The following is a 107,355-nucleotide window of genomic DNA, read 5'->3' as shown; positions in this document are numbered from 1 at the left end:
CACTGTGTTGTATAGGAGGTCTCTAGAACTCATTTATCTTGTATAACTGAAACTTGATATACTTTGACCATCACCTCCCCATTTTCCCTGCCCCTATTCCTAGGCAACCACCATTCTACTCTCTGTTTCCATGAGTTTGACTGTTTTAGATACCTTGTATAAGTGAGATCATGCTGTATTTATCTTTTTGTGTCTGGCTTATTTCATTTAGCATAATATCCTCCAGGTCTATCCTGGATGAGTGAATAACTCGTGGCTAAACAGGGACCAGTGAATGAGATTGGACAGAGATGCTGTCTTGAAATACTAAATTTCATGTTTTTTTTTTTTTCCCCTTTTCTGAACATCCTTATCCTTGGCTTTCTCTCTAGTTGGGCAGAGACATTCACAATTGTCTATGAGAGAATTAGGATCATGGCAGCAGGGCTGCAGGAAGAAAGTAACTTACAGCATTAAAAATCTTTTGAGATTTCCAAAATGAGTTCCTGAACATCTAAGGGGAAGGCTTTAGGAAAGCTGGAAGGACTGTTTATGTCATGAAAACTGATGCAAGGCAAACAGAGGCAGTGGGAGAATGCCCTTGTCTGCCCCTCCCTCTGCCTCAGACCAGGCGAGAGGGACCGGGCTGGGATCTAGCCTTGGAGGAGAAGGCAGAACATGCTGAAGTGGAAGCTGTCTGCACCTACTTGGGGACAGAGGGAGAGAAGGGAATCGGCTCAGGCATTAGCTAGCTGCAGGGAGCTCCGTGGGAGCCCAGTCACATCCTGCCGGCCATCACTCACAATTTCAGTGGACCCTGTGAGTCACCTGGGCAGAGAAGCTGCTTTGGAAGTTCTCCTAATTGCACTGGACTGGGTCTTCTTGTGACACTCCACACATTTCCTAACAATTGACCAACTGAAGTGCTGTTTATCAATGCCCTGAGATTTAATGAGCCCCATCCTAACTGCTCTGTTTGGAACTTCCCTCCCAGCAGCAACAGTCCAGGATGGTTGTAATCCCCCTGAAACAGAGGGAAGGCTCTTGGTATTCACGTGGGGTATGGTGGGGATGCAGAATGGCAAGGGGGATGTCTGACAAATGTCCCCTGGAACTCTGAGTTTCCTAACAACAAGCCAGGTGACTGGCTCATTGGATTGAAGCTCCCCCAACCCCCACCTCAGCTGGGCAGGTCATGGCTAATCTCAGCTTCCCGTGGGACTTGCGAGCCCATCCTGTTGGTGAGTAGCAGTTCAGAGCTGCAGGTGCCGAGCAGCTGATTTTCTCAGTGTTCCCTGAAACAGCTGCACCAGAGACTGTTAATTACTTTTGCTTTTGGTTAAGGTATGTATATTTATCAATATTTTTGGACCGACCCCACAGTTTATCATTTGCTCTATATTTTTTTCTGTACTACCAATATTTCTTACACCCTCATACCCGCACACATACTGACCTACCACAGGCATTTGGATTATTTGTAAGATGGGCATAATAGCTAGTGAAGGTGGTCATCATAAACGTGAAGATAAATGAAGGTCCTATATACTTAGGGCTTTCAAGTGTATCTATGACTCTTTCTTTGTCTGAGGTAGGATAGGAGGAGGAGACACAAGAGGAGAGAAGAGAAATGAAAAGAAGAGAGAGGAGAGAGAGAAAGAGGGAGGGAGGGAGAGAGAGAGAAAAAAAAAAGACTGGAGCATCCTTAGTACAGGAGTAGCAGAACTGAGCCACCACATTAATCCTGCTACCTACCAGCGTACCAGGACTTTTCTTCCTTGATGGACTAGTTAAAATGGATTCAATACTTCAGCTAGAAACGGAATGACCTGTTCTCTTTCAGAACACTGAGCCAGAAAGCAACCGCAGTAGGAGGCAATTTCCTCCTAATATCTGAGAAACCCGAGGTATATGCATGCTTTTCAATTACCTTGGTCTTTCAGGCAGTTCACACATTTGGGGACAAGAAAGCTGATGGCATGATAGGAGTCCCTGCTGTGACAACCAAAGCACTTGCAATTTGCCTTTTTATTTATTCCTGTCATGCAAAGCTCCAGATTGATTCTCAAAACATCAATCACATAACAAAAAATTTGCTTTTTTAGCCAAGGGTTAACAAGACCAGATGAGAAGACTGTTGATTCAGAAAGGGTGGGCTGAAGGTGGAAAGGTGGGCAGAAGAAAGAACAATAAAGTGCTTTTCAATTTACAGGCTGAGGACAATTTCCTGAGAAAGGACAAACATTAAGTATTACTCTGTTATCACTATTATTTCTGTGCATCCCTACAAGAGGGGCTGGTACTGGATCCCAGGGGAGGGGCCTCAGGTACACAACAGGTCGATGATGCTCACGACCGAGAAGCACTGACAATAATCAGATGTGCTGCTGAAAAACTGTCTGTGATGCAAGAATCTGCTGACCAAGTGGGCTGGGAATACAGACAGGTCAAAAGACTTTTCTATAATAGTGGAGTGGAATTTTCTCATCAAGGGAAAGTTTTACCAGACATTCTCAGGAGAAAGTAATTAACATGAAGGTCCCAGGACTGGTGTATTACTAGACCATATGCAACCCAAGTGTGAACCATGATGGTAGTTCATAAAGGGCTCCCACTGAACTCTAAGTCCAGAAACTCTTCTCTGTACAGACGCTGAGCACCATGGGGTGGGGGTGGGGGGCGTGAATCTTGAAGTCAGGTGTGATGTAAACCTGGACATGCTCACTGATGGGATCACTGTGGCCCTATAGGATTAAATGCTTTGATAGGAAGATGAGAAGCTTTCCAAAGTATCTCGAGTCTCTTACAAATGCAGTGGTTGGCTGTTTACCAAGGACATGGTGCACAGATTCATTAGATGTGAGGGGAAGTCACATTTGAAGAGACCTTGTCTCCAAGTCTCCTCTGGACTGGTGAGAGTAGGGACTTGACGATATGGTTCTGTGCGCCCTGTGGCTCAGGACACTGGCTGTATATGCTCAACAACACTGCCATTTTACAGTTACTTTCCATTGTCACATAGCTGGTTGGCAGACCTGGTCTGGAAATGGCTCTTATGCCTCCCAGAGTGGTACTCATCCATTTCTATATAGTGCTGGTGCCTTGACTGTCCTGTGAACCCGAGCTGTTGTGTTTGAGTTGGGTCTGGCCAGGCAGGGGCAGGTTCATGTGCTATGTGAGAGTGTTCTCTTATGACACCCACAGGGCAGGTATTCTGAAATACTTGGATTTAAGTAGATATGCTTTGTCTTTTTGTACCGTGAAAGTGTGGGCCTCCTAATTCTCTCCCTTCTTTTTTTGGAATATTGTTAGGAAATTTTGAATCATGTCCCCTGTTGGAGGACTGACCGAGGATGAGGATGTTTGCACTTGAGAACGGCGGTACAGAATGAGGCAGAGGACTTAAGGAGGAAGCAGAAATTCCTGAGATCTAAATGATGTTGATAGGACCTCTCCGGTGGTCCAGTGGTTAAGAGTCCACCTTGCAATGCAGGGAACACGGATTTGATCTCTGGTCGGGGAACTAAAGACGCCACGTGCCCCTTGCACCATGACTGAGCCAGTGTGTGGCAAGGAAAGACCCCGCATGACAAAGTAAAGATCTTGTATGCAGCAAGCAAGACCTGACACAGTCAAATAAATAAGTGAATATTAAAAAATGTTATTGACAAAAAGCCTAAGTTCTGGAAAATTTAATCTTGGGATGCTGGCTTATTAGGAGACTGTTGTTCCTGCTTCTGAGAGTGGAACTGGCTGCAGCTGACAGTTCCCTGGGATGCAGACTGGGAATTCTGATCTGTGATGAACAGTGTTTTTTTCCCATTTAGTGGGTAAAAGAGCAAGATGTCTTAGTTCTGGCTGCTATAACATACTACCATAGACTGGAAGGTTTAAACAGTCCTGGAGGCTGGATGGTCCAAGATCAAAGTCCCAGCAGATTGGGCCTCCAGTGAGGGCCCTCCTCCTGGTTTGCAGACAACTGCTTTCTTATTGTGTCCTCACATGATGGAGGGGGAGCTCTGGTCTCCTCCTCTTCTTATAAAGGCACCAATCCCCTCATGGGGTCTGTCCTTATTACTTCTGACCTCATTTAAACCTAATTACCTCCCAAAGGTTCCATCTCCAAATACCATCACCTTGGGGATTAAGGCTTCAACATATGGGTTTTGATGAGACACATTTAGTCCATAGAAGAGACCATAAACTGCTGTGATTTATTGGTCAAACCTGTTGCTTCTTCCAGTGGGTTGGTGAGGAATCTCATCTTACGAGCTTGCCCTTTGGCAATCTTGGCAAATAATATAAATAGAGCAGAGCAGATTTATGGAAACTGACACATATTCTTGGAGATATTTTTCTCTCACATTTTAAAGACAGTGTTTTGAATGTCTAATACAGGTCCCAAGGAACTCAGGCTGGGATATACCATCTCTTCTGAAAAGCAACATTGGAACTCAGTCTTGGGCTGTGGAACACAAAAACCTGAATGCAGGAAAGGAGCAATATTGATATGAAAACCTAAACCTGCTGGGAACACTTTACATATATTAGTTCATTTAATCAGCTTAATGACACTGTGAATAAGTACTATTATTAGTCTCATTTTACAAATGAGGAAATGGAGGCATAGAGAAACTAAGTGATTTACCCAACTTACAAAGATAACAATTAGAGGAAACAGAATTTAAATCCCAGCCCTTTTGTTCAGTAGCTCACACTCTTAACCACTATTTTGGTATATTGTAGTTAGGCAATAGTTATTGCAATAGGTAGCAATAGCATGACAATAGCATTTCTTGTTGATTCAAGGGCTTCCCTGGTTGCTCAGAGGTAAAGAATCCACCTGCCAATGCAGAAGACATGGATTCAATCCCGGTATTGGGAAGATCCCCTGGAGAAGGAAACAGCAACCCTCTCCTGTATTCTTGCCTGGGAAATTCTATGAACAGAGGAGCTGGCAGGCTACAGTCTATGGGGTTGCAAAGAGTCAGACATGACTTGACGACTAAACAACAACAACCAGTTCTAAAATTTTTGCTATACTTCGTCTTGTTAAGAAAATAAACCAACAGTCAAGATAAGATTTGGTTACTGGAATGAAAACACAGTAATTTCCATAGCTCTTTTAAAAAGATTCAGCTGTGTGCTTGTGTATGTGAGAATTGCCTTATTTTCAGGTTGTTGTATTTAAATGATGGTTCCTTGGACAGCATTCTGGTGTTCAGCAACCAATATGGAATATTTGTCATTAAATCCAGATCAGTCTTTAAAAAAAAAAAAAAGATTCAGCTGTGTAAATATGATGAATTCCTCAAACTGATCTTTTAAAATGGATTGAAATAAATGTTCTTCTAATGCTTCATGAATCTACTGTGTGTGTTTGAATGTGTCTACGGTTATACCTGGCTTCCCAGGTGGTACAGTGGTAAAGAATATGCCTTCCTATGCAGGAGATGCATGAGACAGGTTCTATTCTTGGGCTGGGAAGATCTCCTGAAATAGGGAACAGGAATCCACTCCAGTATTCTTTTCTGGAAAATTCCATAGACAGAGGAGCCTGGTTGGCTACAGTCCATGGGGTTGTTGCAGGAAGGGGGACCCCTTCCAGGGCCTGAAACTGGGCTCTTGTCTAACACTCGGAAGTGAATTGTCCAAGGAGACACATGTGCTGACAAAGCAAGAGATTTTATGGGGAAAGGGCACCCGGGTGGAGAGCACGAGGGTAAGGGAACCCAGAACAGCTCTGCCACATGGCTCATGGTCTCAGGTTTTATGGTGATGGGATTAGTTTCTGGGTTGTCTTTAGCCAATCATCCTGGAACTAGTAAGCCACCACCAACTGGAAGAGTTTGGGAAAGGTCAAAAGGAGACACCACATGTCCGACCACCTCCCAGAATCCTTCTCGCTGGCATCCATCTTGGCTGAACAAGGTGTGCACCACCAGGAAGGACTCTGAGTCAGGATGATTGGCTAAAGACAACCCGGAAATGAATCCCATCACCATAAAACTGGTGGCAGAGCAGTTCTCCTGGGTTCCCTTACCCTCCTGCTCTCCACCCGGGTGCCCTTTCCGCATAAAATCTCTTGCTTTGTTAGCACATGTGTCTCCTTGGACAATTCACTTCCAAGTGTTAGACAAGAGTCCAGTTTCAGGCCCTGGAAGGGGTCCCCCTTCCTGCAACAGGATCACAAAGAATGGAACACAACTGAGCTACTGAGCACATATGCATACATGGGTATATCTACCCAGAAATATGTCTATTGTGATTTTATCTTAAGGATATGAAAGTTTAATAAACATTGACTTTTTAATTAAATAGCATTCACTTTCTAAATATTTTGGATATTTCAAAATATCTTTCTGTTATTGATTTCTAGTTCAATTCCACTGTGGTTATAGAACATACTTTGAATGATTTCAATCCTTTTAAATTTATGGAGATTTGTCTTATGGTTCAAAATATGATCTAGTTTGGTGAATGCTCCATTTGCACGTGAAAAGAAGTTGCCTTCTGTTGCGGTTCAGTCGAGTGTTCCATAATGTCAATAAGGTCAAGTTGGCAGTGTTGTTCAAGTCTTCTGTATCCTTATTTATCTTCAGCCTGCTTATTCTATCAGTTATTGAGAGTGTTGAAAGCTCCAACTATTGTGTGGATTTATCTATTTCTTCTTTCAATTCCATCAGTTTTGCTTCATGTGTTTTGAAGCCCCATTGTTAGGTGCATAAACTTTTAGGATTATTCTGTCCTCTTGATAAACTGACCCATTTGTTGCCATCAAACATCTCTTTGTATCTGATATATTCTTTGTTTTGAAGTCACTTTGTCTGGTATTAACATAGCTATTTCGGTTTCCCTTTGATTATTGAAGTAGTATGTATAAACACTGTACATTTAAGTAGATTTTATTTGTTAGGGTTCTCCAAATAAACATGTATAAGTATATACATGTACATATAAAATAAGTTTTATTATTAGGAATTGGCTTATGTGATTACGAAAGCTAAGAAGTCCAATGATCTGCCATTGCATGCTAGAGACCCCAAAGCCCCTGGTGTAAATTTCAGTTTGACTCTGAAGGCCTGAGACCCAGGAGTGCCAATGGTGTAATTCTCATTCCAACGACAGGAGGAGACCAATGTCTCAGATCAAGCATTCAAGATTCAAGTAGAGAGAGAAAATTCAACATTTCTCTGCTTTTTTGGGTTCTATTTGGGCCCTCAATGGGTTGGGTGGTCCTCATCTACATTGAGGAGACCAATCTGCTTCATTCTATCCACTTTCAAATGGGAATCTCTTCTGGAGATGCCCTCACAGACACACTCAGAAAAAAATGTTTAACTAGATATTTTGCATCTTGTGGCCCAGTCAAGTTGACACAATATTAACCATCACAAGTCCATCCCTTATTAGCTTAGCACCCATGCACATCTCTAAACTATACTTAATCTCCAAATGAAGATAATAATAAGGTCTTAATTCCACCTAACTATCTTACATACAACTGAAAACATACTCATCCTTTCCCCAAAAGAGGAGGTAGAGAACTTGAGAGATGTTTACTTTTCTCCTCGATATCCTGTAACATAAATACTGTGATGCAAAATGAACAATACTTACATGCATGATGTAAAGTATGTTGCATGATAGGGAAATAAGGGAGAAAAGAAAAAAAATTATATTTGCTTAATATATATGCACAAATTCATAACAAAGCAAAGAGAAAATGTTCATGACAACTATAGCTCCCGTCTCTACTGTACAGCTGGTCATGTGGATACAGCCTAAGAATCTGAGTATAAGGCACACCTGACCATTGCTCCTTCCAAGCAAAGTGAAAAACCAGGTGCCCTGCTCAAAGTTCTGTCCACCAGGAGGGTTTCCCTTCCTGCTGTTTTCAGAGGAAGGGCTGTGGTGTTGTAGCCGTCTGCTCCTGAGTGGTGACTGCACACTGTGCAGACCCATTTGTAGACCATGTCTGAGTTGGCCCTTCCTCTGTCAGCTGATCACGGCGCTCATCGTGCCCCAGGGGGTTATAGGTGCACACGGGAGAAAGAGGGCAGGATAGCAGGAGTAAGGAATCTGGGCATTTGGGTCACATTGTCACATGACTTACGCTCTTCAGCCTGCTCAGGCCCAATCACATATACATCGCTGCTATTTGATGATGGGGTGCTGCGGTGCTCATCAACTTTCTGGCTTGGTGGTCAGATAACACCTGGTCCACAGTGTGCAGCTCAGCTCACATAGTAACTTGGTGACCCACAATTAAGTGTTCCATCTCTACTAAGGCCTAGTAACAGGCAAAGAAGAGTAATTTGTTTCTTGAAAGAAGAGTAATTTGCAGAGGGTGGCAGGCCTTTGCTCCAAAATACAAAAGCCTGTTGTAGCACTTCTTTTGCTGTGAAGTGAGAGGCCCACTAGGCATTGTGCCTTTCTTGGTTGTAGGAGCAGCAGGATGCAATAACTTATCCTTCCCCATAGATAGGATATCTCCACATGGTCCCATACCACTGGACCCCTAGACATGTCACTGAGGGAGATGCTCTCAGTTTAGGCAGATTTATTTCCCAACCTGGAACATGTTAAGGTTTTACCAGTAAATCTAGAGTAGTTGCTATTTCTTGCTCACTAGATCCAATCAGCAATGCAATTGTGTGATGTGATATTCTGTAAAAGAGAAAGGTGATCTATATTCCTATGAATTGTTATGCCATAAGTCCCACTTGAGCATATCGTGGTGTATGATCCTTTTAATACCCTGTTGAACTTGACTTGCTAACATTTTACTGAGGACTTTTGCATCTATATTAATCAGGGATATTGGTCTGTAGTTTTCTTGTCTTGTGGCATCCTTGTCTGGTTTTGGTATCGGGATAATGCAGTTCTTGTAAAATGAGTTTGGAAGTGTTCCTTCCTCTTCTATTTTTTGGATAAGATTTTTTTTTGTGAAAGATTGGTATTGATTCTCCTTTAAATGTTTGGTAGCATTTACTGGTGAAGCCATCTGGTCCTAGACTTGTCTGTTGGAAGAATTTTGATTACTGATTCAATCTCCTTACTGGTAACTGACCCTGTCATTTCTTTCTTTTTTATTTTTTAAAGATTTTTTTTTGATGTGGACCATTTTTAAAGCCTTTATTTAGTGTTACAATATTGTTTCTGTTTTATGTTTTGGTCTTTTGACTGCTAGGCATATGGGATCCTAGCTTCCTGAGTAGGGACTGAACTTGCATCCCCTGCATTGAAGGTGAAGTTTTAATCACTGGATGGCCAGGGAAGTCTCTGTCTTTTTTTAAAAATAATAGTCCTTAGTCCAAAGGACTAAGTCACCTATGTCTAACTTGCTAGCTTATCTACTCTGTTAATTGCATGCTAAAATACTAGTTTTTTTATTTCATTACCTTTATCAAGAACTTCTTTTGATAACCTGGTGTCTTCCAAATACAGTATAACTCAATTTGTCCTTCAACATTTGGCCCTTTGCTATTTAGCTGTCTTTATCTCTTAGTAACACCTTTTTGATACAGTCATGGGGCTCCACTCCACACTCTATGAAATGTTACAGATTGCAAAATGGCCCCATAGACCTGTCTACCCCCATCCACACGCCTGGCACACTCTCACCATCTCAACTGTAAGCAGAGCCATTGAGGGTTGGATGTGAGATAATTATAATTCCACTGGAACAAAAATAAAGATAACTTTCAACTTCCCCATCTTTCTCAGAAAAATTTAAAAAGTCCTGGTGAACCTGTCCTGCAGACTAATAAGCAATTCTCCACGTTCCCCATTTTCAAGATAGAGTTTCTTTTTGACTGCTGTGCAATTCAGGTGTTAGGGCATTGGTCAATTTAATCCTCCCAAGAGTTACTTCAGAATATTAGGAGGAAGTGGCAGGTAAGGTAGAGGGAAGGATTTCTTATCTTGTGTTTTCCGGTGGCTCTCAAATTGAAAAAGAAACTATCAGTCACATATATTTAGAAAATTGTGTTCTCCAAATTTATCTTGCTTTCAGGATAAGCACCTAATGCTATAAATAAAATCCAGGACAGTGTGTCCAGAAGGAATACAAACAAGTAATATTGTTTTGTTGGATAAATAAAGTTTGGTAAAGCAGAGGGAAGAAGCAAATGGCATTTTCCAGGTCATGTCTTAGTGATTACTATATGTGCACAAACACACACGTATTTTTGTGATGAGCCCCACTGTCCTTCCCTCAAGATGCTCCTGACTCATCCCATGTTTTACACTGTCCTGGTTTTAGGGATACTTAAAGTAAATTAAAAAGAAAGAAATTCTGAAGAATGATAATTCTCAGACTGTAGCTGTAGAAAATTTCTTGCCAGAGAGTTTCTCTCTGTCAGGACGTAGATCAAACATTCTGATTGGCTTACAGGTTGCTACCATGTCTGACTGACATGCGTTTTCTAGTTTTATACTTAGATATTCTGAAGGGTAACCATGGGGTTGGGGACTAAGTCAACTGAGAATAAAACGCCGTTAGAAGATGCTTGCTATAACCTTGCTGGAGTCCCTTGAGGACTCCAGAAGAAGTGCCTGGTCTTGGATTTTATGTTTTAAAACTGTGGTGGTATGGGGAAAATCTCAATTAAGCAATCCCCCTGGCTTCTTTCTCTGGAAGCGTGTCTCCTTCTTCCCATTTGTGGCTTTTTGTTTTCCTGTTTTCTGGTAAAACTGCCTTCTTAGCAAAGTCAGCCAAGCTAAACGTCTCTGATTTACTAGCAGAACACTGGCCCTCACTGCTGGGTTAAAGGGCAGAGTGCTGAATTGCAAAATAATGTCATTCAGAGGGCTTCAGAGTAGTGCTGGCCCATTAAGCAGTCTGTGAACATCACCGAATCTCTATCCTAAAGTAAACACAAGTTGAAAAATGATTACATGTGCAAATAATAGTGAGGCAAGCAGCAGGAGTAAGACTGGAAAACAAATCTGTAATTTCTTCAAGAGTACTTGAATATATGTTTTCTCTATAACTCTATTTCCCTGAGATCTTCAAGAAGTCTCTTCCTGCTGAGTAACGTGCCTGTGTCTGAACCATTGAGATGAACCATGGAGGCCAGTGGAGGATTAACCAAAAGAAAGGCATCAAGGGGTGTGGGGGTGGGCAACTCTGAGTGGATGGTAGTGTTTGGGAGGGGTTAATGGAAATACTTGTTGAGGTGAGCAAATAGATCTAAATTTCTCCTGTCACACAACCTGACTGTGACTTATTCTGTACGTTATGAGAGCAAGCAAGAAGGCTTCAGTGGGAAATTACAGTCTGTAAAAGGCTGCCAGAGCAGCTGAGCTGGATCCTCTGACTAGAGGGGCCACTCTGTTTCCATCCTCCCAAGAAGAGCAGCAACATTCACTGAGCTAGGAATGTGCCACGTGGGGTGGGATAATCAGTTGGCTTTATATTATCAATCATGGAATTTATGTCAAGATTTGTGATTCTAATAATAAATTTGTTACTCATTAATATTTATATTGAATAGTTGACATTTAGTTAATGAAGATTCTGTGCCAGATTTCTACATTCTTTACATGTACACTAACACGTCTAATCTTCACAATAGCACCTTGAGGTAGATAAGTATGATCCCATACTTACTCAGTTCGGTTCAATCGCTCAGTCATGTCCAATTTTTGTGACCCCATGGACTGCAGCATGCCAGGCCTCCCTGTACATCACCAACTCCTGGAGTTTACTTTAACTCATGTCCATTGAGTCGGTGATACCATGCAACCGTCTTATCCTCTGTCCTGCCCTTCTCCTCCCGCCTTCAGTCTTTCCCAGCATCAGGGTCCTTTCAAAGGAATCAGTTCTTCGCATCAGGTGGCTGAAGTATTGGAGTTTCAGCTTCAACATCAGTCCTTCCAATGAATATTCAGGACTGATTTCCTTTAGGATGGACTGGTTGGATCTCCTTGCAGTCAAAGGGACTCTCAAGAGTCTTCTCCAATACCACAGTTCAAAAGCATCAATTCTTTGATGCTCAGCTTTCTTTATAGTCTAACTTTCACTTCCATACATGACATACATATCTTTGACTAGACGAACCTTTGTTGGCAAAGAATTGTCTCTGATTTTTAATATGCTGTCTAGGTTGGTCATAACTTTTTTTCCAAGGAGCAAGCATCTTTTAATTTCATGGCTGTAGTCACCACATGCAGTCATTTTGGAGCCCCCAAAATAAACTCCGTCACTGTTTCTGTTGTTGCCCCATCTATTTGCCATGAAGTGGTGGGACTAGATGCCTTGATGTTAATTTTCTGAATGTTGAGTTTTAAGCCAACTTTTTCACTCTCCTTCATTTTCATTAAGAGGCTCTTTAGTTGTTCTTCGCTTTTTGCCATAAGGGTGGTGTCATCTGCATATCTGAGGTTATTGATATTTCTCCCAGCAGTCTTGAATCCAGCTTGTGCTTCATCCAACCCAGCATTTCTCATGATGTACTCTGCATATACCTTAAATAAGCAGGGTGACAATATACAGCCTTGACATACTCCTTTCCCTATTTGGAACCAGTCTGTTGTTCCATGTCCAGTTCTAACTGTTGCTTCCTGACCTACATACAGGTTTCTTAAGAGGCAGGTCAGGTGGTCTGGTATTCCCATCTCTTTAAGAATTTTCCACAGTTTGTCATGATCCACAGAGTCAAAAGCTTAGGAACAGTCAATAAAGCAGAAATAGATGTTTTTCTGGAACTCTCTTGCTTTTTTGATGCTCCAAAAGATGTTGGCAATTTGATCTCTGGTTCTCAGGAGGAGCCAAGATGGCGGAGGAGTAGGACGGGGAGACCAATTTCTCTCCTACAAATTCATCAAAAGAATAACTGAACACAGAGCAAACTTCACAAAACAACTTCTGATCGCTAGCTGAGGTCATCAGGCGCCCAGAAAAGCAGCCCATTGTCTTCGAAAGGAGGTAGGACAAAATATAAAAGATTAAAAGTGAGACAAAAGAGCTAAGGAGGGAGATCCGTCCCAGGAAGGGAGTCTTAGGTGGCATTGCTTGGGGTAGGGTCCGGGCCTGAGTGCCCTGAGGACAATCGGAGGGAGCGTCTGTGAGTTGTCAACTTGAACTGTGGGAGACCAAAAGAGAGAGAGAAAATTAACCAGCCCGAACACACTGCCGGCCATTCGCAGAACAAAGGGACCGAGAAAGTCCAGAGAAGAGCTCGCAGACTGTGGACCGGCCCAGACCCGCCAGAGGCGGGAGGCAGCGGGTAGGGGAAGGTCGCGGTGAGACACAGGGCGCAGGCACCCGACCGGCGCGGGTGGGGACTGGGGCTGGGGACGCGGAGGGCAGAAGGCGCACACACCTGACTGGCGCCAGAGGAAATTGAGACTGGGTCCGCGGAAGGGAGTGGGCCGCGCCACACCTGGGGAGAGTGCGCCCATTAAGCCCCTGGCTGCCTGGACAGCTCTGACGGGGAAGGCACAGAGGGCAGGCGCAGCTTTTTGCTCCCCGCTTTTGTGGAACACCCGAGGGCTGGAACTGCGCGCAGCGCGGGGCGCGCTCCATATGGAGCAGCCGGGAGCCTGAGCAGCGCAGACGGAGAAAGCAGCACCAGCCCCTCCCCGCAGAGCGACGGAATTAGCTACCTGAATAAGAGTCCACCTCCGCCCGCCTGTGTCAGGGCGGAAATGAGGCTCTGAAGAGACCGGCAAACAGAAGCCAAATAAACAAAGGGAACCGCTTCAGAAGGGACCGGTGCAACAGAATAATATCCCTGTAGAAAACACCGACTACACCAGAAGGGGCCTGTAGATATCGAGAAGTGTAAGCTGGCTCGAGGAGCTATCTGAAACTGAGCCGAACCGACACTGACCGCAACAGCTCCAGAGAAATTCCTAGATATATTTTTACTTTTTTTTTTTTATTTTTTAAAGTAAGAAAAAGAAATTTTTTTTAATTTTTAATTTTTTCTTTTTATTTTTTCTCTTTTATTTTCCTTTAAAATTACCTATTACTCCCCCATTACTCCTTAACTTTCATTTTCATAGATTTTTATGATTTTTTTAATTAGGGAAAAAAATTTTTTTTTCTTTTTTTTCTCTTTTCTCTTTCCTTTTTCTCTTCTATTTTCTATTTTTCTTTTTCTCTTATTTCTTTTAAAGTCCTCTAGTACTGCTCTACTACTCCTTAATTTTCATTTTCAATACACTATAACCTTACAAAAAAAAAAAAAAGAAAAGAAGAGAAGCCCTATTTTTAAACTGAAATTCAGTTCCCATTTTTATTCAGGAGTGTGTTGATTATTCTCTCCCAATCTTGACTCTCTGTTTTCTACCTCAGAACACCTCTATTTCCTCCTTTCCCCTTCTCTTCCCAATCCAATTCTGTGAATATCTGTAGGTATCTGGGCTACGGAGAACACTCTGAGAACAGACAACTGCGTAGATCTGTCTCTCTCCTCTTGAGTCCCCCTTTTTCTCCTCCTGCTCATCTCTATCTCCCTCCTCCCTCTCCTCTTCTTCATGTAACTCTGTGAACCTCTCTGGGTGTCCCTAACGGGGGAGAATCTTTTCGCCATTGACCTAGAAGTTTTATTATCAGGGCTGTATAGTTGGAGAAGTCCTGAGACTACAGGAAGAATAAAACTGAAATCCAGAGGCAGGAGACTTAAGCCCAAAACCTGAGAACACCAGAAAACTCCGGACTACATGGAACTTTAAGTAATAAGTGACCGTCCAAAAGCCTCCATACCTACACTGAAACCAACCACCACCCAAGAGCCAATAAGTTTTAGAGCAAGACATACCACGCAAATTCTCCAGCAACGCAGGAACATAGCCCTAAACGTCAACATACAGACTGCCCAAGGTGACACCTAACACATAGACCCATCTCAAAACTCATTACTGGGCACTCCATTGCTCTCCAGAGAGAAGAAATCAAGTTCCACACACCAGAACACAGACACAAACTTTCCTAACCAGGAAACCTTGACAAGCCAATCGTCTAACCCCACCCACTGGGTAAAACCTCCACAATAAAAAGGAACCACAGACCTCCAGAATACAGAAAGCCCAGTCCAGACACAGCAATCTAAACAAGATGAAAAGGCAAAGAAATACCCAACAGGTAAAGGAACATGAAAAATGCCCACCAAGTCAAACAAAAGAGGAGGAGATAGGGAATCTACCTGAAAAAGAATTTAGAATAATGATAATAAAAATGATCCAAAATCTTGAAAACAAAGTGGAGTTACAGATAAATAGCCTGGAGACAAAGATTGAAAAGATGCAAGAAATGTTTAATAAAGACCTAGAAGAAATAAAAAAGAGTCAATTAAAAATGAATAATGCAATGAATGAGATCAAAAACACTTTGGAGGGAACCAAGAGTAGAATAACGGAGACAGAAGATAGGATAAGTGAGGTAGAAGATAAAATGGTGGAAATAAATGAAGCAGAGAGGAAAAAAGGATCAAAAGAAATGAGGACAACCTCAGGGACCTCTGGGACAATGTGAAATGCCCCAACATTCGAATCATAGGAATCCCAGAAGAAGAAGAAAAAAAGAAAGGCCATGAGAAGATACTCGAGAAGATAATAGCTGAAAAGTTCCCTAAAATGGGGAAGGAAATAGCCACCCAAGTCCAAGAAACCCAGAGAGTCCCAAACAGGATAAACCCAAGGCGAAACACCCCAAGACACATATTAATCAAATTAACAAAGATCAAACACAAAGAACAAATATTAAAAGCAGCAAGGGAGAAACAACAAATAACACACAAAGGGATTCCCATAAGGATAACAGCTGATCTATCAATAGAAACCCTCCAGGCCAGAAGGGAATGGCAGGACATACTGAAAGTAATGAAAGAGAATAACCTACAACCTAGATTACTGTACCCAGCAAGGATCTCATTCAGATATGAAGGAGAATTCAAAAGCTTTACAGACAAGCAAAAGCTGAGAGAATTCAGCACCACCAAACCAGCTCTTCAACAAATGCTAAAGGATCTTCTCTAGATAGGAAATGCAGAAAGGTTGTATAAACGTGAACCCAAAACAACAAAGTAAATGGCAATGGAACCACACCTATCAATAATTACCTTAAATGTAAATGGGTTGAATGCCCCAACCAAAAGACAAAGATTGGCTGAATGGATACAAAAACAAGACCCCTATATATGCTGTCTACAAGAGACCCACCTCAAAACAAGAGACACATACAGACTAAAAGTGAAGGGCTGGAAAAAAATATTTCACGCAAACGGAGACCAAAAGAAAGCAGGAGTTGCAATACTCATATCAGATAAAATAGACTTTCAAATAAAGGATGTGAAAAGGGACAAAGAAGGACACTACATAATGATCAAAGGATTAACGCAAGAAGAATATATAACAATTATAAATATATATGCACCCAACATAGGAGCACCACAATATGTACAGCAAATGTTAATGAGTATGAAAGAGGAAATTAATAGTAACACAATAATAGTGGGAGACTTTAATACCCCACTCACAACTATGGATAGATCAACTAAACAGAAAATTAACAAGGAAACACAAACCTTGAATGACACAATGGACCAGCTAGACCTAATTGATATCTATAGGACATTTCACCCCAAAACAATCAACTTCACCTTTTTCTCAAGTGCACACGGAACCTTCTCCAGAATAGATCACATCCTGGGCCATAAATCTGGTCTTGGAAAATTCAAAAAAATTGAAATCATTCCAGTCCTCTTTTCTGACCACAGTGCAGTAAGATTAGATCTCAATTACAGGAAAAAAATTGTTAAAAATTCAAACATATGGAGGCTAAATAACACGCTTCTGAATAACCAACAAATCATAGAAGAAATCAAAAAAGAAATCAAAATATGCATAGAAATGAATGAAAATGAAAACACAACAACCCAAAACCTATGGGATACTGTAAAAGCAGTGCTAAGGGGAAGGTTCATAGCATTACAGGCTTACATCAAGAAACAAGAAAAAAGCCAAATAAATAACCTAACTCTACACCTAAAGCAATTAGAGAAGGAAGAAATGAAGAACCCCAGGGTTAGCAGAAGGAAAGAAATCTTAAAAATCAGGGCAGAAATAAATGCAAAAGAAACAAAAGAGACCATAGCAAAAATCAACAAAGCTAAAAGCTGGATTTTTGAAAAAATAAACAAAATTGACAAACCATTAGCAAGACTCATTAAGAAGCAAAGAGAGAAGAACCAAATTAACAAAATTAGAAATGAAAATGGAGAGATCACAGCAGACAACACTGAAATACAAAGGATCATAAGAGACTACTACCAGCAGCTCTATGCCAATAAAATGGACAACTTGGATGAAATGGACAAATTCTTAGAAAAGTATAACTTTCCAAAACTGAACCAGGAAGAAATAGATCTTAACAGACCCATCACAAGCAAGGAAATCAAAACTGTAATCAAAAACCTGCCAGCAAACAAAAGCCCAGGACCAGATGGCTTCACAGCTGAATTCTACCAAAAATTTAGAGAGGAGCTAACACCTATCTTACTCAAACTCTTCCAGAAAATTGCAGATGAAGGTAAGCTTCCAAACTCATTCTATGAGGCCACCATCACCCTAATTCCAAAACCAGACAAAGATGCCACAAAAAAAGAAAACTACAGGCCAATATCACTGATGAACATAGATGCAAAAATCCTTAACAAAATTCTAGCAAACAGAATCCAACAACATATTAAAAAAAATCATACACCATGACCAAGTGGGCTTTATCCCAGGAATGCAAGGATTCTTTAATATCCGCAAATCAATCAATGCAATACACCACATTAACAAGTTGAAGGATAAAAACCATATGATTATCTCAATAGATGCAGAGAAAGCCTTTGACAAAATTCAACACCCATTCATGATTAAAACTCTCCAAAAAGCAGGAATAGAAGGAACACACCTCAACATAATAAAAGCTATATATGACAAACCCACAGCAAGCATCACCCTCAATGGTGAAAAATTGAAAGCATTTCCCCTGAAATCAGGAACAAGACAAGGGTGCCCACTCTCACCACTACTATTCAACATAGTGTTGGAAGTTTTGGCCACAGCAATCAGAGCAGAAAAACAAGTAAAAGGAATCCAGATAGGAAAAGAAGAAGTGAAACTCTCACTGTTTGCAGATGACATGATCCTCTACATAGAAAACCCTAAAGACTCTTCCAGAAAATTACTAGAGCTAATCAATGAATATAGTAAAGTTGCAGGATATAAAATTAACACACAGAAATCCCTTGCATTCCTATATACTAACAATGAAAAAACAGAAAGAGAAATTAAGGAAACAATACCATTCACCATTGCAACAAAAAGAATAAAATACTTAGGAGTATATCTACCTAAAGAAACAAAAGACCTATACATAGAAAATTATAAAACACTGATGAAAGAAATCAAAGAGGACACACAGATGGAGAAACATACCGTGTTCATGGATTGGAAGAATCAATATTGTCAAAATGGCTATTCTACCCAAAGCAATCTATAGATTCAATGCAATCCCTATCAAGCTACCAATGGTATTTTTCACAGAACTAGAACAAATAATTTCACAATTTGTATGGAAATACAAAGAACCTCGAATAGCCAAAGTAATCTTGAGAAAGAAGAATGGAACTGGAGGAATCAACCTGCCTGACTTCAGACTATACTACAAAGCCACAGTCATCAAGACAGTGTGGTACTGGCACAAAGACAGAAATATAGATCAATGGAACAGAATAGAAAGCCCAGAGATAAATCCACGAACCTATGGACACCTTATCTTTGACAAAGGAGGCAAGGATATACAATGGAAAAAAGACAACCTCTTTAACAAGTGGTGCTGGGAATACTGGTCAACCACTTGTAAAAGAATGAAACTAGAACACTTTCTAACACCATGCACAAAAATAAACTCAAAATGGATTAAAGATCTAAATGTAAGACCAGAAACTATAAAACTCCTAGAGGAGAACATAGGCAAAACACTCTCCGACATAAACCACAGCAAGATCCTCTATGACCCACCTCCCAGAATATTGGAAATAAAAGCAAAACTAAACAAATGGGACCTAATGAAACTTAAAAGCTTTTGCACAACAAAGGAAACTATAAGCAAGGTGAAAAGACAGCCCTCAGATTGGGAGAAAATAATAGCAAATGAAGAAACAGACAAAGGATTAATCTCAAAAATATACAAGCAACTCCTGCAGCTATATTCCAGAAAAATAAATGACCCAATCAAAAAATGGGCCAAAGAACTAAACAGACATTTCTCCAAAGAAGACATACAGATGGCTAACAAACACATGAAAAGATGCTCAACATCTCTCATTATCAGAGAAATGCAAATCAAAACCACAATGAGGTACCATTACACGCCAGTCAGGATGGCTGCTATCCAAAAGTCTACAAGCAATAAATGCTGGAGAGGGTGTGGAGAAAAGGGAACCCTCTTACACTGTTGGTGGGGATGCAAACTAGTACAGCCGCTATGGAGAACAGTGTGGAGATTTCTTAAAAAACTGGAAATAGAACTGCCATATGACCCAGCAATCCCACGTCTGGGCATACACACTGAGGAAACCAGATCTGAAAGAGACACGTGCACCCCAATGTTCATCGCAGCACTGTTTATAATAGCCACGACATGGAAGCAACCTAGATGCCCATCAGCAGATGAATGGATAAGGAAGCTGTGGTACATATACACCATGGAATATTACTCAGCCGTTAAAAAGAATTCATTTGAATCAGTCCTAATGAGATGGATGAAACTGGAGCCCATTATACAGAGTGAAGTAAGCCAGAAAGATAAAGACCAATACAGTATACTAACACATATATATGGAATTTAGAAAGATGGTAACGACAACCCTATATGCAAAACAGAAAAAGAGACACAGAAGTACAGAACAGACTTTTGAACTCTGTGGGAGAAGGTGAGGGTGGGATGTTGCGAAAGAACAGCATGTATATTATCTATGGTGAAACAGATCACCAGCCCAGGCTGGATGCATGAGACAAGTGCTCGGGCCTGGTGCACTGGGAAGACCCAGAGGAATCGGGTGGAGAGGGAGGTGGGGGGCGGGGGATCGGGATGGGGAATACGTGTAAATCTATTGGTGATTCATATCAATGTATGACAAAACCCACTGAAATGTTGTGAAGTAATTAGCCTCCAACTAATAAAATAAATAAATAAATAAAATGGAAAAAAAAAAAAAAAAGATCTCTGGTTCTCTGCCTTTTCTAAATCCAGCTTGGATTTATAAAAGTTCAACAGTATGTGAAGTTCACGGTTCATGCACTGTGTAAGCTGGCCTGGAGAATTTTGAGCATTACTTTGCCAGCGTGGGAGATAATTGTGCAGTAGTTCAAGCATTCTTTGGCATTGCCTTTCTTTGGGATTGGAATGAAAACGGACCTTTTCCAGTCTTGTGGCCACTGCTGAGTTTTCCAAATGTGCTGGCATATTGAGTGCAGCACTTTCACACATCATCTTTTAGGATTTGAAATAGCTCAACTGAAATTCCATCACCTCCACTAGCTTTGCTTGTAGTAATGCTTCTTAAGGCCCACTTCACTTCCCATTCCAGGATGTCTGGCTATAGGTGAGTGATCACACCATCATGATTATCTGAGTCATGAAGATCCTTTCTTGTATAGTTCTTCTGTGTATTCTTGCCACCTCTTGTTAATATCTTCTGCTTCTGTTAGGTCCATACCATTTCTGTCCTTTATTGTGCCCATCTTTACATGAAATATTCCCTTGGTATCTCTAATTTTCTTGAAGAGATCTCTAGTCTTTCCCACTCTATTGTTTTCCTCTATTTCTTTGCATTGATCACTGAGGAAGGCTTTCTTATTTCTCCTTGCTATTCTTTGGAACTTTGGATTCAAATGGGTATATCTTTTCTCTTCTCCTTTGCCTTTTGCTTCTCTTCTATTCACAGCTATTTGTAAGGCCTCCTCTGACAACCATTTTGCCTTTTTGCATTTCTTTTCCTTGGGGATGGTCTTGATTTCTGCCTCCTGTACAATGTCATGAATCTCTGTCCATAGTTCTTCAGCCACCCTGTCTATCAGGTCTATTCCCTTGAATCTGTTTGTCACTTCCACTGTATAGTTGTAAGGGATGTGATTTAGGTCATACCTGAATGATCTAGTGGTTTTCCCTACTCTCTTCAACTTAAGTCTGACTTTGGCAATAAAGAGTTCATCATCTGAGCCACAGTCTGCTCCCAGACTTGTTTTTGCTGACTATATAGAGCTTCTCCATCTTTGGCTGCAAAGAATATCAGCAATCTGATTTCATTATTGACCATCTGGTGATGTCCATGTGTAGAGTCTTCTCTTGTGTTGTTGGAAGAGGATGTTTGCTATGACCAGTGCGTTCTCTTGACAAAACTCTGTTAGCCTTTGCCCTGCTTCATATTATACTCCAAGGCCAAATTTGCCTGTTACTCCAGGTATCTCTTGACTTCCTACTTTTGCATTCCAGTCCCCTATAATGAAAAGGACATCCTTTATGCGTGTTAGTTCTAGAGGGTCTTATAGGTCTTCAAAGAACCATTCAACTTCAGCTTCTTCAGCATTACTGGTCGGGGCATAGACTTGGATTACCATGATATTGAATAATGTTGAATGGAAATGAACAGAGATCATTCTGTCATTTTTGAGACTGCATCCAAGTACTGCATTTCAGACTCTTTTGTTGAGTATGATGGCTACTCCATTTCTTCTAAGGGATTTCTGCCCACAGTAGTAGATATAATGGTCATCTGAGTTAAATTCACCCAATCTAGTCCATTTTAGTTCACTGATTCCTATGTTGATGTTCACTCTTGCCATCTCCTGTTTGACCACTTCCAATTTGCCTAGATTCATGGACCTAACATTCCAGGTTCCTATGCATTATTGTTCTTTACAGCATCGGACTTTACTTCTATCACCAGTCACATCCACAACTGCATGTTGTTTTTGCTTTGGCTTCATCTCTTCCTTCTTCCTGGAGTTATTTCTCCACTGATCTCCAATAGCATATTGGGAACTTACTGACCTGGGGAATTCATCTTTCAGAGTCCTATCTTTTTGCCTTTTCATACTGTTCATGGGGTTCTCAAGGCAAGAATACTGAAGTGGTTTGCCATTCCTTTCTCCAGTGGACCATATTTTGTCAGAACTCTCCACCATGACCCGTCCATCTTGAGTGACCCTACACCACATGGCTCATAGTTTCATTGAGTTAGACAAGGCTGTGTTCCTTGTTCCCAGTTTACAAGGAACTGTGTTCCAGGATCCCAGTTTAAAGATGTGGAAATTGAAGTACAGGCAGGTAAAATGATTTTTCCCAAGTCACACAACTAGTAAAGGGTGAAGCTGGAATGTGATAAAAAGAGTCTTGGAAATCTGTGTCAGGGTGAATCCCTCTAAGATTAGGGTTTAGACAAAAGTTCAGTTGTGGTATGCGTTTCATGTGGCCATTCCACCTAATTTCCACCAATCAATGATAACGGAGGCTCTTTACTGGTTTCCAGGATGGGTGAAGAGTAATAGTGGGGATGGATATGTGAAGAAGTATCAGACAAGATCTTGTGTGAATGAATTTATACTTGTTGAGAATGTCCTGTAGTTCTGGGTGGCTCAGCCCAAGTTCTGTTACAACTCTTTGCCCCATATTCTGAAATTGTCTTGTGGGATGCTGTAGCTATTAGGTACATATGGCTACTTAAAATTAAAAACTTAATTTCTCTGATAGACTAGCCATATTCTAAGGCTAGTGGCTACCATATTGGCCAGTGCAGATATAGAGCATTTCCATCATTGCAGAAAGTTCTATTGGAAATGTCATTTGACTTAAAATAACCTGCCAAGGAAGTCAACTAAACCGTATCTCTTGCCTTCTTGCTTTGTTTCATGTGTGTTAATGCTTTGGAATAGCTCCATTAAGAATTTAATCAAATCCATTACCCCAAAATACACATATGCAATTATACACAGAAACTTTATGACTTCAGGTAGGATAACAGACTTTCTGTTTAATAGTTACCCATTAGCATAGCAAATTACCTTAAAGCTTAGTGGCTTAAAACAACATGGATTTATTATCTCATACAGTTTTGTGGTTCAGGAATCTAGGAGTGGTTTAGCTTAGTGATTCTGACCTAGGATTCTGGTTAGATTGTACTGGGGTGGCCAGATTTAGCAAATAAAAATACAAGATGTTCAGTTAATTTGGAATTTTAGAAAAACAATAAATAATTCTTTAGTAGAAGTGTGTCCCATGCAATAATCAGGACATGCTTTTACTGAAAAAAGTACTCATTGCTTGCCTAAAATTTAAATTTCATTGGGCATTCTGTATTTTATCTCATAATCCAGTCAATGTGTTAACTGAGGCTTCAGTCATCTGAAGGCTTTGCCCAGGGCTCATGGATTCATTTCCAAGATGGCTCCTTAATGAACCTAGCAATTTAACTGTGGTTGTTTGTAGAAGGAATCAGTTCTTGGCCACATGGATCTCTTTTTGGGCTGCTTGAGCATCCTTATGTTGGCAGCTGGCTTCCCCCAGAGTGGGTGATTCAAGAGAGGGCAGTACCACTTATGACCTTGCCTTGAAAGTCACACACTGTCATTTCTGAACTTTTGTATTGATTGCACAGGCATTTCTATTCACTGTGGGAAGAGGGTTACAGGAACACCAGGAGGCAAGAATCATTTGGAGCCATCCTGGAGGCTGGCTCCATCCTCTGGAAATTATACACAGATGTCATAGAGTATAAATTTAATGAGGGTGGAATTTTTCTACTTTTTTTCCCTCACCATTGTAGCCCCAGTGGCTATAAGAGTGCCTTATACCTTTATAGGCACTCAATAAGTATTTGTTGAACAGATGAACAAATGAGATTCTGGTCTAAAATCTCTGACCTAAAAGACTCCTTTGGTTCCTAAAATGTTTGGTGGAAATGAAAGATATTTTCTCAAGAACTTGAGGATGAAGGGATTAGAATATAGATTAGAGGAATTTATAAGGAGACACGTCAATTTAGTAAGTGTTGCTATTGTTTGTGAAAAGAATCCTAGAATTTGTTGGAAAACTGGGGATTTTTTTTTTCCAGTGGGTTTTGTCATACATTGACATGAATCAGTCATAGATTTACATGTATTCCCCCGCCCGATCCCCCCTCCCACCTCCCTCTCCACCCGATTCCTCTGGGTCTTCCCAGTGCACCAGGCCCGAGCACTTGTCTCATGCATCCAGCCTGGGCTGGTGATCTGTTTCACCATAGATAATATACATGCTGTTCTTTCGCAACATCCCACCCTCACCTTCTCCCACAGAGTTCAAAAGTCTGTTCTGTATTTCTGTGTCTCTTTTTCTGTTTTGCATATAGGGTTGTCGTTACCATCTTTCTAAATTCCATATATATGTGTTAGTATACTGTATTGGTCTTTATCTTTCTGGCTTACTTCACTCTGTATAATGGGCTCCAGCTTCATCCATCTCATTAGGACTGATTCAAATGAATTCTTTTTAACGGCTGAGTAATATTCCATGGTGTATATGTACCACAGCTTCCTTATCCATTCATCTGCTGATGGGCATCTAGGTTGCTTCCATGTCGTGGCTATTATAAACAGTGCTGCGATGAACATTGGGGTGCACGTGTCTCTTTCAGATCTGGTTTCCTCAGTGTGTATGCCCAGACGTGGGATTGCTGGGTCATATGGCAGTTCTATTTCCAGTTTTTTAAGAAATCTCCACACTGTTCTCCATAGCGGCTGTACTAGTTTGCATCCCCACCAACAGTGTAAGAGGGTTCCCTTTTCTCCACACCCTCTCCAGCATTTATTGCTTGTAGACTTTTGGATAGCAGCCATCCTGACTGGCGTGTAATGGTACCTCATTGTGGTTTTGATTTGCATTTCTCTGATAATGAGAGATGTTGAGCATCTTTTCATGTGTTTGTTAGCCATCTGTATGTCTTCTTTGGAGAAATGTCTGTTTAGTTCTTTGGCCCATTTTTTGATTGGGTCATTTATTTTTCTGGAATATAGCTGCAGGAGTTGCTTGTATATTTTTGAGATTAATCCTTTGTCTGTTTCTTCATTTGCTATTATTTTCTCCCAATCTGAGGGCTGTCTTTTCACCTTGCTTATAGTTTCCTTTGTTGTGCAAAAGCTTTTAAGTTTCATTAGGTCCCATTTGTTTAGTTTTGCTTTTATTTCCAATATTCTGGGAGGTGGGTCATAGAGGATCTTGCTGTGGTTTATGTCGGAGAGTGTTTTGCCTATGTTCTCCTCTAGGAGTTTTATAGTTTCTGGTCTTACATTTAGATCTTTAATCCATTTTGAGTTTATTTTTGTGCATGGTGTTAGAAAGTGTTCTAGTTTCATTCTTTTACAAGTGGTTGACCAGTATTCCCAGCACCACTTGTTAAAGAGGTTGTCTTTTTTCCATTGTATATCCTTGCCTCCTTTGTCAAAGATAAGGTGTCCATAGGTTCGTGGATTTATCTCTGGGCTTTCTATTCTGTTCCATTGATCTATATTTCTGTCTTTGTGCCAGTACCACACTGTCTTGATGACTGTGGCTTTGTAGTATAGTCTGAAGTCAGGCAGGTTGATTCCTCCAGTTCCATTCTTCTTTCTCAAGATTACTTTGGCTATTCGAGGTTTTTTGTATTTCCATACAAATTGTGAAATTATTTGTTCTAGTTCTGTGAAAAATACCATTGGTAGCTTGATAGGGATTGCATTGAATCTATAGATTGCTTTGGGTAGAATAGCCATTTTGACAATATTGATTCTTCCAATCCATGAACACAGTATGTTTCTCCATCTGTGTGTCCTCTTTGATTTCTTTCATCAGTGTTTTATAATTTTCTATGTATAGGTCTTTTGTTTCTTTAGGTAGATATACTCCTAAGTATTTTATTCTTTTTGTTGCAATGGTGAATGGTATTGTTTCCTTAATTTCTCTTTCTGTTTTTTCATTGTTAGTATATAGGAATGCAAGGGATTTCTGTGTGTTAATTTTATATCCTGCAACTTTACTATATTCATTGATTAGCTCTAGTAATTTTCTGGAAGAGTCTTTAGGGTTTTCTATGTAGAGGATCATGTCATCTGCAAACAGTGAGAGTTTCACTTCTTCTTTTCCTATCTGGATTCCTTTTACTTGTTTTTCTGCTCTGATTGCTGTGGCCAAAACTTCCAACACTATGTTGAATAGTAGTGGTGAGAGTGGGCACCCTTGTCTTGTTCCTGATTTCAGGGGAAATGCTTTCAATTTTTCACCATTGAGGGTGATGCTTGCTGTGGGTTTGTCATATATAGCTTTTATTATGTTGAGGTGTGTTCCTTCTATTCCTGCTTTTTGGAGAGTTTTAATCATGAATGGGTGTTGAATTTTGTCAAAGGCTTTCTCTGCATCTATTGAGATAATCATATGGTTTTTATCCTTCAACTTGTTAATGTGGTGTATTGCATTGATTGATTTGCGGATATTAAAGAATCCTTGCATTCCTGGGATAAAGCCCACTTGGTCATGGTGTATGATTTTTTTTAATATGTTGTTGGATTCTGTTTGCTAGAATTTTGTTAAGGATTTTTGCATCTATGTTCATCAGTGATATTGGCCTGTAGTTTTCTTTTTTTGTGGCATCTTTGTCTGGTTTTGGAATTAGGGTGATGGTGGCCTCATAGAATGAGTTTGGAAGCTTACCTTCATCTGCAATTTTCTGGAAGAGTTTGAGTAAGATAGGTGTTAGCTCCTCTCTAAATTTTTGGTAGAATTCAGCTGTGAAGCCATCTGGTCCTGGGCTTTTGTTTGCTGGCAGGTTTTTGATTACAGTTTTGATTTCCTTGCTTGTGATGGGTCTGTTAAGATCTATTTCTTCCTGGTTCAGTTTTGGAAAGTTATACTTTTCTAAGAATTTGTCCATTTCATCCAAGTTGTCCATTTTATTGGCATAGAGCTGCTGGTAGTAGTCTCTTATGATCCTTTGTATTTCAGTGTTGTCTGCTGTGATCTCTCCATTTTCATTTCTAATTTTGTTAATTTGGTTCTTCTCTCTTTGCTTCTTAATGAGTCTTGCTAATGGTTTGTCAATTTTGTTTATTTTTTCAAAAATCCAGCTTTTAGCTTTGTTGATTTTTGCTATGGTCTCTTTTGTTTCTTTTGCATTTATTTCTGCCCTGATTTTTAAGATTTCTTTCCTTCTGCTAACCCTGGGGTTCTTCATTTCTTCCTTCTCTAATTGCTTTAGGTGTAGAGTTAGGTTATTTATTTGGCTTTTTTCTTGTTTCTTGATGTAAGCCTGTAATGCTATGAACCTTCCCCTTAGCACTGCTTTTACAGTATCCCATAGGTTTTGGGTTGTTGTGTTTTCATTTTCATTCATTTCTATGCATATTTTGATTTCTTTTTTGATTTCTTCTATGATTTGTTGGTTATTCAGAAGCGTGTTATTTAGCCTCCATATGTTTGAATTTTTAACAATTTTTTTCCTGTAATTGAGATCTAATCTTACTGCACTGTGGTCAGAAAAGAGGACTGGAATGATTTCAATTTTTTTGAATTTTCCAAGACCAGATTTATGGCCCAGGATGTGATCTATTCTGGAGAAGGTTCCGTGTGCACTTGAGAAAAAGGTGAAGTTGATTGTTTTGGGGTGAAATGTCCTATAGATATCAATTAGGTCTAGCTGGTCCATTGTGTCATTCAAGGTTTGTGTTTCCTTGTTAATTTTCTGTTTAGTTGATCTATCCATAGTTGTGAGTGGGGTATTAAAGTCTCCCACTATTATTGTGTTACTATTAATTTCCTCTTTCATACTCATTAACATTTGCTGTACATATTGTGGTGCTCCTATGTTGGGTGCATATATATTTATAATTGTTATATATTCTTCTTGCGTTAATCCTTTGATCATTATGTAGTGTCCTTCTTTGTCCCTTTTCACATCCTTTATTTGAAAGTCTATTTTATCTGATATGAGTATTGCAACTCCTGCTTTCTTTTGGTCTCCGTTTGCGTGAAATATTTTTTTCCAGCCCTTCACTTTTAGTCTGTATGTGTCTCTTGTTTTGAGGTGGGTCTCTTGTAGACAGCATATATAGGGGTCTTGTTTTTGTATCCATTCAGCCAATCTTTGTCTTTTGGTTGGGGCATTCAACCCATTTACATTTAAGGTAATTATTGATAGGTGTGGTTCCATTGCCATTTACTTTGTTGTTTTGGGTTCACGTTTATACAACCTTTCTGCATTTCCTATCTAGAGAAGATCCTTTAGCATTTGTTGAAGAGCTGGTTTGGTGGTGCTGAATTCTCTCAGCTTTTGCTTGTCTGTAAAGCTTTTGAATTCTCCTTCATATCTGAATGAGATCCTTGCTGGGTACAGTAATCTAGGTTGTAGGTTATTCTCTTTCATTACTTTCAGTATGTCCTGCCATTCCCTTCTGGCCTGGAGGGTTTCTATTGATAGATCAGCTGTTATCCTTATGGGAATCCCTTTGTGTGTTATTTGTTGTTTCTCCCTTGCTGCTTTTAATATTTGTTCTTTGTGTTTGATCTTTGTTAATTTGATTAATATGTGTCTTGGGGTGTTTCGCCTTGGGTTTATCCTGTTTGGGACTCTCTGGGTTTCTTGGACTTGGGTGGCTATTTCCTTCCCCATTTTAGGGAACTTTTCAGCTATTATCTCCTCGAGTATCTTCTCATGGCCTTTCTTTTTTTCTTCTTCTTCTGGGATTCCTATGATTCGAATGTTGGGGCATTTCACATTGTCCCAGAGGTCCCTGAGGTTGTCCTCATTTCTTTTGATCCTTTTTTCCTCTCTGCTTCATTTATTTCCACCATTTTATCTTCTACCTCACTTATCCTATCTTCTGTCTCCGTTATTCTACTCTTGGTTCCCTCCAAAGTGTTTTTGATCTCATTCATTGCATTATTCATTTTTAATTGACTCTTTTTTATTTCTTCTAGGTCTTTATTAAACATTTCTTGCATCTTTTCAATCTTTGTCTCCAGGCTATTTATCTGTAACTCCACTTTGTTTTCAAGATTTTGGATCATTTTTATTATCATTATTCTAAATTCTTTTTCAGGTAGATTCCCTATCTCCTCCTCTTTTGTTTGACTTGGTGGGCATTTTTCATGTTCCTTTACCTGTTGGGTATTTCTTTGCCTTTTCATCTTGTTTAGATTGCTGTGTCTGGACTGGGCTTTCTGTATTCTGGAGGTCTGTGGTTCCTTTTTATTGTGGAGGTTTTACCCAGTGGGTGGGGTTAGACGATTGGCTTGTCAAGGTTTCCTGGTTAGGAAAGTTTGTGTCTGTGTTCTGGTGTGTGGAACTTGATTTCTTCTCTCTGGAGAGCAATGGAGTGCCCAGTAATGAGTTTTGAGATGGGTCTATGTGTTAGGTGTCACCTTGGGCAGTCTGTATGTTGACATTTAGGGCTATGTTCCTGCGTTGCTGGAGAATTTGCGTGGTATGTCTTGCTCTAAAACTTATTGGCTCTTGGGTGGTGGTTGGTTTCAGTGTAGGTATGGAGGCTTTTGGACGGTCACTTATTACTTAAAGTTCCATGTAGTCCGGAGTTTTCTGGTGTTCTCAGGTTTTGGGCTTAAGTCTCCTGCCTCTGGATTTCAGTTTTATTCTTCCTGTAGTCTCAGGACTTCTCCAACTATACAGCACTGTTAATAAAACTTCTAGGTCAATGGCGAAAAGATTCTCCCCCGTTAGGGACACCCAGAGAGGTTCACAGAGTTACATGAAGAAGAGGAGAGGGAGGAGGGAGATAGAGATGAGCAGGAGGAGAAAAAGGGGGACTCAAGAGGAGAGAGGCAGATCTACGCAGTTGTCTGTTCTCAGAGTGTTCTCTGTAGCTCAGACACCCACCAAGATTCACAGAATTGGATTGGGAAGAAAAGGGGAAAGGAGGAAATAGAGGTGTTCTGAGGTAGAAAACAGAGAGTCAAGATTGGGAGAGAATAATCAACACACTCCTGAATAAAAATGGGAACTGAATATTGGATTCTTAAATGTTCACAATTTATATCATATATTGAAAAACAAAAATTAAAAATCTAGAGTAGAGATTAGACTCTTAAAAATACTATATTAAAAACAAAAACCAAAACACACACACAAAAAATTTAAAAATATATATGAAGTTCATTTTAAAAAATAGGGCTTCTCTCTTTTTTTTTTATGGTTATAGTGTATTGAAAATGAAAATTAAGGAGTAGTAGAGGAGTACTAGAGGACTTTAAAAGAAATAAGAGAAAAAAAAATAGAAAATAGAATAGAAAAAGGAGAAAAAAAGAAAGAAAAAAAAAAAAGAATTTTCCCTAATTAAAAAAATTGTAAAAATCTATGAAAATGAAAGTTAAGGAATAATGGGGGAGTAATAGGGAATTTTAAAGGAAAATAAAAGAGAAAAGATTTAAAAAAAGTAAAAATATATCTAGGAATTTCTCTGGAGCTGTTGCGGTCAGTGTCGGCTCGGCTCAGTTTCAGATATCTCCTCGTTCCAGCTTACAGTTCTCGATATCTACAGGCCTCTTACGGTGTAATCGGTGTTTTCTACAGGGATTTTAATCTGTTGCACCACTCTCTTCTGAAGCGGTTCCCTTTGTTTATTTGGCTTCTGTTTGCCGGTTTCTTCAGAGCCTCATTTCCGCCCTGACACAGGCGGGCGGAGGTGGACTCTTATTCAGGTAGCTAGTTCTGTCGCGCTGCTGGGAAGGGCTGGCGCTGCGAGGAGGGGCTGGCGCTGCGAGGAGAGGCTGGCGCTGCTTTCTCGGTCTGCGCTGCTCAGGATCCCGGCTGCTCTATATGGAGCGCGCCGCGCGCTGCGCGCAGCTCCAGCCCTCGGGTGTTCCACAAAAGCGCGGAACAAAAGGCTGCGTCTGCTCTTGTGCCTTCCCCGTCAGAGCGTTCCAGGCAGCGAGGAGCTTGACAGGCGCACTCTCCACGGGTGCGGCGCGCCCACTCCCTTCCAGGGTCCCAGTCTCGGTTTCCGCCGGCGCCAGTCGGGTGCATGCGCCTTCTGCCCTCCGCGTCCCCAGCCCCAGTCCCCGCCCGCGCCGGTCGGGTGCCTGCGCCCTGTGTCTCGCCGCGACCTGCTACCGCCTCCGGCGGGTCTGGGCCGATCTGTAGTCTGCGAGCTCTTCTCTGGACTTTCTCGGTCCCTTATTCTGAGAACGGCCGGCAGCGTGTTCCGGCCGGTTAATTTTCTCTCTCTTTTGCTCTCCCACAGTTCAAGTTGGCAACTCACAAAAGCTCCCTCCGATTGTCCTCAGGGCACTCAGGCCCAGGACCCTACCCCAAGCAATGCCGCCCGCTCCTCCCCGTGTCGCCCCCACTTGCTGGTGGCGGATGCGGGTGTCTGGGGTACTTTTCTGCTGAGAGTTGCTTTTAGGCACGTAATCTGTGGGTTTTATTTATTGTTTCCCTCCCAGTCAGGTTGCTCTCCTAGATTCAAACACTTCCCCCAGGCCCGCCAGTGCGAGGGTTTCCTGGTGTCTGGAAACGTCCTCTAAAGACTCCCTTCCCGGGACGGATCTCCGTCCTTAGCTCTTTTGTCTCACTTTTTATCTTTTATATTTTGTCCTACCTCCTTTCGAAGACAATGGGCTGCTTTTCTGGGCGCCTGATGACCTCAGCTAGCGATTAGAAGTTGTTTTGTGAAGTTTGCTCTGCGTTCAGATATTCTTTTGATGAATTTGTAGGAGAGAGAGTGGTCTCCCCGTCCTACTCCTCCGCCATCTTGGCTCCTCCCCCCCCTGGGGATTTTTGAAGAAGGCACTAACATTCTGTTTCTAGACTGCTGTGCTAATTCATCGATCCTAGACTTGAACTGCACCACTTCCAGTCTCCAGCCAACCCTGCTTACCTCAAACTGGGCCCCACAATCCTCATTGCCAAGAGCCAGTTCCTTAATATCCTGTAACTGTTTGTCCTGAGTTCAGTGGTTTTTGTATCCTGACAGACTCCTAGTTTTTCTCAAGTCTGGAGTCAGGAGGAGATTCTGCCAGCAACCAAGGACCTCTCTGTCAGTCCCGAACAGGTTTTTCCTCCAATTGCAAGGCTTGTCCCTATACTTGTGCTACTAAATATAAAAGATATGTAGTTATGATACCCCCTAGATTTTCTCTAATTGTTTAATGTACAGTGTTAAATACATTGCACCCTTAAAGCTGTCTATCAGTTTATCTTTATTTCATAAATCTGAACAAAGGGACAGATCATATTTGAGCTCAGTGTTTGAAATTTAAATGTCCACAAGACAAAAATAATAGCAAAAAATAAGGCTGCTAATGAATGACTGTGATAGTGGTGGTGTTAAATGAGTGCGGACTCTGTGTTAGAAGTTTCTTTGTCTGAACATGACTTCCTGTACATAGCTTTTCAGGTGTGCACTGTGAAAAAGAGTGAAGCCATGAAGCAGGTTAACACATATGCACTTGCACACACACAATTCAAAAGGAGGAATGCTCTAGGATAAAAATGGAAAGGAGACAGTGAGATTTAATACAATGTCAGGAAGGGTCTTTTGTAGAAAAGTCCCTGGGGCACAATCTCGACACATAAATTACAAAGTAAGAAAAGACAGGTTAAAGTTTGTCATAAGACTTTTTTAGAAAGAAAAGAGCATGAGTAGCAAGTCAAAACAGGCAAAGATATGAAAAGGGGCTATGTGTGGAAAGTAGCAGCAGTCCTCAGGGGCAGCAGAATTGTTTGACATTCTGTCATTTTTTTGGCACCTGCTGGGATGTAAGCTTCCATAGAAGGCTGTCCTGTGCAAAGGCCATGTGGCTGTCACCACTCACATCATAGGTTATTCCTCATGTGAACCGGTGAGTGTGGTTTTTGCTAACAGAAGCCATCAGGGAGAGTCTGAAGGGTAAGGGATATACCACTACCTCAAGCTCCCCATCCTGGGTGCCACCTCTTTCCTCAAGATATTACAAGTTTGTGAGTTGTGAGGATGAAGACAGGAGTCAGTTATAGAAAAAGCCTAGCAGTTTATTTCCTGATGGTTTACAGATGGACACTTATCTCTTTACACTTTCTCAGGAGGGTCTGCGTGGCAGCTTCGGCTGCTCTCTGGACACTGATACAGGGGTCCTGTCGAAGTGCTTGGAGCCCTGAAATGGAAAGAAGAGCAACGTCCACTGAGGGAAGAAAGCCAAGGCCCTAACTTCGCAGTACAGGGAAGCCTCCACTAAGGATCAGAGCTACGTGGGGCTCAGGCCCCTGGGCTCATATTTCACCCTAATGGGTAGGATTTGGTTCCACAAATTTAGAAACTATTTTGACACTGAAATAAGGGAAGAGAAGATGCTGACCTTGGGACCAGTAGGTTTATAAACAATCGAAAAATTGAAGTCTGCTGGGAATGGTGCCTGCAATGGGATGGAGCTGAGGGTCACCTTACACTCTGGAGAAAGTCCAGTATCTGGCGAGCATCAGAGACACTGATGGGGTACACTATGGGGTACACTATGATTTTACAGCTGATGTGGAACTTGGAGTGGCGTTAGTTTCTCTTTCTTTAAGAATATAACAGGGCTCTGGACAGAAACTAGGGTTGGTACTCACGTGTGGTCAGTTGTTCTCTGTCTATTAGCTCCACATATTGGTAAGTCAAATTGAGAACAATGGCATCTAAAATCAACAAGAAGAAAAGTTACTGATTTTGCTATAGAGGAATTGGCCATGAAAAGTCAGGACAGACTCTGCACCTGGTCAGAAGTTAAGTGGTCTGAATAGCGAATGAACAAGCTAGGCTCCCCATGCACCTCCAGGATGATGTGAGAGTGATGTGTATGGAGTCTTGAGTGCTGTGACTGGAAGCGGTCGCTCGCTCACCATGTTGCTGGGAAAACTCACACTATGTCCTCCGGGGAGTGGGGGGGTGGGGCGCGGCGCGTGTTGTCAGGGTTTCGAACATATATGGCCCCTGTCTTCCAAAAATTTACAACGTAGTTAGGGGGCTATGGTTTTTCCAGTAGTTATGTATGAATGTGAGAGCTGGACCATAAAGAATGTTGAGCATCGAAGAACTGATGCTATTGAAATGTGGAGCTGGAGGACTCTTGAGAGTCTCTTGGATGGCAAGGAGACCAAACCAGTCAATCATAAAGGAAAACAACCCTGAATATTCATTGGAAGGGCTGCTGCTGAAGCTGAAGCTCCAATACTTGGGCCACCTGATGTGAAGAGCTGACTCATTGGAAAAGACCCTGATGCTGGGAAAGACTGAGGGCAGGAGGAGAAGTGGGTGACAGAGGATGAGATGGTTGGATGGTATCACCAACTCAATGCACATGAGTTTGAGCAAACTCCAGGAGATAGTGAAGGACAGGGAAGCCTGGCATGCTGCAGTTCATGGGCTCACAAAGAATTGGACACATTTTAGTGACTGAACAACAACAAAAAGGGGATCCTCTATAGGATCCAATAAGGGATCCTTAGGATCTGGCTTCCCTGGTGGCTCAGACATTAAAGAGTCTGCCTGCAGTGTGAGAAACACAGGTTCAATCCCTGGGTTGGGAAAATCCCCTGGAGAAGGACATGGCAACCCACTCCAGTATTCTTGCCTTGAAAATCCCATGGATGGAGGAGTCCAGCAGGCTACAGTTCATGGAGTTGCAGAGTCAGACACGACTGAGCGACTTCACTTTCTTTCTTTCTTAAAGGTGGCCAACCCAGTGGGTCTATTTGTTGTGGGCCTGATTACATGGAATGGGTTTCATGATAAGACTTGATTCTCAGAGACCCACTTACTTTCCTCTTTTATTTTATAGATCAAACAAAGAGGCAACACAGTGAAATTCAGTGAATTGTCCAGAATCACCTAGCAGAGCCAAGGTCTGTTGGCTCCCACACACCCATACACTTTTCACTAGTTATCACATTGCTGCTAAAGCTCTCAGCTTGAACTAAGCTTAGAAGGTTGACTATGGTTTATGTTAATGGGTGGTACAAAGGAAAACAATTTGGCAGGGGCTGCAGGCTTGGATCAAAGACCTGGGGAAAAGAGGGAATAGTGACTTGGAACCAGAAGAAGCATGAAGGACCCAAACAGGGAGAATGGTCTGATGGAAAGAGAATGAGTGTTGGGAATTCAGAAGCTGTTACTGTAAGTCTGCAAAGAGAACAGGTTCTTTTGAGGGAAGATGTTGTAATACACAAAATGAATTTTCTGACTTTTTTTTTTTTTTGGTCATACCAATCATGCTGGTTTTCCCAGGTGGCACTTGTGGTAAAGAACCCACCTGCCAATGCAGGAGACATAAGAGACATGAGTTTGATCCCTGGGTTGGGAAGATCCCCTGGAGAAGGAAATGGCAACCCACTCCAGTATTCTTGCCTGGAGAATCCCATGGACAGAGGAGCCTGGCGGGCTACAGTCCATGGGGTTGCAAAGAGTCAGATTAGGACTAAAGCAACAGACACAATCATACCAGCATTCATGCTGGGGTAGCTTCCAGGCAAAGCAAAACAGGATGGCAAGGAGCAGACCTGTGAGTGGAGAGAGTGGACGTGGCCTCACCTGTGAGTTTGATGGCTGCACTCCTGATGGTCTCCCAGCTGCTGCTGAAGAAGGTGAATGAGTGTGTGTGGAGGATCCATAGGATTTCTTGGTTTCTCTTCGACTGGAAGAGATATGTGTTACAAAGAGGGCAACTGAAAGTGGGAGGGGCGGGTGGGCAAGGGAAGGACTGGGAGTTCGGGATTAGCAGATGCAAATTAGTATATACAGAATGGATAAACAATAAGGTCCTACTGTATAGCACAGGGAACTGTATTCAATATCCTGTGATAAGCCAGAATGAAAAAGAACATGAAAAAGAATATATATGTATAACTGAGTTACTTGGCTGTTGAGCAGAAATTAACACAACCCTGTAAATCAATTATACTTCAATAAATTTGAAAAAAAAGAGGGCAACTGAGAAGTAACTCTTTAAGAAATTCAGCATCCTATAGGCCCTAAGAACAGACATCAAAAGACTAGTGAGCATGCACACAGCCGTTAATCGTTCTATTGGAAGGTGTCTTATGGCTATTTCATTCTATATTTAATCAGGGTGGCACTGGAGCTTATAGGACTAATCAACAGATGTTTCAGCAATCAAGAGCAGATTCCAGCTGGAACTTGGGGACAGAGTAGAGGGTGATGTGGCAGGATATCTGGTATCACTGTTCTTCCCAGATGGTTCTGGCTGTAGCTGGGATTCTTTGCTATGTGCTTTGCCTTCTGGGATTTGCCTGGACTCTTGGCCTGAATTTTTGGAAGCAGCACCTATTGCACACTCACCAGCTTCATGCAGAACTGCCTGTAAAAATCCCTGGCCCTTGGAAGATCCTGACCATCCAAGAGATGGTCTAATACCCCATAGAGTTCCTGGAGGCCCAGAAAAGGAATGCAGATGATCAGGACATCACGGCAAGCCTGGAAAACAGAGTTTTCTGTGTCACAGTGCATAATGCTAGTTCCCCTTCCAGAAGGGAAGGCAGGCTGATTGGAGTGTTGGGAAAAGAGCAGTAAAGAGTGATGCGAGGGATGGACAGTCAGCACTACCACCTTCCCAGTTACAAAGATGGAAGTGCAAACTCAGGAAGTGATGGCCAAAAAGGAGCCCAGGATGGGATAACTGGTTTTCAGGTTCATTTGAGAATGGTGTCTTCAGATATGGCTTCTGGTCCAGCCAGACCAGGCTTCCTGGCACCTCTTGGCCATGGGAGAGGAGGAGGCACAGCTGTCTGTGCAGGGGCCACTTACAGTTCCAATCTTGGGATTGGGGTCCCAGAGGTGGAGAAGGAATGAAATCATGCTCTTTTTTATTTCTTCAGCAAAAAAAATCTTCCACCTTCTTCCTGTTAGGGATGCCAGATTCTCAAATAAGAGGATGGCAGTCAGCCTCACATCATCCTGCTCCTGTGGTGACAGATGCATGTCATGGGTGAGTCCCCCACACAGCCGTTCCCAGCTGGAAACCCCCCAGCCCACTCTGCCCCTTCCTGTGCAGTAAAGGAGGCCGGAGCCCAGGCACTGGGGCTCGCTTGTCACAGCTCCTGTGTGTCCAAGAATGCCCTTCCTTTCCCAGTATCTCTCCACCCACATGACCTGAGTTTAGAGCTAGAGACTTGGTTTTTGACTTTGAGGAACTAATGAGGAAATGTGATCACAGGAATAATAAACAGGGGGTGCTGGTGGCAGAAGGCCAGGGAGGGTTCTTGTTTATTCTGTATTTTATGCATATTAGTCTGATTGCATCATTAGCCTGGAGTTATGGGGCCTCTGATCTAAACTGCTCAAGGTCTAGGACGCTTCTCCAAGATCCCATACACTTTCCAAAGGGATTACAGGAAGCTCAGAAATTTGGGCTTTGGGTCTCAGATAGAGAGAGAAAGAGAGAGAGAGAGAGAGAGAGGATAAACAAAAAAGTGCTTAGCCCCACTCTTGTATATATGAAGTTATGGAGCTCCCTTGCTTACTGTCCAGGAGGGTTGGCAATGCTTTATAAAAGGCAAAAGATGTATGCGACCTCAACAGGTGGTGGAGAAAGATGGTCTTCTATTATCTCAGACACTTTGTTGATATGGTTTAGAGTTGTAACAAACTCTGATGAATTTTCTGGAGGTTTTCTTTTCTCTTTTTCTTGAGGGAGTAGGGTATCTAGAAAACTAGTATAAAATACCTATAGGAAGTTAGAGGGATGAGGGGAAAGGTCATTCTGGGTAAAAGAATATTATTTAGATTAGCAACAAACAAGGACCAATAGAAAAGCATTCCCACGCACATGAGTGGGAGAAGACAAAAGAGTTAACTTTGATAGCAAAATAAAATGTGTGTGAGCAGTGGGCATATAAACAACAATGTTATGAAAAAGGATGCTAATAAAGATCTACCATAACAAATAAAGGTGGCTTGTTGGGAAAAGGCTAGAAAAGTTAAATACATGAGATGTGACGTTGTAGAATGGAGATGGAAGTAGACATGTTCTTTAAATGTACTAGAAGTAAGGTTAAGGTATATTTTTAAAAGATCTCCTTTTAGAAAGAGAAGCAACCCAATGACAGAGTATCCAAAAGCTTTTTATTTATTTACTTAAAAAAAAAAAGAACCTATTTGAATTTTCTAAAATCAAAGACCTAAAGATAGGTCAAGGAGGAATTAACCAATTGGGACAAAGAGAAAGCAAAAAAGTCTTGGGTGCTGGGAGAAGTATTAAAGTTTAATGTTCTTGTTATAGAGAGTGACGTGAGTGCTTGGGTGCCAGCATGGGAAATAGCAGTGAGCAGGGCCTGGAGTATGGGACAGCAGCTGTATTTTCTGTTCTACCATTTTTCCAAAGTGTCACCATATTTTTGGATTTTCAAGAAAGTACTTGAATAGTGAAAAAAAGAAAGAATTTGGAGATTACAGAATTGCATGTTTTATCTATTGAAAAATATAGGGGCAAAGTATCATAATTTATTTGCAGAAAGAGAGCATTGCGTGCACGCAGTTGCTTTAGTCGTGTCCAACTCTTTACCATCTTATGGACAGTAACCCACCAGGCTTTTCTGTCTATGGGATTCTCTCAACAATACTGGGGTGGGTTGCCATGCCCTCCTCCAGGGGATTTTCCCAGCCCAGGGATCAAACCTGCATTTCTTAAATCTACTACATTGGCAGGCAGATTCTTTACCACTAGCACCACCTGGGAAGCCCCCAAAAGAGCATTACAGGACTGTAAAGAACATGTCATTATTAAGACTCAATTTTGGTCAAATTTTATGCAGATTTGATGAGGTTGATAACCTACTAGAAATGAAAAAGTTCTAACTAACAACCAGAAAGACTTTAGTTTTTTTCTTTTGCAGTAAGAGTGAGAAACATTCTTTTGACCATAAAACATTCTTTTGACCATAAAACTAGAGAGACTTGTGATTATTGAAGGCTCAGATCCAAGAGTGTTACTATCATTGAATCAACAACAGTCCAGAAAACCTAACAGGGTGCTCTCTGGGGCTGACTTCAGCTCTTTGTTGTTAAAGATAGTTTCAATTATCTGTGTAGTGAAGAAGAGAACATCTTTGTTATTTTACAGAAGATACTGAATTGAGTGAAAGTCCATAAAGTACTTTTGAGTACAAATTGAGAATGAAAAGTAACACTAATACATTGGAGAAAGTAACTAATGCCAGCAGAAAGCTGCTTTCAAAGGTCAGGTTTAGACTCACACAAGAGGAACTGAAGCACACAAACCTGGTGGACTATGGACTGAGGGCATGTTTTACAAACTGAAATTTGGAGGTCGGGTGGTTAATAAATTGCTAAAGAGTCAGGAAGAAAGGGTAAGATTTAAAAAAAAAAAAACTGGATTGAATAAATAGGAAAAAATTGGACTTGAGAGGTGATTTTTCTTCAGATTCTATTCAATACTTCTCAGGTCTCATTTAGAGATACAACACAGTCACTGGCTTGTAAAATATTAAGGAGCTGAAAAATTAGGTTTATGGTGAATAATGAAGGAAATAAAGACTTTTCATTTTGGAGACTATCAGTTGAACAGGTAATTTAATAAAGCCTGAATGTTTAAGAAGGATGCACTAGAGGCAGCCAATAGTGTCCATCTCCTCCAACCACACAACAGGAGCAGACAGGTATAGATTATAAAAAATAGGTTTCTGTTAGACGTGAAATAGATTTCTACATTAATGACAGTGAAAAAACCAAGAAGAAATAATAGAATCCAGTTTCCTAGGAGGTATAAAGAAAAATGACCTTCCTTTGCCTAGGATCATTGACTGATCTTTTCTGAAATGAGGTCTGTAAACCACATCAGGGGTTGACAAAATTTTTCCATAAAAGACCAAACGCTGAATAATTTAGACTTTGCGAGCCACATGGTTTCTGTAACAACTAATCAGTTCTGCATATGAAGTGTGAAGGCTGCCATAGATAATATGTAACCAATGAGAATGGCTGTGTTCCAATAACACTATGTTTGCAAAAAGATGTTCTGGGTCAAATTTGGCCCATGAGCCATGGGGAAGTTTAATGACTCCTGGATGAAATGAACTACGCAAGCATTTTGAATCTTTGAAATCTTGCACATGAAAAAGACAGTGTTGGAGGCATCAACGTCTAGCCCTGTAATGAGTACAGTCATCATCTGTTTTCCCCCAACAGAAAACATGGGGTAAGGATTTAAGTGTAAGGGATTCATGTGGGAGGTGAGCCCAGGAAGCAAGAAGGACAAGGGAGGAAGGCTATGAAAGGGAATATTAGTGATTATGGCTGGTCTGCTGCAAGCACTGCCTGAACCTCTTTCTGTTCACTCACTTCTTCTGGGGAGGGAAGATTCCTGAACAGGTTCACTTACATCTTCAAAGAAGGTTCTTGTTTGCAGCACTATTTCTTTGAAGTAGAAGCTCACGTCTCTGTCTGTGAGCAGCTCCAGGATCTTTTTTAGAGCCTTCAAGCTTTCACAGACGACCTCAGTGCGGGCCAGGTGATAGAGGCCTCTGATGACAGATTCTAGCATTATCTGCTTGTGCTTCTTCACCTATTTCAAAAAAAGGTCTCTTAATCTCGAAAACTGTTCTATGTGTATCTGGAATAGGGTAGGAGACCCCAGACAAGGGGACTGACATTCTGTTAAGGTCACAGATCCTTCAACCCAAGAGCCACTACTTCAGCAACTTCTTTGGATTTTCACTTAATTTCTGAAATTAACACACATGGTTACCCCATGTGGTGTGGTTACCATGGGGTGTGGGTTACTAAATAATTATTTTAAAACTCTACTTGTGTGCATGCATGCTCAGTTGGGTCCAATTCCTTGCAACTCCATGGACTGTAGCCCACCAGGCTCCTCTCCATGGGATTTTCCAGGCAAGAATAGTGGGGTGGGTTGCCATTTCCTTCTCCAGGGGATCTTCCCAACCCAGGGATGGAAACTGTCTCCTGTGTCTCTTGCATTGGCAGATGGATTTTTTTTTTTTTTACCACTTAGCCAACTGGGAAACCCCTAATTCTACTTAGATGAACTACTTTTTGTCCCTCCCCAACCCCTTTTACCTTGTGAGGGGCTCCAGAAGCTGTATTCCCGAGACCCCGGATGGCCATTTGCCTCAGGATGGGATTGGAGTCCCAGGCGCTCTGATCCATCAGAACAAGCACATCGCGTAGATTCCCATGCTTCCAAAGGACTGGCTCCTTCATGAGCTGAAAATGACATACTTCTCCCCTTTATTTGAGGGAAGGGCCTCCCTTCAGGAGAGTTCTGAAGGCATCACAGCTATGATGAAAGGGTAGGGCCCCAGCTGCTTGTGGAGCAGAGGAAGACGCCTTGGGTGAATACTCAAAACTGGCAGGAACTAAGCTCTGTTGGTGAGCAACCCACAGGTCAAGGTTATGAGCTGATGAGAACCAAAAGACCTAGTTAAGAATATATGTGCACGTGCTTAGTCGCTCAGTTGTGTCTGACTCTTTGCGACCTCATGGAATAAAACCTGCCAGGCTCCTCTGTCCATGGAGATTCTCCGGGCAAGAATACTAGCGTGGGTTGCCATGCCCCCCTCCAGGGGATCTTCCTAACCCACGATTGAACTGGGGTCTCCTGCCTCGCAGGCATATTCTTTACCAGCTGAGTTACCAGGGACGCCCAGTTAAGAAGATAATTCTAATCTAAATGGGAAAACGAAGCATGGAAAACAGGAGTAACTGATGAGGTTATTTCTCTGGACTGGCTGGGCCAGCCTTTATCCCAGAGTGTAGAAGGACTGTAGTATTGATATATTTGTTGGTTATATTTTGTTTTGTCTTTTCCAGGTTACTTCTCTATCCTTCTCTGCTTTGGAAGTTGATGTCTACAGACCAGAGGGCAGGAAGAGGACAAGCCTGGGTTCTTTTTCCTCTCTCTCTCTCTGCCCAGGTACTGTATCTCTGGCAGTCGTTGGGCCTCTCCACTCCCACAGCTCCCAGTGAAGGTCCCTCTTCTGTGGCTCTGGTTCCCATTGAACTCCTGAGAGAGATACCCCAGGGGACCCAACAAGCCTGCTGGGATGGCTTGCCTCAGAGAAGAAAGCGGTGCCCGTTATCCGGTAGTTCTCTGAGGAGGAGGTCAGGGATGGGAGGAGTTGTTCTGTGATGTCCAGTATGATTCCATGTTGCCACACGGCCATGCTCCTAGAAAACCAAGGCTCCCATTGTAGCGGAGACTTTTTTCTTTCTAAACAATGGAAGACACTTTAGTCTATTCCTCTATCAGGAAAATCAATTATTTTAAAAAGGAATGTTAACAAGGAAAGAGCACCAAGCCTTAAACTTTGTAACACCCTATCTAAGTACCTGACTGAAGTGTTCAGTTCAGTTCAGTTGCTCAGTCGTGTCCAACTCTTTGCGACCCCATGGACTGCAGCATGCCAGGCCTCCCTCTCCATCATCAACTCCCAGAGTTTACTCAAACTCTGAAGTGTAGTTTGCCTAAAACTGTTCATTTGTATTGATATTTTTTGAGGAATTGCTGGGTTTGGAGCTGATCCTACCATGTCTTCCCAACCCCCTTTGCTTTTTCCTCTTTTTTTTTTTCCTCCTTGACTCTAAGTCCTTGGTGACTCAATGGCTTTCAGTGAAGTTGCCTGCACTGCATTTTCACTTTGTTTTCAGTTTTTTCTTTGGTATCTAGTTTTGGAGTATCTGAACATTACCTGGCCAGTGCACAGACTCCTATGTGGTGGGTACTGGGGCTGCTGAGGAGGCTCCACACGTTGTCTCCCTCGTCAGATTCTTTGGTCAGCCCTTCTCTCATGGCCTGGGCCTGCACACACTTCAGAGCTGTAGTCGAGAGCCTGAAAGAGACAGTTAGCATCACAAAAGTAAGTCCACACCAGGCAGGGAATTGTTAACCCCCCAAGTCCATAATCCATAATAAATATCATCAAGCTGTCTGTATTCTGTATTTTCACATGTTATATCTTGGGGCTCTATATTAATATCTATGAATCTGGTTACTTATAACCACTATATTCTATAGAATAAATATAGCACATTTTGTTCGTTTAAAAAAAAAGTGTTCCCCACAATGCTCCCTTACTCCTGGATGAATGGAGGCTGTGCAAGGAAAACACAGGCAGCCTTGATCTCACACTTTGGTGCTGGGGCCACAGGGGATATTGACATGTCCGGAAGTCAGTCAATAATCCCACAAAATCTTAACCTCTCCTGAGAAAATCAAGCCCTGAGGATAGAAAGTGTGAAATACTGTATCTGAGTGGTTCAAACACAGCACCTTGGAAACCAGGTTGCATCTCTCAATGGATAGTGCACTGCAATTGTTGGCCAAACAGTAGTTGTGATGCAGTCTCTATTGATTGTGTATACAATTCGTGTACACAAACAGATTTAGGTATGGCTGTCTGAGCTGTCCCTGGAGGAGGACCTGGCCACCTACTCTGGTATCCTTGCCTGGAGGAACCCATGGACAGAGGAGCCTGGCGGGTTGCAAAGAGAGGGACACGACTGATGTGACTTAGCATGCACACATGCGTGCTTAGAGCTGTAGGTATTTTCGTAAAGTTATATGCATGTATGTACATGTGCTGAGCCTAACTGCTTCCTTCATGGCTTAGATGGTAAAGAATCTGCCTGCAATGCAGGAAACCCACGTTCAGTCCCTGAGTTGTGAAGATCCCCTAGAGAAGGGAATGGCAACCTACTGTAGTATTCTTGCCTGGAGAATTCCATGGACAGAGGAACCTGGTGGGCTACACAGTTCATGGGGTCACAAAGAGTCAGATGGGAGTGACTGAGTGCATGCTCCTGCACGGGCAAGCAAGCAGACCCAACCCCCTGCCCACCCCCCAATATGCATGCTCACTGGGTCTAATTGCTCTTTAAAATGCCTTTTAATAGGTTGATTTGACTTTGGAATATAAAGTTAGGCAAGAGAACAGGGAAGCAGAGCAGTGTGTTGCAGGATAAAAATCTATACCTAATAATCCTCAAGAGCTCTATGGAGCAATATAAAATACGAATTTAATAGTTTAAGAAAGCACTAATTTATGAATTAATTGGGGCTCTTTTTTCTACCTTTTTCAATGGTTCATGAAATAATATTGCTTCCTTCAATTGGTGAAGTCTTAGATTTGAGGAAATATGATATTTATTTTTATTTTTCTTTTTTCCATGTATGGTGTGTATGTGTATACTCAGTCGTGCTGGACTCTTTGTGATCCCATGGACTGGGGTCCCATAGGACCCTCAATTCATAGAATTTTCTGAGCAAGAATACTGGAGTGGGTCCCATTTCCTTCTCCAGGGGATCTTCCCAACCTAGGGATTGAACCTGCATCTCTTGCATTGGCAGTCTCCTTCATTGGGAGACAGATTCTTTACCACTAGTGCCAGCTGCCTTGAATATTACAGAATTCCAACTTTCCTTGAAAGATTTCAAGGCAAGAAGACAAAGGAAGTGGATGGGGCACTCTAGAGAAGAGGATGTTGCTGCTTATAAGACTGTTCTGGACAACAGCGCCTGGGTACCAGCTCCGGGAAGGGCTATGAGGCTCAGGGATGGCGGGACCTTGTTTCTTCAGGGATAGTTGAGGCCATGCCAGGCCCTTTTCTGGAGTCTCAGGTCAGGACGTCTCCAGAAGGCCCTCCTGCCTGGCCGTTTACCTGCAGGGGTCAGCTATCTGCTGCCGCTCGCCCTGCGGCATCACCCGCCGGCGGCGGCTGAGGGCAGAGGTGGGCATCTTCTGACCAAGCGTGCAGCTGACCAGCTTCAGGAGAAGCGCGAACAGCTCCGGGTACAGAATCCCGACAGGGGTGCCCGTCGACACCACTTCATACATGGCACAGGCCACCTGCGGGGAGGAAGGGTCTCGTGTCAGGCAGGGCTGACCTTCCAGGCTGTTTTCCCTCCACAGGATTGCTTCCCAGGTGGACCACAGTTGTGGTAAAGGCACACAGAAAAGGGAGAAAACGGAGGGTTTATTTTTCTGGAAACTTCTCAACTCAGGCTGTGTTTTTCTCTCATGGCTCCCATGTGGGGTGACTCCAAAGTCTAGTTGGCACCATCAGGTAGGCTTAGGGTCTTTTGACAACAATTAGATGTCTTGAAGGATAATTTGAAAACAGAGGCACAGATTTTCCTTGGGCTGATGAGAAATTGGCTTCTAAACATGATCAGCCACAGACAAACAGCTATGATTGTCCAGTTCAAACTGGAGTCGATTTAAAACCAGAGTATAAGAGGGGAAGAAGTGTGATTCATGCTGCACCACCCAGTGAAGGTGGGAACAGCTCAGATGTGTGACGGGTTGTCCAACTCACAGATATCGCCTCTGTCCCGGCTAGGTCATCTTCTAACTCGTTCTCCAGTTTGTCGACTAAGGCTCGCAAGAGTTTGCCACTGGAAGCTGAGTTCTCAGCCAGAGATTTCCACAGTGTCTTTGTGTCCCTAGGGAAGGAAGGCAGGAAGCTGATGAGGCTCAACTCCTTGGGAGATGCGCTTTTCCATTGGATCCACTCTAAAATCACATTGTGTTTACGACTAATCACAGTTGCGGGGACGAGTGGACATGCCAACATGCCTGGGGATAATAAGGATGCTTTATTTAACAATCTAGCATTCGGGCCTTGGGTTGCTGTGGTTTGTTAACATCCATCAAGACAGAAACCTCTCATGTAGATGCATTCTCAGCAACCAGAAAGGGGAGAAATAATCACTTTCTAAAACTCACTTACTCCTATTTTAAATACACACACACACACACACACATACACATATATACATATACACATACCTAAAATTCTCATCATCCAATGAGGACATATATTTGAAAAGTACTTGGAAAACCATTACCTGTGATTCAAGCACTGTTTTTGAAATTAGTCAGGTGAGATGTTTTCAACTTTTGTTTGCTATCTTTCTCTCAAACCAGAAATTCTTCTCCAGTGCCTTACAGAGGGTCTTCCCTGGGAAAAGGCTTAGTTTGACTCTACCTGTCAAAGGGCAGAGGCTTCTGTAAAAGGTTGGCAACCACTGCGTCCATGTGAAAGCTGGCGATCTGAGAGACAGCTTCCAGCATAAACTGAAAACTGTCTTCCTTTTGTCTGAGGACCGGCATGTGATGGTAAATTATGCCCAAGATCTCCAACAGCTAAAAAGAAAAAGCCAATTCAATCACTGAATCACCATTTTTCCTTGATGCGGTTGGCTTAGGTCATGTACAGTCAGCAAGTTGTGGGTGGTGATTGATGAATTAGAAATAATGTTAAGGAAGTGATTGATTCTACACATGGCCTATCTCTTGCTCAGGACAATTACTGATAAATTAGGCATTTATTCTTAAATCAGTCTAGCAAACATTTAGTAAAAGGCAGCATTATGCCAGGTGCTGAGTTAGCCACTGTGGGGACTTTACCAGGGTTGCATAAGATGTAGTCCTTTCTCAAAAGGATTGAGTCATCTCATAAAAGACTTCAGCTGTACACCCAAAGGCTTGTGCACAAAACTGTGTATGGAAAATGGTGTACAAGAGATTCACGGGACTGATAGGGGAATCCAGAAGTAACTGAGGTCACTGTGGAGGGACATCTGGTCTGGGTCGCAAAGGATATATACCAATTCCAAAAGGCAAGGTGGAGATGGCGAGGAAAGGAATCCTCATCAGAAGGAACAAGAGACGTAAAGATGCAAATAGAACACAGAGGGTTCAGAGAGCAGTGAAACTAATCTATCCTACGCTATTGGATACATGTCATTATACATCTGTCAACACCAGAACTAAAATCCCTAATGTGAATTATGAGCTTTGGGTGATTATAGGATGGGTCATGTAGGTTCATCAATTGTAGCAAACGTAACCTGAGGTGTGGGATGTTGGAAGTGCTGAGGTAGGAGGTGTACTGAAACTCTGTAACTTCTACTCAGTTTTACTGTGAACCTAATGGCTTTAAAAGGTATAATCTATATAAAAACTACATGGAAGCCTGGTAGAAGCAGATGTAGAAAAGCTTTATGGAATACGAGAATGGTTCAGTTTTGGAGCACAGAAAGAATGAAGGTGAGAAAAAAGAGGAGGCTAACTTGATAGAAAAGACAAAGCTGAATCCGAAAGGGCATTGAGGGCCACCTTTCTGAGTTCAGGTGTTAGTCTGTGTGAAGTAGGGAATGATATCATGCATTTGGATTTTTTGGCATGGATTAGGACATGTCTCTATGCTAAAGCAACTTTGCATCCAGTAAATATTTCTCTTGTTTACTTTGGATAGACATTTTTAGGTTAAATATAACATTTTTCATGGAATTGTAATTCCTTAATCATAAATATCCTGCAAGCCTGATTATCACACAGTCCCATACTAGTGATTCTTGGAAAACATTTAGGTCCCTAGCCTTTACCTAGCATGTGAACAACTTCCCCTTTTATGTTTAACACACAAACACATGGATATTCTAAATTTATTAACCTTTCATTCTCCCAAGACTGGCCTAGGGCCTGCCACAGAGTATAGACTCAATAAATGTTTTTGAAAACAAACAAACAAACAAATGATTGGACAGTAATTAGAACAGAGGTCATTTGTAAAAGTCAGGCTTTGGAGAATTCTTTAATTTAGGATGATTAACTCCGGGCTCTGGGGACCATGACCTCTTCCTCCTGTTACCTTTTGGAAGGAAGCCTTTCTGAGTTAAAAATTCTTTTACTCATCATTGATCTCTGAATGGCTAATATTTTGATTCTGACTTTAAGAGAGAGAAGACAGCATATCCATTTGAAGTTCTTAACCAGACTTCCTGAATTTAAATCCAATTCTCTCTGCTTAATTCTCTAGTTGGGAGGAAGGATTGAGGACTTTTCTTTCAGTCATTCCTCGAGGATCACCTTCTTTATCAGAAAATACCTAAAGGGTGTTAAAGAGCAGCTCACAGGGTGGCGGTGAGTTAGAAAACCCGCCTGGCCCTCAGTGGCCATCTCAAAGGTTCACAAGATCAGTCTTATGCTTGCAGATCTTACAACCCAGTTTTCCACACCCCACATGCTTCTGGTTCAGATATTCTTCCTCTGGCCAGAGTGGCAGCTTGGAAAGTGCTCATCATCACAGACTAGAGAGGCAATTGAGTCAGGCTGAGATGGGTCCTCCGCCTGAGCCTGGCTGCTCATACACAACTTGGGTCTCTGCTGAGGCCTCCTGAGGCTGTGTATGCTCTTGCCTGTGACTCATCAGAGGACCATCTGAGGAGTGATGGCCTGCTTCTGGTACTAGCATTTCAGAAGTGCTAAAATCGTGCTCAGTAGTTGTCAGACTGGCTGTCAGTTCACCTGGTCTTCCAAAGTAGCTCCCTGCTCCTTCAGGGCGGTGATCATCCAGATGCCACAGGCCTTTGTACATGGTGGGTTGAGGCTCTCTAGACCATCCAGGGTTTCCTCCAGGAACATGAGCATTTCTTCACTGGGGATGAGTTTACTGACAATCTGAGAACAGACCCAGAAAGACTCATGTAACCAAGCCCCTCATTCCCTATCTGGACACCCAAAACATGCTGTCCTTTGTTTTAGGATATTAGAAACCACTGGGCTTTCCAAAGAGTTAGCGTGTGATTGAGTCCACAGAAACTAGAGAAAATACTAAAATAGGACATAGACACGGCCTTTCAGTCTAAGTAAAACTTTCCTTGAAGTTGCTTTTTAAAAATCATTTCATATTTATTAAATTCTAGGTCTTCCAAGGCAATTTCCTCTCCAAACCTGAATTTACAATATGCCCCATAAAGGAAAAATAATGCATAAATGGCAATTTAAATGTTGTCAAGTACTTTCATATACATTTCATCTATCATAGAAATGTCTTGTGTCTGCCAAAGAGTAGCTAGTATTCAGGATTCAGGAAATCTATCACCAAGTACTAAGTGCCTGGCTAAATAGCCTGTGCCTCACAGTATCCAAATGGAGGGTGAATTAAGATGAACCCTGTCTTTTGCTTTTGTGTGTTTCAATATTGAGTAGTCAATAAAAGGTCAAGAAAATAAGACTTTGTAATTTTGGTCTCTAGACAATAATTATATAGAATGTTTGATTGTATATGTCTCTGTGTATGTGCGAATAAAAAGGCAGGCAGGGGAGGTGAAAAGTTAGCAGTCTGAATAAATTCCAGAAGCATTATCTGGGGTTTTAACCAAACAAGAAGGTCATGGTTATGAGTTTGTGGGTATGAAAACATTCCTATTCACAACTGAATTCCCTCTGTATTAAATGGCCCAGTGATGTGTAGTAGAACAATCTTTGAGAGGACATGGATTCCTTTTCACGAGTAGCTGCCTGTCCTAGCTGGATTCTGAGTTACCATGGCTCTAAGATCAAGGCCTAGACTCATGTGTCTGTTCCATGGAGCACCAAATGTCTGCCTGGGTCCAAGCTCAACAGTTGTGTTTTTTTTCCCCTTATATTGGGATGATATTGGCTTAGGAATGAAGGAAGGAAGGGAACTCATGTTTTTGACACTTCTCGTGCATCAGACACTGTCTTAGGCACCGGACCTGTTTTCTCTCCCTGTGCCCCCATGAGTTTCTCTCCTGTATACTCATCACTTTCTTGTCCCTGCTGCTGCCTCCTTAGTCCAAGCCACCTGAGCTCGCATGTGGATTCTTACAGTTTCCTCCAAACTGACCTCACTAGTTTCACTCTTGCCAGCCTATAGTCTAGTTTCAACATGGCAGCCAGGTGACCCTTCAGAAACAAAGTTGTATCACATTCTTCCTTGCAGAACCACCACTAGCCCATAAGATTTTGCAAGTTAGGAAAAATGCTTGGTTCTCAAGAAAGTACCCTTCTCTCTGTTATTGTCATAATGACCAATTTTGTTGTTTGCTGCCCTCAGTGGGTAATTACCATAGTACACATATAAATCCATAATGTCTGCATTGGGAATAATGCTGTCTCACACAAGTTGTACATTTCACACCTGCCACATGGTGTGTGGTGGTTTTGACTCTTCTGTTCAAATCCCTCTGCTGGTTTTTTATTTTTATTAGAGTGAAACCAAGGTTCTTAATAAGGCCTTGGAAGGCACTTCAATCAGCTCTGGACTATCTCTTGGATCTCATGACCCACTTCTTTCTCCACCTCAGGGCCTTTGCACATATTGTTCCCCCCTTTGCCTGGAATGTTCTTTCCAGATATATTTGTGGTTCTCTCTTTCTGAGTTGTGATCCCTAGGGGATCTGCCCCCACCTTACTCTTTATTCCCTTCCTTGACTTTGTGTTTCTCACTTATCACTACCTGACATCAGATTTATTTCGCTGCTTCATCCACTAGGACATAAACTCAATGATGGCAGGCATTTCTATCCTAAGATCCTGGAAAATAGCCTGGCACATGGTAGATGCACAGGGCACATGAGGTGAATGAATAAGTGACTGAATGAATGAATGAATCGATTGACCAATTCTCATAGCAGCTCTGAGAGGGAGGTTATGCATTTTTTTAAGATGAGGAGATAGATCACACAGCACACACACTTCAAGGGGTGCACACAGAATACATCTGACTGACTCCAATGCCCATTTCTCTCATTTTACCCTACTGCCTCCTTCACCTGGAGAGGACTGCATGGTTCCCTAGGTTTCGCAGAGTTTGAAATGAGATTAGCAGGTGTTGCCTGTATACATGGACCCAGATATAATGAATGGACAAAAGTCTTTTATTTCGCTAGAATGACTAGACTGTTTGCCCTCCTTGGTAGAGGAGCGTATACAGCTGACTCATTTGAAAATCAACCCAGAATCATCCTTATGTCCCTTGATCAGTTCTCCACATCTATTACCTTTGCTATTTTGGAGGAAATCTTGATCTGGACCTGCACATCATCACATTGCAGCCCTTCCTGCAAATCCTGTAGTCTTTCTACTTCCAGGTGAACACCTACAATCAACAAAGGGTGACATGGGAGTTCAAAGAGCTGAAAGGGGTTGAAGAGACTGTTTATATTTTGATGTGACACTAATTCAGCTGCTGGATGCCTTTAACAAACGCATGAAAGCCTCTCTGATGAGCGTAAGAGCAAACACTGAGGAGTTGCTGCATACTGAAAGCATGCTAAATACTCTGATCTCATTTATTACTCCTAGAGATCATCTGAGGTTATTTGCAGTTGAGAAAACTGACACAGAGAGATGTGAAGTCATTTGGCCAGGTCATGCAGGGAGTGAAAATAGAGGGTTGGAACTTGAACCCTGGTCTGACACCACTGCCGAGGCTCTTACTACTCTGCTCTACTGCTGGCTCTGGTGGAGTTCTATTCTGCAGTGAGCTTCTGTTGAAGGGAATGATAAGGTAACCATTGTAATCATTGCAATTGTGTGATTGTTGATATGGACTTGTATTGCAGATCTCAATGGTAATGATTTTCTGTTTGTTGTTTGGAGTTAGTGATTGGTGGAAACTCACACCTGAACCACTCTCTGGGAGGTAGCTTAGCCTCATGGATGGAGGACCTGGGCTCAAAGTCCAGCTTCACTGCTTTCAGTTGTCCAAGCAACTGGTAAGTTTCTCAATTTCTGATCTATTATCTGCATTAACAATGGGCTGAACAACATCCACAAATATTAAGTGGACATTTAATTCAGTAAAACACTAGTTACTTGTATTGAGTACATATTTAATTTAATGATCACATTCTTTCTCTCTCTCTCTACCATGTTTATTTGATCAACCAGGAAAAAAAGTTAACATGAATAATGAAGTATGGTATTTCCTGCTAACAAAGAATATTTAAGAACTGGAACTTTGCATGTTTCAGGAAAATAAAGGAACCTAAAGGGAGAAATATAGATCTGATAGAGCGCCTAAAGAACTATGGACAGAGGTTCATAACATTGTATGGGAGACAGTGATCAAAACCACCTCCAAGCAAAAGAAATGCAAAAAGTCTAAATGATTGTCTGGGAGGCCTTAAAACAGTTGAGAAAAGAAGAGAAGCAAAAGGCAAAGGAGAAAAAGAAAGATAAAACTATCTGAATTCAGAGTTCCAAAGAATAGCAAGGAGAGATAAGAAAGTCTTTCTAAGTGAACAATGCAGAGAAATAGAGGAAAACAATAGAATGGGGAAGACTAAAGATCTCTTTAAGAAAATTAGAGATACCAAGGGAACATTTCATGCAAAGATGGGCTCAATAAAGGACAGAAATGGCATGGACCTAATAGAAGCAGAAGATATTAAGAAGAGGTGGCAAGAATACACAGAAGAACTAAACAAAAAAGATCTTCATGATCTGCATAACCACAATGGTGTGATCACTCACTTAGAGCCAGACATCTTGGAGTGAGAAGTCAAGTGGACCTTAGGAAGCATCACTATAAACAAAGCTAGTAGAGATGATGAAATTCCAGTTGAGCTATTTCAAGTTCCAAAAGATGATGCTGTGAAAGTGCTGCACTCAATACGCCAGCAAATTTTGAAAACTCAGCAGTGGCCACAGGACTGGAAAAGGTCAGTTTTCATTCCGGTCTCAAAGAAAAGCAATGCCAAAGAATGTTCAAACTGCCACACAATTGCACCACACAAATGCTAGCAAAGTAATGCTCAAAATTCTCCAAGCTAGGCTTCAACAGTACATGAATCGAGAAGTTCCAGATGTTCAAGCTGGATTTAGAAAAAGCAGAGGAATCAGAGACAAATTGCCAACATCTGTTGGGTCATAGTAAAAGCAAGAGAATTACAGAAAAACATCTAGTGCTTCATTGACTATGCCAAAGCCTTTGACTGTGTGGATCACCACAAACTGTGGAAAATTCTTAAAGAGATGGGAATACCAAACCACCCAACCTGCCTCCTGAGAAACCTGTATGCAGGTCAAGAAGCAACAGCTAGAACTGGACATGGAACAACAGACTGGTTCAAAATTGGGAAAGCAATACATCAAGGCTGTATATTGTCACCCTGCTTATTTAGCTTATATGCAGAGTACATCATGGGAAACCCTGGGCTGGATGAAGCACAAGCTGGAATCAAGATTGCTGGGAGAAATATCAATAACATCAGATATGCAAATGACATTATCCTTATGGCAGAAAGCAAGGAGGAACTAAAGAGCCTCTTGATGGAAGTGAAAGAGGAGAATGAAAAAGCTGGCTTAAAACTCAACATTAAAAATTCAAAGATCATGGCATCTGGTCCTCTTAGTTCATGGCAAATAGATGGGGAAACAACAGAAACAGTGAGAGACTTTATTTTCTTGGGCTCCAAAATCACTGCAGATGGTGACTGCAGCCATGATATTAAAAGACACTTGCTCCTTGGAAGAAAAGCTGTGACAAATCTAGACAGCATATTAAAAAATAGACATTACTTTGCCAACAATGGTCCATATAGTGAAAACTATGGTTTTTCCAGTAGTCATGTATGGATATGAGAGTTGGACCATAAAGAAGACTGATCATCGAAGAATTGATGCTTTTGAACTGTGGTGTTGGAGAAGACTCTTGGGAGTCCCTTGGACAGCAAGGAGATCAAGCCAGTCAATCCTAAAGGAAATCAGTCCTGAATATTCACTGGAAGGACCGATGCTGAAGTTGAAGCTCCAATAATTTGGCCACCTGATGTGAAGAGCTGACTCAGTGGAAACGACCCTGATGCTGGGAAAGATTGAAGGCAGGAGGAGAAGAGGATGACAGAGGAAGAGATGGTTGGATGATATCACCAACTCAGTAGAGTTTGAGCAAGCTCCAGGAGATGATGAAAGACCATTCTAATAAGACAAGCATGGCCTGGCATGCTGTAGGCCATGGGGTCACAAAGAGTCGGACATGAACAACAACAAAGGAAGACCAGGCAGAACAATAATAGAATTCCTTTCTTCCTATGAGGTCCTTTTGTGGTACATTTCTTGTCTTACTAGAATGGTCCTTTAATTCTCACCCCTTTAATTCATTTGTTTTCTGGCTTTGATAAAATCATACACCCTTCATGAATTATCTTCCCAAACCCCAAGGGACTGTCAGATCTATTCAGGTTCTGCTGAATAGTTTTCCCCTATTGACTGACTCTATCATCTGCCCTCAACCAAATCCCACCTTCTGTCTTTCACACACTTTTAGCATGCAAATTTAGAATTGTTATATCTTTGTGTTCCAGCATCAGAACAGTGCCTGAAACACAAAAAGGCGCTCAAATATTTCCCCAGGGGCTTCCTCTGTAGCTCGTTGGTGAAGAATCTGCCTGCAATGCAGGACGCCTGGGTTTGATTCCTGGCTTGGGATGATCCCCTGGAGAAGGGATAGGCTACCCACTCCAGTATTCTTGCCTGGAGACTTCCTTGGACAGAGGAGCCTAGCAGGCTACAGTCCATGGGGTCGAAAGAGTCGGACACAACTTAGTGGCTAAACCACCTCTTTCACCTTCATCAACAGGCTTAGTTCCTCTTCTCTCTCTGCCATAAGGGTAGTGTCATCTGCATATCTGAGGTTATTAATATTTCTCCCGGCAATCTAGACTCTTAATGCTACACCTAAAAAAAATGAAGAGTCTAGTGTAGGCATGAGTGGCCGTCAAGCTGGCTGAGGGATCCAGGCTGCACCTGGTCTGGAGGGAACTGTAAGCAAGGCAGGTTCCACCTCGGCAAAACATATGCTGATTTAATCTGGATTTTTTTTTTCCATTTATTTTTACTAGTTGGAGGCTAATTACTTTACAATATTGTAGTGGCTTTTGTCATACATTGACATGAATCAGCCATGGATTTACATGTATTTCCCCATCCCGATCCCGATTTAATCAGAAAGCCCTGAGTGTTGGTTTCAGCCTGATACAGAGGTTTTAAAATTCCTTCTATTTCCCGACATTGATAGTTATTTACACATCCCGGCAGAGCAGGCATAGGTCCTGCTATGCAAGCTACAAAAACCTCCACAAAGTTCTCTCTCTTAGAGAACTCTGAAATTCACTTAGCACCATGATAATAGTATGATTTCCTCTGAAAGAAAACTGCGTGGTAGAAAAAGCTTTGCTAATATGCCCAATTGGTGTGTGATTTAAATCAGACACTCTCAAAACATTTTACCTGTTTTAATGGATCTTTATGATGCTTTGGTGCTATTATCTTTATTTTTTTAAAAAAAACCAAAAAGCAGAGCCACTGAGGAAAAAAGATCTAAGAGAGAGAGAGAGAAATTGTGTGACATCACTCAGAAATGACTGAACTAGGGGAGGAGAAAGAAAGAGAGAAAGAGAGGAAGGAGAGAGAGACCTACAAAGAGAAAAGCTGAGAAAAATGAAAACAGGTATCTTCTCTGCATCTGTGAGGTTCCCATCCTTCCCTCACCTTTTATACAGAACAGACCAATAGCTGAACTAGCAGCAGCCTGGCGGATGGAGGGCAGGGTGTCACAGGAGTGAGGAGCCAGGAGGCCGAGGAGTGAGCCGATCTTAAAATTCTCTGGTGCCTGAAGGATAAAGGAGGATCCCGAGGTGATGGGGTGGCTTGATGATGTTCCAGGATAGTCCCAACACTGGATATTAAGTTATTGTTTTCTCCATGCAGATCCTTAGAATAAAATGGAATCTCGGACTTTCCAAGCGGACAGGCAAGCAAAGACAACTGAATCGCTTCACTCCCCTCCCCCCAATCCCCACTCCCCGCCCCCCACAACCCCTCAGCCGCCCCGTGATTGTACTCACAATGCTGTGGGTTAGGGTGGACCTCAGGGTGGTTCTCTGGAAAAACTGCCTGGACGGGAGATCCATCACACAGGAGTTTTGGATTCCATTGGTCTCCGAGGTCCTTGTTAGCAAGCAATGACATCCACCCATTCCAGGGGCTTACTCACCTCGACATCATTTGTCAGCACTTTCGCGGTGATCTGGAAGGCTCTCTCTCTTTCCCAGTCTTTTTGTGAGACAAGCCACATTCGGAGAAGCTGTTGGTCAAAGAGTACAAGTTCAGTTCAGTTTAGTTGCTCAGTTGTGTCCAACTCTTTGCAACCCCATGAACTGCAGCATGCCAGGCCTCCCTGTCCATCACTTACCCAAACTCATGTCCATTGATTCGGTGATGCCATCCAACCATCTCATCCTCTATTGTTCCCTTTTCCTCCTGCCCTCAATCTTTCCCAGCATCAGCGTCTTTTCAAATGAATCAGCTGTTCGCATCAGGTGGCCAAAGTATTGGAGTTTCAGCTTCAACATCAGACTTTCCAATGAACACCCAGGACTGATCTCTTTTAGGATGGACTGGGTGGGTCTCCTTGCAGTCCAAGGGACTCTCAAGAGTCTTCTCCAACACCACAGTTCAAAAGCATCAATTCTTCTGCGCTCAGCTTTCTTTATAGTCCAACTCTTACATCCATACATGACTACTGGAAAAACCATAGCTTTGACAAGATGGACCTTTGTTGGCAAAGTAATGTCTCTGCTTTTTAATATGCTGTCTAGGTTGGTCATAACTTTCCTTCCAAGGAGTAAGCGTCTTTTAATTTCATGACTGCAATCACCATCTGCAGTGATTTTGGAGCCCCCAAAAATAAAGTCAGCCACTGTCTCTACTATTTCCCCATCTATTCGCCATGAAGTGATGGGACCAGAACCATGATCTTAGCTTTCTGAATGTTGAGCTTTAAGCCAACTTTTTCACTTTCCTTAAAAGGCTCTTTAGTTCTTTGCTTTCTGCCACAAGGGTAGTGTCATCTGCATATCTGAGGTTATTGATATTTCTCCTGGCAATCGCGATTCCAGCTTGTGCTTCATTCAGTCCAGCATTTCTCATGATGTCCTCTGCAAATAAGTTAAATAAGCAGCGTGACAATATACAGCCTTGACGTACTCCTTTTCCTATATGGAACCAGTCTGTTGTTCCATGCCTAGTTCTAACTGTTGTTTCCTGACCTACATACAGGTTTCTCAAGAAGCAGGTCAGGTGGTCTGGTATTCCCATCTCTTTCAGAATTTTCCACAGTTTATTGTGATCCACACAGTCAAAGGCTTTCGCATAATCAATAAAGCAGAAATAGATGTTTTCCTGGAACTCTCTTGTTTTTTCGATGATCCAGTGGATGTTGGCAATTTGATCTCTGGTTCCTCTGCCTTTTCCAAAACCAGCTTGAACATCTGGAAGTCCATATATTGCTGAAGCCTAGCCTGGAGAATTTTGAGCATTACTTTAGTAACATGTGAGATAAGTGCAATTGTGTGGTAGTTTGAGCATTCTTTGGCATTTCCTTTCTTTGGGATTGGAATGAAAACTGACCTTTTCCAGTCCTGTGACCACTGCTGAGTTTTCCAAATTTGCTGGCATATTGAGTGCAGCACTTTCACACCATCATCTTTTAGGATTTGAAATAGCTCAACTGAGATTCCATCACCTCCACTAGCTTTGTTCATAGTGATGTTTCCTAAGGCCTACTTGACTTCCCATTCCAGGATGTCTGGCTCTAGGTGAGTGATCACACCATCGTGATTATCTGGGTCATGAAGATCTTTTTCGTACAGTTCTTCTGTATATTCTTGCCACCTCTTCTTAATATCTTCAGCTTTTCTTAGGTTCATACCATTTTTGTCCTTTATTGAGCTCATCTTTGCATGAAATCTTCCCTTGGTATAACTTTTTTATTGAAGAGATCTCTAGTCTTTCCCATTCTATTGTTTTCCTCTATTTCTTTGCATTGTTTGCTGAGGAAGGCTTTCTTATCTCTCCTCACTATTCTTTGGAAATCTGCATTCAAATGGGTTTATCTTTCCTTTTCTCCTTTGCTTCTCGCTTCTCTTCTTTTTACAGTTAATTGGTAAGGCTTCCTCAGACAGGCATTTTGCTTTTTTGCATTTCTTTTTCTTGGGGGTGGTCTTGATCCCTGTCTCCTGTACAATGTAATGAACCTCCGTCCATAGTTCATCAGGCACTTGTCTATCAGATCTAGTCCCTTAAATCTATTTCTCACTTCTACTGTATAATCATAAGGGATTTGATTTAGGTCATACCTGAATGGTTTAGTGGTTTTCCCTACTTTCTTCAATTTAAGTCTGAATTTGGCAATAAGGAGTTCATGATCTGAGCCATAGTCCACTCCCAGTCTTGTTTTTGCTGACTATATAGAGCTTCTCCATCTTTGGCTGCAAAGAATATAATCACTCTGATTTTGGTGTTGGCCATCTGGTGATGTCCATGTGTAGAGTCTTCTCTTGTGTTGTTGAAAGAGGGTGTTTGCTATAACCAATGCATTCTCTTGGCAAAACTCTATTAGCCTTTGCCCTGCTTCATGCTGTACTCCAAGGTCAAATTTGCATGTTACTCCAGGTGTTTCTTGATTTCCTACTTTTGCATTACAGTCTGCTATAATGAAAAAGGCATCTTTTTGGGGTGTTAGTTCTAAAAGGTCGTGTAGGTCTTCATAGAACTGTTCAACTTCAGCTTCTTCAGGGTTAATGGTCAGGGCATAGACTTAGATTAGCATGATATTGAATAGTTTGCCTTGGAAATGAACAGAGATCATTCTGTCATTTTTGAGATTGCATCCAAGTACTGCATTTTGGACTCTCTTGTTGACTATGATGGCTACTCCAATTCTTCTAAGGGATTCCTGCCCACAGTAGTTGATATAATGGTCATCTGAGTTAAAATCACCCATTCCAGTCCATTTTAGTTAGCTGATTCCTAGAATGTCAACGTTCACTCTTGCCATCTCCTCTTTGATCACTTCCAGTTTGCCTTGATTTTGGATCTAACATTCCAGGTTCCTATGCAATATTGCTCTTTACAGCATCAGATCTTGCTTCTATCACCAGTCACATCCACAACTGGGTGTTGTTTTTGCTTTGGCTCCATCCCTTCATTCTTTCTGAAGTTATTTCTCCACTGATCTCCAGTAGCATATTGGAAATATTGATCTCCTTTCCTTAGTAACTTTCATATTCATCCCTTCTTGTTCTCTCACTCTTGCCCTGCCTCTTCTGGAATAGGGTGCTGGCCTCCCCACAAACACTGTGTAAGTGGGCTGGCTCTGTGGTGTTGGTGGGGGGCTAGGTGGGTCAGGCTGGACGAGTCCCCTGGACGAGGCTGAGTTTGGGGGTGCCCTGGAGCACAGGTTAGGGCCCATGGGACCTACTCACATTGAACATTTCTTGGCAGTCCTCTGCTTTCATGCTATCCCACATCATGGTCTTCAGCAGCTTTCCGAGAGCGTCCATGGATCGTTCGTAGAGAAACTGAAATCGAAATGAGTGCGAGTGAGGCCGAGGGCAGCATGTTCATTCAAGTTCATTCATTCTACCTGGCTCTTCACCCTCCTCCAGGCTTGCCCCCACATACTTGGATGTGCTCCTTGTCTTTGTCTGTCTCGCCCTCATTTCTGAGTTTTTCCAGGGGTGGAAGGGGCAGCAGCCTCCGAATATTCTCCTCAAGAATATTAAGATGTTCATTCAGTGCGAGTTGAGGTTTCAGTTTACTGAAACGAGAACCAATTGGAGGAGTGGATATTATATCACCAAACAACACATATCTCAGTCGAGTTCCTGAGAACTGAGGATCTGAAGGGGCTTGAAGGAGTCAGATGCATTTCTGATGGGAATACAGTGTTGAAGGAGATGGTAACAGGAGTAGAGAGAGATTGGGGACATAAAACCAGACTGTAGGTCTAATTTATTACAATGATAAACAAACCATCACTTGCTTGGTGTTACTTAACCCTTTATTATATGACCTAGCATTTATCTACTTGTTTTTTTCAGCACTCAAGTTATGAGTACATGTGTGTGTGTGTGTGTGAGATTGAGAGAGAGAAGAGAGATTCTAAGTTTGGAGCAGTGAGTTTTATCAATTTCATATGTCCTCTCATGTCATATGCAGTCCCTGGTCACTCAGTCTGGAAAGAATCCACCTACAATGCTGGAGACACAGGTTTGATCCCTGGGTGGGGAAGATCTCCTGGAGAAGGAAAGAGCAACCCCCTCCACTATTCTTTCATGGGAAATCCCATGGACAGAGGAGTCTTGTGGGCTGTTCCCCACGTAGTTGCAAGAATGGAACACAACTTAGTGACTAAACCACCACCTAGAAACACATGAGTAAATGACACTGGAACCTTCCTTTTCCTTTCTCACTATCTGACATATAGTATAGACATCACGAGGATATAGAGAAACCTGGACGTAACTTAGGAAAATGTAAGTATCCAATAAATATGAAAAACTCCATTTGTTATTAAATAAATGTAAGTTAAGACAATACAACACTGTTTGCCCACAACAAAATTAGCAAAGAAATAAAAAATGATGACACTGTCAGAGAAGGGGGAAATTGGTTCTCTGGATGGCTCAGCTGGTAAAGAATCTGCTTGCGATGTGGGAGATCTGGGTTTGATCTCTGATTTGGGAAGATCCCCTGGACAAGGAAAAGGCTACCCACTCCAGTATTCTGGCCTGGAGAATTCCATGGACTACAGTCCATGGGGTTGCAAAGAGTCTGATACGACTGATAGATTTTCACTTTCACAGAGGAGTAAAAGTCAGTAAAGCTGGGACAGCTTTATTGACTATTAAATGTGTTGATATATAGTGTGCAATCTTCTCATCCTTATTGTCTGGCTGGCTATGTAAAAATATCAACTTATTGAGGCATAATTTATGCACAACAAGCTGCATCCATTTAAAGTGTGCAATCAAATAAATTTCACACTCACAAAATTACCACTGTAATCAATATAGAACATTGCTATCAGTCCCCAGTTTTTCCTGATGCATCTTGCAGTTCATCTGTTCCTCCACCCTGGCCCAAGGTAACCACTGATTTGCTTTCTGTCATTAGTCTTCAAGTTCTACAGGTGTCCTGTCCATATGAGGGAAGCCTTTAGCTATATGTGGCTTTTGAACTCTTGAGTTGTTGCTGGTTTGATTTAAAATACACTGTAATTGTAAAATGCACTGGATTTTGAAGATGTAGTATGAAAATCATGTAAATCATCTTATTAATTCTTTATTTTAAATACATGTTGAAGTGCTCGCTTCGGCAGCACATATACTAAAATTGGAACGATACAGAGAAGATTAGCATGGCCCCTGCGCAAGGATGACACACAAATTCGTGAAGCGTTCCATATTTTTAACCACTTCTAAAAGAATGAAACTAGAACACTTTCTAACACCATGCACAAAAATAAACTCAAAATGGATTAAAGATCTAAATGTAAGACCAGAAATTATAAAACTCCTAGAGGAGAACATAGGCAAAACACTCTCCGACATAAACCACAGCAAGATCCTCTATGACCCACCCACCTCCCAGAATATTGGAAATAAAAGCAAAACTAAACAAATGGGACCTAATGAAACTTAAAAGCTTTTGCACAACAAAAGAAACTATAAGCAAGGTGAAAAGACAGCCCTCAGATTGGGAGAAAATAATAGCAAATGAAGAAACAGACAAAGGATTAATCTCAAAAATATACAAGCAACTCTTGAAGCTCAATTCCAGAAAAATAAATGACCTGATCAAAAAATGGGCCAAAGAACTAAACAGACATTTCTCCAAAGAAGACATACAGATGGCTAACAAACACATGAAAAGATGCTCAACATCACTCATTATCAGAGAAATGCAAATCAAAACCACAATGAGGTACCATTACACGCCAGTCAGGATGGCTACTATCTAAAAGTCTACAAGCAATAAATGCTGGAGAGGGTGTGGAGAAAAGGGAACCCTCTTACACTGTTGGTGGGAATGCAAACTAGTACAGCCGCTATGGAAAACAGTGTGGAGATTTCTTAAAAAACTGGAAATAGAACTGCCATATGACCCAGCAATCCCACTTCTGGGCATACACACCGAGGAAACCAGATCTGAAAGAGACACGTGCACCCCAATGTTCATCGCAGCACTGTTTATAATAGCCAGGACATGGAAGTAACCTAGATACCCATCAGCAGATGAATGGATAAGGAAGCTGTGGTACATATACACCATGGAATATTACTCAGCCGTTAAAAAGAATTCATTTGAATCAGTTCTAATGAGATGGATGAAACTGGAGCCCATTATACAGAGTGAAGTAAGCCAGAAAGATAAAGAACATTACAACATACTAACACATATATATGGAATTTAGAAAGATGGTAATGACAACCTTATATGCAAAACAGAAAAAGAGACACAGAAGTACAGAACAGACTTTTGAACTCTGTGGGAGAAGGTGAGGGTGGGATGTTGCGAAAGAACAGCATGTATATTATCTATGGTGAAACAGATCACCAGCCCAGGTGGGATGCATGAGACAAGTGCTCGGGCCTGGTGCACTGGGAAGACCCAGAGGAATCGGGTGGAGAGGGAGGTGGGAGGGGGGATCGGGATGGGGAATACATGTAAATCTATGGCTGATTCATATCAATGTATAACAAAACCCACTGAAAAAATAAATAAATAAAGAAAGAAAAAAAAAAAAGAACTGGAGAAAAAATAAATAAAATGCAAAATAAATAAATAAATAAATAAATGAATACATGTTGAAGTAATGTACTGAATATATTAGATTAAAATAATTATTAAAATTGATTTAATGTTTCTTTTTTACATATTTAATAGTGGCTACTAGAAAATTTTAAACAATAAATGTGACTTGTATTATACTTATTTCTACTCAACAATGCTGTTCTGGAACCTGGTTAATTCTTAATTCATCTTCAAGATTTCTTTGCACTTTCTTGAAACCTCCCTTATCTTTATAAATATGGGAACTTGTGCCTTTCCCTTATTTTGCTTCTTACTGAATTTTAGAAAAATTATGTGGATGTGTTTTGAATTAATTTCCCTTTGTTGGCTAAAACTCCTTCAGAGAAAGGTCATATTTTGTTCAACATTGTCTATTTAGAACCTAGCTCAATGTCTTGATACATGGATGCAACTCAATAATATTTATTGAACCAAATTGTCAGCTTTTATAATTAGATGTTCAGAGAACATTTTTTTGCATGAGGATGTTCATCAAAGTATTACTTACAGGTTTTAAAAACAAGAAATAGTTAAATGTAGCAATAGAAGGTTGATTAATAATCGAAGGTAACAATATGAGGCATATCTATGCATCAAGATATCAGGCAGTGATTAAAATATTTGTTACCTCAACATAATAAAGGCCATATATGAAAACCGTATAAGCTAACATCATGCTTAATGGTGAAAGACTGAAAACTTACCCTCTAAGATCAGGAACATGACAAAGATGCTATTTCTATTTAACATAATCCTGCAAGTCCCAGCCAGAGCAATAGATAAGAAAAATAAATAAAAGCCATCCAGACTGGAAAGGTAAAGTAAAATTATCTCTGTTTGCAGATGACATGATCTCATATATAGAGAATCCTAAAACATCTACAAAAATATTATAACTAATAAACAAATTCTTCAAAGTTGCAGAATACAAAATCAGCACACAAAAATCACTTCCATTTTTATACACTTAAAACAATGAATCATCAAAAAAGGAGTTAGCAATTCCATTTACAATAGCATCAAAAGAATAAAATACTTAGAAATAAACTTAACCAAGAAAGTGAAAGGCTTATACACAAAAAAACCACAAAATGATGCTGAAGGAAGTTAAGAAGACACAAATGAAGGGAAGGGTGTTTCATATTTCGATTGCAATACTTATTGTTGTTAAGATGTCCCTCTAAAGCAGTCTGCAGATTTAATGCAATACCTATCAGTATCCCAATGATACTTTTTGCAGAAATAGAAAAATCCATCCTAAAACTCACATGGAATCTCAAGGGACCTCAAATACCCAAAACTATTTTGAAAATGAACAAAGTTTGGGATCTCACACTTTTTGTTTTCAAAACTTATTACAAAACCACAGTAACCAAAACAGCATAGTACTGGCATAAACAAACAGACACACAAACCAGTGGAATACAATAGAAAGCCCAGAAGTAAACTCTAGTACATATGGTGAAATGATTTTCAACACATTCCAAGACCATTCAGAGGGGAATAATGTTGGATTTGGCAATGATTACTTGGATATGACACTAAAAGTACAAACAATGAAAATGCAAATAGACAAATGGGTCTACATCAAAATTAAAAATTTCTGTTCATGAAAGGCACAAATGATAGAGTAAAAAGACAACCTATGGAATGAGAGAAAATATTTACAAATCATATATGTGATAAGGGGTTAATAACCCTATCTAGAATAGAAAGAATATGAAAAGTATAAAAATATAAAGAACTACAACTCAACAAAAACAAAAGAGATAAATGACCCAATCAAAAAATGGGTCAAAGAACTAAACAGACATTTCTCCAAAGACATACAGATGGCTAACAAACACACGAAAGATGCTCAACATCACTCATTATCAGAGAAATGCAAATCAAAACCACAATGAGGTACCATTACACGCCAGTCAGGATGGCTGCTATCCAAAAGTCTACAAGCAATAAATGCTGGAGAGGGTGTGGAGAAAAGGGAACCCTCTTACACTGTTGGTGGGGATGCAAACTAGTACAGCCACTATGGAGAACAGTGTGGAGATTTCTTAAAAAACTAGAATTAGAATTGCCATATGACCCAGCAATCCCACTTCTGGGCATACACACCGAGGAAACCAGATCTGAAAGAGACACGTGCATCCCAATGTTCATCACAGCACTGTTTATAATAGCCAGGACAGGGAAGCAACCTAGATGCCCATCAGCAGATGAATGAATAAGGAAGCTGTGGTACATATACACCATGGAATATTACTCAGCCATTAAAAAGAATTCATTTGAATCAGTTCTAATGAGATGGATGAAACTGGAGCCCATTATACAGAGTGAAGTAAGCCAGAAAGATAGAGACCAATACAGTATACTAACGCATATATGTAGAATTTAGAAAGACGGTAATGAGAACCCTATATGCAAAACAGAAAAAGAGACACAGATGTACAGAGCAGAATTTTGGACTCTGTGGGAGAAGGCGAGGGTGGGATGTTTCAAGAGAACAGCATCGAAACATGTATATTATCTAGGGTGAAACAGATCACCAGCCCAGGCTGGATGCATGAGACAAGTGCTCGGGCCTGGTGCACTGGGAAGACCCAGAGGGATGGGATGGGGAGGGAGGTCGGAGCGGGGATCGGGATGGGGAATACATGTAAATCCATGGCTGATTCATGTCAATGTATGATAAAAGCCACTACAATATTGTAAAGTAATTAGCCTCCAACTAATAAAAATAAATGGAAAAAAAAATAAAGTCAATACCAGGCCAAAAAAAAAAAAAGAGAAAGAAATGAGAAAAATGGACAAAGGATCAAATATTTTTCCCAAGAAGATATGCAAACAGGCAATAAGCCTATAAAAAGACGCTCAAAGTCATTAATCATTTGAGAAAGGCAACTCAATGCTACCATGAGACACCATATTACACCCATTAGGATGGCTACTATAAAAACAAACAAAAATCAGAAAGTGACGGCAAGGATATGGAAAACTTAGGACACTTGTGTACTGTTGGTGAATATAAAATAGTGCCCTGCTATAAAAAACAGTATGGTCGTTCCTCAAAAGATTAAAAACAAGCTTGCCATCTGATCCAACAGGCTGACTCATGAGTATATGCAAAATAAGTAAAAGCAGGGTCCGGAAGAAATATCTATGTACCTATGTTCATAGCAGCATTATTTACAGTAGCCAAAATGTGAAAACCCCCCAACAGATGAATTTCCAATAGATGAATGGATTAACCAAGTACAGTGTACACATCAAACAGAATATTGTTCTGCCTTCAAAAGGAATGAAATTCTGATACACCCTACAACATGAATGGACCTTGAGGACATTATTCTAAGGAGAATAAGTCAGGCATCAAAAGACAAATACTATATGATGCTAGTGACATGAGTCACCTAAAGTATAAAATTCACAGAGACAGAATATAGGGTGGTAGTTTCCAGGGCTGATGGAAGGAGGAAATGAAGAGTTGATTAATGGGTACAGAGTTTCCATTTGGAAAGATGAAAAGATTTCTGGAGATTGGTTACACAATCATGTAAAAGTACTTAACACTACTGAACTGTACACTTAAAAATGGCTAAGATGATAAACATGTATATTTTACCACAATAAAAAATTTAATGAAAAGTGAATGATATTTGTGAAGAATTGGAAATAACATGGGAATATGTAAGATGAGGAAAAAAAATAGGATCAAAATTATATGCAGAGCAGAATTTCAGCTCTGTAATCAACATGGACAATTAGGAATAAAGAATTGAAGAAAATATACCAAAATTTTGATAATAGGGTAGGCTTAGGTATGATTTTTACTATTTTTAAAGAATCTCTGCAGTTTCCAAGTTTTAACAGTGAACTTCTATTTCTTTTACTGCAGGGGAAAATATTATTTTTAAAAATGTGCTTAAAATTATCATTTTCTTCAGGCATAGTGCTGCTAACCAAACCTGGGTATGATTAAGGCTTTCATAAGTTTTTAATGGGAAGATTAAAATTTGCCTATAGGCCAAGAGAAATTATTTTTGCACAGAAATTTCAGTCATCATATATCAATAAATCTGACTTTTATAAGCAGCTTGCTAGTCCCTGTCAGTCATCAAATGACCAGGCTCTCAGTCAATTCTGTCACTTTGGAAAAAGAAAAAGCTCCCATTTGAAATAACCTATTGATGAATTGGGCTTCCCAGGTGGCATTAGTGGTAAAAGAACCCACCTGCCAATGCAGGAGACGTGAGACATGGGTTTGATCCCTGGGTTGGGAAGATACCTTGAAGGAGGGCATGGCAACCCACTCCAGTATTCTTACCTGGAGAGTCCCATGGACAGAGGAGCTTGGGGGCCTATAGTCCATAGGGTCACACAGAGTCAGACATGACTGAGCAACCTTAGGTAAAATGCACGCATTGATGAACTGTGTCCTTTTTGTGATGGTGCACTAGAGTCTGCACTGATCAATGTCAGTTGATCAGAATTAGTATATGGGGGAGGAAATTTTTATTTTTTTCAATGAGAAGAGACAAAAAATTCTCTACCTGAGGTATCTAATGGCGATTAAGGCTTTCCACCGAATAGGGCTGGCCAAGGAATCCAGAGGCTCATCCCTGATGAAGTCCTGCAACACAGACAAGGTGGTGAACCATCTCAGGGAGGACTAGGGGAGTTTCTAGATGCATTGATGTGGAAGCCTCATTGGACTGTTGGGTGCCCTCAGGCAGAACCATGGCAAAGTTCTGTTCCTAGGGACTGGCGAGTTTTACCCACTTAAAAAAAAAAGACAACTTGCACTCTTGGTAATTAACTTCTCAGGATCTTGCCCATGTCCGTCCTGCACACTCACCAGCATGTAACCCAGCAGCACCTCCTTGTAGGAGAACTTGAACTTCTCATCCTCAGCATCCTGGACAGCAATACCAATCTCTGTGATACTTCTGGTAAAACTCATCTGCAGATCCATGTCCTAAAGGAAAATGACTCACAATGCAAGTCAGGGTCTTAGGCACTGCACCCGGTTCTACAAATGTTTGACCTATGGTTGAAATATGTGCCCAGACAGCAGTGACACTGTGCTTCCTTTGCCATTTTCACCTCAGTCTCAGATCCAAGTTGCAGGGAAGTTGAGAAACTATGGTCAGTCTCCAACCCCTGCCTCCACCATGGACTGAGGATTCTCTACAACAGTGGGTTTCAAACATTTCTAACCAGGATCAAAATAAGAAACAGTTTACAAATCTACCCGGTACTTATATGAATTTTATATATATATATAAAATGCATGTATAATGTGGTGTTGGAGAAGACTCTTGAGAGTCCCTTGGACTGCAAGGAGATCCAACCAGTCCATCCTAAAGGAAATCAGTCCTGAATATTCATTGGAAGGACTGAGGCTGAAGCTGAAGCTCCAATACTTTGGCCACCTCATGAGAAGAGTTGACTCATTGGAAAAGACCCTGATGCTGGGAAAGATTGAAGGCGGGAGAAGGGGACGACAGAGGATGAGATGGTTGGATGGCATCACCAATACGATGGACATGAGTTTGAGTAAGCTCTGGGAGTTGGTGATAGACAGGGAAGCCTGGCGTGCTGCAGCCCATGGGGTCGCAAAGAGTTGGACATGACTGAGTGACTGAACTGAACTGAATGCATGTATATAATACATGATGTATATATATATATATATATATATATATATATATTACATAACCGAAATAAAAGTTTTGTGATACTTATTATTGCTATATATAATTATTTTTCTTTCTTTTTATTTTTTAAATTATGAAAGTATGATAACACATTTACAGGAGACTTGGAAAATACAGAGCAAAGTTACATACAGTTTCACCATATATTATAATTATTTTTTAAGTAGAAAAATTAAGATTTTTAGTTGGAGTTTCAATATCAAACTCTCAAAAATTATCTTCTATTCCTCTTTTATTTTATTACAAAAAATTGCTGGTTGTGATCTATTAGATATATTAAATTGATTTCCTGATCAATTGTGGGTCATAACCCACCGTTCTAAGAACACTGTTCTGGTTTACAGTCAACTTCCAAACCACCTAGAACCAAATACAGTTCCTTGTTCTGTCTTAAATTAGGCTCAGGAATCCTTACTTCAGAATTGGATTAATTAGTTAAATTTTGGGATTCTTTCCTGTGGAATCAAATCAAGAGAACATTTTTGCTTACTGTACTTTCAGGGAGCATAATTTGTATTCAAATATACTTATACTCAAACACAGGTATTCAGATATATCAAATATATCACCTACCTTGTTCACCACAGACATGCCCAGAACCTGAAAAAAATCAGAAGGAAAGGCAGATACTAGAGCAGCAGTTAGAGTGCCTTCACCCCAACCAAAGACCCACGCATCAACCTGAAGGACAGCAGTGAGGCAGGATGTTCAGCCTTTCCAAGTGGTGGGGGCTGTTACCTCCCTCCCTTGGTTTCAAAGGGACACCTGTATTGGTGGATTCCTTGCCCTGGATGAATCATGACTAAACTAAAAAAGGCAGCACAAAGATCTCAAGCCTTTGGATTTCAGGCTTCTCATTTTAAAAAGGCTCTATCAGACCTTGGTAAGAAAAAGGGCACAAAAGCTCTTGGCAGAAAGAGCAATGAAAACTTATAAAATGAAAGTTAATGCAGCAGCTGACTTTGGAACTGAGATATAGTCAGTTCTGCGACAACACCTGTGTTGAAAATGCAAATTTGTTACAATGAAATTGATGTATGAGGGAATACTTTTAGCGTATCCTGAATTTTGAGTTTGCTTATGTGCAGTTTTGTCTGTGAGGGCAAAAAGGTGAACCAGATGAACTGAGCCTGAGGAAGACTTGCACATACACCACAAATGTCATCAGCTGCCTCTGTTTACTGTGTGTGATGAGTTGTTCTCACCCAAATCTGGCATTACAACTGTCTGTCGGATTTCAGATAGCCCTCCTTCCCACCACCATTTCATAATAGCTCATAAATTGTGCAGTTGACTTCAGGGTTTTTTTAAGGAAAATTTTCATCATTTGTTAGTAGTATTTATGTACTTCCTGTTTTTAAAATTACTTTTGAAAATTAAATTCTTGTTTTTCTTAAACTGTATCATTGATGGGGCTGTTGAATATTGTACCACTCATCTCATTTCCCCCACTATCCCTGTGGTTTTTCCTGTTCTCTCTTGCACAAAAGTTGCATTTTAGCAGAGTTGTCTTACCTTAAAGTGTAGTGATCCTTATCTAAAACATCTTTATCTCCTTTCTATTTTATTGTTACCATAACTTTACTCAGTGATGGACTTAATATAATATAAAATACCTTCTTTAACTATGTTTTCAGTTCTCATCATTATTTATCAAATTTTGGGTGTGTAGCATCAGAATCACATTTAGAATCTAAAATGACAGATTCAGTGATCTACCCCTGAAGACTGATTCATTGCTGTTGTTCAGTCGCTAAGTTATGTCCAATACTTTGTGACCCCATGGAATATAGCACACCAGGCTTCCTGTCCTACACCATCTCCTGGAGTTTGCTCAAATTCTTGTCCATTGAGTCCATGATGCTATATAACTATCTCATCCTCCGCTGCCTCCTCCTTTTGCCTTTACTCTTTCCCAACAACAGGGTCCTGTCCAGTGAGTTGGCTGTTTGCATCAGGTGACCAAAGTATTGGAGCTTCAGTTTCAGTATCAGTCCTTCCAGTGAACATTCAGAACTGATTTCCTTTATGATTGACTGGTTTGATATCATGCAGTTCAAGGGACTCTCAAGAGTCTTCTCCAACACCACAGTTCAAAAGCATCAATTCTTTGGTGCTCAGCTTTCTTTATAACCCGACTCTCACATCGGTACACGACTACTGGAAAAACCATAGCTTTGACTAGACGTACCTTTGTCAGCAAAGTAATGTCTCTGGTTCTTAATAAGATGTCTAGGTTGGTCATAGCATTTCTCCCAAGGAGTAAATGTCTTTTAATCTCATGGCTGCAGCTACCATCTGCAGTGATTTTGGAGCCCAAGAAAATAAAGTCTTTCACTGTTTCCATTGTTTTCCCATTTATTTGACTTGAAGTGATGGGACCAGATGCCATGACCTTGAATGTTGAGTTTTAAGCCAGCTTTTTCATTCTCCTCTTTCACTTTCATCAAGAGCCTCTTTAGTTCTTCTTCACTTTCTGCCATCAGGGTGGTGTCATCTGCATATCTGAAGTAATTGATATTTTCCTAGGAATCTTGATTTCAGCTTGTGCTTCATCCAGCCTGGCATGTCACGTGATGTACTCTGCATATAAGTTAAATAAGCATGGTGACAATATACAGCCTTGACGTACTCCTTTTCAAATTTGGAACCAGTCTGCTGTTCCATGTCCAGTTCTAACTGTTGCTTCTTGACCTGCAAACAGATTTCTCAGGAGGCAGGTCAGGTGGTCTGGTATTCCTATCTCTTGAAGAACTTTCCACAATTTGTTGCAATCCACAGAGTCAAAGGCTTTGGCATAGTCAATAAAGCAGAAGTAGAAGTTTTTTCTGGAACTCTCTTGCTTTTTCTAAGATCCAACAGATGTTGGCAATTTGATCTCTGGTTCCTCTGCCTTTTCTGAATCCAGCTTTGAACATCTGGAAGTTCTTGGTTAATGTACTGTTGAAGTCTGGCTTGGAGAATTTTGAGCATTACTTTGCTAGCATACGAGATGAGTGCAATGGTGCGGTAGTTTGAGCATTCTTTGGCATTGCCTTTCTTTGGGACTGGAATGAAAACTGACCCTTTCCAGTCCTGTGGACACTGCTAAGTTTTCCAAATTTGCTGACATATTGAGTGTAGCACTTTCACACCATCATCTTTTAGGATTTGAAATAGCTCAAGTGGAATTCCATCACCTCCACTAGCTTTGTTCATAGTGATGCTTCCCAAGGCCTGCTTGACTTCCCATTCCAGGTTGTCTGGCTCTAGGTGAGTGATCACACCATTGTGATTATCTGGGTCATGAAGATCTTTTTTGTATAGTTCTTCTGTATATTCTTGCCACCTCTTCTTAATATCTTCAGCTTCTGTAAGGTTCATACCATTTTTATCCTTTATTGAGCCCATCTTTTCATGAAATGTTCCCTTGGTATCTCTAATTTTCTTGAAGACATCTCTAGTCTTTCCCTTTCTCCTGTTTTCCTCTATTTCTTTGCATTGATCACTTAGGAAGGCTTTCTTATCTCCCCTTGCTATTCTTTGGAACTCTGCCCAAGATCTTACAAAAGAAACAAATCACTAAACTCCATTTCATAATCAAATTTTCTCTTCCCATATGTTCTCACTTTGCAGACAAAGGTCCATATAGTCAAAACTATGGTTTTTCCAATAGTCATGTACAGATGTGAGAGTTGGACCATAAAGAAGGCTGAGAGTTGAAGAATTGATGCTTTCTAATTGTGGTGCTGGAGAAGACTCTTGAGAGTCTCTTGGACAGCAAGGAGATCCAATCAGTCAATCCTAAAGGAAATCAGTCCTGAATATTCATTGGAAGGACTGGTGCTGAAGCTGAAGCTCCAATACTTTGGTCACCTGCTGTGAAGAGCTGACTCACTGGAAAAGACCCTGATGCTGAGAAAGACTGAGGGCAAGAGGAGAAGGGTACAACAGAAGATGAGATGTTTGGATGACATCATTGACTCAATGGACATGAGTTTGAGCAAACTCTGGGAGATGGTGAAGGACAGGGAAGGCTGGCTTGCTATAGTTCCTGGGGTAGCAAAGAGTGGGACATGACTGAGTGATTGAGCAACAATAATATGTTCTCATCTTCCAAATGTACCAGATCCTATCTTCCCTTTGGTCTGTATCCTTTGAGGATGAAGATTTCCAAGAGCTGAGCTCCTCTAATGTTTGGGAACCCCAGTCTTGGAAATTGAAGTGGCCCTGTGTTGGCTATTACCCGAGAGCACTGGCCGTAGAGAAACAGGACTTGGGATACAATGTCCTGATCAAGCCTGGTTAGGAGTTGACTCTTGGGTGCATGGAGGGCCACGGCTCCATAGATTACCATGACATCAGTTTTGCTCAGGCTCTTTTTCCCAGAGAAAATACCCTGAAGAGGAGAAAAGAGAGGCATGAAAAATACAACTGAAGGAGTTTCTTTTCCTCTTATGATTTTTCCTAATCCTATGGGCCACTATGGGAGTTAAGAAATGGGACTTGGATTATTAAAATGAGTCTGAAGCTGATGCACTTGCTGATATAAATTTAAACACCCAAGACGGTGTGGTGGATCTACCAGGCTTTAATAGAGGTACTTGTGAGAGGGCTTGCATTCATTTTTACTCATTTATTCCTCTTCTTTAGGGGAAGCAGAGTGTATGCAATGGAAACTGTCCATGAGGCCTGACGAGCCAGTAGAGGGACAAAACTAGACACACACAGAGCTCCTCAGGTCCTCCCAGGTCAGCATGAGTGACAGCAAATGGAGGAGACTTGTTATCTAGCTGGTCATTCTACAGGGCTTGGGCTCAGATGGTTCCAACCTGATATAAAGACCTGGGGATGGGAGCAAGTATGATATGGAGAAAGGATGTTCACTGATGGAGTCAGTGTCACTTGCCTTTGCAATGACCAAGGGCTTTGGAGGAGACGGATTTTTTTTTTTTTTTACCTTACATCGATTCATGAAAAACTTTTCCCGATCTTGGAATGTTTTAAGAACTTTTAAGACAACTTCAAAGTGTTTCTCAGCACAGTATCCTAAGATAGATGCTATTCCCTAAAATCAGAAAAAACAGGGCATTTTGATGCATCAGGAACTCTAGGTACTGGAGAAATAGGAGTCAACAGAACACACCAAACTCTTGAGTGTAAAACCAGGGGAAGTCACAAGGAAGTGAGATAAAGTGAATATGTAAATCCAGTAAGCATATAAATATATAGTATGTCAAATGGTGATAAGTGCTGTAAGAAAAGAAGAAAAAAGGGTAGCTTCTGCAAGTTGGGGGAGTTGGCAATACAAATAGAGTAGCCAGAGAAGTTGTCAATAAAAGGGTGACATGGAGAAGAGCCCTGAAATAAGCAAGAGAGTGAGCCAATGGACTTCCTGGATATGAGAGTTCCAAACAGAGAGAGTAAGTGCAAAGGTCCTGAGGACAGGACCAAGGAGGGCAGATGGAACAAAGAAGTGCAAGATGAGGAAAGTGGGGGGTGGTCTGAGTAGGGTCTTTTAGGCCACACTCAATACTTTGGATTTTTAATCTTAGACCAGTGGGAAGCAAGTGGAGGTTTTCTTGAGCTGGAGTTGACTATAATTTCTACAGGATCACTCTCCTGCTGAAACTTTTCCTTGAAAAGTGAAAGTGTTAGTTGCTCAGTCCTGTCTAACTCTTTGTGACCCCGTGGACTATAGCCCTCCAGGTTCCTCTGTCCATGTGATTGCCCAGGCAAGAATACTTGAGTGGGTTTCCATTTCTTTCTTCAGGGGATCTTCCTGACCCAGGTATACAACCCAGCTCTCCTGCATTGCAGGCAGATGTTTTACTGTCTGAGCCAGCAGGGAAGCCCAAGGTTAACTTCGCCCTTAGGTGGTTAAAATGTTGAAAGCTCCTGTTTCACAGTCTGTGTTCATAGTTCCCCCTTGCCCACATTCCACCTCTCTTGCTTCAGGCTCACTTCACCACTGTACTTTCATGCCAGTTTGTTCATGAGTCCTGATTTGCTTCATTTGGTTGCATAACCCTGCTAAAGCCAGCATGAGAATCCAGGCACTAGACTTCTGTCATCAAGCTCTCAACCAGCACTGTTCTTAGATATCAGGTCTTACACCCTCTACTACCAGGAGATGCTTGGAAGAAACGTTTAAAGGCTGGTGGCCTGGCGTCTCTGTGTTCCTTGGTCATGGTTCCTTGGTTCCTTTATATCCCAAGGTGTAAACCTCTGTATTTTTCCATCTCTGGGTCCTCTCACCCCACAGTGCTCTGAGTTTCTCCTCTCCTGACCCATCTCCCTAACTTCTTAACTCCCTCCCCAACTTTCCAACTCTGACCTATGTCCCACTGCCTTTCTATCATGTGAGTCTGGCAAACCCCAGGCCCTGGATAAATCTGACTCTCAATCTTGTCTATCACCTATCTGTATACCTCATTTGCTGGGAAAAAAAAATGACACCACTGAGAAAACTGCTGGAGGATAAGATGATTTCAACTCCTCAAGAGGCCCTCAAATCTGCACACATATCTTATTTGTCTTCTTTAATCTATTTTCTCTCTCCAGTTCCTCACAGTTGTCATTTCAGATCGTCTCACCTGAAACTGCTTACTAAGCATTTTCTATGAAAAAGAACTTTGAGGAGTCTATTTTCCTTTATTTTATTTGGAGAAACTTGAGGGATGCAGGCAATGTGTTGTGGAGGCAGGATTTGAATCCAGCTGGTCTGACATCAGAATCAGAGCCTGGGTGTCACCTGAGTGAGAGAGTCACTGTTAGGAGAAGGAAGGTCAGCTGCTCAGTGAGGCCTGGAGAGTTATGCGTTAACTCCTGACCACCCAGAGGCCATTTGCTAAGTGATTTGAGTGTGCAGGATACACTCAAGAACTTGAAGCAAAGTTAAGTAAAAGAGGCATTTGAGAAGCTTAAGTGGATGTCACAAAGTTCATCTTCTAAGGTTTGTGAATCCCTCAGACTTTGGATGATGGCCATATGGTATGCTTGGATCTAAAATAAACTTAGTTGTTTCCTAGCCCAGAGCAGAACTAAAAGGGCAACTAGAATGGAAATAATGGTGCTAGGAATAATGTCAGTGAGAAATATTTGAAGGCTGAATATCCGAGATGGAAAAAATAACTAACAAGAATTAAAGTCAGCTTTAAAAGTTCAGTAAGTATAGTGTTTTCTAGCTATTTACAATGGGGCAAGGACCCTAAACACCTGAGAATTTCTGAGAAGGGTATATAAAAAGACAGACTATGATAATTTATTTTTTACTAGCAGGTCTTTATTCCTGAGTGGTTTCTTTTCTTAAACAGACATTTTCCATTTCTTCCACATTCACATATGCTCTCCAGCTTTGACTAGGGTAGGGAATAGGCAAAAGCTATTTGCCAAAGCTCTCCAGGTTATACTTATATTTTCTCTAGGAGGAAAACCAATGATACATACCTTTACTTTCAGCTTACACGTTTAATGATTTTGATACTTACAATCATACCCTTATGTTACAAAGCCAAGGTCAAAATATTTTTAAAATACTCTTATTGAGTAAGAGTGACTGAAATTCATTTTTCACTATTTTCACAAATCTGATTAGATAATGAAGCACCGATTTTTAAATAGGGAAGCCTCAACCTAAATGTCCATCAACAGATGAATGGATAAAGAAGATGTGGTACATATATATGATGGGATATTACTCAGCCATAAAAAGCAATGAAATTGGGTCATTTGTAGTGACGTGGATGGACCTAGAGTCTGTCTACAGAGTAAAGTAAGTCAGAAAGAGAAAAACAGATATTGCATATATTTGGAATCTAGAAAAATGGTACAGAGGAACCTATTTGCAGAACAGAAACGGAAAACGCAGATGTAAAGAACAGACATGTGGACCCTGGGGGGAAATGGGGTGGGATGAGTTGGGAGAGTAGCATTGACATATGAATATATACTACGATGTGTAAAATACATAGTTAGTAGGAAGCTGCTGTAAAACAAACACAGGGAGCTCAGCCCGGGCAGAACAGCGGGTGAGAGGGAGGCTCAAGAGGGAGGGTATACATGAATACATACAGTTGGTTCACGCTGTTGTAGAGCAGAAAATAACACATTGTAAAGCAATTATACTCTAAAAATAATAATAAATAGGGAAGCCTCATTTTTCTGAAAAATTCTGTTGGACTGTTTTGAATGTATGCATGGATAATTGTGGATAAACAAAATATTAATGTAAGAACTGCCAGAGGTCTTCCAGAGGGAATTCCTTATCATTGTCACGAGAGGAAATTGAGAAAAAGTGGTCCCACCTGTCGTTGGTCCCCCAGTGGGTGGGGAGCAGCCAGAAATTCCTTAATCTGTGAGCTTACAAAGTCCACATCTTGGCAGGATGCTAAGGTGGTTCCCAAGGCTTTCCAAAGAAATTTCTGGAAAACAAAGGACAAGCAACAGAATGTTAAAAGTTGGAAAGCAAGACTGATAAAAAGTAGAAAGAGTAAAAACAGTCCTTCAAAAAAAAAAAAAAGGCATTGAGTTGACTTAGGACTGCTTACTTATCAAGCACTTTCATGTACTGTTCCTTCTTCAAAGTGTTCCCTCCCCACAGGTTCTGTCCTCTGCCTGTGTTCTCCTGCCTTCCTCTGCTGTATGCCCTGCCATCATATGATACCTTTTATTACCTACTGTGATTTTTAATTTTCTTATTGTCTCTACGCTCAGAATTTCAGTTCTTGGTAGCAGAGGTTTTTACTGATTATCTGCTATGTACAAATAAGTGTTAATAAGTGCTTATTGAATAAACATGCTCAATGAAAATTTGGGTTATTTTGAAGGCAATGTCATCTGATATTTTCAGACTTCACAGTATATTGACTTGGTTTATAGTTTAAGAGATTTAACAGTAGTTTTGAAAATAATACCGTGGGTTCTCTACCATTCTCTCTCTCCAGAAGTGCTGTCAGAATGGTGTTAGGAATGAAGCAAAAAAGTCACATAAGAACTTTCACATACACATTGTGTCTTCAGTAATGAACACTGAGTAAATTGGGGAATGAAAGCTCCCAATGGAGGAACAGTGATGAAGAGCATGTCAGGAATCATTCTGTGGCTTCCACCACCTCTAGAGGTGGCGAGAATGTTGGGTTCATTATGTCAGCCCTACGCTGGGCACCTCTGTAGTGTTGGGATGGAGAAAAGGCAAATAGAACAGACATTGCTTCCAGTCATCTTTCACTGGAGGCCATGTAGAGTTATTAGACTAGGGACATGGGACAGCCCTGCAGTAGCTTGTGTTTGAAAATTATAGCACATGCCTGGCTGTAAATAGGTGTATGAACATGCAGGTATATATTGCAACTTAATACCAGATTGGCATCTTTTAATTTAGAATGTCCATCTTGTTACAGAAAGGAGAGAAAAGTGGCCAGTTGGAAGTCCACTCCAAAAACTCTGCAGAGCTCAAAGGATTGTAGCTATTGAGTGGTCATTAGTGATCAGAAAGGATCTATGGCACAGGAGGAATGGAAAATCTAGGAGTAACAGATAAAGTCAAATTAGTACATTCAGGAGAAATTATACAGATTAATCTGCTTTGGGATGAGAGGGGACCATAAGGCTATAAAACAGATGGAACAGAGAAAGAGTAGACTTGATCAGAGTAAGAATCTGATGAGGAAGCATCCACTCATTCTCAGTTGTCTAGGCAAAAGATCCCCTAAGTAGGGCCAAAGCTGCTAGAGTCTATTTAGCTTCATCTTGGGAGAAGGGCAGGAAAGAGTTGGGAAAATCTTGTGCTGCAGCAATATTGATTTGATGAAGGAGCAAAATATATTATATTATAATATAGCTTCAGTGCCTCCCAGTACTTCTGCTTATCTGCTGAATTTTGTCCGATTAAATGAATAATGCATTCACACACTGGGGACTTAGTTAGGAATCCCAGAAATCAGAAAGCCCGAATTGGGGGGAAATTGTGGTTGACCATAAAATAGCCATACTCTTTCTATTTCACTTCTATCCATGCTTCCCTGCTATGGAAATTTGCGATTCCTATCAAGACAAGTCTATTTCTCCATTCTTTGCATCTGGGCTTGCCTTGCAATTTGCTTTTGTCACTGGAATGTGGTAGAAGTGATAGTATGCCCCTTTTGAGCTTAGACCTCAAGGATCTTGCACACATCATTGCCACCACCATGAGAGCAAGCCCCCGATAGCCTGCTGGAGGATGAGGGACTGCAAGGAATAGAAACAAGCTGTCCTAAATAAGATCATCCCAGACCAGCCAATCCCCAGTACACCCCAGTGAGGCTAGTTGAGATCAGAAGACTTACCAATTGAGTCCAACCCAAACTGTTAACCTGCAAAATCAAAAGCTTTTTAGGTGCCCATTATTTTAAGCCACTAAGGATAGTTTGTCATGCTTTTAAATCTACTTGGTACACTCCTACTTTTCTGGTATTAGGCACAACAGTTGAGAGCCATCGAGGCACCTTGTTGCTTCAATTGTTCTGTCTACTCTCACCACCATTATCTTGGACTAATCTTGTGGGTTTGGGAGCCATTGGATGAGTGGTATTACATAAGCCATTGGATGAATGGTATTACATAATGCACAAGGCTGTTTGTGTATAAGAAGATGAGGCACTGCTCACCAAATCTTCCTGATGGGTGTGTCTGCAGGCCGGGTAGGCCAATTTGGAGAATCAGTACTCGGTACCAAATTAGAGAGTCAATCAATGAGGGGAATTCTGAAAATTACATAGAAGAGTTGCAGGTTGCTAATAAAGAATTTGTGGAAAGAGATACCTAATCCTGGGAACACAATGATTTAGGAAATGTTTTTTTCCAGGAAAAAATTTAGGATTTGAAAATGATGTAGGAGAGTTGTAGGTTGATAATAAAGGGTTTGTGGGAAGAGACACTCAATACTGGGAACACTTAATAACTGAGGAAATGTTTTTCCAGGGGCAAAAAATTTCGGAATGATATAACCACAGTGATCACCACAATCTACTTTTTATTGAACACATGCCATGTGCCAGACACTTCACTAGGGTCTTTATATACTTTATCTCATTGAACCCTTATAACAATACAGTCCTCAGAGAGAGATAAAAATTTCCATCTTATTGGTAAGTATACTGAGGCTCCGAAAAGGTTAAAAATTTTACCAAAAGCTGCATTAGTAGTTAAGTAGTGGAAGCTGGATTCAAACTCCGTTTGTAATGGACAGTTACAGTGTGGAGGGTTTGGTAGAGGTCACGTATAGAGAGAGGAATGAAAATTTGTAAATTTGTAAAAAATGTAAATTTGAGTGCTCTGTTGTTTTTTTTTTTTTCAATTAAAAAAAAAAAAAAAAGATAGATTATTTCCCTCATCCAGCCTCACAAGAGTGGCCCAGTGGAATGGAAACCAAGACTTAAACTGGCATTAAACCAGTGCTATGGTTAAGAGGCTGCTATTTGCGCTCCAGTAATTTCTTTTTCCCTTCTATAAAAGAGAACCTCCAAATTTTGGTCAGGCACGTATTTATCTCGAAGGTGCTATACTCAGCAGTTTTCCTTGCAGATAGGCTGTGGCCCTGTGATTTTGGGTCAAATAAAGGGGAACAAGAAGGGAGCGTTTTTCTAACCACTTCTCCCTCTTTTGCATTGTAGTGCAGACAGCTGGAACTTGAACCACAATTTTTGGTCATAAATTAGAAGATACGGTCTCTAGCTGAAAAACCAACCTTCTCAACAGAGGTGTTGCTGTAACTATTCATTTGCTGGTTGAAATCCCGACTCAGTTGAATGGTCCAGGCTACATCATTGATCTTCCATAACGATTCTCTGAGCAACTGTTGTAGGAGGTGAAAATCAGATAAGAATGTGACTGTTTAATGTGTTTTCTTGATACTTTTCTGTTACAATATATTCTAGAAGTATAAAATGTATATTATATGGATTATTCCTTTTCCCATAAAAACTTGATTACTTTGAAATTTTTCTTCTTATTTTAGAAGACATACTCTGTACTGTCCCGAATTTCCAGTAAGAATCAGATCCACAGGAAGTGGAAGTTAACTCCATGTAAGAACCTTCTGTTTTCCTTTTAAATAAAAATTGCCAAAAGACTTACAATAGAAACTCATCTAATCTGAAACTTAAATTGAAGTTAACATTTTTCAAGGTTTCAGTAGATTTGGAAAAACTCCATTTGTCAAAGTTAGTTTGTCTTATTATATACTAAGAAAAAGGGACATTTTTGGAATAGTGAATTAAAGGCCTTGAAGAACCAATTAGATGTACAAGCATAACTTGCCAACTTCAACTGGAATAATGAAATATTCCTCATTTCACCAATTATTTTGAGCCAAGGCCACAATCAGTCATCTGAACCCATGTCTTTCTTCATTGAACCATACATGAAGAGGTGTTTTTGCCTTTTTGGAGGACAAAATCCGTTGCAATTTCTAAAATCTATGATTTCTCCTATGTTTTCTCTACCTTAAGCTTAGAAAGAACACAGTGTCAAAACCATTGAAAAAGTTTGTAACGTATTTTCTTAATAAGAATTCATTCAATGGATCTTTTGAAAAGTAAAAATTGTACAACCTTGGCATTATAAGGGAAGAAAGCAAATGGAGACAGTTTTGGAAAAAGAAGCCAAGAAGTATACTCAAGATAGGAGGAAGGAAAAACAATTTCTCAAGGCTTCAGGAACTTTCCTTCCTAGTAAGAACAGCTATTTTAAAATGGCAGTGGGGAAACAAGGTAGAAATTTTGATACAGGGAGGGAGAGATAAAAGAAGCATTAATATAGGAGGAAGATAGATTCTAGACTTAAAGAACAGGAAGAATAGAGCTGTTGCTTTCAAACCTCATATTGGATAAGACTCATTTGTGGGCATCACCAAGACCTGTAAGCTGTCATGTACCCCCTCTTGGAGATTCTGACTCTAGAAGGGGGCTGTTAGGGGTAGAGGTGCTGTGGAGAGGTCACTGAAATATGACATTTTATAGAAATTATAGTTCACATGAAGATGCTCAGCATTGCTAATTATTAGAGGAACACAAATCAACTCTAAATGTCCCTCAACAGAGAAATGGATAAAAAAGATACGGTACATATATACTGTGGAATATTACCCAGCCATAAAAGGGAATGAAATAATGCCATTTGTAGCAACATGATGGATGTAGAGATTATCATACTAAGTAAGTCAGAGAAAGAAAAATTTATGATATCACTCTTATGTAAGATATAATTTTTTTAAAAACATACAAATGAATTTATTTATAAAACAGAAGTAAACAGAGATATCAAAAACAAACTTATGGTTCCAAAAGGGAAAACATGGGAAGGGGAGGGATAAATCAGGAGCTTGGGATGAACATGAGCGCATCTACTATATAAGAGAGATAGCCAACATGGGGGGCTTCCTAGTGGTGCTAATGGTAAATGACCCACTCACCAATGCAGGAGATGTAAGATATGTGGGTTTGATTCCTGGGCTGGCAAGATTCCCTGGAGGAGGGCACAGCAACCCACTCCAGTGTTCTTGCCTAGAAAATCCCATGGACAGAAGAGCCTGGCAGGCTATATATAGTCCATAGGGTCACAAAGAGTTGGACACTACTGAAGTGACTTAGCACAACTAACAAGGACCTACAGTATAGCACAGGGAACTCTTCCCAATATTCTGTGATAACTTACACGAGAAAATAATCTAAAAATGAATGAACATATGGATATGTATAATTGAGTCATTTTGCTGTATGCCTGAAACTAATAACGATATTGTAAATCAACTATACTCCAATAAAACTAAAATACAAAAAAAAAAATCTAGCAAGTTTTATAATCAAAATCCTAAAAAGTTATTTTACAGGTACTTTTTAAAATATAAATTTAAAAATCATTAAAAATACGCTTAGCTTTTCTCTCTTTGTTTCTTAATGAGTCTTGCTAATGGTTTGTCAATTTTGTTTATTTTTTCAAAAAACCAGCTTTTAGCTTTGTTGATTTTTGCTATGGTCTCTTTAGTTTCTTTTGCATTTATTTCTGCCCTGATTTTTAAGATTTCTTTCCTTCTGCTAACTCTGGGGTTCTTCATTTCTTCCTTCTCTAATTGCTTTAGGTGTAGAGTTAGGTTATTTATTTGGTTTTTTTCTTGTTTCTTGATGTAAGCCTGTAATGCTATGAACCTTCCCCTTAGCACTGCTTTTACAGTGTCCCATAGGTTTTGGGTTGTTGTGTGTTCATTTTCATTCATTTCTATACATATTTTGATATGTATGAGAGAAAAACCAAATTAACAAAATTAGAAATGAAAATGGAGAGATCACAACAGACAACACTGAAATACAAAGGATCGTAAGAGACTACTACCAGCAGCTCTATGCCAATAAAATGGACAACTTGGATGAAATGGACAAATTCTTAGAAAAGTATAACTTTCCAAAACTGAACCAGGAAGAAATAGAAGATCTTAACAGACCCATCACAAGCAAGGAAATCGAAACTGTCATCAAAAATCTGCCAGCAAACAAAAGCCCAGGACCAGATGGCTTCACAGCTGAATTCTACCAAAAATTTAGAGAAGAGCTAACACCTATCTTACTCAAACTCTTCCAGAAAATTTCAGATGAAGGTAAGCTTCCAAACTCATTCTATGAGGCCACCATCACCCTAATTCCAAAACCAGACAAAGATGCCACAAAAAAAGAAAACTACAGGCCAATATCACTGATGAACATAGATGCAAAAATCCTTAACAAAATTCTAGCAAACAGAATCCAACAACATATTAAAAAAATCATACACCATGACCAAGTGGGCTTTATCACAGGAATGCAAGGATTCTTTAATATCTGCAAATCAATCAATGTAATACACCACATTAACAAATTGAAAGATAAAAACCATATGATTATCTCAATAGATGCAGAGAAAGCCTTTGACAAAATTCAACACTCATTTATGATTAAAACTCTCCAAAAAGCAGGAATAGAAGGAACATACCTCAACATAATAAAAGCTATATATGACAAACCCACAGCAAGCATCACCCTCAATGGTGAAAAATTGAAAGCATTTCCCCTGAAATCAGGAACAAGACAAGGGTGCCCACTCTCACCACTACTATTCAACATAGTGTTGGAAGTTCTGGCCACAGCAATCAGAGCAGACAAAGAAGTAAAAGGAATCCAGATAGGAAAAGAAGAAGTAAAACTCTCACTGTTTGCAGATGACATGATCCTCTATATAGAAGACCCTAAAGACTCTACCAGAAAATTACTAGAGCTAATCAATGAATATAGTAAAGTTGCAGGATATAAAATTAACACACAGAAATCCCTTGCATTCCTATACACTAACAATGAAAAAACAGAAAGAGAAATTAAGGAAACAATACCATTCACCATTGCAACAAAAAGAATAAAATACTTAGGAGTATATCTACCTAAAGAAAAATACGCTTAGCTTACTTTTCAAAATACACCTATTTTGTAATAAATGGTAGTAAATATACCCCCTCAAAACTGCCCCCAAATGAAAACAAACTACAATGAGGTACTACTTCACACTGATTAGAATGGTCATCTTTAAATAGTCTACAAATAACAAATGCTAGGGAGGGTGTGGAGAAAAGGGAAACTTCTTACATTCTTGGTGAGAATGTAAGTTGGTACAGCCCCTGTGGAAAACAGTATGGAGGGTCCTCAGAAAATACAAAAATAGAATTGCTATATGATCTAGTAAGCCTGCTCCTGAACAAAGCTATAATGCAAAGAGATACTTGCAGCTCTATGTTCATAGCAGCACTGTTCACAATAGCCAGGACACAGAAGCCATCTAAGTGTCCACAGATACATGAATGGATAAAGAAGATGTGGTACATATATACAATGAAATACTACTCAGCCACACAAAAAAAAAAAAAACAAAGTAATGCCATTTACAGCAAGATGGATGCAAGTAGAGATTATCATACTAAGTGAAGTAAATCAGAAAAAGACAAATATCATATGGTATCACTTATACGTGAAATCTAAACTACGACACAAGTGAAAATTTATGAAATAGAAACAGACTCTTGGACATGGAGACCAGACTGGTGGTTGCCAAGGGAGATGGGGAGAGGGAAAGGATGGAATGGGAGGTTGGGATTAGCAAATGTAAGCTTTTATATATAGAATGGATAAACAACAAGGTCCTACTGTATAGCACAGAGAACTATGTTCGATATCCTATGATTAACCATAATGGAAAAGAATATTAATAAAGAATGTATATGTATATACATGGGTATGTATAACAGAATCACTTTGCTGTACAGCAGTAAATCAATAAATTCAATAAAAAAATAAGGAAACCATAGTTAATTTTTATATGGGTGGTTTATGAACTGAAGCTCTGTTGGATTAAAAGCTTCCTGACTGTGGGCTCATTGATCTCCTGTGAACTCCTAAAATCAATGTGCTGTTTGTAATGCTAATGTCCAAGTCCTATCTGTAAGTCCTATCTTACAGTTATGGGGATTTGACATTGTGGCACTGTTGGCTGTCAAAGTCCAAAAAGTTATGGATGAGAGTAAGATTCTTTTCTGGAGAAGGGGTGCAATGTGGCCTTTTGGTGTTTAGACATCAGGAAAAAGATAATGAGAAGCAGATATAGGAGGAAATGGAGTCGTATTTAGGAGCAAAGAAGTGGAAATTACGTTAATTTCTGTTTCTCTATATGAAGGGTGAAAGAATGCAATTGCAAGGAGAGGAGAAAACTTGAAAATTAGAGAAGATTTAAGAAACAGGGAGAAAAATATTAGTAAGTGAAATCTTCAAAACTGTCCTGAATTCTGAACCAAACTGAAGACTAAAGATTGTTGTTCAAATTATGGTCATTTAAAGAGCACAATGCTGACATGATCACAATAGTCTAACAATTCTCTCAAGAAAAGGAAATCCTGTTTCCTGCCCTTGGGAATCTAATTCTTTCTGGTCAAGGTGAGTAATTTTAGGTGGTTTCGTCACCCCATCATCAACAGTTGGTCTGGGAGCCATCTTTACCTGAAGCAGCATGGTCTCCCACAGCACGATACTAGTATTCTTTCCTAGAAATAGAAATTGATGCAATAAGGGCAAAAAAAAAAAAAAAAAAGGGAAAATTCAAGATGTACTTCTCCCTTGCCAGGTTCCCACTGGATGCTAGTGTTCCAATTTCAGTTTTCTCCCTACACAGGATGGTTATTTCAGATTAAAATTACTATGTTAGCAATCTTAAATTGCTAGTTCATGCTAAAAATCCAGGCTTTTTGCCAATTTCAACAATACTTACTGAATGATAGTATTTTAATATTCTAGCATAGATGAATAATAACATTTCAGAATAATACCAAAAGAAAACTTCTCTAGATACAAGAAAAAGACCAGATCACAAGTAAAAGTTCTTGCTAAGTATAAACCCACTTGGCCTTCTTACAGTATAAGTATTTGGTAGAGAACTAGAACCTGAGGCGTCTAGGACAAAACAGAGCTGTCCACCTTGTATATAAATTTCACTGCTTTTATTGTCTAAGATGAACACTCATGGCTTAAGACACAGAGGGCTGCCTTGTTCTTTGCGCTCTTGCCTCCTTGAATAAGGCCTGATCCCATGCACTTGTACCTTCCAAAGGCTGTAGAAGTTCAGGTATGCGTGTTTTCCACAGCTCTACTAAATTTGGGTGAATTATCTCAGGCAATATCTTCAACAGTCCTATTGCACCAGCCCCACGCAATTTCCCCACACTAGCGAGCATAGATATTACCTGGAGGATGGAAGAAAAATTACTGATCAACTCAGGGGTATTTAAAAGGCTCACCGAGCTTTTCCTTTTAATCATTGTTCTGGATTCCCTAGAATCCTTCATTAGATAATCTTTTAACAGACCATCACAGTCTGTTCTTACTTATTCTAGAGCAAAGCTAAATACTTAGACATCCATCTGTCTGATTTTTTTCTGTGGATAAAGGTGAAAAAGTATATGGAAGGCATCAACTGAAAGTAAATGAAATGTACTAACAGATATATCTGTGAATTAAATAAGGGCATGTGGAGATACAGCTGGAATAAATGACACATATGTGGCCAAAAGGAGAGAGAGAAATCTAAACAACAGATATGCAATTTGCTTGAATCGTTCTTATGGATCAGATTCAGTTTATGCTTATTTAAAAATCATAAATGAAGTTTTAACAAACATTTCAGAATGAGGAGATAATCTTGCCAGGAGTAAATTTTCATGAGTATCATTAATATAGCAGAATATTTATTATGCTGTTTTAGTGTTTCTTTTGGTTTGGAGTATCTTTGTCACTTTTACTATCATTTATTTGGAACTGGAAATATCTGCATTGGTTTAACTTGATCCCACCCTGGTTTTTCATAACTCACTCACCAGAAGTCTGGCCAGTAGCTGTTGTGGTGAGGGAAGTTTCACTAGAAAGAGAAAGCAATTTTCATTACTGTTATGGGGGCTAGAAAAATTCAGATTGGGGTTGGGTGTACCAGCGAAGCCCTGTAGCCCTTCAGGAAACGAGTCTCTCATAAGAGAAATGTTTTGCTTTGTTTTTGAATGTACAAACCAGCTCCTGTAGAGATGACAAGTGCTGTTGACTCTTTGGCATTATTCTTCTTTCTTTCCTCTGCCATAAACAGAATCCTGATGATATTAAACAGGTATTCCAGTGTTCCCGTATATTCCGCAGGTACCACGAAAGTCAGGATTCTGGGCCATAGCACCTGTGGAAAACAAAGGCAAGATGCAAGTGCTGCTTGTTCTTTTCCATTATTCCTCCTTGGTCCTCACTGTGTGTTTCCCTCTAGTTTAGAAAACTTCCTCTCACTTGTTATTATTTTGCTCTTCGGGCCAGATCAAAATGAAATCATGAAATCCAGTCTCTGCTGAGCACATTCATTTTCAGGTGCTACTTGCCATGAGTGTTAGTCAGTGTTTCTCCATGGGGTTGCTGCTGGAATCTGGGACAGGACAACTCTTCAACGTGGGTCACTGCAGGAAGCGCCAGGCTCCACTCACCAGGTGCCATTAAGCCCCTCGTCAATATGACAACCAAAAATGCCCCATATATGTCTTCAAGCTCCAAGACTGGAGTGGAACTCTCCAAAGTGAGAAAGATTGGGAATGGATAGCAAATGGACTGTTGTTGCTGTCTGTGCTCCAGGTTCTAACTTCTGTAGTCTGCGTGTTTCACATCCCTCGGAAAACTTGAATATGGCTCATGTGCTAATGGAAACCTAGGTATCAACTTGGACCCTGCCCTTTGTCTTGCCATCTGTATTTAATCACCAACATGCTAAGTTGCTTCAGTCATATCTGACTATTTTTGACCCCATGGACTGTAGCCTGCCAGACTCCTCTGTCCATGGGATTCTCCTGGCAAGAATACTGGAGTGGGTTGCCATGCCCTCCTCCAAGGGAGCTTCCTGACCCAGGGATCAAATCCAAGTCACTTACATCTCTTGCACTGGCAGGTGGGTTTTTTTTTTTTACCACTAGTGCCACTCAGGAAACCTCATTGAATCACCAAGCCCAGACCTCTCTTTCATTATAAGATTTCTCACGCCCTTCCATATTTCCCTTCCTACTTTTATGACCCATATACAGTCCCTATGAATCTTATCTCATCTTATACATAATCTCTGTGCTTAGACTACTCATGTCAATTCACTGACTTCCTATAGTTATCAAATGTTTAGCCCTTGCTTAAAATTTCCAGCGGCTCATCAAGGACAAGGTAGGAATTTAGCATTTCAGACCGTTTATGATTCTGCCTCTAGACTACTTTTTCATCATTTACTACTATATCAGAAATTTCCCAAACTTTAATATGCATCAGAAATGTTGGAACTTATTTGCATGCTGACTCATGGGCCCCATGCCCAGATATGCTGACTCATTGAGGTCTGGCATGTGACCTGGAAATCTGCATTTTAAATAAATATTGCAGATAATCTACAATCACACCTTAAAATACCATCCTAGCTAAAGCCTCTGATTCACTTAAATTGGTCTGTAGATTGTCTTCTGTGCCATATATTTCTGGCCATGAAATTCTTTCCCAGGTTGTTTTTCTTAAGCAAAAAGCAGATCTCAAAGTTCCTGAGGTTCAGGTTATTTTAGACCTCAACTGAGGTCTGAGAATGTGTGTTTTTAACACCTTCCCAGGTAAGTGGGGGTAAGTTTAGCATTCACTGCATTACTACTTGACAATATGTCTAAATACACTGGGGGAAGAAGAGAAATAATATATTAAGATGCTTATAAACTGCCATTTGCCTCCAGATATAAAAGAGTATGTAGCTAATTTAGTACCTGTTTTTGAGAAACCATTATTTGCTGGCCTTGAATATTCTCACATAATTTCTCTGGCCAGAGCATCAAAAAGCTGATGACAGATGGAGTACCAACTTCTTTACTCCTAAATGGACAGAGCTTTAGAAAGGTGATCAAAGGAACAATGAGTGGTGACAGAAGACTCCTTACCTGAGGCATTCCAATGACCAGTGGGTCCAGGGTTTTTAAGACCTCCAGGCTTATTTCTCGGATAGATGTCTCTCCCTTTTCAGTCTCCTGGGAGTTAGGTTTTATTGGTTTCTCCTTTAAGAAAGATGAAGCAGGTGCCTTGTTAATAATCCTTGTTGTTGGTCTCCTCTGACCTGGGGTGTGTTCTTAGTCTCTGGGCTAGAGGATAAAGTCATTCAACTTAAAGGGCTTGAGGAACCCAGTGACCTTGGTCTCCAGTATCTAATCCCTGCTTTTAAGTGCTCTTTGGAGGAATGGGGAGACAAAGATGCCTCTGGCTTTTTTCATAGAAAAACAAACATTGTGAACTTCAATTACCCCCTTTCTACTCAGGCCTTTCCCCATTTTTCTCTGGGACAAAAATTTCCACTACTTCCTGTGAAGTGGACTGCAATTTCACTTGCAGTGAGGTTGTATGATCACTGAGATCTTAGACACGTCTTTTTCAGGCTCTTCATCCAAAGGAACCAGTGTAACAAGTATGGATGTTTCATTTTCTAGAAACAATTCACTTTCTCTGCCTCTCTCCAAACCAGCCCCCAGCCTTGGAGGCCAGGTTGCCTCCTCTGTAGCGAAAACTGTGATTTAACCTATTTAGCATTTATGATAAGTTAGAAATGGTATCAGTGGAAGGGGACCGAGAACACTAGATGCTGAAAAATTTATTAATAAAAGTGATAAAGCTTAAATATGACTTCAGTTACTAAATTGAACTGCAGGTATTTTTAAAAATCCAGTTGCGTCAACTGCACTTGTTGCAGAGCAGCACTCAAAACGGCACCCTCTTCGTACCAGATTCTTGCTGGACATTGAAAACTGGGTGAAGATGTAGTCAATCAGTGGCCAGCCTTCCCGGGCTTCAATGTAGCATTTTTCACACATGGTTTGGATGAGGAGGAGGGTGGAGTTCCTCACCTAGAGTAGGGAAAATGCATTCACAATATTTAATTTCTTTGGGCAGAATGGAAATTTAGATACTCCTATTCTGTAACCTTTATGGATCATTCAGTGGGAATCTTAAAAAAAAACAACCTATAAGTTGAATGATATTACTGTAATAGAGGGGGCTTCCCAGGTGGCTCAATGGTAAAGAATTTGCTTGCCAACCAGCAGACCCCAGGTTTGATCCTTGAGTCAGGAAGATCCCCTGGAGAAGGAAATGGCAACCCATTCCAGTATTCTTGCCTGGGAATCCCATGGATGGAGGAACCTGGTGGGCTACAGTTCCTGGGATTGCAAAAGAGTCCGACATGACTGACCAACTAAACAACAACAACAATTACCCCCTGTTGGGGCAGGAAGTAATCTATAAGGTTATGATTTAAGTGTCACTAGCAAAGCTCTCTTTAACCAAACTCTCTCTAGTTCCCATGACATATCCTGGCTAAAACACTCAGTTCAATTCAGTTCAGTCACTCAATCATGTCTGACTCTTTGCAACTCCATGGACTGCAGCACGCCAGGCTTCCCTGTCTATCACCAACTCCCAGAGTTTACTCAAACTCATGTCTATTGAGTCGGGGATGTCATTCAACCATCTCATTCTCTGTCGTCCCCTTCTCCTCCTGCCTTCAATCTTTCCCAGCATCAGGGTCTTTTCCAAAGAGTCAATTCTTCACATCAAGTGGCCAAAGTATTAGAGTTTCAGCTTCAGCATTAGTTCTTCCAATGAATATTCAGGACTGATTTCCTCTAGGATTGACAGGTTTGATCTTGCAGTCCAAGGCACTCTCAAGAGTCTTCTCCAACACCGCAGTTGAAAAGCATCAGTTCTTTGACGCTCAGCCTTCTTTATAGTCCCACTTTCACATCCATACATGACTGCTGGAAAAACCATAGCTTTGACTAGACGGACTTTTGTTGGCAAAGTAATGTCTCTTCTTTTTAATATGCTGTCTAGGTTGGTCATAGCTTTTCTTCCAAGCAGCAAGCATCTTTTAATTTCATGGCTGCAATCACCATCTGCAGTGATTTTGGAGCCCCCCTCCCCAAATAAAGCCTTTTCCTTTTCTGTTTTAGCCTATGAAAAGGCTAAAACACTGCTTCACTTTAAAAATCCTCAGTGAAAGATGGCACATCTAAATAAAGTCCCACAATTCCTTATCCACAGACTCAAACTCTAAATGACACTGAAAACTGGAATTTTGTTTCTTAAATTTGGTTCCAACTTGGTGGAGAAACTCAAACTGAACTGTTTTAAAGCTATTTGTTGTTATTCAGTTGCTCAGTCATGCCTGACTCTTTGTGAGCCTATGGACTCTAGCATGCCAGGCTTCCCTGTCCTTCACCATCTCCTGGAGCTTGCTCAAACTCATGTCTGTTGAGTCGGTGATGTCATCCAACATCTTTACCCATTCTATGTAGTGTGAATATATGTACATTTTCTTGAAGAAATCTTAATAGGTTTGATTGTGGGCTACTATCACAGTAATGCTTTTTTCAAATCTGAAAAATTGTAAATTCTGAAATAATGTCTTGTCCTATGGATTTGAATAAACGGTTATGAACCTGTCACAAACTTTTTTAATACTTTGGCTTCAATTTGTTTATTGGATTGTTTCCCTGGAGGATAGAAACCTCAGGTCTAATTCCTCAGTGAATGGGTCTCTTAATGGAGGGTAGGAAGAAAACAATTTTTCACAGGGAAGCAGAGATATAAGGTTGCACACATGGACTCTGTAATCTCCCTAACTGAGGAGAAAGAGGTAAACCTTCTCTCTTATATTTGCCCAAGGAGTGAGCGCTTTCCTGGAAATTTTTGTCCTCTTTTATTCTACCCTAAATCCTAGCAATGCTTCAGTTGGCTTGCTCAATTACTGGGTCAGGTTTTTATATATAATCACTCCATTATTATTTATTGCATAGCTTTGATTATTTTAATGATAGTTATTAGTGACAAAAGCCTCTTGGGGGAATTTTCTCCTGTTCATTGGCTTCTGCACAGGGCTTTGATCCAAATAAAATATGATTTTCATATAAAATAATACTATAATTGCTAATTTTAAAAATTTCTCCCATAAAAGTTCTGTCTTTTCCAACATGGAATACTTTAATAAGATAATCAGGAGATATTGAGAAATCTATTGTGCATGTAAGACTTTCTATATATGCTCCCTGACTGGAAAATAGGATAGCTCTGCTCAAAATAGGGTTCAGGGGTTATTATTTTTGGAGGAAGGAGTATCATCTTTATAATTAACAATTAATTTTTAAACTATTTAACTAGCATAGCAGAATCATGCTCTAGGCCAAAATCTTTTTTTTTTTTTCTTTTCCTAGTGAGAAGCCCTTGAACTGAATGTGCTCCAGAACGTTACTTTGATAGAGTTTATCTTATTAGGGAAAGATGGAGTTCTTTTAAAAGTAGAATTGATCACTGAGCTGTTTATAAATCAGTCTCATAAGCACATCCTTAAAGAGTCAAAACCGTTTCATTTACTCCTAAAGCTAGCATTATCCAAATAAAAGTCCCCATTAATTCTCTTACTTTAATACTGAGGTCACCCATGACGACTTTGACTGCTTTTTCAATTGAAGTGATATGATCCCTCAACTTGGGCTCTGAAAGACAGAGGGAGAAATTGAGAGGCCTGCTTCAGTAGGAGTACAGTATGTTCTGGAATTGTTGAAAACCAATTAGAGTTATGGCACATAATTGCAAAGTCTCTTGTCCTTAACATTTTATGTTATTCACTTCCCTTTTCACTACCTTCTCCTTTTTCAACTCTTTATAGATGTTGACTGCTTTTTTGGTTCTCTGTTACACTTTGTTTAATCTTGTTTAAATTGTTAGATTCTTAAGTGCAGTCAATACATCATACCTAATGGATCAGCCTTAAATTTTGGACACCACCTCAGGTTTCTTCTGCCAATTCTTCAGTAAATCATAGGGCAAACTGAATTTTTTTTAAAAAAACTATTATTTTGTTGTACAAAAATGAATGATCATATTTTATTGAATCTAAGGTATCAATTTTATGAGTTTATATTGCACCAAGAGTGAAAAACTATAGTGGCTAATGATAATTAAAAATGCTATCAATTATAAGATGCAATCTGAAATTGCAAAAATAAAGTTTTTGGAATTAATGAAATATGAAAATTCATTAAATTCTCTTTTCTAAAAGAACAAATTTTTAGAACATTGTGCATTCTTACATCCACCCTCAGTTTATTGGGCCACTTAACCAGTACCTCTTTTCAATTCCAGATTCAATTCTCAAATATTCTATTCCTTTACTGACTGCATCCATAAATATTATGAAAGAACAGAGGTAACTGGAAATGCCTATTTAAAAGTAGTAGATTGATTATAGACAACTAAGAAAACCTAGCTTTACTTGAATATGATGTTCTGTAAACTTCCCAAAGACACAGGATAGAATTAGACAATGCACAGGTTTCAATCTGCTTCTTAATACAAAAGAAACAACTCTGGGGTCATCCCTATTCTTACCCTCAGCACTGATAGCCGATCTTAACAAAGTCAAGACTCCCATTCGAATGGCTTCATTATTATTTCTCATTTGTTCATCAAAAAAATCCAGCAGGTCTGCAGGGCTTGAATGGGCTGCGGGTTCAAGAAATACTGGAGTCAAAAGAACTCATTTTCACCTTAGGTAAAATTCTTTGAATGGTAAGACGATCATTCTATGAGAATTGTCAAAGTCACCCTTTGGTTGGTAATAAGATTTTATTAGGCCCATACTTCTTTAGTATACAGAATTGAACAGTTTGGTTCCTAAGAGAGTTAGGCCCACTTCTGTTCATACCTGTGAATGTAACCTTATTTGTAAATTAGGTTCTTTATAGATGAAATCAAATTAAGATGAAGTTGCATTAATTCAATATAGCTGGTGTCTTTATAAGAGATGGATTGAAGACACAGACAGAGACACAGAAGGAAGCCTTGTGAACACGGAGGCAGAGATCAAAGTGATGCTTCACTGGCTGTGCAGCTGGTGGGGGTAGGGAGGAAGCAGGGAAAACTGAAGAAAGGTCTGGGTAGAGTGGAGAGGTTTGGGCTGGAAATGATAAAGTGAAGTAGTTAATTAGGCTGGCATATAGAGAACTGGAAAGTATAGAAACAGAGGGACTGATTAGGAGAGAACTAGACCACACTAGAAAGGTATGCAGTGAGGTAGAGGAGATGACATATTTTGGAGAGGGTGCAGGTGTGGGAGGTATAGGATTGTTCTTGTCCCTTGCCCTGAGAAACTATTAGAACACAGTTTTGTATCCTGACCCTGGGACCTTGGTGTTTCCTCTGCAACTTGTGTCAGGTTGTAGATTCTAACATAGTGACAGGCAGGATTGTGATGTGAAAGCAAAAAGAAAAGAGAGAGTGAAGGCTGGAGAAAATGATAAGGGATAAATACCAAGAGTTGACAGGGAAGAAAAAAAGGGTAACTTTAGTTTGATAGAGTTTCTGATAATCACAAATACCAAGAAAAAATGTATTCCCTAGCTTTAGGGTTACCAACTCCCACTGGTTTGCTTGGAAATAAACCCAAGTATATATGGTCAATTAATTTTCAACAAAAGACCTGGGAATACATACAATGCAGAAAGGGTAGTCTCTTCAGTGAATGGTGCTGGGAGGACTGAACAGTCATATACAAAAGAAAGAAATCTGATTGTTACCTCAAAAAATACAAATGCACACAAATTAAATCAAAATAAAACTTGAACATAAGACCTGAAACTATAAAACTTCTAGAAGAAAATATAGAGACTAAGCTTCTTGACACTGGTCTCGGCAATGATTTTTTGCATTTGACTCTAAAAGCAGAGGTAACATAAGCAAAAATAAACAAGTGGGATTCCATCAAATGAAAAAGCTTCTGCTCAGAAAAGGAAACCATCAACAAAATGAAAAGACAACCTATGAAATGGGGAAAAATATTTGCCAGCCACATATCCAGTAAGGAGTTAACAGCCAAAATATGTCTGGGACTTTTCTGGTTCTAAAACTGAAAGTTCTAATTTCCTGGAATTCCTTCAGTCCTGGGCAGATCAGGATAATCGATCACCCCACCTACTGCACTCCTCGGAACAGGTAGGGTATGAAAAAACACAGAATAGTGTGAGTCAAAGGAACGTTTTGTGTGCATGTGTGAAAGTGATGAATGTGGCATCTTGCTCACACTTCATCCTTGTTGTCATCACCACTCAGAGACATTTTAATTAAAAGCCCACTGGATGCTGAGTCCTACCTAGAATGAGGAAACAGTTTGAAGCTTCGATTTCGTTTTCTTTTTCTGGAGGCTCTGGAACTCTGCACACCTGAATGAGAAGAAAAAAAAATTAAGGGGGTAGACGTGAAACCCAGAAAACTGGTGACAAGGAAACAGATTTGACAGCATGGTCTTCTTACCTGGCGGAGTAAACTGATGAAGATGGCCTTCTTCAAGGCCTTCGGAAGGCTGACATCGTAAAGGACTGCTGCGGTCAGTATCTGCTTTAGACTCTGGAATAAAAGCTCTCCAAGGTTAGTTGGAGCCTGCCTGCAGAGGGGCAGCACAGGATGTGGAAGGCAAATGATCCTGTGTCGTGAGGAGAACATACCCCTATCCTTCCAGTGGTTACCTGTTTTCTTTAGTGATTCTGGCTGCTTCACCTTGTTCAGTGCCCCAGCAGCTTGAACAGGAATTCCTTTCTGGGGTTTCTGTCGTCTTAGAGGCCTACTGCTTCTCTACCTCATATTTCCTGGGAGGTATGTAAATTCAGCTGCCCCAAGACATGTTTGAGTTCCTTAACCCCTCCTGAGAATGATCATCCTTCAGGATGATCTTTGGACAGCCGTGGGAATCAGTTTCTCTGATGTGGCTCTCACCTGAGTGACGTGAAAGTCAACCTCTTTGTCTTTGTACTGGTTAAGGAGCCATGGGACCTGGCCCAGGGCGAATTCACAGAGGTCTTCCCGATGGAGCAGCAAGCTCACTGTGGGGCCGTGAGCCTTAATGATGGCCAAAATCTGCAGAGGCAGCAGACAGATACTTAGAAAAGAGATAATACTTAACTATACTTTACATAAGGATAATATACTTATGTGTATTATAAGTACATTATAATATATTTGTGTATATTATGTATGGTATACATATTATGTATATAAGTATAGTATATTTAAGTAAATTATAATATATATTAATAATATAAGATATATAATAACTATTATACTTTACATAAGTACATAAGTACATAATAAAATATTTCATCATGCTTTTTTGTACATTTCTCAGTATACCAGGAAGAGCTTTAGATACCTCCAAAAACCTTTCCTCACTGCTTTCAACCAAACAAGGTTTTTTCAAAAAATATTTAGGCTAAGATCACTGTATTCATTGTATGACGAAGAATTATATTTACATTTGTATCTACATCCATATCCATATCTATGCTCATTTCAATGTTTGCCCCCTCTTCTATTTCTTTAATCTCTTTCTAATGGTTAGTTTATTTTACTATATCAACAAATTCATTAAAAATTTTTTCTCTTTATTTTTTAAACCATGAAAGTATGATAATAGCACAGTTACAGGAGATTCAGAAAATACAGAACAATGTTACATGTAGCTCCACTATATATTATTTTTTTAAGTAAATAATTTAAGATTTTTAATTGGAGTTTCAATATTAAACTCTCAAAAATTAATAGAACATACAGAAAAGTAGAAGGATATAGTAGATCTGAAAAGCACCATGAGCCAATCAACATAATTAAGGTTTAAATAATTTTCACACAATAGTAGGATACAAATTCTGTTCAAGTGCCTACAGACTAAATTTTTTTTTTAATTAAAATTTTTTTTTCATGAAAAGCATTTAATTTTCTTCAATATTCCTCTGAATATTATTATGAATAATATTATTAAACATCATGGTGCTTAAAATGTCAATAATCTAGAAAATTTACTTATAAGTTTACTTTACAACAAAGTGGATTTTTTCTTTTTCGATGAATTTTTATTGGGGTATAGTTGCTCTAAAATATTGTGTTAGTTTTTGCTGTATAGCAAGATGAATCAACCATATGTATATCTCCTTTCTTTTGGACTTCCTTCCTGTTCAAGTCACCACAGTGAATTAAGTAGAGCTCTGTGCTATACAACTAATGAGAATATATTAATAAATTAAAAATCTCCCTTACATTAAAAATTCTTTGACTCCATATCACTTCAATCCCACTGTTATCCTCACTCAATTCTCTCTTTTCTTGCTTGCAGATCAAAGTTTATTGAAGGAGTGGTCTGCCTTTGCTGTCTCCATTCCCTACCTTCCATTTATTTCTCAGTCCACAATACTCTGGCTTCCACATGACATGAAAAGTGAACCCGCACAAAATATAAATGCAATATATATTGATAAAAATTTAGAAATCACAAAAATTAGGATGAAACAGAGAACATAGTACCCACAGTACTCATGAATAGGCACTATTTGGTATGTTTTGAATAAGTTATTTCTTTACTTGACCTTTTCCTTTCTCTCTTTTTCTTTATGTATTTTAATTTCTTAAAAATTGACATCATTCTTTAAACTATAGTTCTATATTCTGCTTTCTCTACCTAATATTATATAATTTTTATCTGTTAGCTAATTTTTTCTGTAGAGTAAAACATCTCAAAAGTTAGGGGCAGTCACAGAAAGGAACAAAATTGTGCCATTTATAGTGATGTGGATGAACCTAGAGACTGTCATGCAGAGTGAAGTAAGTCAGAAAGAGGAAAATGATTTACATATTGTATATTGTAATATACAATACAATCATATTGTATATTAACACATATACTTGGAATCTAGAAAAATGGTGCCGATGGACCTATTTGCAGGACAGGAATAGAGATGCAGACGTTAAGAACAGACTTGTGGGCGCAATGGGGGAAGGAGAGAATTGGATGGCTTGAGAGACTAGCATAGATATATAGACACAGCCTTGCATAAAGCAGATAGCTTTTGAGAAGCTGCTGCATAGCCCAGGGAGCTCAGTTCAGTGCCCTGGGATGCCCCAGAGGGGTGGGATGGGGTGGGAGAGAGGCTCCAGAGGGAGGGGATATATGCATACATATATCTGATTCACGTTGTTACACAGCAGAAACTAACACAACATTGTAAAGCAATTATACTCCAATTAAAAAATAAATTTTAAAAAGCTTAGTGGTTAAGAACAATAACCATTTATTTCACTTAAGACTGTGAGTCAGCTGGGAGGTGGTTCTACCACATTTCCATGCAGTGGACATGTTTCAAGATTTTCCTTATTTGAACACCATAACAATGGCCTCTGTAGATCTGTCTTTGCTTTTTGAAAATCACTCCTTAGTTTCTAAGATCTCACTCTTCTTAAGTCCTTCCAAGTCTCCTTATGTCTTAAAAGACATCCTGTGTAGAATTCAAGGCTCTTTATTCTGTTGGCCAAGATCACCATTTGGGTTTCTTTTATTTCTGCCTCTTTATATTCACTTTCCTTACCCTACTTCCCCTCCTCCCACTTAACTCACTCAAGTACCATGTTATCCCATCTCCAACCTATGCTTCAGTGAGTTTATCCCCTCTTTAGCGACTGCATCTCCCAGCAGTAAATGACTTCATAGGCTGCAAGCTCAGTTCCAGTGTCATGGCCTTTCTAGTGCTCATCGGGTGTTAAGTGCTTCTCACCCTGTGTTCTCCTATTACTTTCTGCACCTTCGTATTACTTGCCTAACTCTTGTGTGAGCAAATTTGAATTGCATTTTGCTTCTCAAGTGGCTTCCAGAAAAGACGTCTACAGGGTATTTTAAAAATCTCATGTTTGCTAATGATTTCACCATCCCAGCATGTTAAAAAAAATAATAGCTCAAAATATAAAAAAGAAACTGGAGAAGGTAGCTAAATGTTTAATCTTTTATAATATAGCAATAAAGAGATTGAAATAAAATATAATTTAGTTTACTTAAAAATTATAGCAATTAAACAAGATTAGGATGGGATTATATATATGAATGCCCTTTGTAATCTATTCTTTATAAGGCATTACACTATTATGAAATGGTCAAGCTCATTCTTTAGATGTCATTTTAACTCATTGTGATAGTCATAGACAGCAAATTTCTGTGGACTGGTGTTTTTCCTAATCAGTGACTCAGTCCAAATATGGGTTATGATATAGCTAACATTCCATGTATTTTGCTCATTTTAGTTATTTATTGTTCTCTCCACAACTTGGCATGTCAGTTCCGTGACAGTGGGGATTTGGGTCTGTTTAATCTCTGCTGTATCTCCAGTATGTGGAATGATAACTGATATGTCATGGGGACTCAATAAATATTAGTTGAAATAAATGAGTAAATAGTGATTTGAAACAGGAAAAACAAAAGACTTAATAATCCAGATAAAATACAACCCATCACTTTCCAAAAGAACTAAGATGAATTATCATGTTAAAAAGAGAAGAGGAAGTTCAATTGGGATGGGAGGAGAGCTAACTCAAGTCATACCGAGCCCCACTCACTTGCGCGGGCGAGGTCGTGGAGGCCCATTTGTCCATGATATGCCGGAACAGCATGAAGATCTTGTCAGAGAGGCGGTTGGCATCCAGTCTGGGGTAGGGGAAATCTCTCCAGTGGTTGACATACTTGTAAATGGCTCTGCTGAACTTCTCTAGGGCTGCATTTTAAAAACAACCACAGACTGAGAAAAAAATCAAGGTGGGATGGGCCATAATATAACTGAGAAAAGGGTACTGAAGATTAACAAATGTGTATTAATTTCTATAAAATCTATGACAGTACCAAGTGAATATATAAAAAAGTGCTCCAGCCATTTTAGTGAAATGTAAATTAAAACCATAATGAGACACTGCAACATACCATCCAAAATTGCTAACATTTCAGACAGTCAATGTCAAGTATTGACAAGACTAAGGTACAGCTGGTATTTTGACATTTTGCTAGTGAGAGTATGAACCGCTACAAACACTTTAGAGAATGGTTTGACATGATCAACCAAAGTTGAATATGCTTTATCTAGGGCTCAGAAATTCTGCTCTGAGGTATACAGCCCTTGGATATGTATATATATAGGCACTAAAAACCTTGTACAAGAATGTTTCTATTCACTTTTTGGTAACAGCTTCAAACAAAAAACAATCCAAATTAGTTGTCCACAGGTAGGATGGAAAAACTATCATATAGACATGTAACTGTAAACAGAGATGAAAATTGACTCCATGGTTACAAAACAACATGCATGAATCTCACAAATAGGCAAAGTTAACCTGTGGTGTTAGAATCCACAATTGTGGTTTCTCTTAAAAAGGATGAAGAGGGTGATGATTGGGAAAAAAGATGAAGGGGGCCTCTAGGGAGTTAATAATGTCCAAAGTTTTAACCTGAGTGGTGGTCAAATGGATGACTGACTTTGTGACTATTCAGCACTCTGTATACTTATGGTAATTATGTTTTTCTCCATGTATATTTTACTTAAATAAAATTAAAAAATCTTGAGCCTGCAAAATATCATATATATTTGCATCAAGTCATTAAATAATTGTTTTTTCCTTCAGCTCCTCATGCTATCCCTTGTATTAGATAGTAAAAAATGATAGTTTACTCTCTCAAGGATATGTCATACAATACTATGGAAAAGATGCCAAGTATCTTAACTTTAGAACTGGTCATTTATTGGTTTATTCCTCCCCCTCCAGACTCTCTCATATAATCTCATGTTACATTTCGTCAAATCTATTTTGTGAGTGTGTGTATACATACCTTGTTTGTTGATGTTCTGAAACAACAAATACAACATCTGTTTCTTTGCTGATTGATTGCACAGCTAGATGGATGGCTATTAAATTGTATACCTTTTCTTTATAGTATAGACATGTAACCTTAACTGGCAGTCAGGCAAGGTTGCTTTAGGACCAAAGAGCACTTAGATAACTTTATAATGCACAGATAAGAATTCCCTTATTCATTGCATTGTGATTTCTGATTTTATTTTCTTTTACCTTCTTGGTTATTAATACTGGAGGTAGAAATGCACTTAGAGGCACCAAATGTTGTTTTGTTGGAACACAATGTTAACTGTGATGGTAAGTAGGGAAAATAAAAAAATATTGAAAACTGCTAATCTAGTATAGTAGTTTGACTCCTTGAGTTAGAGTCATACTTCACATCTTGTCTCTGCCAAGTATTGGCTATGCGATTGCAGGCAAGCTGTTTAACCTTTCTAAGCCTCAATTTCTCATCTGTAAAATGAACTGAAATTGTTATCCACTCAATGCAGTAACTGTGAGGGTTAAATGAAATAATAATCTAAAAATACCCATGGCAGTACCCAGGTAGATGGTAAATTCTCAATATTTATCAGGTACAAATCTTACCTTCATTGAGGACAGACAAGAAGAAATGGGCAAAATAGAACAGAGAAGACTTGGATGATAAGTAAAGAAGACATTTCTGACAGCATGGGACTTAAAATACTATAAAATAATAGTCACAGAGATGTCAGTGGTGCAAGGAAGTCAGTCTCAGCAGTCACTTCATTTGTTGTTTTTAGAGGTGAAATTGAGGTTGAGAGAAGGACAGACTCATCTGATGGCTCAGTGACTGATCAGAGGAGAGAGTCCAGGTCTTCAGACTCATCCAAGAAGCCTCTTGTTGTACAAAGAATGCTTTTTCCAGGAACTGAAGGGTATGTCATTCTCTGCAGACTGTTGGTTACTATAGATGTCTTTCAGTTTTGGGGTAGAAGGGACTTGTGACCATAGTTTGTTTGCCCATTTTCCTTGATTTTATGATTGCTTATGTTTTTGTTAGATTGTTTACTTATCATTTTCACAATATAGCATTACAAAGAGATACCAAAATTTAGCCTATGGCTAAGAGCTAGTAAGATCTCATAAACACTAGAGAAAGTGTGGTCCAGTTGAAAAAGGAGACTAGTAGAAACTGACTAGTAGGACAGTGGAAAGAATATGGACTTGAGTGGTCATACAGATCTGAATGCCACCTCTCCGTCACACTGACTGTCATGACTTTAAGAGAAAATCACTGAACTCCTTTGACCCTCAGTTTCTCATCTGTAAAATGGGCTAATAGTACTTGGCAGAATTGCAGTGAGGATTGACAGGGGTAAGGCCTCCCAGCAGAAGGCCTTTCATGTGGAAGGCCCTCAGTAAATGGTAGATACTATTACTAGAAAGGACAAGAGTAAAAGGAAAAAGAAGACATTTGCTCCATTTATAGTTTGGTCTTAACAAAGGGGAACCCACAGGGATACCCACCAACGCAGAAAGCTCCTTTCATCCTCTCCTCCTCGGTCAGCCTGAGCATGGTTTGCATGGTGAGCAGGGTCATCATCATGAAGGGAATGCTCTGGGACACTGCAGGAAGGGTACAAGAGGACGTTCTGTCACGGCTTCCCAAACCATCATCAGTCAACAAGCATTTCAAGGCAGATGAGGTGTGATGGGAAGACTTTCTACCCCATGCCCACTCCCCAGTACCAGGCTGTGCAGCAAGTCTCCTATGTATGAATCTTCAAGTTGCAAACTTTCAAAGATGAGAATGTGCAATTGCATGTCCAGCCTAATACGTTAGTTCACGTGTCTGGTATACAATGTCATGAGCATGAATTCTCTACAAGTAGATATGTTCTTTACCGTCCAGGACTGTAGACAATACAGTAGTACAGTATTTTTATTCCAAGCCCATCATGTCTGGAAGCAAGCACAAAGGCTGTGGTGATGTAGCTTGTGATTACTGTACTTTTCAACATATTGTACAGTAAGATTAAAATATATTCTTCATATCTTGTGTTCATCTTTTATGCATTATTTGAGTGAAAATTATTATAAACCTATTCCAGTACGGTACTATACAGCCAACCATGTTAGGCTAACTTTGTTGGAATGAACGAACAAACTGGACTTACAAACCCGCTCTTGGAATGGAACTCAATCATATCTGGGGGACTTACTGTAGTCAGAGCGCCTTAAAATAAGGTGCTTTCTATCAGTTGTCTGTACCTGTTGGTTCGTAGCAATTACTTACTTGGATGATTATTTCATTAATGTTCATCCCTCCCACCAGAACTTGCCCGTATCCCCAGGGCCTAGCACAGGTGATAGGTGCTCAATAAATATCTGTTAAATAAAGTAGTTTAGAAAAAAGCATCCTAGGAAACCCTTACTTCATGTCAGAGTTGAGTGGTTGGCAGAATATGGCTTGTGGAAAATGTGCTTCTGCAAACACAAAGCCAGATGAAAGGAAAAGTGAGGGTGGGAGAAAGAGTCCGGCCAAATTCAGAGCAGCGTGGACCCATGACTGGCGAGCAGGCCCACCTAAGCTCACAAACAGTAGCCCAGACGTCGCTGTCAGCATTTCTTTAGTGCAGAAGGAAGTATAAGAGACCCTCCCCCTCTGCTGTTTGCTCCCATTTGGGTTTAGACAATTAAAATGATGGTTTCCCAGGGAAAATGTGGAGGCTATTCCCTCCATACCATAGCTGGTTGCCAGTTCAGCCAGGGCAAGCACAACAAACTCATTTGGTAGCTCCAGAATCCTGAAGTTACTTTGTACTTCATACATCACAGAGTTGAAGTCATGTGCAGCAAGAGACACCAACACCTCCCCAGCTAGCATTCTGATTTCTCTGAGGATCTGAAGAAGAAAAGGGAAATAACAATAACAACCAGCAAGAACCAGCAGAGGGGAAATAGTTGACATAATATTTATAAGTTCTCTACCTTTTCAATCTAGGGAGAACAGGCTACTACAAACCCTGTGTGGAAGACTCTAGGGTAGATGTCAGCAGCTGGGAAGCAGAGGTAATTCAAAAGCACCTCAAAACCAGGTTTTCATAGAGTTCTTGTAAGCTCGAAGCCATGCATATTTTCTAGCTAATTAATCAGGTACCATGAACTTAAGATTTATGTTTAAGTGATATGAATTACTGAAGGGAATGGAGAAAGAAAAATGGGCTGGGAGTCCAAAGCTTTGAGTTTTAGTATTGTTCTGATCTAATTATCCTTAATGTTGGAGATATATGGAGGAGCCTTTGCTTTTGATAATGGTGAATGAAGTCAATTTGATCCACTTTCCTGCTGAGGAAAAGAAAAAGTGCTGGGCAAGATATTAACAAATATACTCATAGGAACATCAAAGACAATCACAATATAAGGTGGAATGAATTACTGAATTGAAATCTGGACAAGAATGGATATCCAGAGATATAAAACCTGCCTCTGGGGCTGCTTTGCAGTTTTTTGGGACAATAGTCAGAATCCAGGGCCAACCAATGGTGAGACCCTAGTCATCCTATCATTTACATTTCAGGTTAAGACCCCAAAGGACTGCATTGACATGGAAGTTTAAATTGGCTCTCCATGGACTATAGTCCAACCCTGAGTCATGGAAGTTGCCCAGAAAAATCCCAAGCCCTGAAATTAGATTGCTTGTGCCTTGGCAGGTAAACAAGTAAAAATCCTTTCTGGAACAAAATAATGTAAGACTCAAACTATTTCTACAAATAATTTTTCAGATACAATGCCTAGTATATGTGGCAGTTAGGCATATGAAGAGATAGGAGTTCACATGGTAACCCAGAAATTTGGGTTTTAATTTATTCATTCTCTTGATAGATAGCTGTGTTACTTTGCAAACAATCTCTCTAAGCACCAACTTCCTCATCTAAAAGTGGATGGGATATTACTTCTAAAACTTTTCGAAGCTCTACCTCGGTTTCCTCATCTGTGATGGGGTAAATAATATCCAAGTTACCATGAAAAACAGATAGAAGTGATCTATGGTCTTTGTAGTGATGTAAAAAAAAGTTTATGGATGTCTACCTGGGTGCAGTTGCATCACATAAAGACCTGTTACTGGCCCTGACACTGATGCATCATTAAGGATCAAACTTACATTGTCATCTCTCATGTCCTTAGAAGCATAATAAATCAACCTTTGGACAATTGCATCATCCAAGATGTCAGTATTCTGAATAACGGAAGTGAGATGACCATAAATGTCTTCCTGTGAACATACAAAGTTATACACAGAAATTTGAGTTGCAAAACTAAAAGAGTTAGATAATGTCCAGACGAATAACGCCATTAAACTAAGCAATGTATCCCTATGAGATTTTATATGTCATAATTGAGGCTTCCTTAAAATAATATGGGCTTCCCAGATGGCATAGTGGTAAAGAATCTGCCTGCCAATGTGGGAGACCCAAGAGACGTGGGTTCGGTCTCTGGAGCCAGAAAATTCCCTGGAGTAGGAAATGGCAACCCATTCCAGTATTCTTGCCTGGAACATTCCAAGGACAGAGGAGCCTGGCAGGCTACAGTCCATGGTGTAGCAAAGAAGTGGACATGACTGAGCACACATGCACTTAACATAGTATGCATCGTTAGGAATCAAAGGCTTACAGGTAAAGCAAAGTTCATTCTAAAACCTGTTTTAACATGACTATATTTCTAAGGCAATATCTAACTGAAGATAGAAATGGGCTACCCAACAGACTAAAGTCTCTTGAAATTCTCTATTGTAGGGCCCTCAGGGCAATGGAAATGCCCATCACCCTAATTGTTGCTTTTACTACTAAAGAGCACCTATAGCACTAAGGAATATGATGTGATTCCCAAAGAGGCTGCAAAGTTATGCAGCTTGTTCCTAAAGGGGATTTGTAAGCCCTTACTTCATCTATGCCTTTGTGGAGAAGAAGTTGTGAACTCCTTTCCACAGAGCTGCAGCCTCTGGGAACTACATGGCTTGAGCAGACGTTGTGTGTGAGGGCTCTTCTCAATCTCTCAGATGGCCACAAGGCCGTTGGAAGATGAGAGACAGGTCTTCTGAAGTCTCCAGGAGCCTCAGGCATGTTACCTTGAAGTACTATGCCTGTGTTTAAGGTGTGAGATAACTCACTTTTCGGACAGGATTCTAATGGGGAGTCAGGGTTGAGAACCACTGGATTGAGAGATAAAGGTGTAGGTACTGCCCTTCACAGGGAGGTTACATTGAATAATGATTAGGAGCTTTATTTTGGAGTCAAATGGGCTTGTCTACTGTTCTCAAACATGTTACTTCTCTGGGCCTCACTTTTCTTAGCTGTCAAATGGAAATAAGAATACCTATATCACAGAGTTGTGAGGAGTGAGCATAATACAATGCATTATTGTTTGGAAAGAATCAAGTGACCTAGATAAGTGTTCTATGAAGGATAGCATTGTGATTTTATGAAAGGTTATTGAAGCCAGAAAAACCTTCAAATCTCAGAGAAATACACCTCTATTTGTGAAACAGCACTACCGATGAGTAGTTGTTGTTTGTTGTTCTGTCCGTAAGGGGTGTCCTACTCTATGTGACCCCATGGACGGCAGCACACCTGTCCTTCACTGTCTCCTGGAGTTTGCTCAAACTCATGTCCATTGAGTCCATGATGGACACACCACGTCATCCTCTGTCACCCCCTTCTCCTGCCTTCAATCTTCCCCAACATCAGGATCTTTTCCATTGAGTCAGTTCTTCCCAGCAGGTGGCCAAAGTGTTGGAGCCTCAGCTTCAGCCTCATTCCTTCCAGTGAATACTCAGGGTTGATTTCCTTTAGGATTGACTGGTTGGATCTTTGGGAATTTTCTCATAGGAGCCCTCAAATTCCTAGCAGGTCATTTGGTCCTGTCCAAAACATTCACAAAACATTTGGTCCACACCAAAACGTTCATAAAACATTTGGTCCACACCAAAAAATGTCTGCTAACTCTCAAAGTGCACAGGAGTAGGCTCTAACCCATGTGGTTGTGTCTGACATACCCCTCTTTCCACATTATCTGCATGAGGTTATGGAAGTGGGCGTTCTTTTGCCAGCTTCTACAACAGGATACTCTGAATCCTCAAATGCCAAGTGTCATGGTGGAAACATTAAAATGACTTCCATGAAAAGTGCATTTTCTGAAAAACTGAATACCACTCAAGAAGCCATAAAGAAAAGAGGAAGTTGAAGCAAAGAAGGATGCAGATGAAATGTTGCAATAACTGGACTAGAAAAAGTGAATGGGGAAGAGATTTTTCTCTGTTTTCCTTACCTTGCTAATATTATCTTCCTTGTTCAGCAAGCCAAGAGTGAGGTTAATATCTCCCAAAATCCCTAAAATAGATGGGAAAAGAATTAAATATGGCAGAAACCAATACAACATTGTAAACATTAAAAAAAAAAAAACACACATGCTGAAATGCCCTCCTGTTAATTACTTTGCAGTGTTCACTTCTCTCTCCTTCTCTTTCTCTTCTCTGTCTCTCTCCTCTCTCTTCTTCCCTTCTCTCTCTCCTTCTTTTCTCTCTCCCCCTCTCCCTTCCTCCTACTTTTCTCCTCTTCCCTCTTACTGCCAGCTCTTTGATGGCAGGAACAGTGTGATTTATATTTCATATACTTGACACACCTTGCAATAGAAGATGCTTAGTATTTTTTCTTCAAAACCTAAATTAAACATGGAGGGGAAGACACAAGATGCTATGTCTCAATTAACCCTTCCAGTCATGTAGGTATCACTCTATATCCTCTATAGCAAGGCTCAGCTCTCAGATTCCATGAACTGAACCTCTTATGCCTGACTTGAGTAGGGGAAGGCAGGAGTGTAATAGAGCTG

General features: G+C 40.3%; 1 protein-coding gene and 1 non-coding gene across 2 annotated transcripts; one reads left to right on the top strand and one right to left on the bottom strand.

Annotated features, from left to right (window-relative positions):
- Positions 1-33,000: 33,000 nt before the first annotated feature.
- MROH2B (maestro heat like repeat family member 2B) lies at positions 33,001-95,718 on the bottom strand. Its single transcript, XM_043887558.1, has 32 exons — positions 95,563-95,718; positions 89,520-89,543; positions 88,689-88,802; positions 86,770-86,926; positions 86,583-86,623; positions 85,811-85,952; positions 85,213-85,256; positions 79,893-80,000; positions 76,474-76,590; positions 73,128-73,235; positions 72,414-72,566; positions 68,762-68,788; positions 67,327-67,446; positions 67,022-67,101; positions 59,298-59,433; positions 59,099-59,194; positions 55,828-55,917; positions 55,323-55,443; positions 50,828-50,925; positions 48,327-48,479; positions 46,003-46,160; positions 45,331-45,457; positions 44,674-44,861; positions 42,705-42,845; positions 42,069-42,183; positions 41,074-41,220; positions 40,376-40,558; positions 36,784-36,939; positions 36,319-36,453; positions 35,551-35,653; positions 33,594-33,659; positions 33,001-33,139 (listed from the first exon to the last, which is right to left on the bottom strand). The coding sequence occupies exons 2-32, from the start codon at positions 89,535-89,537 to the stop codon at positions 33,033-33,035; spliced, it is 3,549 nt and encodes a 1,182-aa protein (XP_043743493.1). The 5' UTR covers positions 89,538-89,543; positions 95,563-95,718; the 3' UTR covers positions 33,001-33,032.
- LOC122684009 lies at positions 60,981-61,087 on the top strand. The gene has a single exon (XR_006337906.1). It is a non-coding gene; the product is annotated as a U6 spliceosomal RNA (small nuclear RNA).
- Positions 95,719-107,355: the final 11,637 nt, after the last annotated feature.

This window comes from Cervus elaphus, chromosome 25 (genome assembly GCF_910594005.1).
Source record: "Cervus elaphus chromosome 25, mCerEla1.1, whole genome shotgun sequence".
NCBI lineage: Eukaryota > Metazoa > Chordata > Mammalia > Artiodactyla > Cervidae > Cervus > Cervus elaphus.
The sequence above is the reverse complement of the archived record's forward strand: the minus strand, read 5'-3'. Positions and strand labels throughout refer to the sequence as shown.

Bases quoted from the DNA above. Each gene is read 5' to 3' on its own strand.
- MROH2B (XM_043887558.1), bottom strand. The intron at 40,559-41,073 runs GTAAAAGGGGTT...TTTTTGAAATAG, and splicing joins CTTCTGGAGCCCCTCACAAG to GTGAAGAAGCACAAGCAGAT. The intron at 33,660-35,550 runs GTGAGGCCACGT...TGTTGATTTTAG, and splicing joins TGCAGCCATCAAACTCACAG to ATGCCATTGTTCTCAATTTG.